The sequence below is a fragment of the Cydia fagiglandana genome, chromosome 19 (assembly GCF_963556715.1).
Source record: "Cydia fagiglandana chromosome 19, ilCydFagi1.1, whole genome shotgun sequence".
Classification (NCBI taxonomy): Eukaryota; Metazoa; Arthropoda; class Insecta; order Lepidoptera; family Tortricidae; genus Cydia; species Cydia fagiglandana.
In genome coordinates this window covers 13,438,461-13,551,299 of record NC_085950.1, presented here as the reverse complement: position 1 = coordinate 13,551,299, position 112,839 = coordinate 13,438,461, and the positions used below count along the sequence as shown (strand labels likewise).

At 38.9% G+C, this 112,839-nt stretch overlaps 6 protein-coding genes across 7 annotated transcripts; 2 read left to right on the top strand and 4 right to left on the bottom strand.

The window, feature by feature from the left end:
• The first annotated feature begins 553 nt into the window (after positions 1–553).
• Positions 554–20,916, top strand: LOC134673710 (caspase-7-like). Its single transcript, XM_063531709.1, has 5 exons — positions 554–1,310; positions 2,132–2,304; positions 14,317–14,471; positions 19,196–19,567; positions 20,320–20,916. The coding sequence occupies exons 1-5, from the start codon at positions 758–760 to the stop codon at positions 20,504–20,506; spliced, it is 1,440 nt and encodes a 479-aa protein (XP_063387779.1). The 5' UTR covers positions 554–757; the 3' UTR covers positions 20,507–20,916.
• Positions 20,917–21,417: 501 nt separating this feature from the next.
• Positions 21,418–31,780, bottom strand: LOC134673928 (facilitated trehalose transporter Tret1-like). Its single transcript, XM_063531969.1, has 10 exons — positions 31,625–31,780; positions 30,850–31,082; positions 30,212–30,365; positions 29,687–29,856; positions 29,000–29,123; positions 27,085–27,177; positions 23,367–23,425; positions 22,902–23,060; positions 22,166–22,348; positions 21,418–21,645 (listed from the first exon to the last, which is right to left on the bottom strand). Exons 1-10 carry the CDS (start codon positions 31,659–31,661, stop codon positions 21,427–21,429), a joined length of 1,431 nt encoding a protein of 476 aa, XP_063388039.1. The 5' UTR covers positions 31,662–31,780; the 3' UTR covers positions 21,418–21,426.
• A 1,011-nt stretch (positions 31,781–32,791) lies between these two features.
• Positions 32,792–43,096, bottom strand: LOC134673835 (facilitated trehalose transporter Tret1-like). Its single transcript, XM_063531864.1, has 8 exons — positions 42,957–43,096; positions 38,688–38,917; positions 38,011–38,331; positions 37,529–37,655; positions 35,819–35,899; positions 34,785–35,002; positions 34,136–34,318; positions 32,792–33,044 (listed from the first exon to the last, which is right to left on the bottom strand). Exons 1-8 carry the CDS (start codon positions 43,021–43,023, stop codon positions 32,802–32,804), a joined length of 1,470 nt encoding a protein of 489 aa, XP_063387934.1. The 5' UTR covers positions 43,024–43,096; the 3' UTR covers positions 32,792–32,801.
• Positions 43,097–45,247: 2,151 nt separating this feature from the next.
• On the bottom strand, positions 45,248–53,731 carry LOC134674035 (uncharacterized). 2 transcript variants are annotated; one of them, XM_063532083.1, is made up of 9 exons: positions 53,578–53,731; positions 52,225–52,454; positions 51,458–51,614; positions 50,891–51,054; positions 50,473–50,605; positions 49,812–49,910; positions 48,750–48,967; positions 46,164–46,346; positions 45,248–45,477 (listed from the first exon to the last, which is right to left on the bottom strand). In XM_063532083.1, exons 1-9 carry the CDS (start codon positions 53,618–53,620, stop codon positions 45,250–45,252), a joined length of 1,455 nt encoding a protein of 484 aa, XP_063388153.1. In that variant the 5' UTR covers positions 53,621–53,731; the 3' UTR covers positions 45,248–45,249. The 2 variants fall into 2 exon arrangements, with proteins under 2 accessions (XP_063388153.1, XP_063388154.1); XM_063532084.1 differs by lacking the exon at positions 53,578–53,731 and having other exon boundaries at positions 51,458–51,610; positions 52,225–52,395.
• A 2,439-nt stretch (positions 53,732–56,170) lies between these two features.
• Positions 56,171–84,068, bottom strand: LOC134673706 (uncharacterized). Its single transcript, XM_063531706.1, has 6 exons — positions 83,805–84,068; positions 62,176–62,269; positions 61,480–61,506; positions 58,689–58,784; positions 56,508–58,361; positions 56,171–56,374 (listed from the first exon to the last, which is right to left on the bottom strand). The coding sequence occupies exons 2-5, from the start codon at positions 62,267–62,269 to the stop codon at positions 56,743–56,745; spliced, it is 1,836 nt and encodes a 611-aa protein (XP_063387776.1). The 5' UTR covers positions 83,805–84,068; the 3' UTR covers positions 56,171–56,374; positions 56,508–56,742.
• LOC134674230 (uncharacterized) lies at positions 62,416–94,295 on the top strand. The gene is made up of 2 exons (XM_063532290.1): positions 62,416–62,620; positions 93,547–94,295. Exons 1-2 carry the CDS (start codon positions 62,416–62,418, stop codon positions 94,293–94,295), a joined length of 954 nt encoding a protein of 317 aa, XP_063388360.1.
• The last annotated feature ends 18,544 nt before the right edge of the window (positions 94,296–112,839 follow it).

The window sequence follows — 112,839 nt, the reverse complement described above, 5'->3', positions numbered from 1 at the left end:
GTTAAAAAAGCGTCTGAATGACGCAAATGGATAACCATGTATGTATTCACACGACAGCGGTGACGCTTTTTATCAAGCGTTGTTGGATTTTCCACTTTAAGCCTTGGTCGTAAATCGAATTTAGAGTGCGGACAGATTCAAGCGCTTTTTTAACGTGCATTGAAAAAGCTGTCGTGCGAATGGGGGCTAAATATTTAAGCTTTAATGCGATATTCAGTGATTTTAAATTTACAATTCTAATCTTCTGATCTCAGGGTTCATAAACTGTTAGTCAGCTCATACACCTCTTTACTCAAAACGTTACGTTCTGGAAGTAGAGATTAGATGAATCAACTAAATTATCTTACATCAAAATTTATCTTCAAACACGCTACTTGCATTTCCATTTATGGAATAAATGACGCCATCGGTGTCCCATTTTATCGCTTATCTTAGCGAATTTACTTAATCAAGTATGTCTCAGCGAATCAGTAAGTGCGTATTTATCTAGCCCGATAAGCTTTCTAACATCTAATAAAACGTGTATATCAATTTTAATGCAATATGGATCTTTTATATAAGGAATAGAGTTCTACAGTATTGTCATAAGACTCTAGGACAAAAAGAATTCAACACTATTCTCTACATAGCTTGATTTAAAATACATCGACAATGCTGCAAAAATATCGATGATAAGATAAACACGTTTATTTAAACGCATTGTGAAATCGATTGCTGTCATGTAAACAGGTGTAAACAAGTGTAAATAATTTTAAAAATGTCAAATTCATCCGAAAGTGATAGTAATGTTCATCACAGTGACAGTGAAGAGCTCGTGAGAACCAACAGAATAAGAAGAAATAAATATAGGTCTAACTTCAGGTTAATACAACAACCGAACAAAGAAACAAAAGATGAACAGTGGAAAATTCAAATTGTTGATTCAAGTGAAAACGGAAATGACGTTACAGTGCAAGATGGGATGATGAAAGCACCGCCTACTATCACGACTCCGGAAGCTGAAAACGTACCTTTATCTGAAGAGAAACCCGAAGAGGAAGATAAAGGAACAGAAAACGAATATTCAAGCCCTGAAGAGTTGATCTACAACACCAGAGCGTTACCTAAACACAGCCCGACGTATGAATTGGAAAAATTTGAAAAGAATGCTATGATCATCTTTAACCAAGAGAGCATTGACGGATATAGAAAAAGATTAGGGACAGAGAAAGATGTGGAGGCTTTAGACACTACGTTCAAGAAATTTGGATTTGAAGTGACAGAAAGAAAAGATCTAACTAAAGCAGATCTATTTAGTGAACTCGAAGCATGTAGGTATTTTATTTAACATTGAAGTATTTAAGTATAACTAAGTAGTATAAGTACCTACTACTATACTAATAAGCTATAATTTGGTCATCTGGCCGACATTTTGCCTTTATTGTGATCGCACACCCTTACAGATTTCTACCCCTGAGAGTACATATGAAGTTTGAATTTCGTAAAATTTACTAGCTATACATAGGCCCGGTGTGTAGGTAATTAAGAACCGTCAAACGAATGGGGAAGGCAACTGTTAATTTGAGTCTAAAACGTCTTAAGAGGGTTCCGTAGACAACTAGGAACCCTTATAGTTTCGCCATATCCGTCTGTCTGTTCGTCCGAGGAATGCAATTTGGCATGGATATAATTATGAATCAAACATGGTAGGTAAATATGTGACGGTTAACAATGTTTAGAATAACGGGAAGTGGGTATAATTTAGGCTGCAAGATTTGATTAAGTACCTACACGCAGACAACGGGACAGGTGAAATAAAAAAAATCTCTTGAACATATACCATTATCGAGAGCGCCACCTACTTTTAGTTTTTATCGGCCTTCCCCATAAATCATTGAAATGAACTGACTCATTGGGAAATCCCCCGTATGACCTAATTCGGTAAGTTCTGTTGGTGGCATCTGATACCCGATAAGTTATCAGTGGGGGTCAAAGATACTTGTATCTGCAAACCTTATAATCAATTCCCTCTGGGCGTTGGAGGCCTTGGTCACGTTTTTTTTGTCGTTTATGTTTTTAGTATTACATATCTACATATGTACATGTAATTACACATGATATATGTTTATGCTTATTGATCTTATCATTTCAGTCAGCAACACAGACTTCACCGACTACGGTTGCATCGCGGTGGCGATCCTGACGCACGGCTCGAAGCAGGGGCTGCTGCGGGCTCGCGACGCGCCCTACTGCGAGATGGAGCTGCTTAATCTCTTCATGGACAAGCCCATGCTCGTGTCCAAGCCGATCCTCTTCATCATCCAGGTTAGCCATGTCAGATCCTAAATTATTCTTTTGTAAACAGAAACGGCCGCTGTCTCGCCCGAAACAGTGAATTTTTCGACTTTTCATTTATTTCTAAGCTTCATGTCAGATTCTGACGAGAAACGGGCTCATGGTACGCGATGTGCCTTGCCAAGAAATGAAGCTGCTGGACAAACCGATGCTTGTGTCCAAGCCGATCATCTTCATTATCCAGGTTGGTGATGTCAGATCCTGAAGAGGAACGGGTTAAGGGCACAAGAAACGGGCTGCTGCGCGCTCGCGACGCACCCAACTGTTAGATGAAACTGCTCAACCGCTTAATGGACAAGCCCATGCTCATGTCCCAGCTGATCCTGTTTATCCTTCAGGTTGTTTGTGTCCGATCCTGACGAGAAACGGGCTGCAATGACTTTAACTCTTCACTAGTATTAACTATCCGTCTGATAAGTAACTATAAATTGACCGGCCTATAATTAATCCTAGGCTTATTTCTACGTTACGCTTATAGTAGAAGAGCCGGCCGCAAATTTTCTAACCGACTTGATACCACGATGAAATGCACAATGGTTTCCCATAAAAGTGATGCTAAGTCCGAATTCGATAGTCTGCCACGGCGGAACTTGCCGAAAGTACGAAAAAGAAGGCCACTTCCGGTGCGAAAGAAGGGGGCTGATTTAACCCATCTGATACCGAAATAATAGTTATGGCAGCAGTTAGAAATTTACATGTAGACACATAAAAGCGAAGTCTGCCAGTATTTTTTTTGCCGGAAGTGCTTGGCAGACGCTCTCAAAGGTGGCCAACGGGACCCCTAATTTAACCCATCTGATACCACCATGAAACCAATTCCAGTCGGTAGGTATGAACCCTCATGTCAGGAATATATAAGTCTGCCAAGGCTTTTCCTGCCGAAACACCTTGGCAGACGAGATTATGTAAGCAAGGTCGGCATCGGTTACCCTACACTAACCCATCTGATACCACCATGAAACCAATTCCAGTCGGTAGGTACGAACCCCCATTTTAGGAATATATAAGTCTGCCAAGGTTTTTCCTGCCGAAACACCTTGGCAGACGAGATTATAAACAAGATGACCATCGGTTACCGTACACTAACCCATCTGATACCGCCATGAAACCAATTCCAGTCGGTAGGTATGAACCCTCATTTCAGGAATATATAAGTCTGCCAAGGCTTTTCCTGCCGTAACACCACGGCAGACGAGATTATGTAAGCAAGGTCGGCATCGGTTACCCTACACTAACCCATCTGATACCACCATGAAACCAATTCCAGTAGGTAGGTATGAACCCCCATTTTAGAAATATATAAGTCTGCCAAGGTTTTTCCTGCCGAAACACCTTGGCAGACGAGATTATAAGCAAGATGACCATCGGTTACCGTACAGTAACCCATCTGATACCACCATGAAACCAATTCTAGTCGGTAGGTATGAACCCTCATTTCAGGAATTTATAAGTCTGCCAAGGCCTTTCCTGCCGAAACACCTTGACAGACGAGATTATGTAAGCAGGATCCACATATGAGGGATCCGTATTTTGGGATTATACAGATTACGGACATTATTAATAGCTGTAGGCTTATTTATTACTTTATGCTTATACATATTTGTATATAATTATGTTACTAATAAAATATATTTATAATTTATTAAACCTAAACTTAATACATTGGGAATTCATTACCTGCTTACGGCAGTAGTAGGGATAAGTGGGTGAGTTCTGGCTCACTGAGCCAGGCCAACAGTCCCTCCCCCTTTTTTCCCTTGTTGAGGCCCTGCAACCTTGCCTTGAACACAAACTAATGTCATTGTAGCTCGAATCTAACCTAATCTATTTTTATTGCTTTTAGATTATTTCAATTTACTTTTGCAAAGTTAAAGGTTGAAATCTCTATTTCGCAAAATGGAATTTTAATGTGACTTTAATGTATGTGCAGTTTACTTAGTAATTGGGTTTAAAGATATAAAAACACACATTTTATTTCCTATCCTAAGTTTATTCAAATAATATTCTGAACATATATAGTAATTAGACTGGTCATATATTTTATAAAATCGATTTCGACTGGCAAAGCATATTACTTTTTGGCAACCGGGTTTTTTTAACCTAATTAGACCCCGCTGAATCCTAATTTGCCGGTTGCTCGATCGAAATCTTGACCGGAAGTGAGATATTTGACATTAAAGGTCCCTTTTATTCGTTTTTCGTAAATACTCTTGAACGGTGGCACATAGCAAAAAATGTTCTATTACATAAGTATTCTGCATAAAATTGCCTACAAGAAAGATTCAGTACAATTTTTCGCTAGGATCAATATTCAAAGAGATTTTAACGTGGGAAATTTAATTATAATCACTTCTAAGGTCCCGTTTTTTAGGTTTTCGTAAATAACTCATAAACGGTGGCCAATATCAAAAAATGTTGTAAGACGTTAATAATCTACAAAATTTTGAACAAAAAAGATTCAGTACACTTTTTGCAGGGATCAATATTTAAAAAGATAATAAAGAGGGAAAGTTCATCATCATCATCATCATCTCAGCCATAAGACGTCCACTGCTGAACATAGGCCTCCCCCTTGGACCTCCATACGTGCCGGTTGGAAGCGACCCGCATCCAGCGTCTTCCGGCGACCTTAACAAGATCGTCTGTCCATCTTGTGAGGGAAAGAGGGAAAGTTAATTATAATAAATTCTAAGGTTCCTTGTTTTTATTTTTTCGTTAATAATTTGAAAAGTATGACTCATAGCAAAAAAAAAATCTTATACATAAATAATAAACGTAAAATTTCCTACAAGAAACATGCAGAACACTTTTCGCTAGGATCAATATTTAAAAAGACAACGCAGCGGGTAAGTTCATTATCATCATCATCATCATCTCAGCCTATATACGTCCCACTGCTGGGCACAGGCCTCCTCTCGAGCGCGAGAGGGCTTGGGCTATAGTCCCCACGCTAGCCCAATGCGGATTGGGGACTTCACATACACCTTTGAATTTCTTCGCAGATGTATGCAGGTTTCCTCACGATGTTTTCCTTCACCGAAAAGCGACAGGTAAATATCAAATGATATTTCGTACATAAGTTCCGAAAAACTCATTGGTACGAGCCGGGGTTTGAACCCGCGACCTCCGGATTGCAAGTCGCACGCTCTTACCGCTAGGCCACCAGCGCATCCGCTAGGCCACCAGCGCAAGTTCATTATAATCAATTTTAAAGTCTGGACATCTCGAAGGCCTTTGACAGGGTTTGGCACGCAAGTCTCCTTAGCAAGCTTCCTGCATACGGCATCCCTGCTGACTTTTGTAGCTGGCTATCTGATTTCTTGAGTGAACGGTCGATCAGAGTAGTTATTGATGGCTGCTCTTCGGACCTCATGGCCATTGACGCCGGTGTTCCTCAGGGGTCTGTTCTCTCCGCAACCCTTTTCCTGCTCCACATTAACGACATGCTGCAACCCAGCATTGTAGGTTATGCAGATGACAGTACGGTTGTTGAGAGATATTTGGCTAGTGCAGGGGACAGCAGGGAGGATATACGTTCACAGAGAGAGGCCATGGTTGAGCGAATGAACTTGACCCTTAGTCTCGTTTCCCAGTGGGGTGATGACAATCTGGTCACGTTCAATGCCTCCAAAACGCAGACGTGTCTATTTTCCGCAAAACGGAGTCCATTCGACCTGACTCCTTCTTTCCGGGGTGCATCTGTACCTATTGCCGACAGCCTGGAACTCCTCGGCGTGGAGCTGAGTTCAGTCCTCAGCTTCGGCAGCTTCATTGAGTCTAAAGCACAAACTGCGGCCAGAAAGCTGGGCGTCCTAAATAAGGTGAAGCGATACTTCACAGCTTCTAACACTTTACAAAGCTCAAGTCCGGTCGTGTATGGAGTATTGCAGCCACCTGTGGGATGGCTCAGCTAAATACCAACTCGCCGCTTTGGACTCAGTGGAGCGCAGAGCCAGGAGGATGATTGGCGACAAGAAGCTAACGGCTAAGCTTCAGTCTTTGGCCCATCGGCGGAAAGTCGCCAGCCTGTCGGTATTCTACAGGCTGCACTTCGGGGAGTGTGCCCAAGAGCTACACGAGCTTATTCCACCGTCCCCATTCTACCATCGGACTTTTAGACGCACGGCCGGTTTCCATCCTTACATGGTAGATATTCCACCAATTCGCACGAAGCGCTTTGCTTCTACTTTCCTTATGCGCACTGCCAAGGAATGGAATTCCCTGCCGGCGTCTATATTTCCGTGTTCTTATAACCCGGCAACCTTCAAATCAAGAGTGAACAGGCACCTTCTGGGCGAGCTCGCTCCATCGTAGGCCACGTCTACGCCTCGGCTAGTCTGTGGCCATGAGTAAGCCCATTCATAATATATAAAAAAAGTCCCTTTTTAGTTTTTTGTAAATAACTCGTAAACGGTGTCCCATAGCGAAATAGGTTTTTAAGAATAAATTATCTACATAAAATTTCCTCCAAAAACATCTAGAACACTTTTCTCTAGGATCAATATTTCAAGCGATATTAAAGGAAGAAAGTTAATTACAATCAGTTCACATGTCACTTTTTTTTAGTTTTTCGTAAATAACTCGTAAACGGTGGCCCGTTGCAAAACAATATTCTACATAAATATTAAACATAAAATTGTCCACAAAAAAGGTTCTGTACACTTTTTCGCTACGATCAATATTTAAAGAGATATTAAAGGGGGTAAGTTAATTATAATCAATTTCCAGGTCCCTATTTTTAGGATTTCGCAAATGACTCGTAAAATAAGGCTCATAGCAAAATAAGTTCTTAATGTTCTTGTAAATAAATAATCGATATAAAATTTTCTACGAAAGACATATGGAACACTTTTCTCTTTTTAGGGTTCCGTACCTCAAAATGAATAAAAACCGGCCAAGCGCGAGTCGGACTCGCGTTGCAAGGGTTCCGTACATTACCCAATTTTTAACAGTGTATTTTATATATGTGAAACGCGAGTGAATTGCCTTTAAAAAACCTGTAGGGATCGGTTCAAAAACTATAAGTAATGTCCGACTCGCGCTTGACTGCATAATTCTAATAGGTTTTCCTGTCATCTATAGATTCTATTCTGTGTATCTTTTCAAAATTTTAGACCCAGTAGTTTCGGAGATAAAGCCCCCTTCCCCAAAATTAAACATTAAAATACAAAAAAATACCCCCCCCCCCTTTATCTCCGAAACTACTGGGTCTAAATTTTGAAAATAAAATAAAATAGTTCTTTACCTATATAGACGTAAACCTAAAAATAGGGACCTGGAAATTGATTATAATTAACTTACCCCCTTTAATACCTCTTTAAATATTGATCGTAGCGAAAAAGTGTACAGAACTTTTTTTGTGGACAATTTTATGTTTAATATTTATGTAGAATATTGTTTTGCAACGGGCCACCGTTTACGAGTTATTTACGAAAAACTAAAAAAAAGTGACATGTGAACTGATTGTAATTAACTTTCTTCCTTTAATATCGCTTGAAATATTGATCCTAGAGAAAAGTGTTCCAGATGTTTTTTGGAGGAAATTTTATGTAGATAATTTATTCTTAAAAACCTATTTCGCTGTGGGACACCGTTTACGAGTTATTTACAAAAAGCTAAAAAGGGACTTTAAAATTGATTATAATTAACTTACCCGCTGCTTTGTCTTTTTAAATATTGATCCTAGCGAAAAGTGTTCTGCATGTTTCTTGTAGGAAATTTTACGTTTATTATTTATGTATAAGATTTTTTTTGCTATGAGTCATACTTTTCAAATTATTAACGAAAAAATAAAAACAAGGAACCTTAGAATTTAGTATAATTAACTTTCCCTCTTTATTATCTTTTTAAATATTGATCCCTGCCAAAAGTGTACTGAATCTTTTTTGTTCAAAATTTTGTGTAGATTATTAACGTCTAATAACATTTTTTGATATTGGCCACCGTTTATGAGTTATTTACGAAAACCTAAAAAACGGGACCTTAGAAGTGATTATAATTAAATTTCCCGCGTTAAAATCTCTTTTAATATTGATCCTAGCGAAAAATTGTACTGAATCTTTCTTGTAGGCAATTTTATGCATATTACTTATGTAATAGAACATTTTTTGCTATGCACCACCGTTTAAGAGTTATTTACGAAAAACGAAAAAAACGGACCTTTAAAATCAAATATCTCACTTCCGGTCAAGATTTCGATCGAGCAACCGGCAAATTCAGATTCAGCGGGGTCTAATTAGGTTAAAAAACCCGGTTGCCAAAAAGTAATATGATTTGCCAGTCGCATCAAGAAGGAGAGCGATTTTGAATTTTTTTGTCTAGTCTAAATATCATAACTTATTCTGTGTACAGTGGAGAAAACGAATGAAATCATGCAATTTGATTTTGCTATTTTTAAATAAAGAATAACTAAACAGTATTTTCCACAGTTGTTGGTAATGATACCATCTCTTACAATTTCTCTTCATGAACATTTTGTGATACCTAACCTTCCAGTTTTCGCCCGAATTAATCAAAAAATTCACCAACTCCATTTACACCAACCAAATAGAAAACGGGTCCGTGTCCAAATTCGCGATCTCGAGTCCGGGTCCGCGTCCGGGTCCAGGTTCAGGTAGAAGTCGAATTCAAAATCTTGCTTGTTTTGCCAGTGCCGCCAGTGGGGTAACTTGCTTAACAATCAATTAGAAAAAGACAAGTCGTCGAGGAGTTCCGTTCTGATCACCATCAGTAATACCACTTCATCAAATGCCACTGTTCTTAATGTAAATCCTTGTTTGCCTGATGAAAATACAAGAGTCACTATACAATGCCATTAAGATTTGTAGAGTTCCCTCGATTCCTTATGGATCCCATCATCAGAACTTGAGCTTCACGATAATATGACTTAAAAATCTAACGTGCTTAACAAACATAACGAAGAGGACAAATCCCCAAACATGAGCTATGCGTCGTTGAAGAGTTCCATTCTGATCATCATCAGCAGTTTCACTTCATCAAATGTCACAATTCTGAATGTAAATGCTTGGTTTGTTTAAAATACACCAGTATCACTATATGTTAGGGTGGTTCAAAAAACATTTTTTTTCCTAAGGGGCACCCCCTTATTTTGTTACACTTATTATGTTGATAAAATACACCAAGTTTCTTAATTTATCTCAACTATACTTCGTTTTTTTTTAGCATTAGAAATTAGGTAAACAATCTTGATGTGTCTTTTAATTGAAAAACACATTTTAAAAATAAGTTACGGCAAATACACTAGCGTGCAAAAGTATTGCATCACTTTGCATTTTTTCGTCCGCACCCAATATCTTTGTAATTCTAGAGCCGATTCTGAAAATTTTGGTATCAACTGAAAGCTTATAATCTAACGCATTAGAAATTTAATGAAATTTCAAATCTGAAGACTAAAAAAAAATCAGAAACTGAAAGTAGCGACATAATGGTCGAGAAATAAATTTGGGAAAGTTAAGAATAAAAGTCATTTATCTAATACAAAATAAATTATTATTATTAAATTAATACCTGGTGTTGCCACCCCTAGCCCTCCTCACACAAATCTAGCGGTTTTTCATAGACCTAATTAATTTTCTAATGAAATCTTGTGGAATAGCGTCCCACTCCTCCAGCAAGGCTCCCTTCAGCTCCTCAACATTGGCCGGGGCAGGATTCCGCTTCCGAATCCTCCTTTTCAGGTAGTCCCACACGTGTTCAATGGGGTTAAGGTCCGGACTCATCGCTGGCCAGTCCATGGTGTCGATGCCCACTTCGAGAAGGTAGGCTGCGGTGGCCCTAGCGGTATGACACGGGCATTATCCTGCATTAGGATGAACCCCTCATCAAAAATACCGGCATAAGGAACAACATGTTCCTCCAGGATGTCAGTAATGTATTTTGCAGCGGTCAATCCACCGCCACGGCCCCCGCCAGGCACGAAAACCAGCTCTGTTCGCGCGTCGTAGGAAACGCCGCCCCAGAACATCACGGATCCACCGCCATAGGCGACCCTTTCGGAGAAGCAACATTGGGCGAACCGTTCTTCTGGCCTTCTGTAGACTCTTCCTCTTCGGTCACATCCATTCAAACATATTCTGCACTCGTCCGAGAAGAGAACTGGGGTCCATTGCTCAATGGTCCAGTCCATATGATTTTCTGCAAACTATCTTCGGGCTGTACGGTGTCGCGCCAGCAATCTGGGCCCTGTTGCAGGCCTCCTGGGTGTCAAGTTCGCTTTCTTGAGTCTTCTTCTTATTGTCCACTCACTGGCAGCCACTCCTCGTATCTCACGCAAACGCTGCTGGATGGCAACGCTTGTCAGGTGTCGATCTCGGAGAGATGTTGTGACAATGAAGCGGTCGTCCCTCTCTGATGTACACTTTTTGCGGCCGCTTCTTGGTCTTGAAGTAAAGGATCCAGTCCGTTGGAACCTCTGGTAAACTCTGCAAACTGTAGATTGACTTAAATTCAGCGTGGCAGCTACTGAACGTTGGCTATGCCCCTCTTGCAGGAGCTGGACTTCAGCTTCAGTGGTTTCCATTTTTCACAGGTCTTCTTCACGGGAAAATATGCGGAGATGTGTACCGGTCAACTTTTGATAAGTGACTGATAACAACCCCTCCCCTACCCCCCGTTTTATAGGGGACAAGGGTAGCGCAACTCGTGCGCGTGATAACGCGAAACCGCTCACAAATCGGGAAAATGTAGGGCTTGCATTCCGGAATTCCGGAATTTCGAAATTCCGGAATCTCGGACAAATTTTCCGATATTACAATTCCGGAATTGATACAACTGAATATCGAAAATTCCGGAATTGGATTTAAGTACTTCTTTCAGGTTTTAATTCGTTTATTATTGAAAATTGTTAAGAAACTACCCTATACTATACTGGTGTTTTTTGTTGTTAATAAGTGCCTCTTAGTCATTCAGTGAACTATAGTATAGGTATATTTTACTTTTCCGTTTGTGCGTATAGCAGTGGGACAATATGGGCTCGTAAAAAAAAAGCAAAGCGATGTACTTGCTTAGAATAGTCAGAATAGTCTGAATCCTACATAAGCGAATTATAAGAATTTAAATTTAAAAATATTTAGACATTTTATTTTCGACTCAGATAGAAGGTTTTCTCTATCAACGATTTCGGATCCTGTAGAAGCATATAATATACATATTATATTCTGAATCATAATTGGGAAATAGGAAGGAAAAAGCCAAACTTCGACCTTCAACTTCTTAAACAACATCACTACGTACTATGTTAGGAAGAATAGGAAGCTGTTATATTTAACTATTTTATTATAAAATTATGCATCGAATGGTATCATAGAAGTGAATAAAAGTAACCATTTTTATAAGGTGGTATAAAATAAGAGGTAAAAACGTATGTGTAGTATTTCAAATTAAATTTCTCTTAAACAATACTAACTTTAATAAACGTAAATTATCAAAATTTCACATTTTTTATTGTTTTTTACTCAAAAATTAATAAAATTACTATAAACCCTAATTCTGGAACCAGTTCCGGAATTCCGGAACCAGTTCCGAAATTCCGAAACCAGTTCCGGAATTCCGGAATTGGAACCCAATATCGAAAATCAGTTCCGGAATTGGAAACCATTCGATATTGCAAGCCCTAAATAAGAACTGTTGAAACTTGGTAAGTAGATGTATTCTGTAAACCGCATTAAGATTTCAACACAAAAATAGAAAAAAAAACCAATAAATTATGGGGGTCCCCCATACTTAGAACTGAAACTTAAAATGTGAGGCGATCCGTCTGCTCGTTTGCCTCCTATTTCATAAAAAAAAAAATGTCTTTTTCATTAAACCCATACGTGTGGGGTATCTATGGATAGGTCTTCAAAAATGATACAATACAATACAATACTCTTCATTGGACGCCTCAAATACACTTAGTTTACAATAAATGGACAATAACATAAACAAAGACAATAGAGGTAACAACAGGCGGTCTTATCGCTTATGATATTGAGGTTTCTAATATCATTTATTTCTAAACTGAATAGTTTGAGCGAGAGACACTTCCAAAGTGGTAAAATGTGTGCACCCTCCCCTCCCCCTTTAACTTCTAAAATAAATTTAACTTCGCACTGAATGATGACATCGTACGCCGTACGACGTACGGGGCTTAAAGCCCCCGTAACGCAGTGAACGTGTTAAAGTCACATTAAAATTCCATTTTTTGAAATAGAGATTTCAACATTTAACTTTGCAAAAGTAGATAATTGAAATATTCTAAAAGCAATAAAAATAGATTAGGTTAGATTCGAGCTACAATGACATTAGTTTGTGTTCAAGGCAAGGTTGCAGGGCCTCAACAAGGGAAAAAAGGGGGAGGGACTGTTGGCCTGGCTCAGTGAGCCAGAACTCACCCACTTATCCCTACTACTGCCGTAAGCAGGTAATGAATTCCCAATGTATTAAGTTTAGGTTTAATAAATTATAAATATATTTTATTAGTAACATAATTATATACAAATATGTATAAGCATAAAGTAATAAATAAGCCTACAGCTATTAATAATGTCCGTAATCTGTATAATCCCAAAATACGGATCCCTCGTATGTGGATGCTGCTTACATAATCTCGTCTGTCAAGGTGTTTCGGCAGGAAAGGCCTTGGCAGACTTATAAATTCCTGAAATGAGGGTTCATACCTACCGACTAGAATTGGTTTCATGGTGGTATCAGATGGGTTACTGTACGGTAACCGATGGTCATCTTGCTTATAATCTCGTCTGCCAAGGTGTTTCGGCAGGAAAAACCTTGGCAGACTTATATATTTCTAAAATGGGGGTTCATACCTACCGACTGGAATTGGTTTCATGGTGGTATCAGATGGGTTAGTGTAGGGTAACCGATGCCGACCTTGCTTACATAATCTCGTCTGCCGTGGTGTTACGGCAGGAAAAGCCTTGGCAGACTTATATATTCCTGAAATGAGGGTTCATACCTACCGACTGGAATTGGTTTCATGGCGGTATCAGATGGGTTAGTGTACGGTAACCGATGGTCATCTTGTTTATAATCTCGTCTGCCAAGGTGTTTCGGCAGGAAAAACCTTGGCAGACTTATATATTCCTAAAATGGGGGTTCGTACCTACCGACTGGAATTGGTTTCATGGTGGTATCAGATGGGTTAGTGTAGGGTAACCGATGCCGACCTTGCTTACATAATCTCGTCTGCCAAGGTGTTTCGGCAGGAAAAGCCTTGGCAGACTTATATATTCCTGACATGAGGGTTCATACCTACCGACTGGAATTGGTTTCATGGTGGTATCAGATGGGTTAAATTAGGGGTCCCGTTGGCCACCTTTGAGAGCGTCTGCCAAGCACTTCCGGCAAAAAAAATACTGGCAGACTTCGCTTTTATGTGTCTACATGTAAATTTCTAACTGCTGCCATAACTATTATTTCGGTATCAGATGGGTTAAATCAGCCCCCTTTTTTCGCACCGGAAGTGGCCTTCTTTTTCGTACTTTCGGCAAGTTCCGCCGTGGCAGACTATCGAATTCGGACTTAGCATCACTTTTATGGGAAACCATTGTGCATTTCATCGTGGTATCAAGTCGGTTAGAAAATTTGCGGCCGGCTCTTCTACTATTACGCTACGTTACTTTTGATGTATTCTGGTATTTTACTGTCGTTTTGGCCTAAGCTAAGTTTGCACCGACCACCGACCTGGCGGACTATGTATGTATGTGTAGAGCCATGAGAAAACAAAGTTTGGTCAGACTTTAATACATCTATTGCTACACTTGAACAATTTGACCGTTTTAAATGTAAAGTGTCATTCTATGGAACTTGCTAATTATGTAAACAAACCATACTGAAGTCATCATTCAGTGACAGTTTCAATATGGCGGTTTGTTTACAAAGTTAGCAAGTTCTATAAAATGACACTTTAGTAGTTTTAAATGTGTAACGAATGTAGCAAAGGTTCTTAATCAAGTTACTGTCCAGGCGTGCCGCGGTACGAAGCAGACTGCAGGCGTGGCGGTCCATACGGCCGGCCGCGTGCGGCGCGACCTGGACGAGGAGGTGGAGCCCTATACCCTGCCAGTGGAGTCCGACATGCTCATACTGCACAGCTCTTATGTCGGCAAACCTTCACATAGGTGAGCATAGGTTGACAGAACATTTTAATAACAGGATATATGAATTAGGTCTACGGATATGATGGTCGTTCTTGTGTACGTGTCAGCGTGATAAAACGTCCGTCACTTTCTATGCCGCGGTGTTAAAAAGTGACAGTTATTGTATCACGTGGATTAAACCATCCATTATTATGGATGTATTATTATGGGTGTACTCGTATTCGCCGGCTGGATTAGATATGGATCTGATCTGTCAGTGTCAAAAGCAGGGACTGAAAAGGTACCTTTAAAAACGGTTTTGACCGGTCTTTTGAAAAGGTACCCGACCGTTAAAAGTAGCATTTCGGTACCAATATCAATCGGTACCCGTATCCAAACAAGCTTCCGTTCAAACGGTACCGTTAAATAAAAGTACCTTTACGTGTTTTGTTTATAGGTATCCGACCGTTAAACTGGCATTCCATATTGATATCAATACTTTAGGTATCCAAATAAGCTTTAGTCCAAACGGTACCGTTAAATAAAAGTACCTATACGGATATGTTCAAAAGGTATCCGACCGTTTAAATAGCATTCAGGTAATGGTATCAATAATTTAGATATCCAAACAAGCTTTAGTCCCAACGGTACCGTTAAATAAAAGCTTACCTCCAAACGGTACCTTTAAATAAAAAAACCTTATCGCGTTTGACCTGATACCCTAATTCTAACCGGTCACTCGCGAGAGCGGGGAGGTAACGCGTGTCTCACTTATATTGTATGGAATCAAAAAAATACAGTTGCCTAAGGACTTCGAAGCAGACCTGGACCTGGACCTGCAAACCCGACTATTTTGGAATCCAAGATGTATGCCGTGCACTTTGTCACAAAAATCGTCATGGGTGTCGTCAATCATGTAACTAAATTCGCCTAAACTTCGTGTTTAGGCTCGTTTGATTCGTCTCGACAAGATCTTTGACATTATGTGATACTCAGGGTCTGATGATGGAGCTGGAAGGTGGTCACCAGTACCAATCAACCATGCAACTAAACCACTTCGTGTTTAGGCTCGTTTGATTCGTCTCGACAAGATCTTTGATACTAGGTCATACTCAGGGTCTGATGATCGAGCTGGAAGGTGGTCACCAGTACCAATCAACCATGCAACTAAACCACTTCGTGTTTAGGCTCGTTTGATTCGTCTCGACAAGATCTTTGATACTAGGTCATACTCAGGGTCTGATGATGGAGCTGGAAGGTGGTCACCAGTACCAATCAACCATGCAACTAAACCACTTCGTGTTTAGGCTCGTTTGATTCGTCTCAACAAGATCTTTGACACTACTAGGTCATACTCAGGGTCTGATGATGGAGCTGGAAGGTGGTCACCAGTACCAATCAACCATGCAACTAAACCACTTCGTGTTTAGGCTCGTTTGATTCGTCTCAACAAGATCTTTGACACTAGGTCATATTCAGGGTCTGATGATGGAGCTGACTGACTTTATAGAGTAAGAAGTAAGTTAGGACTTACAAAGTAAAATTCTTGGTACCTACTACGGGATCTGATAACTTTCGAGTGTAAAAGCTTTATACATAATGCGCTTGGCCTTGGCAACACATCACATGAAATATGTTTGGATTTATGCATGTTTGTATTATTTTATTTGTTAGCATTGTTTCGTTTATTTATATTATTAATTGTAGTTAACCTGTACGGATATGATGGTCATTCTTGTCTACGTGACAGCGTGATAAAACGGTGTCCGTCACTTTCTATCCCATGGTGTTAAAAAGTGACAGGTGTTATATCACGTGGATAAAGATGGACCTATCGTTTATTGTTATACATTTATAATCGATTTTTATCAACTTATGGAAATGTCATATGAATCGAAACGACAGACTCGGGGCCCGATTCGGATTTTGAAATAGACATCTATTAGATATCTTTTAGACATCACCAAGATACGATAACGATATGTTTAAGATCTAACCTGTCAAATTTGACATTTGCGCGATTCTGGAGATACTCTTGAACGATTTCCTCAGGATATGACTTAAAGATCCAATTCACATCTAATAGATATCTTACGCATCTAACGTAAAAGTGACATTGGTTGCTTGAATTGCGCTGCAAAAGAGAACTAATTTATATCTAAACTATATAACGTATCTAGAATGGATCTAGTACGTGTCGTCTCTTGTGAATATCTTGAAGTTCGAATACGGCAATCGGTCACAACACTGCTTTAAAAAAAATAGGTAACTGGTAATACATGGTAAATTATTATCGTAAAATATTCAATTACTATTATGGGGCATGGCACTTATATTCTTTGCATGGCACACTGCGTCCAATTCGCACGACCCGACGTGCGAGCGGGATATCACTATAATACGCGCATAGCGTTGTCTCGCTCAAACTTCGGAGCGAAGTGCGAATCGGACGCAGTGTGCCATGCCCATATGATCTAAAAAAAACCGGGCAAGTGCGAGTCGGACTCGCGCACGAAGGGTTCCGTACCATAATGCAAAAAAAAAAACAAAAAAAAGCAAAAAAAAAAAACGGTCACCCATCCAAGTACTGACCACTCCCGACGTTGCTTAACTTTGGTCAAAAATCACGTTTGTTGTATGGGAGCCCCATTTAAATCTTTATTTTATTCTGTTTTTAGTATTTGTTGTTATAGCGGCAACAGAAATACATCATCTCTGAAAATTTCAACTGTCTAGCTATCACGGTTCGTGAGATACAGCCTGGTGACACACGGACGGACGGACGGACGGACGGACGGACGGACAGCGAAGTCTTAGTAATAGGGTCCCGTTTTACCCTTTGGGTACGGAACCCTAAAAATCAAATATGTTTAAAATTTATTATAAATATATTTTACTGATTTAAGTACTTGACAAGCCCTTATATTATTACGGAATTTTATTTATAATTTCAATGGCCATGCACGTTTACATTCTATGGGCGTTGTGATGTGATGTGTCAAATGTTTGAACTTAGAAGTAAATCTGACAAGCTATTATTCGGCTGTCCCATAGCAAAACCCAGTAAGTGCATCAGACCAAATTTTACAGAAGCGCGTAACAACATAAAATGTGACAGCCTCAAAAAATGTTTTAAATTTTAATAAAATAAATTTTCTACATGAATAACTACTTAGTAACTATTCCATGTATCAACATCAATATTATATAATAATATTGTATTTATACACGTTTATACCCCTTACTAACTTTGAAAACGTGAGCACCGATGTTTTGTGTTACATATTCCCACTCCAATACCTAGTAGGTAAGTGCTCGTTTTAGGTGTGAACCTGGTGTATCACTTATCAATATTCAAGACATTTCGGGGTTTTTCCCACTAGTTACCACCAAGTTGTTACCAGTACCTTCCTAGATTTTGTTAAACCGTCACTACACATGCTACTTACTAGGTTTGAAGGTGTCAAAATCTCCGTTATTTATGCCGATTTTTGAGCAGGTGTCTTTGTAATCGGGTGAGGACTTACTAGGTGGGTCCAAATTAGCGTTAAAAATTTCTGGAAAAATCGCGTTTCTTTCCAAACGGCTCGTTTTTTTCGCATTTTTACGGAAAAAACCATGAGATTTACCGCTTCAATTTTTCCGAATAAAACGAAAAAAGCGACTGAAACAGGTTTCAATCGGTTATTTTTCTCAATACTGGTCACATTTGACATCGGATCGGTGTCAGTGTCAGTTCAGTTCAGTTGTCACAGTTGTGTCATTACGCTTATCAGTCGGTTGGTTTTTTTCTTTAAAAATCCGAAACAAACGGACAAAAACGAAAATTTAATAAATTCTCGAACAAAACATTTGATTTTTCCGGCATTTTCAACGCTAGTCCAAATAACATAAAAACAAATTTTGAGAAATTTGTCATTTACTAGGTTTTGATATGGAACAGCCGTATTGTGCGGTTTGTTTTTCGGTCGGGTACCCTTACCTACTTCAAACGGTTAGCCTTAACGGTACCGTTTCAAAAAGGTACCTGTTAAATTCTATTTGTTCGGGTACCGTTACTGTTGGATACCTATTCAATTGATACCTTTATTTTAGGTACTGGTATTTTTCCGTTTTATTCGGGTACCATTACTGTTGGGTACCTATTCAATTGATACTTTTATTTTAGGTACTGATATTTTGCCGTTTTATTCGGGTACCGTTACTGTTGGGTACCTATTCAATTGATACCTTTATTTTAGGTACTGGTATTTTGCCGTTTTATTCGGGTACCGTTACTGTTGGGTACCTATTCAATTGATACCTTTATTTTAGGTACTGGTATTTTGCCGTTTTATTCGGGTACCATTACTGTTGGGTACCTATTCAATTGATACCTTTATTTTAGGTTACCGGTCTTTTGCGGTTTTTCAGTCCTTGGTCAAAAGTTACGCCTGTAAGTTTGGGTAAAAGGAATGTTGGTGTGAGTTAATACCTACTCACAATAACCACTATTAGCTTTATCGTACTAAAATCAGAAGGTGATGGGTGTTGTAACACTTTTACTGCATAGGTACACTAGATCACAGAAAACTCTATCTCAAAATAGACAGTAATTTTTATCGCGATTGCGGGTTTAGTTCCACATTCAAAGTGTTTAGAATAAACGTGCCTGAGCTATATTTTCCCTTTCAATTCACAGAACTAAGGGTTGAAAATAGGACCTATGATAATTTCGCTAGTTACTGCTCGACACAAATTGTCAACATAACTGCCTTAAATTTCAGAAACGAACTCCACGGCTCCTGGTTCATACAATCCCTCTGCAGCAAGATAGACGATATGGCCGACTCCCACGATTTCGAGTCCATACTGACCGAAGTCAAGCGAGAGGTCGCCATAGACCGCCACCACAACGAATACAACCGGAGGACGCTAGAAATGGTCACAAACAAACAAATGCCAGTCACAACTTCGACTTTAATCAGAAAGTTGTATTTGAAGAAGTTTGGAGAAGATGAAATCTCTTATAGTAAGGTGGAGACTGAGAGACAAGACTCGAGGAATGAGGTGTTGGATTGTGGGATGCCACGGACGCCATCGTTTGGACGATGCTCGTGTTTTCTATCACATTTTGAGTACATAAAGAGTTGTTTAAGGTACGCCTTCTGAACTTTCATTTGCTGTCTTCAATACTCTAATTTCTACTGATATAATCTTAAGGAACCGAGTTAATTACGTTATTATGTTGATTGAGTCCCTGCCTATGTTTGAAATTCAATCGTCTATCTGCATTGATATTGTTCTTAATTATAAGAGGTTATGGGCCTAGAAAGGAAACTCTATAGAGTTGTCATAAACATATGAGTTTAAGGAGTAATTCTACCAAGTTTGGAAGTCTTACTAAACACTGTTTTACCTGTGTGTGATTTCATTATTTAAATAATAATAAATATTTCCATTCGCTTTTTTATAAACTTCGAGACTTATTGTCATATAAAACGCTCCGTGCTTACTTCAAAGTGTCTTCTTCTTCTTCCTCGCGTCATCCCGGCATTTCGCCATGGCTCATGAGAGCCTGGGGTCCGCTTGACAACTAATCCCATGATTTAACGTAGGCACTAATTTTTACGAAAGCGACTGCCATCTGACCTTCCAACCCAGAGGGTAAACTAGGCCTTATTGGGATTAGTCCGGTTTCCTCACGATGTTTTCCTTCACCGAAAAGCGACTGGTAAATATCAAATGATATTTCGTACTTCAGTTCCGAAAAACTCATTGGTACGAGCCGGGGTTTGAACCCGCGACCTCCAGATTGCAAGTCGCACGCTCTCACCGCTAGGCCACCAGCGCTTCAAAGTGTATTATATGTAAAAGAAATTTTCTTAAAAATTTTCCAATTGTTTTTCAGGCATTATGTAGACGATAATCCCGACGACACGACAGCACAAGGGTTCCTTAACATAGCCAACACTTTCAAGAGCGACAGAGACTTCGACACCTCCAAAGAAGTGATGTTGCAGACGATGTGTAACCATTTAATAACGAACGCACAGGCATGCACGTTTTATAAATATTTGTACTTATATAAATATTGAACGTGTTAAACGAAAGTTTATACGGAGTGTGTTTTTACTGTGTTTGGGACTTGAGACGAATTTCGACCAAACCTTGTGGCCATATACTCAAAAGAAGACGTGGTTTACTCAACTGCCTACATAAGATACAATATCAAAAGTTAGCACCAGAGAATCTGTAATCGCGAAACTTCAGAAAGTAGAATAAGTCTATCTCTAACTCTGTCACTTTTATTCAGTAATAGTGATAGAGCTAGTAGAGATAAAATCTTAAATTTAAGTAGTTCGAAATAGTAGTTCGAAAACTGTGACTGAAGACAAGGTTGCCAGAGGAACCCCTCTAACAGATCTTGATCAGAAATCCAGATTCTGTGGAGTGGAAAAAGTGACCTGACTACAATGTCTGCTCTACTAATGTAAGTATGATTGTGGTTCTGACTAATTTAATCGGCCCGGGCCCTAGAAATTTAATCGTTAGAAATGCCAAATTTATAATTTTTATAAATATGTAATTCTATATAATTCTTAGCAGTTTAAATAAAATAAAATAAATTATTTGAGAAGTAGTTAATGTGTTTATATTTTCCCAAACTATTAAATAAATGGTCCCAGACCTAAATTGTCGCGTGGATTCTTAATAGCCTTCGTGTAATCGGAGTGCTTGAAAGTTAAAAACTACTGCTCTGTGGATAATACAAAGATCTCCAATTAGAAACGATTATTATGATCAGGGTTAGTTTATGCCAGCAGCAAAAATTCGTAAGAGTTTTAAGGTGAGACAATAAAGTAACGGAAAGAAAATGCTCTTTGCAAATCTACCAAGCGTCATTTAGTTAACGAGAGCTGCTGTTCGCACACTAGTTTCACTGCTAGACACAGGTCTCTTACACCAATCCGAGACTGGGATATATTTTGAAAAACGCTTGTTTGTCTTAAAACTTTTATTTCGAGAACACCTCCTGTATTTGCTTATTGGACATCCCTTTCGTCTCCGGCACGTTGAAGTAGCTAAGGAAGGTGTTGGCCACGCCCACGCACGCGAACGCGTAGAAGGAGCCGTGGATACCCAGCAGGGACACCATGAACGGGAACACCGCGATTATCAAGAAGTTGAGGAGCCACACCCACTCCACTAGAATCATTGAGGCGATGCCTTGGACCTGAGAAGAATTAGGAAGTAAGTCATACAGTTATTTGTTTTTAATACAAAGTCGAATGACACGCGCGTTACTATTAAGATAAGTTTGAGGCATGAACTAAGATTCGTTACGAGTTCTACATAAATATTGAAGCCATGGTTTTGATACTTAAAGGATTACTCACGCTAGACCGGTCCGTGCCCGGGCTGGGGCGTCCGACATGTCATTTTCTATGACAGCGGATCGGTGATGACGTGGTGCTTTCCATAAAAAACGAGCGCCGAAAGCTCCTGCCCGGACACGGCCTGGTCTAGCGTAAGTCAACCTTGTCTTAACATTTGACAATCCAGTTAGTTAGGTACTATCATAAAAATTAAATATATGGCATCACCATCATGCACTTCAATAGTTTTCTGAACTTTATACCAGCCTACGAATTTTCGCGTGCCTTTGTCTATGGTGTCAGAACCGTTACATGAAAGCGCTACAACTGCTCTCACTAGATGGCGGTAAAATTGAGTACGTGCTAAGAATCTAGTACCTCTGGAGTGAAGACTTCAGCCAGCAGAACATAGGGCACGGTGCCCGCGCCAAAAATGAAGCAGAAACAGTAGAGCAGCACGAGGACTGCAGAGACCCAGGCCGGCAGGAAGCCTGTCTGCATCTGGGCGCCCAGCCCGCCCATGCATAGCGCCACCAGCGCTGACGAGGAGATTATCAGCACCTGGAGGAAGATGAGGGTTAGAGCGGTGGCAGTTCCACACATAATCTGTGATAACCAGGACCATATGGTCTGGAGATGGCGAGGGCCTGGCGACAAAAAATGTTCTTGAAGTTTCTTACTTCTCTTTTCTACTTATTAGTAATATTGTAGATTTTTTATGATACCGGTGGAAAACGAATCGCCTGGTGGTAAGCAATACGAGTATGTTGCCCATTGATACCCGCAACACCGAAGGGGTTGGAAGTGCGTTGCGGGCCTTTTAAAATGGGAGTAAGCTCTTTTCTTGAAAGATTGAAGGTCGTCCGGTCCTGCAATATCGCAGGCGAGAGTTCATTCCACATCTCAACTGTGCGAGGCAGGAAATTTCTGGTGAAACATTTGGGAACTGCCAACCATCTAATAAGTAGTGAAAAGGGTCACCTCTAGCGTCATGGCTAGTCAGCGCTATGGAAAATGACGTCACTGCGCAGTTGCGCCAACGTTGCATCAAACAGCAGTCGAAGAGTTGACTAGACGCCGACGCTAGTGTGGGGCCTCTTTAAATGGAACTTACCCGTCTTCCAGCCTTGTCCGCCACGACGGCGGTGACGGCGCACCCCGCGAACAGAGTGAGTGCAAGAAGCACCGAGCAGAAATCCTTGGACAAGTCCGGAGCTGCCTGCGCGAACAGCTTTCCGGCGTACACTTGTACAGCCACCATGCCCATGCCAACCTGGAATGTCATTTAAGTGGTATCCAGACGGGACTGATCAAATCGGTCGATTTCATCAGAAATTAAATTGACGTCTCCTCCAATTTTAGATTTATGGTGATATTAGAGTCCTCTAAATTGAAAAAATGCCCCAGAACGAAAATACTGGCCTCACAATTTGGTATTCTTGCGTCCTCAACTCTCTGAAGTGAAGACTATGGGTATTTTAATTAATTCATAATAAAGTATTCATGAAATTTTGCAGCTGGGTGATTAGACAGTAGACACATATATATTTACTTAAATAGGTACTTAAATTAAACTTACCTGTAAAGTCAAGGCAGTCCCTACAACCAAGAACGCACTGCGACTAGCGGGTTCCATAACTGAAAAATAATACGCGAGGTAGGGTTAGTACTCGTACATGTTAAGCGCCCTCCAGACTATGTGCGTGAATCGCGGCGCGACGTCGCGGAGCGAACATATCGCGAAGTTGACGTATGACTCCACACTCGCACACTTCACGGCGATTTCGCAGTTTGGTTTGCGGCAATATGGCGGAAAAGCATCAGCTGATCGAGTTTAACTGTTAGTTAACTATGGCATCATACGTGATTTAGCTGTTTTCCCATTTTGTTTTATTGTAAAACCGTAAAATATAGCTGCTTATTATAATATAATCATAATATAATTCATATTTATCTTGCCACAGAGGAGCCAAAATAGTGTGTAATGTGGAGTCTTGCAAGTTCGCGCTTCGCGTCTCCTTTGACGCGGGCCGAAATACCGACAAAAAACGGAGAACAAGGCGCGAAGGCGTGAACAATCTGCGAAATCAACGCCACACTTGCGTTCGCGGCTTCGCCCGCGTTTCACGCGCATAGTCTGGAGGGGGCTTTACTGGCGTATGAAGGGTTCCATACCATTACGCATAAAACGACAAAAAAACACGTTTGTGGTATGGGAGTCCTACTTAAATATTTATTTTATTCTGTTTTTAGTATTTGTCGTTATAGCGGCAACAGAAATACCTTTCATTAGAACATTGTGACAAACAGACATTACGGACGGACAGAGGAGTCTTAGTAATAGCAGGCGTGGCTCACTCCGCGATTTCGTCGCTTTGCTACAGGTAGCTAAAAGTACATCCGTTCCACCCCAATTTTGGGGAAAGCCATAAGCCGCGCGTGGCGCTCTCGCCACCTAGCGGCCATATCTGATCGTAACAGACGCGTTTTGTTAGAGTGAGTCTTCTGTACCTACCTAGTACTATTATTTATTCTGTGGTAATAGGGTTCCGTTTTTACCCTTCGGTACGCAACCCTAAATACGAGCTTTGATAGTTGACAAGGTTTTTACAAAAAAATGTTCTTCATTCCGTATTGTAGAATCATGTGCCGCAATACGATTTATAAATACTTAAATAACTAGGTAATTTATAATAAATAAACGTAAGTTTCGCACAAAAGATAAGGTTGACAAGTTAATTCAGCTCTCATGATAGTAAGATTAACTAATAGGCGTTTATTATACTAAAATTCTACAATCTAAGTATATTTGATTTGTACAAGTGTTTTGCAAATAAATTAAGAACTTTGTTGATTGACCAAGCAAAGTAAAGGTCACAGATTCATTGGGCTCAAATTAAATCTATATATATAAATGCAAGTGTCCTGACTGACTGACTGACTGATTCATCAACGCAGAGCCGAAACTACAAAAGCCAGAAAGTTGAAATTTGCACACCAGATTGCATTTATAAAGTTTACAAGAGATAAGAAGCGATTTTGAGAAATTCAACCCCTAAGGGGGTTAAAAAGGGGATGAAAGTTTGTATGGGGTGAAAGTTTTCTTTTAAGCTAGGAATTTGAAACTTCGTAAAAAGATATATTATTAATATACAAGAAAACTAATTTCAGCGTTTTTTAAAATTCATCCCCTAAGGTGGTGAAAAAGGGGTTGAAAGTTTGTATGGATATCAAAAAAATTTTCGAGTGGTGGACTTGAATCTTTGTATTTAGGAATATTATTAAAAGACAGGAAAAGTAATTTCAGCGTTTTGTAAAATTCGTCCCCTAACAGGGTTAAAAAGGGGTTGAAAATTTTAATCCATTACAAATGCTTTGAAACTTCTTAGAAAGGCATAATAGCCGATTACAAAAAAAATTGATTGCAACGTTTTTGGAAATTCAACCCCTAAGGGGGTTAAAAATGGGATGAAAGTTCGTCTTCGGGTGCAAATTTTATTTTAAGCTAGGAACTTGAAACTTTGTAAAAAAGTATCAAATTCACATATAAGAAAACTAATTTCAGCGTTTTAGAAAATTCATCCCCCAAGGTGGTGAAAAAGGGGTTGAAAGTTTGTATGGAAATCCAAATTTTTTTCGAGCGCGGGACTTTAATCTTTGTATTTGGGGATATTATTAGAAGACAATAAAAGTAATTTCAGCGTTTTGTAAAATTCATCCCCTAACAGGGTTAAAAAGGGGATGAAAGTTTGTATGGGGTTAAAGTTTTCTTTTAAGCTAGGAATTTTAAATTTCGTTAACAGATATATTATTAAAATACAAGAAAACTGATTTCAGCGTTTTTGAAAATTCATCACCTAAGGTGGTGAAAAAGGGGTTGAAAGTTTGTATGGATATCAAACATTTTTTCGAGTGTGGGACTTGAATCTTTGTATTTAGAAATATTATTAGAAGACAGGAAAAGTAATTTCAGCGTTTTGTAAAATTTATCCCCTAACAGGGTTAAAATGGGGTTGAAAGTTTGAATCCATTACAAATGGTTTTGAAACTTCTTAGAAAGGCATAATAGCCGATTACAAAAAAAAGTAATTGCAACGTTTTTGGAATTTCAACCCCTAAGGGGGTTAAAAAGGGGATGAAAGTTCGTCTGCAGGTGCAAATTTTATTTTAAGCATGGAACTTGAAACTTTGTAAAAACATTTTAAATTAAAATACAAGAAAACTAATTTCAGCGTTTTTGAAAATTCAGCCCCTAAGGTGGTGAAAAAGGGGTTGAAAGTTTGTATGGATATCAAACATTTTTCGAGCGCGGGATTTGAATCTTTGTATTTGGGGATATTATTAGAAGACAATAAAAGTGATTTCAGCAATTTGTAAAATTCATCCCCTAACAAGGTTAAAATGGGGTTCAAAGTTGGAATCCATTACAAATGCTTTGAAACTACTTAGAAAGACATAATAGCCAATTACAAAAAAAAGTAATTGCAAAGTTTTTGGAAATTCAACCCCTAAGGGGGTTAAAAAGGGGATGAAAGTTCGTCTTGGGGTGTAAATTAAATTTTAAGCTAGGAACTTGAACTTTTTGCAAAAAAAAGGTATTAAATTAAAAAACATGAAAGCATTTTTGAAAATCATCCCCCAAGGTGGTGAGAAAGGGCTTGAAAGTTTTGATGGAGATCAGATAGTTTGTGAGTGCGGAACTTGAATCTTTGTATAAGGGCATTATGATAATACAAGAAAAGTAATTTCAGCAACCAACATCAAAATCCACTTGACTTAAAACTTCATACAACTTGCTAAAAAAGAAATGTACTTAATTTCAACATTGCTTGGATATGAAAATTATAGGTACTAAAGATGTAAAATGTTGAAGATAAAATTCCACGCGGACGAAGTCGCGGGCAACAGCTAGTACAAAATATGCCAAATATGTATACCTATCTGAGCGATGTCTGCAACTCACATATAATCATAATTTATCGTATCTTCATTGTCAGAGAAGATATCACGTGTATTTTCTTTCAAAGCGGGAAGCTAAAGACAACAATATTACTCATCTGGTCATAATTTAATCAGCTCAAAATAATCCGCTCTATTTTATCGGCGGTCAAAAATAGGCAAAATCTGTTCACATGATTTCTGGACGACCCCTTATAGAACAAAGAGTCCCCCGCCGCGTCTGTCTGTTTGTATGCTGGTGATAAACTCAAAAAGTGGTTCTTGAGGTATAATTTGCTAAACCGTGCGAGCCGAGGCGGTTCGTCAGTATACATATAAGGAGGGGATCACAGACTTACACAATGACTTGATAGCGGGCTGTCTGTGTGTCCCCGGCACTGGTTCCCCGGCGGTTAGCTTCTCTTTCTCGGCTTCCTCCTCTTTCTTTTCATCTGAAATATTTATCAATATGCCCTCTGTATTATTTTACACAATTTAAGATCTTTTTGTCAAACACCTCATACGTTTTAGGTAGTTTTTCACATTTTTTTTCACTTATAGATTTTAGTTTTCTGCCGTGTAGATTGTTAAGGCATTTTCGGTTGTTTGACACGGGTCATGGGACATAGATCACGGATCAAATGATAATTAATAACGCCAAACTAAAATAAACACTTCAAAGATACGACCAAGAAAATTAAATAGGTTGACACGTTGTAAGAACTGCCCATTTAACTGACTTTCCTGTCACTAATACTGTGATCATCGACCGTTTTGTGATCTAGACACGCGGCAGCGTGTCAAGCCAAGTTCAAGTAAAGGAACTGGCTAGCCAGCGCCGAGTGTAATATTACACGAACCACTTGGTGCCACTTTTGACCCTTCTATAACTCAAAACATCTTTGACGTAAACACATAAAACTACGTGTGTTTAATTATATCCATAAGGATATCTAGAAGCCCAAATTTCATGAAGCTAGCTCAAACGGTTATAAAGGTATGAAGGTCAAAAAGTCGTAAATTTTAAGACTGACTTATGACTTATAGTACCTAAACCTAACCTACTTCCAGATGACCTAGAAGGATGAAATTTGGAATCCAGCTTGGTTATTGTGTGTAACCGTATGAAAAAATCTAAAAATAAAATAAAGTTAAAAAATAGGGGGGGTCCCCAATGTCCCCATACAAAAAAACCACTTTTTATTGGGACTGACATATAAGTACCTAAACCTAACCTACTTCCAGATGGCCTAGAAGGATGAAATTTGGAATCCAGCTCGGTTATTGCGTGTAACCGTAGGAAAAAATCTAAAAATAAAATAAAGTTTAAAAATAGGGGGGGTCCCCATACAAAAAAAAACATTTTTTATTGGGACTGATATAAGTACCTAAACTTAACCTACTTCCAGATGACCTAGAAGGATGAAATTTGGAATCCAGCTCGGTTATTGTGTGTAAGCGTAGGAAAAAATCTAAAAATAAAAAAAAGTTAAAAAATAGGGGGGGTCCCCATACAAAAAAATATTTTTTTATTGTAGCGTTGGAACCGTTACAAGCAGATATTTGAAACTACCCCAATATATGTATTATTATATTTGCTATATTAAAATAAAGTTTAGTCAAAAAATAAGTGGTGTCCCCATACAAAAAACTTTTAATACGCTCTAAACAACCGGCCAACGGTGTGTCGTCGGCGGCGCGCGGTACCACATAATTATACAAAGAACAGTACGGTTACCATCAGTTTGTCACTGACATAAACGCCGTCGAGAACGTAATTTACTTTCTATACATCCCGTTTGCACTAATATGCGAGTGCGAGCGGGATGTATAGAAAGTAAATTACGTTCTCGACGGCGTTTATGTCAGTGACAAACTGATGGTAACCGTACAGAAGTAAAAACCATACAGCGGAAACACAAGAAAAATAGGTTAGATTTGGCTTGGCCAGGTTTTATCAGAATTACAATATATATAAAATGATTGATATAATGAAAACTGGCCAAGTCAAATCTAACCTACTTTAAGATCTCAAATTTTTTTAAATAACAGCAATTGTTATAGGTATCCAATAAAGCAAGGAAATAGAGTTTAATACTTGTTTATAATGTTATTTTGTTCCTATAAATACATATTTGGATTTTGCATAGAACTTGGCAGTGGCACTCATTTAGATCTCCATTCTTTTTGCGGCGAGCCCCACAGCCAAGCATAATTTTTGTATTGAACTTGGCTCTCCTTTTTTACATTTATGTTTTTGGTGGTATACCTTACCTGAGTTAACAGAGAGTAGTTCCACAGCCGGCGACAGCTGTTGTTTCATCACTGAGAGCTCCTCCAAAACGATTTTCGACGTCACAGACCCGTCCCTGTAATGTGCTAGCGCCTTTATAGCTTCCTGGAAATATGGAAATCATTTAACATTTTATCCTCTAGGCTTGGAACAAGTCAAGTACCTATCTATAAAGTACGTTAGCAAGTTCTTAAGGGCTCTAAAAATGTTTGTATGATTTTATAGCTTTGGTAAGATTGTGTTAATTTTGTGTTGGTTTCTTCAACAATGAACCTTGAAAAAAAAAACACAAATGCACCTGCACATTCTAGCTGCATCATGAATGAAAACGCTGTATCTGCGTACAAGTTGTAGTACATACATACCTACAGATATGCAAATCTATCAGCCACATTTGAAATAAAAAAATCATTTATTTACATACAAGATACGTTACATACCTACAGTGGTACTACTAAATGATAGGCCCCTGTGGCATTGTACCAAGGATACTGGCGGCATTTCCTCGCTGTATCGCAATGCTGATACGTTGTGCGAGGTAGCCGCCAGCTTTTCGGTCACCAGTTACGTCAACCAGACGCTTCGCGATTTCTGCGAACAGCTTTTGCGCCCTGGGACCCCATGGACCTAGAGTTTCAACTCCAAATGGTGAAATTATGGAAACTCACTTGTTCTTTCTTCTGCTTCAGCAAAAACAGCGGGCTTTCCACCACTAGCATGAATAGCAGAAGGTTTACGACGCCCAGGGCCAGGTTCAGCCAGATGATCATCCTGTATGACAGGAACCAGCCACTCAAGTATGACAAGAGGGCTCCAAAGCAGTACATTGATACCGTTCCTGTTAAATGATAAACATTACTAAATTTTTTACATGCTTAATATAGGTATCCGTATCCACAAAATTACTAAAAACAAATTTCATGAACTTTGAGTTACATGCTCTATATTGGTATCCACAGAAATGCTAAAAACTCATGAACTTTTCTGAACTTCTTTCTTTGTTAAATAGTATTTTATAGGGACCGTGCGCGCTGGAAGGCCTGCCATCTTGTAGCCTGAATCAGAAACATATGTGCACATGTACGAGTACATTGCCAAAGCAAGTGCTACCATCTACCGTTCTCGATGCCGTCGATACGTTTTGAACATAGTACGTTCTGCCATCTTGTGGGAGAGAAATTGAAGATACGTACCTGAAGATAATGTTCCTCTAATAGAAGGCTCGCAAATTTCCGATATGAAGATTGGAGCGTAAACCAGGTTCGCTCCTCCGGCGATGCCCCCGATGAAGCGAGCAACCATGATCGGCAGTGCCGACGATGAAAATTCTATAATGATCCAGCATAGCTGAAAGTTAATTAGTTTAAAATGAGCTTCAGGATTTGGACTTCATAAATTAGAACACGAAGTAAGAAGCACCGCATTTCTATTCGATTGGGGACAGTGATTGACGAAAGGTCAACATTACAAATCGATTGATATAAGGATAATCAAAATACGCGTTTGGTCTCTAGATTGCCACAAAGGAACAAACATACACACATAGATAGACTGATAAACACATTCTTTAGGTACCTTTCTTTGCGTTACACTGTCGGGTAAAAAAAAAAAACAAGACAACATAGGGAGCGTGCAAGAACTGTTGACGGCAGCACAGAAGCCATTTATTCAGTCATTTTTACATTTAAGCTACTCGACGACAGACCCTACTATGAGAAATAGAGCCAGCGTTTAGGGGGTAGCACCTGCTTAGAAGCGTGAATTGTTTTCGCTTCCGATTCAGGTCACGAGATGGCAAACCCTCCAACACGCACGGTCTCTATAAACTCACCAGAAAGGGTAAAACTAGCGCCATGGAACCTCTTTTCCTCCCCAAATTGTCAATAAGTAGACCAGTTACGGCCGTGCCAGCCATGGCGCCTAAGGAAGGTAGGCTGCCGACCAGCGACGCCTCCACCTCTGTCATGGGCGTGGACAACACTGTAGAGTTCGGGTTGGTGAACTGTTCCAGTGTGAAGGAAGGCCAGCAGTTGAGGCTGCCCATCAATATGGCGCTGAAGCACGCTGAAATTAAGGATTAATCTGAAGAAAACTCCAAAGTTTGTTGGTTGGGTATCATGTAAAAACTGTGTAGTATATATCTTCTCTCACATAGCTTTTCTGCGGAAATGTGTTGCAAGTTGAAAGAATACTCTAAACTACTCAAATAAGTTTCAATACTAAATCTAATAAGGTCGATTGAAAATGAATGCCTTTCATCTCTTACATTGTTAATCTCTAGCGCAGGCAGTTCCCAAGATATTTTGCGATATGACAGATAGACTAACAGACAAACAGAATCGCACCATAAGGGTTGATTTCTATTTTTGGTACGGGATTCTAAAAAAGGGACATCGCCAGAAGATTAGTTTTTAGGCCCAGTATAATTTTAAAATTCGGTCTGGGCTCACTTTTGTCTTTACTCGTTTTCAGATTTCAAGACAAAAAGTGAAAGGTTAAGGTTTGATTAGCTATATATGTAACGATGGACATAATGCCATTGAAAGTCTTGATTCTAGCCCACCATATTTGTGGTAACTATATGTTGTAGATTTATCAAAACTTACCAGTCACTCCAGTTATGCATTGCTGTGCCTTTCCCATTTTAATTAATTATTCTACTTATTATCTACTAAGACTACCTTACTTGCTAATTAAACGTAGCAATCTTGCAAAATCTACGTTAGAACTGTCGAAGGACAGAGGTTTAAACTGTTTAAAATACATTATATGAAAACAATACGTTAGAAAAGATAAATAGCAATGTGACAATTTGAAGACGAAGCAAATATTGTTATACAGAGATAGCGAATACAACTAAAACATTGCTTATCAGTTGCCAAAGATTTGTGGCTCATTTTCAGAATAATTCTCGTGATGAGGACTTAGGTTTTTTGGCATTTCCTAGGCCAAAAGTCGCTAGACCCTGATACCGTTGCTTTGCAATCAAATAGGGTACGTACTTCTGTTTTTAAGATTCGCTACCTTCGTACGATACGGCAAAGCAACATACCTACTAAAAAAGAATTTAGACTGACCGAAAACCAAGATCTCGACCGTTAACAGCACAGGCAAAAATGCTTTCGTATATTGCTGCTACTATTTTTCTTCTACAGTTAGAATTTCTCGTGATATTTTGTGGTTGGTTCCAGGTTCGATAATTATTGGGGCCCTATCATTTGCCCAATTTGCGAGATCGTTGCGCGCTCGCCTCGCTTTCAACTCGCTCGCAAATGGCTAGTGTGATAGGGCCCTTAAATAATCTCGCTAGCCTGTCACACGTTGCTGCGCGACACGGTGCGCGCTAAACATACAAAAAAGCACGTGAAATTCCATCTCTACAGTGCTAATTATAGCCCGTAAGCTATAAGCAGACGCATGATATGACTAAACTATGTTTTTTATTATTTACAAGGGTTAGGTAACGTAATAAGTACTAAAGGTCTTTCTGCACTCCGTCTCTCCAGCGGTACCTACCTAGGGCGTCCAGACGGCCTTCGGCCACGGTACCCCAGAGTACGCCCTCCAGACTGCGCGATCTACCCCATCCGGACTACGTGCCCGAGCCATCGGAGTATAGACACCTTAGCGAACTCGTCGCCGTCGACTGGATAGAAACGGTTTTGGGGCCCAAAGTTTGGGCAGAGTAGCATGGCGGTCTTTGGTGTCGGAGGCCTCTTTGCCTCGGGTCATTACGCCACAGCAGTAAGTAAGTAATAAGTATTAAAAGACAGTTTGATTAAACTAAACTTTATTATTCTTTGTTTTCTTTTTAAGGAACAGAAGCTGTATCTCATCGGCCGGCAGTCCCTTGGTTTCGGGCAAGCAGTAATGACTGTAGAGCGCTCCAAGGAAGCAAGTGGCCGAGAATCCGCAGAACACGATGCCAAGGCTCAGGACCTCCACTAGTGGGTTGAAGATCATGAGAGTGATGAAGTTGAAGATCCACATGCAGGCCATGCTGAAGGTGTTGCAGAGGCCGCGGACCTGGAACGAAAATACAAAGACATTTATAGTCTGTATCCTAGGTATTTAAATAAAAGTAAAAACAATTTGTACATTTTCGGGTAGTTATAACATTCATGGGTTAACCATCCAAATACAAAAGCGCCTGGATTTGTCACTGAACGACCTGACTTTAACCTACATTATTTGATCATGTAATATTTTCATCTACTTTCAACTGGCTTAAGGAGCCATTTGAGGGTAGATTTTGTTTACTTTCATTTAAATACCTAAAGATACAGACTATAAGTGTAATGCAAAAATGGAAGATATACTCATTTCGCACTGCTTCGAGAAATAGGTGGGTGTGTTGAGGTAACTCAAACTGGCATGGACCAAAGCTGGTGGAAGAATATGGAGTGTGATTAATGCCTTGTTAAATGTTTGCAGTATTGAGCCGAACTGATAAACTAACGAGAACTGTAAGCCAGTGTGGAGCCGCCGCCACTAGAAGTAGAGTGAACACTGTAGACACTAACCTCCGGCAGGAACACTTCAGCGGTGAGTATGAAGGGCACGCAGGCGGCGCCGAGGGTCTAGATGAAGCAGTAGTAGGTGAGGAGAGTTGTGAACCAGTGCCGGCACCAGCAGCGCTGCTAACAGCAGCGTGAACACTCTAAACACTAACCTCCGGCAGGAACACTTCAGCGGTGAGTATGAAGCGCACGCAGGCGGCGCCGAGGGTCTAGATGAAGCCGTAGTAGGTGAGGAGAGTTGTGAACCAGTGCCGCACCAGCAGCGCTGCTAACAGCAGCGTGAACACTCTAAACACTAACCTCCGGCAGGAACACTTGAGTATGAAGGGCACCCAGGCAGCGCCGAGGGTCTAGATGAAGCAGTAGTAGGTGAGGAGAGTTGTTAACCAGTGCCGGACCAGCAGCGCTGCTAACAGCAGCGTGAACACTCTAAACAAGTAAACACTAACCTCCGGCAGGAACACTTCAGCGGTGAGTATGAAGGGCACGCAGGCGGCGCCGAGGGTCTAGATGAAGCAGTAGTAGGTGAGGAGAGTTGTGAACCAGTGCCGCACCAGCAGCGCTGCTAACAGCAGCGTGAACACTCTAAACACTAACCTCCGGCAGGAACACTTCAGCGGTGAGTATGAAGGGCACGCAGGCGGCGCCGAGGGTGTAGATGAAGCAGTATAGGTAGATAATGAGAGCTGTGACCCAGTGTGGGGCCCAGCCACACTCCAACTGTGTCCCCAGGAGTAGAGTGAACACTCCGGAAGCAGCTGACGTGCTCGTCAAAAGCATCTAGTAAGGAAACAAGCAAAGTATGATACGGAGGGTATAGGTATACGAATATAGTCACAACAAAGTATCGTCTTGGGTCGTCCCATTCGTTTTTCGTCAAGTTCTTAAATTAGTCCTTTTCTGCTTTCGTCACTCATTCTACATTGAAAGCCACTTTTTTTTCGCCGAGGTGAATGACAAGTATATAATTATTCTTCAACTTGATTTTGTAATGTGTTCCAGCTAATATTTTCCTCACGTTGGAGTGGTGAAAAATGGGCTTCCCTCGGTAGCAAAGTTTGTTTAATTTAACCCTCGTGCCTTAAAACCCGCAACGCTCAAGAATCCTTTGTTTGTTTTTTTTTTAATTTTTGCTTGCTCGAGTATATCAATATCAGCACGAGAAGTTAAACAACATCCTTGCCCCATTGTAACAGTTGTAACGCGAATCAAAAACTAGAATTAATTCTGACATTAAAAATAGTACCTTTCTCCCAAGTTTATCCACAACGGCGGCGCACACGAAACAAGCGCAGACAAAAATGACAGCCAGGACGATGGCACACAGGTTAGGCGGCATCGAGGGCACGGCCATCTTGAACATCTCCTCCGCGTAGACTTGGATCACGATGGACCCCATGAGGATGGTTATCGCCATCACGATGAGCACGGCGGCTAGGGCACGCTTCGATGACTCGGACTTTCCTGAAATCGGACAATATCGTAAATGCAAATGTTGTGCCGTCTCCCCTGTCACTGGCAACGTCGTGCTACAAGATTGTAACAGATGGCGTATTATATGTAAAACTCCTAACTAACTCTCAGTGGAGTTCGGTCCCCAGGCACAACACCCGCCTAGAGACAGTATTCTCTACGCCTCTCTACCCTTATGCGGTCTATTAAATTCTATTTAGGCGTAAGGAGTAAAATGATTAAGATCTCGTTGGCGTTGCTATGCGGATTAAGAATAAATGCAATGGAAGATAACGCAAATGCCAAATTGTCTAGTGTAGATGATAAGGAATTAACCTCTTGGGGTTCAATGTCCTAATACTAGTACAAATTACCTCCAATGAAATTTAAATCTTAATGAAATGGAATAGAGTTTCTTTTATTTCGTTTCGTTCGATTTTAAAACAAAACAAATTCAACTCTATTTTCTAATACCGTTGATTCAAATTCGATTGCCAATTTTCCTTGTATGGTGGGCCGCTAGAGGTTAAAACTATGAGTATGTGTAATTTAGACTAGAAAGGAGCTGGAGTGTATGAAAGGACAGAAAAAGAGTGGACGACCCCGACTTACATGGATGTCCGTAGTTAAGAAAGACCTAGAGAATAAGAATATAGACCCAACGACGACCTGGAACAGTTATAACTGGAGAAAATTGATTAGGAGAGCAGGAAATAAAAGTAGGATAAGGCCAGAAGAAGAAGAAGAGAAATAGGTGTAATTTCAATGCGTAATATTTAATTGAAATCCTACTATGATATCTCAGGTTACATGAATGAAGGTACTTACGTAAGAATTGCCATGCCGATTCAGGTTTCTGAAGAGTGGGTGCAGGTTGCTCTTTTAAAAGTGTGTTGGTTAAATCGGGCTCTGAAAATATTAAAATTACATTTGAAAATTTGTGAAGAGGAAAACGAGACGAGTCAGTTATCGTAAGGTTTTCGTTTACGCAAGTTACTATCAAGTAAATAATAATTATGTTTGTTCAACTTAATTTAAGCTTACATGTTTATTTCCTATTTAGATATGATTAAAAATATATATATTAAAAATGTATATGGTTGTCTGTAAAGTTGGCTTACGGACGATAATTTAGCGTGATAACGTCATAATCCAGTAACTTTGTCGAATTTTGTAACCTGGCTGTTTTGCGTCAAATCTGGTAGTTCTGATTTTTTGCAGACTTGTTTATGATGTTGGCCCAATGAATAATTCAAGTTTGTGACCTCGAGCGCCGAACGCAACTTTGTCAAAAATCGAATAAACCGCAATTTTTTTTACATTTGGGCGATTATAACCCTAAATTACTAGTTTTTGGTAGTAACTTCTTAGGGCGTTTTTAAAGTAGACTAATTTTGCTACAATAAGACACTAGAATTGTCTCTGTACATCTAATATTTTCCAAGATAAAGCCTTTCAAAATTTTATAATTTTACATCAGTTCTTAGGTATAATATAAGGGTTAGGTAAGTAATTTATATGGAATTCATCACGGCCACGATCTACAAAATATTTATTTTCCGTAAAAAATTTTTTTTTTTCGAAATAGGCACTCATACATTTTTTTTATGGATAATAAATATTTGGTAGAACGTGCGGTGATGAATTCCATATAAATTTCCTACCTAACCCTTATATTATAGCTAAGAACCGATGTAAAATTATAACATTTTGAAAGGATTTATCTCGGAAAATATTAGATGTACAGAGACAATTCTAGTGTCTTATTGTAGCAAATTTAGTCTACTTTAAAAACGCCCTAGGAAGTTACTACCAAAAACTAGTACTTTAGGGTTATAATCGTCCAAATCTAAAAAAAATTGCGGTTATTCGATTTTTGACAAAGTTGCGTTAGGCGCTCGAGGTCACAAACTTGGATTATTCATTGGGACAACATCATAAACAAGCCTACAAAAAATCAGAACTACCGGATTTGATGCAAACGCAAAATGTATAATTTTACTGTATTATCACAAGAAAACATTACCATTACATTACGTAACGTTACCATGGAGATCTGTCCACAACGTTACCATGGAGATCCGCCCACAACGTGACACTTTTTCGTGCAAGCTACCGGTGTTCATCGATTTGTAAGACGTTATTACGTCAATAATAAACATTCCATACGAATTTTTACAACGTGATATCGAATTTAAGTTAACGTGATGTAATTTGAACGCGTAATTAAAGTATAAATAGAATCTTCTCTATCAGATAATATTCTGTAAGTAAATTTACTTGTTCAATGCCCTAGAGGATTATTACGTCAAACAAATGATTGTCAAGTGATAAAATCCTTGTGAATATTTATTCTAATGTAGGCTTAAATATTTCAAATTCATTCTAATCATGGTTGAATTTATTCTCAAGTTTTTTTCCAAAGGAGCCTTTAACGCCGTATTTGCGCAACTATTTTTATTATTATATGTAAATATGTAATGTGAAATGTGTAAACACATGTTCGCATCGTATGTACATAATTACAATGCAATTTACCATTCTCACACTGCAGCACTTCGTTTATTCTGGGATCGAGTTGTATTCTTATTTTCGTTATCTCTATCTCCACCTCTTTAGACGTCACCGGTACATGCCTGTAGAACGCTATCGCCTCTGCAGCTTCCTGCAAACAAACTCATGTTATATTAGGTAATACCAAGTGCAATAAAGGAACTATATTTAAATAGCAATTTTAAAGTAGGTACATATGAAGGACGCACTGAGAACGTTCACCTTGTTGGAAGAGATAATGAAACTGTCAGCTACTAAATATTCTACGCACAATAAATTCTCAATTATTTGTATTTCAATAAGATTTGTGGTAATATTTCATTGCGATAAGATTATAATTGAAATGGCAATCGAGAAATCGCGGCAAAGGAATTTGCCAAACAATTTTAAAATTAAGGTCATATTATATCAAAGAGACTTGTTTTATATCTATTCTAGAATGCTTTGTACATTCTTGATTATTTTACCTTTTCCTTGCCCTGCTGCATCAAAAACACTGGCGATTCCTTCAAGAACGCCAGAAACACAATATACAACACAGACAGCGTCAGAAACGTATAAATGATTTGATTGTACGTTAAGTATCCTCCCAAGATGTATGAGGTAAGCAGCCCGAGGAAAAACCCTGAAACGACACTTGAGGTCAGAGCACCTCGGATGGAATCCTGGGCTATTTCGGACACGTATACCCCGGACACGATTTGCCCGGCCGCGCCGAATCCCGCTACGCACATTGCGGCTAAGATCAGAGGCACGTAGCTTGTAAGAGAGATTATCGTCCAGGATAGCTGCAAAAGAAAGGGGCTTGACATAAAATGTACGTTTAGATAATACCACTTTCATAATTTGTGGCCTTAGAACTAGCTTCTGCCTTCGATTGCGTATGCGTGGAATAATGATGATGATTGATGAAAACTACCCGATCAATGTGCTCGAGTGAGATTAATCTCGCCCGAGACAGTGATATTTACCAGTTTTCATTTATTTCTAAGCTTCGTGACGATGCATTAATATTATACATTATCAATATTATCATAAAGCTGCTCTGATGATACAGTCTGAAGTTAGCCAAAAGAACTCCTCGTCAAAGAACGCAACCACATTATGTCTTAAAAAGGTCTCGAGGAGAAATTGAGTTACTCACCACGAACGGCAGTCCATACAGCATAGCCGTATACTTCCTTCCAAATTTATTGACGGCATAACCACAAAAAGGGGTGGCCACTAGCCCTCCGACATTCGTCAGGCTGCCCAGCAAGGAGATTTCGAGGGAGGACATCGGATGTGACAACACAGTTTCATTGGAGCGGAAGTTTTCTATCACCCCTGATGGCCAGGCGTAGGTGAAGCCAGTAAGGGAAGTCAGGAAGGCAACTGCAAAAGAAGCGGCCGATAAAAATGAGTGCTGTAGCTTTTATCATATTTGCTTTGGTGAGCCAGTGTTTCTGAGAGTAAGGAGCATCTGTAGCAAGAACTGTATAAGGGGGTAAGTAAGTATGTCGTAACCGGCGAGTTGGGACCCCTATTTATTACTTATAAATTAGTGACCCGCCCCGGTATCGCACAGGTTACACAAAATATTAAGAAATTATACACTTATACACTTAAATCTTCCTCAAGTATCACTCTATTGATATGTGAAAACCGCGTGAAAATCCGTTCAGTAGTTTTTGAGTTCATTGTGAACATTCATACATACACACAATAAGGCAGACACGGCGGGTACTTTATTTTATAAGGTGTAGTGATCTATGTGCACAGCCTTATTGACATAGTTATAAATACTTATTATATGATTTTGGCAAATAGGCCTCTACTGTAACAATCAACAGCAGAAACAACACGTTAATAATTCTATTTGTTCGAAGCGTAAATATAGTCAGGTAGTTCAACAGTAATAGTGACATCGTTTAATAATTGTGACGTTATCACTTGCAAAGGTTATCATGTGCACATAGTTACATGGGCTTTATACCGGGTCTCGGGCCCTATTTCATAGATAGGGGCGTGTAAACAAAGTTAAAGTGGACTTAGGGAGTACAGAAGAAGGTAAGGATCGCGAGGAAGTATCTACAGATGTGCTAAATGCAGAAAAAGAGGAAGAAGAAAGAATAGAATAAGAATAAGAATTATTTATTGCCACACACATACAAGAAGAGCAAGTTTCAAACTAATTGGCAAATATTTCGGAATCATGAGGAAAATTTCACAGGAAATAAAGGAAACTTTCATTACGAAAATCAAAAAAAATCGATTCCTATACAAAATTGTGAAAGGTTTCCGAAATGTTTCTATGTGGAAAATTCGCAGTATTGGATCGTGTTCAGGAAGTGTCCAGGGCCCTATAAAAAGTACGAGTACGGTCTACGGGTACGGTAGAATGCGTTTTGCATATCAGGATGTCTGAGAAGTAGATCAATAGTTGGTAGCTAACAATAAGGAACTGTTAGCTATATGTGGTATTTTACTTGATAAGCGTTGGTGAAACCAAGGTAAAACATAGGCATTATTAGTACATTTTAACTCACATTATAGACGGGTCTAACGCGAATTATATTCAATTACCTTTATTTACCGACGTTTCGACACAGGTTTCACTGGTCGTGGTCGCGGACGACCAGTGAAACCTGTGTCGAAACGTCGGTAAATAAAGGTAATTGAATATAATTCGCGTTAGACCCGTCTATAATGTGAGTTAATATGTATTCAAAACGCGAAAGTTTAAAATATTATATTATTAGTACATTGTTACTCCTATAATAGTAAAATCTATCTGATAACCATTAAAAGCACGGTCAACAAACTAATCTCTTTTATCGGAGTTTTGTAGCGGGTTTTGTAGCGTAGTTCCCGATTTAAAGTACCTCTGCATTAAATTCATAATAAGTTATTGGCAAAAATTTCATTTTTGGTACAAGCTTTTATGCTGGCTGTAGGTACTTTTCTTTCCACAGGCAATTATAATACTCATCGAGACAATTCTAAAAACCCCAAACACAATTAGGTTTCGTTGTTTTTTCACAGAGTTCCTATGGCCACCTCCTGTCTCCATCATCAGATCAGCTCGATGCATGCAAAATTTCAGCTCAATCGGAAACCGGGAAGTGGATCAAATTTAACTTGCAAGATTTGACTACACACGGACAGACAGACAGACAGACAGACAATGGTCAGGTAAACCAAATAAAAGTAAAAACAACATGTTTAATTATTTGCGGGGACTGAGTCTTATTTTGGAAACCTTCTTCCAAGTGATTTTCCATCTGGCCTTAAAATCTAGAGAGAAAATTATGCCTCATTGAGATAAATCCGGCTCTTTCACGATAATTTCCTTACCGAAAAACGCCTGATCAACTTGAAATGTGTGTGTGTGTGTCAGGCGCCTTTTCTCTTGGCCACCAACGCTCATACAGAATAGAAAACCATTGTATGTAAGTACCAAATTAATAAGTAACACACAGCCAAATAGTTTCAAAAGTCGCCTGATAAAAACATACCTAGTGTAATTAAGGCTTCTCTGACTAATATTGACAATAATATTCTTAAAGGCGTTTAAAATACTATTGTCATACACACCGCGTCACATGAATAGGACCAGCATATTTTTCTATGTTATTTAAGATATGAGATAAAATAAATATGTAAGAATGGTACGTATAAACATCTTTAGGCACGTGAAGTGTAACTATAAACATTTGAACTTAACCGCCCAGCGTGACCGCGAGCGACGCTTACGTTGGTAATATTGTGCCGCGTCACTTGAATACGACCAATGACTTCCCTCCCCCCGCGCGGCCTCAGTTGCAAAACAAAAACGACACAGAGTGCACGTATTACGCGTATTTGAAGTGAACAACATCGAGTAGTAACGATATAATATTTTTTGATTTAATATGGGTCGGAAAAAGTGTTTGAATCTAGAGGAAATAGGAAAAATAAAAATTCTTTGCGAAGAGGGCTATTCCTTAAGAAAAATCGCGAAAAAAATAGGGCGTTCACACCAGGTGATAAGTCGTTTTCTTGACGATCCTGAAAATTATGGTAAGAAATTCAAAGGCCGTACCAAATTCGCTACAACTGAAAGAGAGCGCCGAGCAATATTACGCGAAGCGTCGAATTCTACGCTAACAGCCGGACAAATAGCCCATAATGTTGGAACTGAAGCATCTGTGAGGACTGTTCAAAGGGTTATACGCAATTGTTCCCATTTAAAACGTTTGAAAATTAAGAGAAAGCCATGTTTAAAAGAGCATCACTGTACGGAACGTCTTCGGTTTGCACGAAACAAAATGCACTGGACCAAAGAGTGGCATAAAGTTATATTTAGTGATGAAAAAAAATTTAATTTGGATGGCCCCGACGGGTATTCTTACTATTTTCATGATTTGCGAAAAAATGAAATAATTTTATCGCGTCGGCGAAATGACGCAGGCTCAATTATGGTCTGGGGTGCGATATCATACAACGGACCGATCGATTTAGTAGTGTTACAAGGTAGACAAAATTCTAAAAGCTACATTAATCTTCTAAAAAATGAAATATGTAAGTTTAGCAGTATGACAGACGATGAAAGTTTCATTTTCCAACATGATAATGCCAGCATTCATAGAGCGCATGATGTCCGTCAATGGTTTCAACAAAAAAATGTCGACGTTCTCGACTGGCCATCACTCTCCCCCGACCTAAACATACTAGAAAATGTATGGGGGTGGTTGTCACGTGAAGTTTATAAGAATGGTAAACAATATAGCAACAAGCAAGAACTCGAGAAGGGTATAAAAAAGTGTTGGAGCAAACTACCAATTAAATATATAAGAAGTTTGTATCATTCTATGCCATCTCGGATTTTCGATTTAATCCAAAAGAACGGACACAGTATTAATTATTAGTCAACATTTTATTAAATAAATATTATTTAATAAAAATTTTTTTTGTGTTTTATTTAATGGTCGTATTCAAGTGACGCGTCATAATTACCTACCAGCATTGTCACAAAGACTCGCTGAGTCTTAAGAAGTTCGATTGTTTATAGTTAAACTTCACATGCCTAAAGATGTTTATACGTACCATTACTATATATATATTTTGTCTTATATCTTTAATGGCAAAGGAAAATATGCTGGTCTTATTCATGTGACGCGGTGTGTATAATATTTTTCAAACTCGAAGGGTAGGATTATGTGACCTGTCATTTCAATGCAATTTTGCGAAATAAGGCGTTATTAGGTTAATTATTAGGTACTATCGAGATGACAGGTGTCATCCTACCCTTCGAGTTTGAAAAAATATTTAAGTGATAAAAGTTCTAGAGCAAGCCTAGAGTCGCCATGGGATCATCGCCAAAAATGTGTTGACCACGAAATTTTTCAGCGATCACGTGAATAAATTAAGTTTATGTATGAATTATACTAACTTGATATAGTTGACATCAATTGTATGAAAAATGCCTTCTTCGTCACTTTATCCCTTTTATTTTCCATGTCTATTTATGTATATTTTTTAACAAAACAACACAACCGATTGCTAATGTGTATCTTAACTAAATGATACGTTGACATATGCATCTAACTCCTGATTTACCTAAGTCTGTAAACTCTGTTCTATAAAGATAAATTAGATTATCATTATTTAGCTCACATAAGATCAAAATAGTTGAAATAGGGTAAGTTCGCCCAGTATTGGTCCATATTAAAATTTTAATTGTGGCAATCGCAAAGTACCAACATAACTTAATGTATTGTCGATATCGATAGTCACAATACACTTATCACTAAATAACACTGTTTTTGTTATTCCGTAACTTAAATAGATTAAATAAATATTTTCTGTTAGTTTAATAAAACCATTTTCTTTTAAAAGATCGTTCACTGAGCATCACACACACACACACACACACTCTACATTATTGAATGAAGTGAATGATTATGCCCAGACCACCAGAGTTCGTTTGTATTTAACTTTTAGTACCTAAAGGAAGTAGGGGACACAAACACTTTAGTAGCGATAATAAGAACAGCGATATTGTGCAATGTTGTTAATATATAAATTATACAATTATAATTACCTACTTATCTACCCTCGAACGTTGCATATCCATATAAATATAGATCCTTTGACATGCGAATGCGAGTATATATGCTAAGAATAGAAAGTAGATAGCAACTAGCGATAACCCGGGATACAAGCGGGAAAGCGCTTAATATTCTATTCTATTCTAGAGTCGGACTAAGAAAAGTCTGCAGCGGATTTGATAGCCCACGCAGTGCAAGTGTCAATGACTTATAGGTACGTCATAATTTCATAGAAGTTTGATGTTTAAAATAACACGTTCACTGCGTGGGTTATCAAATCCGCTGCAGACTTTTCATGGACTGACTCTACTCTGTTCGATATCAACCTTAAAAGAAATTGTAATAAACCTCGAGTTTGCTTAAGCTGTAGCCATTTCGAGTCTACTTTCGCATAGTTTATAAATAGGAACGTAATGTATGGTAGCGCTATTCTGAACAATTTTCAAAATCTGAATGGGGTGGAGAAAATCAAAATAATTATTAACCGTCTCACAAATTTTCTTGAGAATCGGTTAGAAATGCGACCATAGACCGTACACTCGAAAATCGTAACTCGCCTAAAGTCGTATGTGAAGTCAAAAAAAAAACATTTAATGACGGTTGATTGTTACGCATTTATAAATAATATTTTCTAAAGGTCTATGTCTATTTTAGTTTGGACCCAGATAGTGTAAAAAGAAAACCACAGAAATTAAATCACAGAAAATTGTAAGGGCCAAACAGGCGGCTTGAAGTCCAGGTGTGACTGTATTTGAACTGCACGTCTACTGCACGGACAGCTACGATGCAAGAAACAGGATGTTATTCGCCTTTTGTGCCATGTGTTCTTCTAAAGGAGCATTTACCCTGAGCACTAGCAAGCGTCTATCACTAGTATAAGCAAACACGACCGCGATAACACTCGGATATTCTGTTTGTTTGCGTATTAAAAATAAATTGAGGGCTTTGAGTAAAAAATAAATATAATATAATGTATCTAATTACAAAAACTGGTGCACTCACCTCTTATTATACCGAAACTGCTCACAAAAACGAGAATCAATCGAGGAAAATATCCTAACAGACGGACAGACGTATGATACTTACGCTGAAATGAAGACTGAAGGACTGAAGGGAAGAACAAAGAAGCTTCACTATCATAGGTGTTATTTCGTAAATAAATAAATAAATATTATAGGACATTTTTACACAAATTGACTAAGCCCCACGGTAAGCTCAAGAAGGCTTGTGTTGTGGTAAATGCTCTAATACAGTTTGAATGTTTTTATAAACTGCAAGTGCAAGTGTGGTTGAACTGTTCTTTCTAAAGCCTAATTGCTTTTTCATTTATGATACTTATGAAATATCTATATACGGTTTGCAAAACATTTTTCAAATATTTTTGATACATTGCAATGGGGAGTAAATACTGCGATAGGTCGGTATCGCCAGTATCGCCAAGCCACAAAACTAATCTCTCTATCACTCTTCCATATAGTGCGACAGAGGCATTACATTATGTCAATGCTACTTCAATCAACCTCAGCACTTTTTGTACCGAGACTGACTGAAAAAGCAAGACACGTACGTTTCCGTGAAAATTCGATGGAAAATTATTATGCACTACTGTAATAAAGCACTAGCAAATACATGCATTCATTTATTCCCCTTCAAAAACGCCAATTGTATCTGGTCGACGGACAAGCCCTTGGTTTCAGGCAGCAGGCGCCACGTGAACAGCGCAGAAGAGAAGCAGACAACGCTGAAAGCGTAGAAGATGGGTCCAGGGCCGACGAGGGGCTGCAGCATCTCGAAGAGCATCAGGCTGATGAAGTTCATGCTCCATTGGATGAGGGTCACGATGCTGTTGCAGAGGCCGCGGACCTGGGAGTGAGATGTTTTTTTAATGGTGACGCCAGACTAAGTAATTGCACAAAAGATTCTGATGGGTCGAAGCGTATCACACTCCAAGAACTCCCGAAATTATAAGATAATGCTGATGCTCGTTCTGAAGTTTTCACTGAGTCAAGATAATATAATAGTATCTTAAAACACCAGCTCCATAGTTTGTTAAATACTGCTATATGCTATTATGTCATCAATTTAGTGAAGTTATAGAGCTACAGGAGGGTCGAAATATGAAACTGGCATCCAGAACACAAGAAACGATTTTTCGAACTCAACTGCGGCTACTCTGTGGCTTACTTTATCAAAGGTAAGATTCTGTTTATGTTCTTAACTTTCCTTTCAAGATCTACCGATCGTGTATCACTACACCTAAGACCCCACCGCGTCTCTCTGTTTGTGTGTATGTATGTTCGCGTTAAGCTCGAAAACTACTGAACGGATTTTCATGCGGGTTTCACCTGTCAATAGATTGATTCTTGAGGAAAGTTTAGGTGTATAATTTGTTAAGCTTTTCTGTTACCCGTGCGAAGCCGGGCGTGTCGCTAGTATCTAACTAAACGCGACGTTAAAATAAAACAATGTGTGGAAATAATACCTAGCGTTTCGTTTTCGGCGAACGATTGTCATTATGGCTAGGCCTTCAGTAGATATGTAGTAGTTACCTCAGGCAAGAAGACTTCGGACATAATGATAAACGGGACCACGGCAGCCCCGAGTGTGTACGCGAAACTGTAGGCGTAGATCTGTAGCGCTGAGAACCAGTGCGGTGCCCAGCCTAGTTGCAGCTGCGTGCCTAGAAGTAGGGTGCAGAGCCCAGAGCCCAGAGAAGACACGATAATCAGCATCTGTTGAATGGAAACGCAATTTAAGTAGTATGAGGAAAACTGCCTCACGACATGAGACGTACAACGCCAATTACGCAACGAAAGACCAAGCCCCCTACTCTGTCTGTTCTCTTTCACGGCGCAGCAACTAGTATCATTTCTCTCTCCTTGCTCTTTTAAAAATGCCGTTTGTAAAAAAAAGGACAACCATACTGTTGACAAGATGGACTTCAAATCCAAGTGGCCCCTTTTTAGGCGACCCAGGTTGTGCATGTTTGCGTAAAAACGTATATGTGTGCTCTTTTAGGGATGTGAAAAGTCGATTTTAATCATGTTATATATCGATAAACGCTACACAGCGGAACGAAATAGCGATTAATTGAAGCTTCAATATCTTCGTTAAAAATAAGCATAATTGAAATGCTAATGGATAATGAATATATTATGATGTAATAAAATATTTCAATTATTGCGGACCACCTATTTTAGTAGGTATTTATGTATTTTAATTAAATATCTGAACTTTCCCTTGGTTCTCTCCTGGGGCGTGACTATAAAATTGTGATCTGATAACCACAATAAAGAATAAAAGCGTTTTTGTTCATTTTAAGTATAGTTAAACCTTTGAAGTAAAATTAAAATTGCAAGGAATGTCGATAGTTTATCGATATGACTTTATCGACATCGCTACAGCAAAGTGGGTCGCTTTGTTAATCGTACACTAAACAAAAAGTGGTCCCACTGACAGCTCGCTTGGAAGGCATCTGTATATATTCTTATATCTATGCGAAAGACATAACTGACATAAGGGGCCAAATTCGACACGTACAACTGTCAGATTTCGCTTCCACGTCAAATCAACAGTTGATTTTATTGCATACTGAGTGTTGATTCCATCAACGGTGGATAATATCATTTGGTACAAACAAAACTCAACTCTAAACTAAGGGTGGTTCGGTTTGGTTTGCTTGTCACCCTAACTGTGGTTTGTTAATGTCAAATTTTGACATTGTACGTATTCGAGAACTTATGATTTTTCCCACATCAACGGGAGATCAACACGATACGTCAAACGTCGCTTGTCGAATAGGGGTCAAGCTCTCACACGTACAACATGACCCCTATTCGACAAGCGACGTTTGACGTATCGTGTTGATCTTTGATGTGGGAAAAATCATAAGTTCTCGAATACGTACAATGTCAAAATTTGACATTAACAATCCACAGTTAGGGTGACAAGCAAACCAAACCGAACCACCCTTAGTTTAGAGTTCAGTTTTGGTTGTACCAAATGATATTATACACCGTTGATGGAATCAACACTCAGTATGCAATAAAATCAACTGTTGATTTGACGTGGATGCGAAATCTGACAGTTGTACATGTCGAATTTGGCCCACGGCCGATTAACTCTACTGCCGTAAATGTAAAAGAGTTTTAAAGTTAAGAGAAAGTTTGGCCAGGCCAGCCACATAAGAGCTCATGAGAGGAAAAACCCTTGATTTCTGAAATCGCTGTCATAATGTTTTTATTGTCCATTAAGTTTTTGGAATTTTTTAAACCGTAGGAGCCATGGAGATTGGCAAGGTCTACAGCTCACAAACTTCACAAAGCGACAATTAGTAGACTCTTAAACAATAAACTTTAAAAAGACCCATTGCACCAAGAAAATTTAGACGCGCAAAGGAAGGAATGGTGCCAATAGTTCGACGGTTAAATGAGTGTTTTTACCCGAGTTGAACACTCTACTTTTCATTTCGACTGTGAAAAAACTAAAATAAATGTGTGTTTTGTAAAACATAGCGTTCAAAGAATCAAGGGTGTTATAAACGTCAAACGCCTACATTCGGAATACCAGTGACTGTAGTACACATTGCAATTTGCTATCTGCAGGTTCAGTTGAGTGATCCTCCGGCGCGGCTCCGGCGGCGCGGCGGGTGGTCTACAAGGCGAAGTCGGCATTCGTTGGTGGTTTTAGACGGTAGTCCTACCACTAATTGGTCCGTCATCGCTCCTGATTTCCCCGGGATATGTGTAAACGTATTTCCCCAACGTTAAAGAAAAGGTTCAATTGCGACTGGTATAAAAATTGAACATAAAAAAGATTCGCGAGATTGGTAGGCTTCCGTAGTAGCTCAATTGCTTAGAGCTAACGCACGGATTGCGGAGGTTGCGGGTTCAAGTCCTGCCGGAAGCGTACATTTTTAGCGTACAAACGTGATTTATGACCAAAGTTAAGCAACGTCGGGCGTGGTCAGTACTTGGATGGGTGACCGTTTCTTTTTTGCATTTTTTCCCGTTTTTTTTGCATTATGGTACGGAACCCTACGTGCGCGAGTCCGACTCGCACTTGCCCGGTTTTTAGTTTTTTCCTTTAATTTAAAATTATAGAAACATAATCCCATATTCTCATGCCTGGCTCACCTTCCTTCCACATCTATCCACCAGCGACACGCAAAGTAAGCTAGTTATCAGGAACAGGATAGCCAAGAAGATAGCACACATGTTAGGGGGCAATGAAGGTACTGCTGATTTGAACAAGGGCTCGGCGTACACCTGGACAGCCAGAGACCCCATCATGATTGACATGAGTACCAGGGATGACGCCACGAACAATGCCATCTTCGAGGATCGCGAGTTATCTGTGGAATAAAATGATTAGTGTATTCAGAAGTTTTATTTTTATCAATTTATTTATTTATTCATTTTCATCTGTAATAATAATAATACGTGAACGGATTCCAGCAGGCGTTCTACATGACATTAAAGCTTTCCAAGGGGCCTCTACGTGTTGGATCTATATCCCCACGCAAGCCTATCAAAAGATCGGGATTTGTAGGCCCGTGAATTCCAAAATGGAGAAACAAATAATAATAAATAAAATACTTTATTGCACACTACAAAACAAAAGATACAGAAAAAACATTGGATTTTCATCTGTATCTGGGCATTTTCAGTTAACTGTGTACCATTAACGGCCGGTTAGCAATCGTTGTAAAACTGATGGTGTCAAATCCCATACATTTTGTCAGGAATGTAACGGTTCGACGTTACTGAAACACGAATTAGGTCGCGCTTTAAAGTACAAGTTAGAATGAAAATGCCTAACTACACAATAACGTTCGTAAGGTATAATAAAGGCAGGTACAGATGTAATGCCTAATTGTTTTCCATCGTATTATAAGTATAATTTCGTATTTTCAGTCATGCTACTTCAGTTAAGCTCAGTACTTTTTGTACCGAGACTCACTGAAATAGCAAGAACGTACGAACGTTTCCGTGAAAATACGATGGGAAATAATTATGCACTGAATATGAGTGTATCAAGTAGGTAGCACGTATGTACGCAAGAGTCAAAGGGCCTACCGCGAACCACGTTTGACGTGTTGCCTCCCTGTCACTCTTACGTACCAATTTACAAGTGCGACAAAGAGGCAACACGTGAAACATGGTTCGCCTAATGCCTTGCACTGATTTCGAACTTACATAAGAACTTGAGTTGCGATATAAAACTGTCTTGAGTTTTCTTTCCAGTTGATTTCTGAGTGTTTTCTTCTAAGAGAGCAGCTGCAGCTGGCTGGGATTCTGGAAAATAAGTAAGTAAATTTGGCTAAAGATGGATGAGGATAAATCCGAGGATATCGGATGTTGGAAGGAAGTAAATGAATGGTAGTATTTTTTTTTATGTAATACTTCATCATCAGTATTTAAGAGCTATGCTCTTGTCGGTGGAGTAATCGCCACTCAGGCATGTAATACTTAGTCAGCAATAATTTATATGTATTTTTAGCTCTGTATTTATTTATGCATTTAATAAATCATTGTAACTAAAAAATTATAAATAACGCAAACAAGGCGGATTTATTGCAACGCTCTCCTGCAGCTGTTTTTGTCATAGGCGCCTTCCGACATCCGATATCGGAAAGGCGCTTCCGATAAATTCAGCCTATGTTGGAGCCCCGGTCAGCTGTCGGATCGATAATATTTGTTTGTTGCGTATGTGAACGCATAATGCTTGTTATAGTGTGCGTGACCGCTAAAGATGGCGCCCGGACACGCCCCGCCCGCGCTGCCTGGCTACACGTATGTAGGATCCTACATCCTTTATCGGATCAGACAATGTGAAAACGCTCTAAAAGTGAAATACCTTTGTCCTGTAAGAGCAAATCATCAAGGCTCGGGTCGTCTCTCGCTTCTCGTATGATCTTCGCTAGTTCAGTTTGGATTTCTTTGGATGATACATCTGCCCATCTGTAAAACGCCAACGACTTCGCTGCTTCCTGATAAATATAAAATATGGTTTTAACCTTTTGGACCGATATATCCGCACCGCAGGTCCAACGCCAAAGACGGATTCATCGGTCACAGACCACAGTGCAAATAGACCGAGCATATGAATAAAGTTTAATTTCAGTTTGGACACTTCGGTGACGTGGCGTCCGAGTGACATCTTTTGTGTTTGACACGGTGTCTTAAAGGTTAATAATGGTTATAATTAAGAGAGTCGATTAGAATACTAACCAAAAATTATTAAGAATCGTGACTTAGTTTTATAATAGAATCACCTCATATTTCCCGATAAGTGCCAAATAAACCGGCGACTCTTTTAGCGTCATAAAAAGAGCAATGCTCAAGACTGACATGGAGAGCTGGATGAGGACCATCGTCCGGTAAGAGAAATACCCGCCGATAATATAGCACAACAAGATGCCGAAGAAGTAACCAGTTCCTGGAAAAAACAGTGTCATTCAACCAGAGAAACTTTACTACAATTATATAATTATGGTATGGGCTTTTATTACAGTTTTCTCGCTATTTAATCACTATCAAGAGACCAATAAAATCCTTAACCTTTTGAACGCCACAGACGACAATTGAAGTCAACGCAAAGTCTTGACAACGACGCCAAAGACGGCATTTGACGTCGGTCGTTTTTTGATGAAAATCTACTGAAAAACACCCCGTGGTGTCTGTGGCACGGCAAATGGATGCGCCGTTTGGCGTTCAAAAGGTTAAAAAAGTCAGAAACTTCTGAGTTGGCCAGGTTGCCTAATAATATCGACATTATTTACGTTTTGTAGCACTTGGTAGCACTTACCAACTAGACCATAGTGGTTACACTGGTTACTGACCTGCACAAGCCGTCAGTCCACCCCGGACCGAGTCTTCAGCCAGTTCCACGATGAAGATGGTCGACACAGCCTGACCGCCAGCGCCGATGCCTGACAGCGCCATGGCTATCAACACCATCGTTACGTCGGACGTGATCGAGATTATAGCCCAGCCTAGCTGAAATAGATATGTTGTCAGATGCTGTAATGTTGTGAAATAGTATCATTGATTGATTGATAAGACTCGCTGGATGACAAGGAAGACGAGTCCTTGAATGGACGTCCAGAGCGGACACCCGAGGGAGCGGTAGACCACAGCGCTGGGTGGACGACATCCAACGACACGGAGGTCGGAACTGAATGAATCGGGCACAAGATCGACAGGAGTGGAAGAAGAGGGAAGAGGCATACATCTAAGATTGGATCACTAAAAGGGCACGATGATGACGATGAGTTCCATTTATGGAGACCATCTAGCGATAATGACCACTCGTTTTCAATTCTATTAGTAGAATTTAAATGCCTAGTAATGGAGATATTTGTGAACGAAATACACGAAATAGAGCTCGAAAAAACAGATATGGGCCCCCGAAGTCAAACTTTAATGGCAATCAGTATGTACAGTCGACGTCAAAGATATGTTTACATTTTTCGACTTATTATTATAAGAGAGTAAGGTGCAAAAGTGTAAAGATATCTTTGACGTCGGCTGTACCAATTTGTGAACTGCCGTAATTATATTACGTAACTCGGAATTTTATAATACAACAGGCTCACAAAATACTCACCAGAAATGGCATACCGAAAAACACGCATCCGTATTTCCTTCCCAACTTGTTGAAGATTGTGCCACAGAATGGTGCCGTGACCAGGCCTCCTACGTTGATCAGGCTTCCGAATAACGATATCTCGAGCAATGTCATGGGCCTATGTAATACTGTGGAGTTCGATTTAAATATGTCCACGGTCACGGACGGCCAACTCATTGTGGTGCCAGTTATACTGGCTTGAAATGCAACTGCAATTTTCACAAGTTTTTAACATAGAGAGAAAAATTAATCGAAATAATTCTTATTCATTTATTCGACTATTGTCTGTATTTTTAGGTATTCAAATAAAAGTATACAAACAATTTGTAAATTTTCGGGTAGTTATAACATTTATATTTAATGGTCAACCAACCAATTACAAAACTGCCTGGATCAGTCACTGAACGACCAGGCCCCTGTTTCACCAACGTGACAGGTGCGACGAATTGTAAAATCACTGTTGCTGACGTCACAGGCATCCATGGGCTACGGTTACCACTTACCATCGGGCGGGCCGTATTCCTGTTTGCCACCATCATTGTATTATTTAAAAAAACTTTATTATATCGGAAAAAAACAGATATTTCTCCTGCGAAGTTTCTGACAATTGTCAAAGATTTAGAAGAATTGTAGGTAATTCTTGACAGGTAATGAGTTATATGTCGGAATTTCGTGACAATTGTAGTGTTTCTTGTGACAATTGTCATAAACTTAGCAAGAGTAATATCTGTTTTTTCCAATATCATAAAGTTTTTTTTAATAATACAATGATGGTGGCAAACAGGAATACGGCCCGCCCGATGGTAAGTGGTAATCGTAGCCCATGGATGCCTGTGACGTCAGCAACAGTGATTTTACAATTCGCCGCACCTGTCACCGATGTGAAATTGGGGCCAGACTTTAACCTACATTATTTGGCCGTGTAATGTTTTCATCTACCCTCAACTGGCATAAGGATTCGAGCCATTTGAGGGTAGATTTTGTTTACTTTTATTTAAATACCTAAAGGACTGACCTAAAGGTACAGAGTATAGATATTGATACATTTGGATTAGTGATAGGTATAAATAGTTCAACATAGGATACTCAAAGAGTACGTAGAAGTCCATCTAAGCTAACTTTGTACCAATTTGAATACGACAAAATAAGGGAGTGCTATAACAATGGCATATTTTCACAGAAATTTGACATTAATTATGAGATTGCCGCATTTTGTCATTGCTAAAGCCATCACTTCAGTCATTTTCAGTTTGGCTTTCCGAGAAAATATTTTTATTTAGTTTTTCCACTGGGAAGTCCCTCTGCCTTCGGATAACAAATAACAAAACTAACCCACAACAGTCGACAAAATTTGTATTACTAGAGATTTCCTCATTTTGATTCAACACTTTAACACTTCTAACAGTAGGTAATACTCGTAATTATCACAATAGTTCTCTTATTTTAATTGTTCCATAATGACTGAATTATATCGTTTTGATTCTTGTATATGTACGGAAACCGTTTCTACGTTCTTAAACTTTAATCACGTGTATTTGCAGCTTAATATAATGTTAGGGTAAGTGGGTCTATAACAGGCGTTCCCAAACTATTTTCTATCGCACCGGCTTTTGTGTACAACATCTCTTCTTCTATCTAGGGCTGCCTAATCCTGCTTGCTAATTCTCGTCTTCATGTCTCTTACAAAAACCGACTAAGTGCGAGTCGGACTCGCTTTCAAAGGGTTCCGACGTTACATTACGCAATTTTTACCAATGTATTTTTTTAAGTGAAACGTGAATAAAACATCTTCCTTAAACCCGTAGGGGTTCGGATCAAAAACTTAGTACCTAATCAAGTCCGACTCACATTTGACTGCACATTTTTAATAGGTTTTCCTATCATCTGTAGGTAAAGAACTTTTTTGTGTATTTTTTCCAAAATTTTAGACCTAGTAGTTTGGAAGAGAAATAAACTGTTTATTCTAAAATTATAAAAATAATACATTTTAAATTCTCACAATGAGCTCTTTCATTTGATATGTAACGTGTGTCCGGAAATGTGTACGATTTACACAAAACCTTAACAAATTATAGACCCAAACCTTCTTTAAGAAATCACTCTATTGATAGGTGAAAACCGCATGTAAATCCGTTCAGTAGTTTTAAAGTTTATCGCGAACATACACACAAACAGACAGACGTGGCGCGGCGGGGACTTTGTTTTATACGATAGTGATTGATATGAGCCGGATATGTCTATTTTTCTTTGTTACACAACTTTATTTTGATTGGCATGATACGCACAGGCACGTTTACCCTACTCGTAGACTGCCACGTGTGAGTTTCCAACAGTTCGTTTGCATTGGGCTAGATTGTCGCAGATAACATTGAGAGGAATGCAAATATATTATACATCATGTAGAGCCATTCGACCGTTCTCGTAAATATGTAAACTCTTTTCAATTTAAAGCTATTAGATAAGGTAAAATGTTGTATACATATCTATGAATGCCGACTATAATCACACGGCGCGATTCGGGAAATGAATTAGAGATTAACTAGATACGATGTAGTAAAGATTTGTGACGTCCCACGGGTAAAGGTACCTTATGGCGGTTGGCGCTTACGCTATTATTAACGCCGCTCCAATATTATTGCGGCGCTATGCGACTTAAGCGCCGGCCGCCATAAAGTACCTTTTTCCATGGAACTTCACATATCTTCACTACTTCATATTTAGTGAATCTCTAATTCATTTCCCGAATCGCGGCGCCATCCGCCATAAGGTACCTTTTGCAGTGGAACGTCACATATCTTTACTATTTCATATTATCTAGTGAGTCTCTAATTTATTTCCCGAAACGAGCCGACAGTCAAAACAAAATAAATTAAAGGATGACTCACGTTAGACCGGGCCGTGTCCGGGCCGGAGCTTCCGGCGCATCGTTTTCTATGGAAAGCATCACGTGATCGCCTGTCATGCATGTCATAGAAAAGTAAGCTCCGGAAGCTCCGGCCCGGACACGGCCCGGTCTAATGTGGGTCACCCTTTAGTTTGCATTCTATCCTATTCTGTTAAACAAATCTGGTTTTGACACGGCTCTAAATACTTTTTAGACGTATTCTAATTTTAATGAGAGGATGTGAATTAGATTTGGATCTGATATTATTATCCAAATAACTAATTTATGGTTAAAATGTATTAATAGCAAATTGCCCGCTCGCGCTCGAGAGGAGGCCTGTGCCCAGCAGTGGGACGTATATAGGCTGAGATGATGATGATGATGATGAATAGCAAATTGACAAATTAGAACAAGTGGTTATAATGTGTCAATTTGGTTACCTGTAGTACTCGGTACTGTATGAGAATTTTAATCATAAAATATAACATTTTATTTTATAGACTAAATTACGGAAAAATAAAACAGACAATTTCTTTTTATAATACTTTATGTTTAAAGACCTATCTAATATTTACAATATTAAATAAGTAAATAAAAGAAGTTTGTAAAACGATAAAAGAATGTCTCATACCATATACAGTCATGTAATTGTTTATAAAAACCGGGCAAGTGCGAGTCGGACTCGCGCACGAAGGGTTCCGTACCATAATGCAAAAAAAAAACAATAAAAAGCAAAAAGAAAACGGTCACCCATCCAAGTACTGACCCCTCCCGACGTTGCTTAACTTTGATAAAAAATCACGTTTGTTGTATGGGAGCCCCATTAAAATCTTTATTTTATTCTGTTTTTAGTAGGTATTTGTTGTTATAGCGGCAACAGAAATACATCTGTGAAAATTTCAACTGTCTAGCTATCACGGTTCGTGAGATACAGCCTGGTGACAGACGGACGGACGGATGGACGGACGGACGGACGGACGGACGGACAGCGAAGTCTTAGTAATAGGGTCCCGTTTTACCCTTTGGGTACGGAATCCTAAAAATGGAGATACGTTCATGATGATAATCATTATCATTTTCGTGCATTGCACATATCACACTGGTGTTTTTTTTGTCAATTTGTTAGTTCATTAGAGGTATCTTAGTGGCAGTGTTAACTAATTTGTTTTAGTACAAGCCTTTCTAAATTTAAAACATTAATTTTAACGTCTACATCAGAGTCTGTACAGCAGACCTACTTAGTGTCTTAAGAGTGACATTCCATTTCCAACTGCAGCTGCAATACTGTTCATTTTACTATGGAAACGCGTCGCTGTCATTGTCAGTTTCCATAGTAAAATGAACAGTATTGCAGCTGCAGTTGGAAATGGAATGTCACTCTAAAGGCACGTAAAAAAATCATAGAGAAAAACTAAAAATCACAATAATACTTAAAAATTGTTACATCTTATTCGCAGACTTCGATCATTTTCTTATGTGAGGAAAATGATCGACAAAAAATTACATATTATGGACCAAATAAATTAAGTAACATCTTTCAAGTTTTCAAGCGAAGCATTCCACAAATCGCTCCTCTATTATTGATTAAATAAGTTTTCTAAACTTCGCGGTTTTTATAAAAATTTGCTTGAACCGCGCCCCCTCTGCCACAGGTAGGATACTGCTATGCTAGTCGCCAATGAACCGAAAAGTACCAAAACACTGCCCCACATGGCGGCGGCGGGCGATAAGCAGAAATTTTCGTTATCCTTTGGCAGGTCTTCCGCAAATACTACACGCAAGCCCTTGGCGATGGTAGTCGAAGGCTCATAAGTCCTGTTTCCGAAATGGATGATATCTCTCCTTCTCCTTCTGGGCTCTATGCTACCAGGATTGGGGCACGCATCGCAGTCTGTCTTACACAGCTCGACGTCGCATTGGATGATCAAATCCATTTCATCAGGGAACTTGAACGCGTTGAAGAATGCGTACGCTATAATCGACGCTCCAGTATTTCCTGTCTCTCTAGTCTTCTGGAAGGCACCGAAAATCTTAGGCTTAAGCACACAGCCATTGCTGTCAGTCAAGGGAACGATATGGCGGCTTTCCGAGTCTCGCGCGACGCATTCTCGGACAAATATGTCAAAGCCGGCATCACCAGTTACTGTGACGACTAGTGTCATGATTTCTCCAATCTTGACCAAGCCGTTGGCTTCAGGCGCGAATGGACCACGTCCTATTTGGATGTCTAAACGGGCCATTGCAGTATCACCACTGAAGTTGCTCGTAATCTGGTTCAGCATACCGACGCTTAAAGAGGAAATCAGCTGCTTGGTAAGGTTGCCTTCCCACAAGCACCTGACGCGGCGAATATGGTCCCACACTTCTTGAATGCCAGGTTCGTTTTGCAGCACCAGAACATTTTCTAAGTACGCTTGACCTTCGTTCTCGAAGTCACTGAAGAACCTAGTTCCGCAGGTGTTCAAGCTGACTGTGAACGAGTATTTTATTTGGCCAGAGTTTTCTCTAACGTAAACGCATTCGGGCTCATTGAAATGGTCTTGAGAGTAGATGATTCCGTTGTAAACTTTATTGAATTCGATGTTGATGGTCATCATTTCTTTGCCGCAATCGACGGTGATAGCGTGGATGTGCGGGGGGTGACGGTCATCATCATCGGGCACTGCGGGAGTTGAAGATGAACCGTCGCTACCAGAATCTGGCAGTTGAGGCTGCTGCGGCTGCTGTGGTTCTTGGGGTTGCTGTGGCTGTTGGGGCTGCTGGGGCTGCTGGGGTTCTTCATAGGGCGGGAGAGTGGTATCATCAGGTTTGTTCGGTTGGCTGGGCTGATACGGGGGTGAGGTTGGCTGATACGCTGGTTGACTTGGCTGGTAACTCGGTTGAGTGGGCTGGCTAGGCTGGTATGAAGGTTGAGATGGTTGGCTAGGCTGGCTTGGTTGACTTGGTTGGTAGGACGGTTGGGTAGGCTGACTAGGCTGGCTGGGCTTGTACGTAGGTTGGCTAGGTTGATACGGGGCATTGTCCGGTTGTGATGGCTTGTATGATGGCTGTTCAGGTTGTGTCGGCGACGGGAATGATGGACTCGGTGATGGTTGGCTCGGCTGGTAGGACGATGACGGCCCTTCGCTATACGACGGCGTCGGACGCTGGCCAGCTGGCGGATATGGCGGTAGGTAGCTAGCTGGTTCGAATGGTCTTGGCTTTTCTGGTTTCCCTCCGAAATACTGGCGAGCTGAAAGTATACAAGAAGTAATTTAAAACGATTGTTTTTATTTATCCAGCAGGCATATGCTGTATGGCGTTATCCACTTGATAATAAATAAATTTACTGTCATTATCACGCTATCACGTAGACAAGTGCGACCATCATATCCGTACAAAACGTATTTCTGTACAAATCCCCTATTTCACTTGTTAATAGTATCTGTGCGAAAAGTGAAGAGTCGTGGAATGTATAGGGCCCGTAGTATACATTATACGACTCTCCTCTTTTCGAACAAATTCTACATTTAATTCCTAAGGCTACGGTAAGTTAAAACTTGCTTAGTCAGTGTCGAACCTTTTCTGTTCCTCTGTTGATAAAAGCCCTGAATCCATTGGAGAAGGTTGCTGACCATCTCATCGACTTCCGCCTGCTTGGCTGGCGACTGGTCGGCTGCAAGACCAGGAGTCATCAGTAATGATGAGAAGACACCAAGTCACCGATTAAATGGGGGTTTAGTGATGGTTTAGACCAGAAAATTATTAGGGTGGGAAGAGTTTCGAGACTAGCAATGTTGTTGACATTCTCAGAGAAATAATGTTCTGAAAATTTACCTAAGGAAATTTTCTTAATTTGAAATACATCTTGATAATTCTTGTCTTGTGCATTGCTATTCGAGACCAATACGATTGAATATGACAGTAGGATCACTACCGAAACACGATGACGAAGACTGGTTAGATGGGATTAACATAAGTAATATTAAATGGAGAAACAAAGTTGTCGAAGAAGGACAGAAAAGCTAATAAGTTCATAACATAATTATTTTATTAAAAGATAAATCAATATAATTATCAGATGTAATAGAAGAAGGTTAAAAATATTAGATTGAACTACTTTAGATGTACCTTACTGAAATGATAGAAATTAAAGGGTAAGGGTAAGTATACAAAATATAAAAGAAGACGAAACGAACACCAAAGGATAAACCCCACATACAATTGTGGACCTAGTGAAAAAGGGTACAAGTCTCGCACAGCTTAGTGTAAAAAGGCATAAATGTTACGTGGGACTTACGCCCTTTTACACCCGCGCTGCACGAGACTTGTACCTTTATTCACTAGGGCCACAGATATCATTTAATGAAAAGAGAAGGTATTACATAAATAAGTAAGTATACTTAGGTAAAATACTCTATGTAGAACGAGCAAGATATGGTTATGAATTAAGAAAAGGAAAGTCTAAAATATTACACAATGTACCTACAGAGTACCTAATCGTAAAACCAATAAAAATAATATACATTATACTGAAGAGTGAAGATCCATCAAGAAATATATACATATCTATATTTTTTATGTAACTCCCTACTGTCACCTCCATAAATTTTGTATTGTTTACGTCGAAATAAATCTTCTTTTTAAATAAATAATACATTTAAATAGGTATATACACATAAAACGAGTAAAATATATACAGGTACATATATTGCACAAAGAAATTATGAGCATATGTATTTACAACTGTAAAAAATTAAAACTTGTTCATGTATCGAATATTGAAAAAGTGTAGGAAAAAGTAGAAGACCAATAAAAAGGAATAAGGAGATAGTTAAGGATACAGCAAAGCGGGCTTTACATCTCCTTTTTCAGGTAAAGGAAAATTGATTGTGTAAATAAGGCAATAAGCTATGAGATTACTAAAATAGAATTTATGGATCAAAAACATGTATATATAATTAAGAATGTCATTAGCAGACATCGTAACTTTTACAGCATTTTTAATGCAGCGCAGTGGTGTTAACGGAAGTGGTATAGATAATTCCAACTGAAATGGTAAATTAAGGTTAATATTAACGTAATTAATGCTAATTAATCATTAGGGTTGAAATTGTTTATACCGATTCCGTTAACACCACTCCGCTGCACCAAAAATGCTGTAAAAGTTACGATGTCTGGTCATTAGCGATTCACATAGTAAACAGATGGATTGTAGTCACACAACGATATTAAATCGTTCTGAGGGGCTACCGCGAAAACGGAAATTCGAAAATTGCGGGGATATTTCTCTTTTACTCCCAATGAAGGCGTAATTAGAGTGACAGAGAAAACTTCGATTTTTGCGGTTATAGCCCTGTTTCTAAATCTCCATCTTAAATTTACAAGAGATCATGAGTTATTTTAAAAGATTGCATGTGGATAGAAGTCGTGAGCAGAATTTTATGTGATTTAATGTAATCGATGAAATATCGCTAGTGTGATATCAATATCAGTGTTGTGAGTAGAGATGCAACGGATAGTTGTTTGGCCGGATATCGGGTTTTCGGCCTGACTTTCGGCCGAATATCCGGTATCCGGCCGCCGAATATTCGGCCAGCGGAACTATACCTACATTTCGGTTTTTCAGGTGCGCATTCTGCAGGTTTGACCTGTTTCCTAGTAAACGTTCGCGCGGACTCATTTTTAAGTTCGAAATGCGGGTGCAAGTGGAATGATTAAATTGTTTTAATAGTTATTTGTTTTACAAGGGGGCAAAGTTGTTGTTTAACCGCTCGTGCTAAATTGATACCTGAGCAAGCGAAAGATTCCAAAATTGAACCACGAGCGTAGCGAGTGGTTCGACAAATGGAATCTTGAGCGTTGCGAGGGTTTCAAAGCACGAGGATTAAACAAAATTTGCCCCCAAGTGAAACACAAAATTTTTCACCACACCAACCCGAAGCAAATATTAAATGTAAAATATGAAACAAAATCAAACCAAATCAAATCCAAATTAATGTTATTAAATATTTATCATCCAAATCATCATTTAAAAGTCAATTCTACCAGCAAACATAAGAAAACCACTCAAAATTTGCATTTGATTACTTTGCCTCACATGTGAATAAAATGCAACTTTGCTATCAGTGTTTGAAGTGCAAAGTAAGCCTTTCCGAGCTGGTGTGGTGAAAAATAATAAACAAGTACGATTATGACCGTGTCTGTTTCTTAAATCCAATTTGTTTACTCCGAAATCAAGCAATGTTATAGATAGTGGATAGTAACCGGATATCCGGTGCATCTCTAGTTGTGAGTTGTGATGTGGGCGAGCGGGTTGGACGGTGAATGGTGGAAGTGGGTGGTATTGGTGGTAATTGTTGTGTACGTACCACTCCTAGCGCGTTTGCGTATTTTTTCTGGAAGAATAGCATTGTGTTTTACTAAATGTCATATCATGAGTCATTGTTTGAGTTTATTCTTCATTTTTAAATGATCTATAATCTAAGTGGAATATTATCCATTTATCTGGTAGTAGTTTAAGATTTCTAACAAGCTAATCGGAAAGTCATCATGCCATTTTGACTTCATGGTAGTCAGATGAAAGAATCCACGCAAGTGAAGCGGTAAAATCACTCAAATATAGACCCAAGTATAATTTATTTCAGATTTTTTTGCCTACAGGGGTCAAAAATCATGGTAAGGACCATGATGTCCCTATTGCGATTTTGTTTAGGACATAAACTGAATTGCTAAGGGACGGAGATATGCGACTTATACAGCTCCGTCCTTTAGCAATTCAGTGTAGGCACAGAATAAATAATAGTACTAGGTACAGAAGACTCACTCTCTAACAAAACGCGTCTGTCACGATCAGCTCAGATATGGCCACTAGGTGGCGACAGCGCCACGCGCGGCTTATGGGAAACCCCAAAATTGGGGTCGAACGGATGTACTTTTAGCTACCTGTAGCAAAGCGACGAAATCGCGGAGTGAGCCACGCCTGGTTTAGGTCCTAAGCCGAATCGCAATAAGGACATATTGGTAAAGCCTCAGTTTTAAAATGTTCCTTAAATGAATGATCTTACGTAGTCTCGCCTGCGTCGACTGCGCTTCGGATGCGCTGGTGCACGCCGCCGCGGCCAGCGCGCACAGCGCCAGGATAGCGCACCACCGCGCCATCTGGAATACAAAATTGGAACAATGTTACAACTGGAATCAATCAACCATCGTGTCGTATCTTAAGTACTTAGTCAGTACGAGTATCAGAAGTAGCAAGGGGAGTAAAGCTAAAGATTGTGCATAAAATACGAGTGGCACAGAGAGCCATGGAGCGCACCATGCTCGGCATCGAACTTCAAGACCGCGTGATGTATGTCGAGATCGAGGTCGAGGTGGACCAAAATGTTAACGGAATGGTGGCTGCTTACAGACGAAAGGAGTGCCTGGCGTCCGTTGGCTCGTTGAGTGGGCGACATTCGGAAGATTGCGGGTCACTTGTGGATGAGATTGGCTCAGGAGCTCAGGACCGGGGTAAGTGGCGTACTCGAATAGAGGCCATGCTCAGCAGTGGGCGATAAAAGGCTGATAGGATGATGATTATGTAGGTGTACATCATTTTCGTCTTTTGCATACTTATGCCATCTTGTGATACTTTTGCTTGTGACTATAAAACTATTGTCTGTAAATCCAAAAGGAACAGGAAATAGGTACCTAGCCTCGTTTTTGTCTTTGTCTAGCCAATTTGTGCAATTTTTTCTCACACCAATTTCACTTCCCTTGTAAAACTAGAAAAATAATTAGCTTAAAAAATGTAAATTAAGCTCACAGAGTAGGCATTGCGTAAGTTTGCACGCATTGTGCATTGTTGCGGGTTCGATTCCCAGGTTTGATCTATCGCCGTCTGCGCGTGGGCACAATGGCGTTTATCTTCGCGCCTCGATAGAGCGCCTGCGCTATGGATGTAATCGCACACTTGGCTAGTCAGGGACACATGGTAAGTGTAGTTTTAAGGTTTGCGTATCCTAGAAAATATTCTATGTTCCTAATGTATAAGTTACTAAGAGTGGTAAATGGTTTTATTTTGTTTCGTTTAGGTACATTTTCAAACAAGATGATCAGAAGCATATCGGCTTAATTGAACGTGTCCTGATATGTCTGATATATAAGTGTTTGCTTCTTATCCTGTTATATTTAATCGCTAAATCATGTTTTCAAAGCAAAGAATAGCATTAAGTAATTTTGGTTTCCCGCAGTTGCCGAAATAACAGTAATCCCAATTTGCCTATCAAGTCTCGTACTGCCAAGTAGGTATTTGATCATTCTATCAAATTTTACAAGCTCTAACTCTATTAAATTCTACATCATGGTCGAGCATTAAAGTTTGGTAATAAATAAGATTTATTAGCGATGCTAATATCGTTAACCAGTAACTAACCTTGACACGTTTTTGCACTTTTTTCCACATTTCGTCTGCGTCCCAAACGAACAATACGGTGTTAATTTAACTAACGCTCATGGCTAATTGTAAGCTTTTGTCTAATTTAATTAATTGCGTCTAGGAGTACTCGTAGTAAGTAGTCCTTTGCCATTGTGTTGTGTTTCAACAGCTGTACCAATGCCAATATATTTAATTAGGAAACTGTTCGTAATTTTTGAGACTGGGTTGGGATTCATTGTTATTTTTATGACCCTTAGCTTAAAATGCATGTGTCACGAGGACTCTTCGTGTCCTTCGGGTCTTAATAATATGTAAGTAAGACTTAATTTAAAACACTCAAAAACTTATTATATTTCATTGAGGGCGGATTTAAATCTTCTCGGGGCAGAGGTGTACGGTTGGAGCCGGTAAAGGTTTATTTGACGTTCATAAGCGCATTGTAATATGCCTACTTGAATAAACTATTTCTTATCTTTTCTTTAAAATAATATAAGGCCTCAGTTACACTTGTAAGTTTTACTTACGTAAGTAGGGACAAAGCTATTTGTTAGAATGAGATAACGATATTCATCTCTCATTCTGTAGTATAGCCGTGTCCCTACTTACGTAAGTAAAACTTACAAGTGTAACTCAGGCCTGTCTACACACAAGGCTTCTTTTAAATGGAATAGGAATGAAATAGAATAAGTTTTTGAGGGTTAAAAACTTAGTCTTATTTTTACCCGTGTTTTATATTTAGGTACCCCATCTGACTCTATGAGTTTTGAATAGTTCGTGTGGTTTTTACACACACTGTAGGTTAGCGAACCGAAGGACCTTATACAATAGACTCTAAAACCATGGAATATTGTGGTTAGCGATACTAATACAATTTCATTCTCACCTCACGTTATGACAGCCGTTGCGAAAATATCTGTTAAGTTGTAGCGTAACGTAAATAAATAGACGTTTGTGCAATATAGTAAACACGGGTCGCGGGCGCAGGTCATTCCGCACATAAGTGTCAACTTTTATGCAAATCGCCTGGGCCTATGAAATTTTAGATGAGTTAAACCTTTCACCTTTTCAGGTAAACGTATGAAGTGCAGCATTGTTTCAAATAGTAAACTCACGTAAGACAACGTAACACGCATAATTTACCAACATTTAATTTATTCCGTTAAATTAAGAATATAAGTTTACAAGAAACATCTGAAGTTTTTTTTTTCGTTATCATATGAAAAAAAAAAATAGGTTTTTTAGAAATTGCAGAACACGCTAACAATGCTAACATAACAGTAACCCAATGTAAAAAATCATGCAAAATAATGAATTGGCCTTCTATTGACCTCTATATTCATTCATGTTTTATTGATAATTTCAACTTGTTTGATAATCGAAGCTTAGGTCACGAGTCACACATTTAAATAACTCTTTTGCTATTAACTAATATCCTATATTATAGGCGCCCGTTACCATCCATGAACTGAGAACGTTAATTTCACACAACAACAATGACTTCCAAAAGTAACAATATCATTGTAAACCAATGTCGGTCTTGAGTTAAACTATGAAGGTTTATATAAGTTCACAAAAATCTAGCTCGAATACGACAATGAAACGTGCTAAAATAGCCGTATTACATAAGGCTAACTTCAGCTTTATATCCGAGTGAATAAAATTTATAATTGCTAATCAGAGAAAGGTCGTTGTGACGTTTTGGCGTGAGCTGCGCACGCGTTGCGAATGTTACATTGTTTTGAATAGTTTTGGGTTTGTGATGACCTCTGTTAATGTTGTGTCATAAAATGTCAAAGTTGAGACACTTCGTGCGGACAGGTTCAAGTGTCTTTTAATAGTTTTTAAATTCTTAGATGACGGGTTGTAGCTAGGGTTGCAAATAGAAAAAAAACCAAATGTTTTTTTTCAAATTTATGAAAAAACACATGAAAAAAAACCTGGCACCATGGTTTTTTTTCTAAATTAGGTTTTTTTTCAGATGAACAAAAATATGCCACAATAACGGTTTTTCGTGATTTATTTATATAAGGGCCACTTGCATCATTCAGTAACCCGGGGTTAACCGGTTAAACCTTGTGTTACCATGGTTTACTAGTACAAGTTGAAACTGGGTTAACGGTTTAACCGTTTAACCCCGGGCTAGTGGGATGGTGCAAGTGGGGCTAAGTAACTTAAAACTAAGTGCCCCGATGCGGCGACGAGAGGCGTTGGTGTTGCCAACAGTAAATTGCGATAACTACCACTACAGATTTCATTTAATTGTTGTTATTAATCAAAGTTGTTAAATTAAATTGGTTTAATGGTTAACATAAAGTCTAAAACAAGTAAAACAACCGTATAAAAGTATTAACTGCCTTGCAAATTTTGAGTTTTTATACTTTTGAATAAAAACGTACTCCAGAAAAAAAACGGTTTTATTTCACGGTTCTTTTTATGTTTTTTTTTCAAGTCAGAAAAAAAACCGTTTTTTTACAACCCTAGTTGTAGCTAATTCAATTGGAAGGCTTAAGCTTATTTCCGTACGATTTGTTAAACTTGTTTTTTTTTAATGAATATTATGTACTAGTCATTGATTATGAAATGCCAGCGTAATACATATTAATATTGGCAGTTATATAACATGTAGACAGCTTGTAGATACTTACCTATAAATAGAAAATATTGAGTATTTTAAATCTTCTACTTAGCTTTTTGGTAATAAGTAGTCACTAAACGACAGTACCGTAAAACGGGGTGAGTAGGTTTCGCTGGGAGAGTTGGGTTATGAATGGGGAGAGACGGTTTGAGAGGGGGGTGAGAAGGGATTTTAAGACTGCTACAAAAATAATGTATTCCAATTTAAAATGGGGCTATAATAATACGCATAATAAAAAAAAATCGATCCAACAATCTTCCAATATCACCTTTGTATGAAAAACCCTCTCACCCCAAATACGAGGCACTACGGGGTGAGGTGGGTTTTCCTCTTTATCGTCAAAGTTATGAAATGGAACTACCCAAAATAAAATACAAACGTCCGAGCCATTTATTATATACACCATTCAGTTTTCACATGTAAAAATAAAATTTTATCGAGGTTTGAAAGTCAAATTTCACCCAACTCACCCCATTTTACGGTATGTTGTAGATGTAGAGTGTAGACATATGTGTTCATTTTCACCTTCATAAGAAGAGGAGTCATACTGTCAGTAGATAGGTGCTAGTCATCCAATAATTACATAAACGTACCAAATACGTAAGTATTTATATTCCTTACATAACAACAGTTACTGGAAATGGTAGTTAAGATATGAAACTACAAAGAGGGTCAAAGGCAACCCACGTTTATTTTAGTTGTAAATATACTCAATTTTATTGCTTAATTTTGCTGCTGCTGATATATAGTCGGTTATTTATATCGTATTCTAAAATAGCGCCACCTTTTATAGAAGTTGCTCTAACTCTTAGGTACAGTACAGCCCGCTAAAGTGCAACAGTGCTAAGCTCATAATTTTGCTGACTGAAGAAGAAAATAAGTTCATATATACCTACGATTTATACAAATGTAGGTAATATATAACTGAAGCGCCCTGTAGCGGCTGTATGTCCTATACTCGTAGGACTGTAGCCCAAAAGAAATGAATTTGTTTTGATTAATGTTCCGTGAGATGTACCTCAGGTAATGAGACTGACATCATAATTTATATTTTAACCAGTCATGATTTACAATTTATGTGCTGCAGACTTTACCACTGTTTGCAGATCCTAGGAAACTCTAATGATGGAAAGCGCATTGTTACCAGCATGCACATGCATGTTGTTTTACCTAACACTTAGCGAATAACAATGTAATATTCGAGTTACATATTTGCTTCCTTTGTTATAATCTTAGTGAAACCGCTTTGGTGTTTGGGTTTTACCAACCTATTGGAAACACTTTCGGTTGTTTAAGCATAAAATTTGAGGTTTATCAGTTTAGTTTAGCAGAGGGCTAGATTACCTAAGCGTTGGAAGTACCTACCTCCTATTTTACTAGCGTAGTGCAACATTGAAAGAAATTTAGGTAAATTTCAAGTTAATTTGGAAATATAGTATAAATATATACCTACATAGATTTACCTAATATGAAGCTCCTGGAAATTGTTGCGTCAATAATTAAGACCCATATTTTGCATGAGAGGCACTAAGAAAAATGTCCTTGTACAAGAGGGACATATTTATTTTGGGGACATTTTTTGAATAAGACTTTTGTGTAAAGAGGCAATGAAATGGGCGAAATGTCTGCTTAATCGTATTTTCATCAAAGAAAGTTCAAGTGGAAATATTACACGTCTCGTGTCAATCACATATCACAAGTATTACCTAATACAAGCTTTCACGACACAATGCCTTTTCTCAATTAAAATCTTGTTCATGCAAGGATGACAGTTTGCACTTAACATTCAATTTTAATATCAATTTATTGGAATTATCGTTCTCCCGTTTTGGTGAAAACGGATGTCGGGATGGTGCCGTTTGTGAAATAGTGTATTAAATCCCGCTTTCTCCGGCGCATCGCCAAATAAGTCACGAGCTGCTTGTTACTGCCAACAGTCTGGGAACCGCGCCGATAGTGATCCAATAGACATTCGCGTTTAGGTTTGGGGCATTGAATTTAACTGGTGAATGATAGAAATATCTATGCGTACAGCACAAGGTACAGTCACATTTTTTCAAGCTAATAAATGTTAATGTGAATTATTTGCGTGTAGGTGTGTCAACCAAACAGCAAACCTCTTTATTGGTCATTGGAGGAACCGACGACCGTACTCCACAGCTACTTAGGTACTTGAAGTCGAGCTAGATACTTATATGAGTTAGTGCGCGAGAACGCATGTCATGCTAATAAGCGGTAGGTAGGTATGCGGCGCGATTCGGGAAATTAATTAGAGATACGATATCTGTAACTAGATACGATATAGTAAAGATATTGTGACGTTCCACGGAAAAAGGTACCTTATGGCGGCCGGCGCTCACGTCGCATAGCGCCGCAATAATATTGGAGCAGCGATAATAATAGCGTAAGCGCCAACCGCCATAACGTAAGGTACCTTATGGCGGCTTAAGGTACCTGTGGGACGTGACATATCTTCATTATTTCTTTACTATTTCATATCTAGTGAGTCTCTTAATCATTTCCCGAATCGAGCCGTAATATTGCCTATGGTTTATGAATTGACAATTAACAAATTCGACATAATTATATATTACAGAATACTTACACAAGTTTATTGGTAAAATTAAAGTATATTTTACTAGTCAAAATAAAATACTTGCATACGTTTTTATTCATTCTGGAAAGGCTTGTGATGAATAAATATGATGTGGATCTTTTTTGTCGCACAGTCCTATGAATTATTGGCAGCCCAATGACCATTGCGAAGAAAAGAAAGCTAACAACTATCATCCATTGATTACACCTGTATTCATCTCAATTGGCCCAAATACAAGCCTCATCCAACCACCAAGGCATGATGTAATCGATCGAACAATGATCGTGATCGATCGATACTCGCGATTCTTATCCGATATCGATTGTGGTCGCGTTTCTTAATACGCTGAGTGAGGTAATGCGAAATCTGTGCTAAATTGATCTGTCATATGCATAAAGGATGACTCACGTTTCACGTTAGACCGGGCCGAGACCGGGCCGGAGCTTCTGGTGCTTGATTCCTTGATTTTTTATGGAAAGGTCTACGTGATCGCCGAATAGGGAATGCAATAACCAGCCGAACTTTATAACCGGTTTCGGTTACGGTTATGCCCGATAAATAACCGAATATCGGTTATAATTGGTTATGGTTATTTTCAACAAAAAATGATAAATTTACAATAAAATAATTAAAATATTACGAAAATAAAGGTAAAGTATTAGGGAATGTGAGTATAAGTCTTCGTTTTTTAATAAAACATACAAAATACAGAAAAAGCAAAATATGACCTTGAACGTGATACAATATTCAATAAAAATATTTCATAATAAGGGAAGTAAATTTGGTATATTTTCATTATTAAAGTACACGAATGACAAAAAATATAGTCACAGGCTTCACAGCCAAAAAAGGCAGGATTTTGTAGTCATTAGATGATAAAAACATAGAATTCAAGTCATAGTCAGGTTATTCGAGTTTCTAATATTCGGTTATGAAATTTTGTAAAAATTTGCATTCCCTATCGCCGAATTACCCTCAGGATGACTCATGCTGAGAAGTCCGACATGTAATTTTCTATGACGGCTGATCGGTGATCATGTGGTGCTTTCCATAGAAAACGAAGCGCCGGAAGCTCCGGCCTGGCCCCGGCCCGGTCAAGCGTTAGTTATACTTAAGATTTATATATTTAGATTCCTTAAAAGTTTGATACCTAATTACATTTTGATTTTGTTGATATCAATATTGACATAGGTAATGTAATGAGTTCGCTAAGTAAGGCCGACAAAGGAATGTTGATGCTTAAAATCGAAATGCCTAAGAGTCAAGCCAGAGTTAGAACTCGGCATATGATTTGTTCTAATTGGTACTAGGAGCTTATGTAATATTTGTTTTCAACTTTCAAATGAACATATAAAATTTTAACGTTTACAAAACCAAAACAAACCATAATTATTATAATAGTGACGTAAGTTTATCTTAAAATATTAATTATTTACCTTCTCTGCGCCCAATTAAAATGCTTCAATGTAACCGCAGCATCGCCTGTATTTACCGGGCAATTAACGGCCGTAAATTTAGCATAAGCGAATGTGGAATGCAATTTGGAGGTTAAACGACGTGTGCGCCGAAAGATGTAGGGCCTGATTCGGATTTAAAAATAGACATTTATTAGATATCTTTTAGACATCACCAAGATACGATAACGATATGTTTAAGATCTAACCTGTCAAATTTGACATTTGCGCGATTCCAATATATATAGAGATCCAATTCACATCTAATAGATATCTTACTCTATCTAACGTAAAAGTGACATTGGTTGCCCGAATTGCGCTGCAAAAGAGAACTAGTTGATATCTAAACTATAACGTATCTAGAATGGATCTAGTACGTGTCGTCTCTTGTGAATATCTTGAAGATCGAATACGGCAGTATGTTATGTGCTTAATTGCTCGGTGATAGGTGAGATGGGATGCTTCCCTAACTTATATTTAGCATAGTTCATATTTTATTCGGTACACTTACGTTTCGAATGATGTAATAAAAAAAACATAAAAGAAGAGTTATGTTTAAAGTGTATTGAACTTTCAATGTTTGTGAGTTGACCGAGCGTTAGTGAACGACTCCGTTTTAGCTTGGGCATAAATGCTTTCGTAGGTATGTTCGGAATTCCGGATGTTCACTTCAGGTAGCAATTCTCAACCGATTCTGTAAAGAATTTTTGAGCAGTATTTTATGAGCAGGTATCTTATATATCTTATGGGTATTCAGTTAGTGGATTTTTTTGAAAATGGAGTTATATAATACATTTATTCGGTTTTAAGTTATGCTCGCGAAGTCTACAAGTTTATAAAGCCACTATTAGATTATTTGGGTCAAATCATGCAAGTTGAAGTTCGATTGTAGGTACTTACTGAAATCTAGCATTAAATAGCTTCATAACCTCGGCGGCAACAGTACCATAACCGTTAAACTGGTCATATAAACTCTAATAATAAACACAACTTCACCAAATTCAGGCTCGTTACATTCGTTTTGATGAGTAGTTAGTTGATGACTCTGTTCAAAGCACAGTTGGCAATAAAAGTTTGAACATAAAATTAAAATGATAGACACTTATTTCTTAAGAGTTTGTTGTGCCCCCCAATTGGAGGTGAATGCAGTAAGTTCGTGACCCTTGTCATGTCGTTTTCAATGCAACCAATTTTCTGTAACACTACCGTATTCGAACTTCAAGATATTCACAAGAGACGACACGTACTAGATCCATTCTAGATACGTTATAGTTTAGATATCAACTAGTTCTCTTTTGCAGCGCAATTCGGGAAACCAATGTCACTTTTACGTTAGATAGAGTAAGATATCTATTAGATGTGAATTGGATCTCTAAGTCATATCCTGTGGCCATCGTTCAAGAGTATCTCCAGAATCGCGCAAATGTCAAATTTGACAGGTTAGATCTTAAACATATCGTTATCGTATCTTGGTGATGTCTAAAATATATCTAATAGATGGCTATTTCAAAATCCGAATCGGGCCCACAGTCAAGTGTTATTTTTCTCACCGTATCGCTTGCAGGCTCGACTAATTATTATCGGTAAAAACTATAAAAACAAGACATGTGACTATTTTAGCCATTGTTTAGTTTATTACTTTAGATAGTTGAATCGGTGAGGTAAAGTGGTTGTCCAATTCATTAAGTATACAGAGTATCAATAGCTTACGCTACTATTTTGTGAATAAATGCAAAAGAAAATGGTTATAAAATACAAGTTTTGGGAACAAAACAATTTTTTTATGAAATATTTATGTTTTTAAAGTAGTCACACTATACTAGGTATATTTTAAAATATAATCTGAAATAGTTATGTATTATTTTAGATATTATTTATTGTTGCTTTATGGTTCATTTTCAGTTTTTCTGGAGGCATGCAGGTACCTACAGATTGTCTGGAAACTATCTGTACGATAATTTGGATTTGGCCTTCAACACACATTAAAACAACAGCAGATCGACGTCATAAGTCTAATATCACATTTTGCTATTTGTCAACTTTAAACGGTTCCACTTAAGCTTACAGTACCTACTATTTTTCTGTACATAGCCCATAACCTGTAGTCATCCTCCCTAAATACAGTTTTTACCGGAGTTACACATCGATCCGCTTGGACAAGCATTAACATGTAAAACTATTGATTATTTCTCAATTCGGACGCGGAATATTCGTACTTGGTAAGAACATTACGCGCCATAAAAATAACAGCAGCGGCGGGTAATATATAGTTTAGCATATTTTGCAAGTGTGAGGACTGAGGACATTGCGGTTATGTCATTACCCATAGAAGAACGGCAAATATTTCAATATTTCGTGAATTCGGATTACACAACAGTATTTAAACAATTATTATTAACATGTAGTTTAACAGTGACATCTTGAAGGTGTTGCTAATATTATACATTTGTACGTACAATTGGATGTGGTGTGCATGCCCCATGCATCGTGGTGTGAGACAAGGGGATGTGATATCCCCCAAATTGTTCACAAATGCTTTGGAGGATATGTTTAAAACGCTCGACTGGAAGGAACATGGTATTAACATTAATGGCGAATACATCTCACACTTGCGATTTGCCGACGACATCGTTATAATGGCTGAGACGTTGCAGGATTTAGAGCATATGCTGACCGGTCTAGCTGATTCTTCTCAACGCATAGGTCTCCGGATGAATTTGGACAAAACGAAAGTTATGTTCAACGAACGTGTTGCTCCGGGACCTATTGCAATACAAGGGGCTGTTCTCGAGGTTGTTCAGGAATACGTCTACCTCGGGCAAATACTGCAGTTAGGACGGAACAACTTCGAGAAAGAGTCGAATAGAAGGATACAGCTGGGCTGGGCAGCATATGGGAAGCTGCGTCGAGTCTTCACGTCGTCAATCCCACAGAGTCTGAAGACAAAAGTCTTCAATCAGTGCGTCCTGCCCGTGATGACATACGGAGCCGAAACGTGGACACTCACGGTAGGACTGGTTCATAAATTCAAAGTCGCTCAGCGAGCTATGGAAAGGGCCATGCTCGGAGTCTCTCTGAGGGATCGTATTCGAAATGAAGTCATCCGTCAGAGAACTAAAGTCGTCGACATAGCCCACCGGATTAGCAAGCTGAAGTGGCAGTGGGCCGGTCATATTAGCCGTAGAACCGATAACCGTTGGGGTAGACGAGTTCTCGAGTGGAGACCGCGCATCGGCAAGCGTAGCGTAGGACGCCCTCAGACTAGATGGAGCGATGACCTTCGCAAGGCGGCTGGCAAGAGCTGGATCAGAGTTGCCGCAAATCGTGCTCAATGGCGTGCAATAGGAGAGGCCTATGTCCAGCAGTGGACGAGAGTAGGCTGATGATGATGATGATGGTGACGTACAATTGGTATTATTACGTCTATTCAAACTAATTTTCGATCGGTACCTAATTCTTCAGAGATTTATACATATGTAACTCAAAAATAACCTTATTACGGTGGAAGTATTCATACTCGTAAGTAGCAAAATAGTCCTATAAGCATTAAAGTTGTGCGCAGAGAAGCACTTTTTTTCTAAAGCTACGTGTAACTATCTTATACTAATCAAGTTATTATTAACTTAACACATCAACATGTTGAAACATAACAAGCAAGTTCAAAAATCTTCCTATACGTAATCAAATGCAGAACGCATGTAAAAGGCCATTATACATGACCCTCCTTGTTACGTTCGGTTAATATGTCAAGCGTACTCAGAAAGCTTGTGTCAATACATACAAAGTCATTACACTGCACAAATGACTCCATCGTGGCCTCAAAAAGCATTAGAATCCAAACTATTGCGTCACTTCAGTTACGTGCGGAATGAATGGAAGACCTTAATGCGTTAGTTTTGAAGGGCTGAATAAAATTGGAAAGACATCAACACGGATTTATGGAGATTATGACTTGACGAAATAGGTACTACATATTTTATTTCGATATTTTTATTGATGATGCTGAGATGCTTATTACAAATGAGACGCTTCACTACAAGACCTAATCTTTTTGTGTTAAATCCGTATAGAACAGGTGGCCTAGCCTAGCCAAGGTGACAATCGCTTGTGCATGCATCGCTATCGAATCGCTTTGTGTCTCTCACTCTACCATAATAGTATGTCAGTGACAGTTGCGTTTCGTTCGCTGCTGAGCGATTAGCATGTTATCTACGGGGCCAGTACATTTAAATAATGATAGTAATCGAAATTTTATATTAAAGGAAAAAATTGAAAAATTACGGTTTTTAGGGTTCCGTACCCAAAGGGTAAAACGGGACCCTATTACTAAGACTTCGCTGTCCGTCCGTCCGCCCGTCCGTCTGTCCGTCTGTCTGTCACCAGGCTGTATCTCACGAACCGTGATAGCTAGACAGTTGAAATTTTCACAGATGATGTATTTCTGTTGCCGCTATAACAACAAATACTAAAAACAGAATAAAATAAAGATTTAAGTGGGGCTCCCATACAGCAAACGTGATTTTTGACCAAAGTTAAGCAACGTCGGGCGTGGTCAGTACTTGGATGGGTGACCGTTTTCTTTTTTGCATTTTTTCCGTTTTTTTTTTGCTTTATGGTACGGAACCTTTCGTGCGCGAGTCCGACTCGCACTTGCCCGGTTTTTTTTCCTTTAATATAAAGTTTGGAATATCGCTCGCAGACGTATCTGCATGTTTAAAAAATTTATAGTAATCGATATTTAAAAAGAGACTAATTATCTAACACCGCCGAGAGCCTAGTTAGGGGCCAAACGTTGACTAACACACACACACACACACACACACACACACACATTAAATATACTTAAGTACTCTGCTATCATCGCAAGGCGTATAAAAATTAGGAAATCCATGTCCTTAAAGTTTAGCAGTATATGCAAAGTGTTTATACTGTATTGTATGCGTGTGAACACTTTTTGCTACCGATACCATCGCGTGCGCATGCTACCGTGAAACGTCGAAAGGTCGTATGTGGCCATAAAATTGTAATATCTGTACGATATTTCAAAGAATATTGGAGCAACTGTATGTAGGTAAATTATTTGGAGCGCTGCAATGCTCAACAGAATTCAAATTAATGAGATATTAAGTTTGATTTATGAGAGATTGGGCATTATACAGGTTTTTGTTCAATTGTAGAAGGTTGAGACGTGGATCAGAATTTTGTCCTAGTTTTTGGTAGATTAAAAAGTGGTACTTACATGGTTACAAGACCATTTGAGTCGCTTAACTTAAAACTCGGGTAAATCCATCTGTCAGATTATGCGATTTTGGTATTAAGAAAAGGTAATAGGGTAGAGATTTTCTGAGAGGGTCGAATGGATTTACCAGAGTTTGAAGTTAAGCGACACATTAATGCGTTTTAGATAGTTATTGGCAAATTGCTTATTTAGGTATTACTCCAAAGATTATAATGCTTGTTAACGCCACTTGCACCATTCCACTAACCCGGGGTTAACCGGTTAAATCTTAAGTAACCATGGTTACCAGTACATTTTGAGTTATCGGTTTAACCGCTTAACCCCGGGTTAGTGGGATAGTGCAAGTGGCGCTTATTGAAAAAGTTTATAAGTGTGTGAGGTTTGGTTTTGACAGAATTAATATCAATACTAGTTGATTAGGCCGTTAGTGCAAATAATTAACCAATAACGATAACTTGTTAAGGAACTCGAAACAATTATGACAATGACATGAAAATATTTCGGTCATACGCAGAGTTATATGTGAACTATGAACCCACACGTACCTATCAATCAACTTCTTCAATCGTAAGTAAAAACTTTGATTAACTCCTCGATTGGCAGAAACACATTACCCTCCTTTAACCAGCACGTTGTCATAACTCTATTGAACGAAGTGAGATAGAAAGATAAGAAAATACAATTAATGTGCACGAGCATTCACAGACGTTATGCAAAATCTGGGAAAAGGATCCGCCATTGTTTCAAATTTGACGTTTTGAAACCGGTAATTTTAAACTCAACGCTGCGGTTGGTCAATGAAGATAACAAGCATTTATGTACATTAATGATTGTGAGATCAGATGTTTGGCTAATTACTGCTTTTAAATTGTTTCAAGATATGAATGAATGAATTTAACTCGCTTGAACATATTCTGTGTCACCCTTAATGAAAAAGGACCTCGTTGATGTCTTAATTACACACTTGCTAGAAAAAGATCTCATTTCATGCAGGTGTCATAGGACAATTATTCCCGCGGGAGTTAAGGATTGTGAAAAAAAGCTATAGCTCCCGAGTGAGTTATAGCTTTGTTTTTAATTATGTCAGTATTAATAAATACAAAATTAATATGTACCAAGTAGGTATATGAGTTTTACTTATAAAATACTGACGTTAATAATTTAATATTTTAGTTCAAATTAAAAATACTTAATGTGATTAATTTAATAGCTGTTAAAAATAGCGATATAATCAAGCTTTTCAGGCCTAAGCACGGTACTCTACTGAAAAGCTCTCCATTATACGACGATTGTATAAAATACTAGTAAATGCAGCTTTACTGTACCTCTAATTACAAACAACGTTAAGCACAATTAAATAAATGTGACATAAACGTCTGTACTATAATCTGGGTTACCTGGTTAAACAAGATGTATAATTGTGGCTACCTTCATCCGACAAGCGATTATGATCTAAAAATAAGCTTGTCCGATTATGATGCAACTTTCCACGTAACAATAGCTGCGAAAGGTCAAAAGTTCTTTTTTAGACTATGAGAATTAGACGGTCATGGGTTATTAGTTAAACTAAATTAGAACAATTGAAGACATATTACTTATTATGTGCCGCAAAAGAAAAAGGTTTTAGAGTTAAGTCATGGTCAAACTAACGAATTAAGTATTTAAAGGTATACTTAACTACAGCTTAGAGTACTCGTACCTAAGGTACTCGTATTTCATAAGACCAAAAGTGTAATTAACAGATTTTTTTTTAGATTTGAACTACACCCCATTGTGACCTAACTTACCCAAGTTAATTGATCATTCCATGGAAAATTAGAAAGTACTTATAGGAAAAAAACTTCACCCGGATAATTCAGAAAGTACAGCAAAAATATATTAGCTGGTCTTTAACTTATTACAAAAATAACTAATTTTCATATCTTCTGGTAGCATAATCTCTGCACTGGCAAGAACTATTAGAAGATCATTTATAAATTATACAAGCTGTGTGTGTGTGAGTGTGTGTGTGTGTGTGTGTGTTTAGTTGAGTACCTAGCTAGTAAGAAAAAATTGCATGCTACTTCAAGTGAAATGTACGCATCCAACATTACCGTCCACTGCTCTGCCTACTATTCATACTTCAACGTTACACCAACGAGATAAAGTGGTCAGTTCTGTTGGCAGCACAAATCATAAGGAAGAGTAACCATAACATAATATATCACATTGTGCACGCAAACATTATGTCAGTATGTTATGTTTTGACTTATTACGATATGGAAGATGTGAATTCAAATTGTTTGTCGTGCGGAGTCATTACCTACTGCCTACATGTTACTTGGTTCCTAGTATAATTTGACCCGATGATTCTTAAATATTATATGCAATAGGAGACCAGATATATACTAGTCCTGTATTATTGAGATTGGCTTTGCCAATGACAACCCACAATTGCATGTGCGCAAGAGCATCTTAGATTAGTGGTTGTTTAACCCAATTATTCGATTGGGCTGATTTCAAGTTGTTTGTGATTTTGCAAGCTGTTTGTTTCTGGTACTTGGGTGGTCTATTGGGAATAAGGATTTATAATTATACAAGCTAATGCCTAAGTGTTTGCATCGCTTGCATATGCAAGTAATTAAAACCAAGTGCTTAATTAAATTTAATACCACTGAGATTGCCTTTCCGTATAAAATTGGCCGATGTACCTAATTACATTTTACGAACTTGACGACTTTATACAGAAGCTTATATTTATTAATTAAGTAAATTTGATTATTTTCTGCCATAGAATGTACGTTAAATATGATTAGTTAAATATGACCGTTAGGAAATGTTATTGGCATTGCATTAGATTTAAATAAGTCTACCTATGATCTGTGTGGCTATTGACAGAAAATGACCCGATACAGTTGAATAAATTTTAGCAACCTAAACATCCATCTAAATGATTTGATTTTTTGACTGGTCGGGACCAAAGGTATACCGAATACCTTATGTCTTCGACAACAGTAAAGGCATATTAATATCATAATATGGAAAGTATCCTACACACTTACGACCCTTAAACAAAATGTCAGACGTAAAAGCTGTGAGTGTTAGCGCGCACGAAATGCCATAGGGTACGGCATAGAGACATCAAAAACATAATTACAGTCACACAAAGCCGCGGGGCTATCCTATCACCAAATTAACATTAAGAGCCAAACACGTCAATATTTGGATTTTTTGTTTAGGTACGTACCACGTACATACTCTGTAGGTACTTGTTGTATACTTTAGGTATTTAAATAAAAGTAGTTAGCCAGTTGAAGGTAGAAGAAAATATTACCTACATGACCAAATAACGTAGGTTAAAGTCAGGTCGTTCAGAGACTGATCAAGGAGGTTTTATATTTGGTTGGTTAACCAATAAATGTTATAACTACCGGTAAAATTGTTTATTTAATTTTATTTAAAGTTTACGTTAATTCCGGCAAATCATACACTATATCATAAACTCGTTTCAAACACGCGACATACCAGTTTTACGGCAAAACACGTCCTTCGATGCACATTAAACCATTATAAATTGCATAGAGTGCATCACGGATCAGCACGTTGGGTTCCAGGTTCACTTTCGCTGACCCTAGCCCCGACCCGCCGCCTTTCGATTTCACCTGGACTTATGACACTCGGAACTCGGAAGGAAGCTCCGCGTGTGTCGAGGCTGTTATTGCCTATTGCCTATTGTTATTCTGTTATTGTACGTGATTATAACTAGCACCAGCGCCATGTAAATTAATTAGTAAGTAGATGTAAAATCTAATTGCGATTTGATTCGACGATCAAAAAACGATTTGATTAGTCTTCTAATAAAATAAAGATCGATCATTAGATCACGCGACAGCCGCACATAGCGCAAACGCAACAACGCATCATAACGAAAATAAGACTACAGACCACCAAGTATAAAAACGCCATTTTAGACCTGTGACCTGTAATAATATGTTAATTAAATAAAGGCCGCAAAATTAATGTCTATTTTGTAGGTAAAACCATCGTGTTACATATTTTTGCGGCTTTCGAAGAGTAACATATTATTGCAGTTGATTGTACCCACCCTAGGATATTAGATATAATAGCCAAATATCATAAAATTTTAATTGTTGTAGTGCTTAATTAAATTTTCGTTAATTAGGTTGTCAGTTTCCGCATATTGACTTACCTTGTTATAAACCATTGTCAATTTGAAGTGACCTTTCCCAAAGCATGCAAATTGGACATTTAATAACAATAAAATACACATTGTTATAAAGGAAACTTAATTTACGATTATCATCCGTCATATATCTTTCTTTCAATCCGATCCGTAGCAATTCAAACCTTATTTCGACAGAGTTAAGTATTTTTATTGAATGGTCGTTCCGAGATGAATTTATGATGATCTGTCGTATGATGATAATGGTACAAATTGCGTAATGATCGTCACGATGATTTGAGCTAATGATATTCGAATAAACTTAATGTTTACTTCATTTGTTTGTATTGTGAAGGCCAAGTTATTGGGTCAACCGTGATACATTATAAAACACTTTCGACGGGGACCTACGAGTATCTATATTATTAGTCCCATAAAAAGGCTAACCTCTTCGTGGGTTTTTGAGGCTGACCACGTACGTGTAGAAGCACTTAATGCTTCTACATTTAACAAGTTACTGACAAAATGTTACTTTTGGCACACGTATTTTTGGTGGCTCTTTCGATACGTTCCATTCTAGACGGTAATATGGACTAGGTACTTATGACAGCTGTGTCGGGTCGCACCCTACCGCTCTGGGGTGGTCGTATCTGTCCTCGTTGTAAGGACGCTGGGGTGTCGGACTCACACTTTTATTACTAATCCTCCTGTTCTTTAATGTTGGTCTACCAATTTCTTCTCGAGACCTTTTGAAATGAGCCCAAGATCGAAGCGTTTTTTCGTCGAGGAGATCCTTTGGCCTTTCCCCATCATTATCGGACTCGCGTACCAAGGTTTCCGTTCTACCAACAATTCCCAAATACCTGACAGTCAATTTTATATTGTTGTGATGCGATTAAGCAACTCAAAACTGTTGTCCAATGGAGACTGCACAATTATGTTATTAATGACCATTTTGATTGAGCAAGTGGTGAGTCATTGTGCAGTTAAGATTAAGAATCGAAACATCGCGATACGATATTCCTTTATTAAGCCAAATGTCAGATTATTTTTTAACGCTTAAAGCAAAGTGACGGCCGGGTAAGTTGTGTGACCTATGACTATGGTGTCTTGCTCATGAATAAAATACGATATAGGTACCGTGAAGGATGTAACAAAGCTACGAGTGATTTATCTATTGGACAAGGTAAACCTAGTGGGCCAAAAATAGGGACATTAACCACGAAATCGCGAAAAAAAAATTTGGCTGTTTCATACATCTTGGCTAGTCCTTTTTCTAGGGGACGGTAATATTTTTTTTGTCACGATTTCGGGGTTGGTCCCGTATAGTAAAAGTTGCTCAGTATACTCCCAAAAACTCCCTGGCAACGGGAATGCAGTTATTTTTTAGCCACCGTATATAATATGAAATATCAATCAGAAGTCCAAACAACGTCGAAAAACTAAATAGCAGATTACCTAAAGATGCAGTAATGTAACTAACGCTACGTCTTACGTAGGCGAACAACGCGCGAACGCGGCGCGGCGCGGCGCGGCGAAAGCGGCCGCCGCCGCGCCGCGCCGCGCCGCGCCGCCTGACATTCGCGTGCAAATCGCGCCGCACCGCGTTCGCAACGAGATCGCTTACGTAGGACACTTCTATGGGCATCAAAGGATTGATTTCGCCGCGCCGCGCCGCGCCGCGTTCGCGCGTTGTTCGCCTACGTAAGACGTAGCGTAAGCAATGCTAATGATGAACATAGATACTTAATAATCATGATTATCAATTTCACTTTCTAAGACACTCGATAATTTTCTATAATCGGTAGTGAATCTTCATTGAAATCGTAAGTGGTCGTAGTCGGTGCGTGTGGACTGCACCGGTAATGACCCCATCACCCCAGGTTTAAGAAAAGGCGTATGTCACTGAGAGAGGGCGTTGAGATACGGCTTTTAAACGGTGCTGATGGCTAGGGGAAAACGGCTGACATTTATCCGATACTTACCATTAGATAAACGTGCAGTATGTTTATTTATATATTTCTAAGTTCTCTAGAACATTTCCACTCCAGCGATTTCGATAAAAATTAATGATATGGGCTTAAAAAGACAAAGATTTTATTCATATTTAATTTGTCTAATATGTATATACTTATATCGTTTTACGAAGTTTTCTGTGTCACCCAAATCCTAATCGGGAATAGTTTATAAAGATAGGTATATAAAATAAGTTTGATCTGCAAATATTTAAGCTAAAATAAATAACAATGAAAATATACAAAATATAATGCCTAATGTTTAAAATAATCACAACCCGCAATGTTGTCAAATTTTCTCAAATCAGTGACGCAACTAGGTAAATCGCATAAAAATTGCAACATTAAGTATTACCTATTATAGCTTTATGATAAGGAGGAGTTGATGAAAGTATTCGAATATTTTAGACCAACATATCTAGGCAATCGTCGGTTTTAGTTTTAAGTACCGTAAAACGGGGTGAGTAGGTTTCGCGGGGAGAGTTGGGTTATGAATGGGGAGAGAAGGTTTGAGAGAGGGGTGAGAAGGGATTTTAAGGCTATTGCTACAAAAATAATGTATTCCAATTTAAAATGGGGCTATAGTAATACGCATAATAAAAAAAATCGATCCAACAATCTTCCAAATGATTTTGGAAGATTGTTGGATCCTTTGTATGAAAAACCCTCTCACCCCAAATACGAGGCACTACGGGGTGAGGTGGGTTTCCTCTTTATCGTCAAAGTTATGAAATGGAACTACCCAAAATAAAATACAAACTAAAATACAAACGTCCGAACCACTTATTATATACACCATTCAGTTTTCACATGTAAAAATAAAATTTTATCGAGGTTTGAAAGTCAAATTCCACCCAACTCACCCCATTTTACGGTATCTAAAGTAAAACCTGCCGAGATGTAAGTCTTATAGGCCTCTGAATGGCTAGACCGCTAGAGAATAAAATCTGTAAATTGTGAAATTATAATTTCTTTAGAAAATGAAAGACGAATTAGAGTGTGATTATTATAAACTAAGATGGATGTCACATACTAAAGAAAAGGTAACCAAGCCCTCTCCTAGTGGCCTAGTCCAAAATCGAACCAGCGCGGCGTTTTCAACTCTTAGGGGCATTGACACCATTCACTAACCCGAAGTTAACCGGTTATACCTGGAGTTAACATAGTTACCAATACAATTTAAGACTGGGTTAACGGTTTAACCGCTTAACCCCGGGTTAATGGGATGGTGCAAGAAGATGATGCCACAAACCAAAAATAATGAATTAATTTGTTCCCAAGTTATAGTCTGATTATGATGATTATCCGTGGATTCAATATAAACAGGTAGTAAAAAGCGAGGCGGCGGTCTCATGCCCTCGTTGTTTTCATTCTCAGGGTACTTGCCGAAGACACATTTATACGTAATTGTGAATTGTAATTGCATTCTCGATACACTCGTAAATCAATATTGTTGGGTACCGAGACTGAGTATACTCGTAAATCAATCGGTATTGTTGAGTGTTGATTTGCAGGATTAGCACTGAGTTTGCTTTGTTTAACCTTTATGTATAATACAATAAAATAAATTATGGTAGTTGCTATGTAGTTGCAGGTATACATTTATATCATAAATAAGAAATTGGTCGGTTTTTACCCTAAATACAGGTACTAGTGGCTCTGTGGGCTGTAATAGACCTAGCGAGTACAACTTCAAACTGAAAAGCCTCACCATTTTGGAAAAAAAAAATCCAAAATATGAATCACAATAAAAATATAATTATTTAATTATCGAACCTGCTAACAAAATTTCACGAGAATCGGTTTAGAATTGCAACCTGAGAAGAACATCCGGACGTAAGAAAGCATTTTTGCCTAACCTGAAACGGAGACCTTCGCTAACGCTCGGTCAATAAACAAACCAAGAATATAGTAGCTACAATTAAGATCATATGTATGCACATTTAGGTACCTACATACATATATTAGAATTTAAATTCAAGAGTTGCACTTTTGAGAACATTATGTTTAAGTGGATTACCTAACAACTAAGTTAAATATTTGATTTAAAAAAAATAGGAATTTCATTTAGTACCTACAAAAATTTTTGGTACAAAGGTAAATTAATACTTATAAGTATATCCAATAATTATCCATATCGTAATTGTTAGTTATTAACTGGAAGCACTAAACTCACCTTAATATTTCTAAACTCAAGGCACGGAAGAAACAACTCGTCAATTCACAACACTAGTCACCAAATTTTGCAATTTCCGAAAAAACTGAAAAGGTACACAGTATCAAGCGAACGTGTGGGACTCGAATGCACGCGTGCGATCCATAGACCACGCTTTTAACCTTTCCGCTACGTTTACCACCACCATAGATAGACCTGCCCTTTCAAACATCGCTACATCTACGCGAGCTTTACTTAAGCTGGCAAACTTACCAACTTGACATGACCTCTTGTGAAGAGATTGAACCAACTAGAAAGGGGTCTTCTGAATATGGCTAAGTTGCGCGACTTTCGGGGGGAGGAGTTGACACAAATTAATGAAGAAGCAACAATTAGCGAGACGTTCCGATTTGGGTTTTGGGTAAACGAGACAATAGGACGGAACTTAATCTCGGGTTGGACTTTAATGAAGTGTTCGAGGTGCCAATTGCGTTTCACGGTTTGGGCTATTAGAGAATTGTCTGTTACCAAACTAAAAGCATACGGTAATTTTGTAAGTTAGCTAGATTGTATCTTTTATAAACCTCTGATGGTGAGAATAAACAAGCCAATATTTAAAGGATGATATTGTTCCGCTCCCATACAAGTTTGTCTCAACACTCGCTAAACATGAGTGGTATATTTTTAGGCTTCAAGCATGAAATAAAAGTCCCCATAGTTATTAGAAATTCACGGACACTTCACAGAACATTATAAAAGCGGAATTTCTCTACGATTTTGAGGTTAGGAATTCTGCCTTGTATAGGGCCATGTTAAATATGATTATATCTTATTAAGTTATTACAAGGAAATAAGGTGCCGTAAATAGTGTAAACATATCGATGATATTGAGAATTTAAAGGCTGTCAAGGAACAAAAATCGAATGAGTTGGTATTAGGTTAATACATTTTCTTTATAAAATAATATTTTTAATGCGCCTTCCTTAAATTATAATATCAGTAAGACATAACAGGCGAACCGGAATAAATAGACTATAACAGGCTAGAGCTATTTTATAGTAAAAAATGTTATAGCATCGAATGTAAAACAAATCACTTATTATAATAAATTCGATAAGTAACTCATTCAAAAAAAGAATGTTTCAAAAACAAATGTTTGCCTAAAAGGTACCTAATAATAAACTTCAAATAATAAACTTAATCTATTTCAAAAAAGTTAGAATTCCTATTTTGTAGGTTTATCAATTATCATATAGGTAATTTATAAAAAAAGATAGATATATATTTTTCACTTTATTTTAATGTATTTTTAAGTTTTAATCTATTTTCGTGTTATTCATTTCCTGATATCAAATAAGATTTTATTAAAAGAGTTAATCAATTTAAAAAGAAGTAAAAAAACCACTTCAATGGGGAAAGCCGGCGAAAGCTAATTGTAAACTGGCCGCGTAGCCAAGATGCCAATCGCTAACGCTCCGTAGCGATCGAAACGCAACTGTCACTGTCACACTCATGTGGAAGAGTGATAGAGATACATAATGCTTTTCGTTGTCGAAGCGATAGCGATTGTAACCTTGGCTAGGCCGGCTGGTGCTCTTCTAGGTTTCATACAGTACTATCAAATAAATATGTAATAATTAATATGAAAACACAATCTATAGCGACTCTATTCGTTCTATATTCGTTCGCTATTCACTTTTGACGTACCTATGTCATTTGGGTATGTTAAAATTAAAGTCATTGGAATAAAAAGTTTTTACTGTATCGCAGTTCTTTTTGCAATTTGATACTTACTGCTTAAAACAGAATGTCGTTAGTGGTATGAATGTTTTTCTTTGAAAAACTTTATAAATGAGCGTTATTAGCATCCACACGAACATCGTACAAATGTATTTGGCTGCCATACTTTTTTGATTAGCTCACTTCCAGTTATACACTGACATTAATTCTATGTTGGCGCGGATGTGTTGATTTGGTTTAATTACTCTTTTACTTATTTTCGTTACTAAGAAGTGTCCGCTGGAATCTAATATATGTATGAGATTGTAAGAAATATTATTAAATTTATCTTATATATAGCATGCTTATCGAATCGTAGGCCAAATTCGGCATGATCCTTTATATCCATGGATATTTGCAAACTAAAAATCGTTAATCATCTTAGAAGCCAAGACATACATTCCTTTGCGTCGGTAATTTCACCATTCGAGTGTAGTTCTACTTCTAACCAAAAAATGTAGTCGTCATCAGATATATCGAAGCGGCCGTTGTGTTATAAATCATGAATCACAATGACCTGCACAATACCTCCATTATTAAGAATATTAAGATGCTAAGTATTATGGCGGTCAGCAAAATATTATCAGCGCGTGATAATAGCTTGATATTCGTTAGCTCATGTGCTGATGCAGTTCAAATAATATTTCACTAGACTTATATCGACCGGAATGTTCCCCTTTCCTATCAACTATCTGACAGAAGGCCATGAAATTACTGAGCGTCTATTGCCAAAACCCGATTTTTTGTTTAGTTTGTATTTTAATGTCCCAATAAAGTCTCATTATGTAAAAAACCATCTTATCTTCTGTCTTGATGTCCTTTTAAAATAGCAATTGCAATCGAATTTTGAACTATTATGGAATCAAAGAAGGTTCAAATTCAAAACTACAAAGCTGACTCACCAAATATTGCGCTAGTTCGTCCGGCTCTAGTTTTCGTCCACTTGACGAAATTTGAATATATGTCTTCATTGCTGCACATTTGGACTTATTGCAATCCTTAATATCTAAAAAAAATATGCATCTACATAAAAATATATATTTGGCAAGTAGCTAATTAAAAATGAAATGTATTATATGCTAATCCGTCAAGTGGACGGAAACTGACACTGGACGGTAAACTGACGTAATTACCCTAAATATTATTCTACTCTAAAGGCTAAATTCTCATCACTGCTTCATAGATCTACCTCTATACAGACATCCCTGATATCTAGATAGACCATTAAATATTATGTCAGCGAGATTACTCAAGACAATATGCGTTTAGAAAGGTACAGTCACGGTCATAAATATGTATACAAACTTCGGCCTTATCCCAAACAACATAAGGTTACAATGTGCGTACATATTTATGACCGCGACTGTAACTAAACAGACCGGAGTCGAGATAAATGTATGTAAATAACCAGTTAAACGGTAATTTGGATATATTAATTATAAATGTGCGTGAACACTCGTAGTGCAATTTCTCTATAACCTCGTAAAGCAGGGCTCTCCAAACCCCGGCCCGCGGGCCAAACCCGGCCCGCGAAGCGTTCCAAGCTGGCCCGCCGACAGCGGTCCAATACACCCCCACCCACTTGGCGCTGACGGTGGCCCGCGCGAAAATTCTGAGGCACAATATGGCCCTCAGGCAAAAAAGTATGGAGACCCCTGTCGTAAAGGATGACTCACGATAGACCGGACCGACCGGGCCGTGTCCGGGCCGGAGCTTCCGACGCTTACGTCGCGATTCGGGAAATGAATTAGAGATTCACTGGATATGAAATAGCAAAGATATGTGACGTTCCACGGAAAAGGTACCTTATGGCGGTTGGCGCTTACGCTATTATTAACGCCGCTCCAATATTATTGCGGATGCCTTGGTACCTTTTGCCGTGAAACGTTACATATCTTTACTTTTTCATATCTAGTGAATCTCTTATACAGTGTGGAAAGATAAGTCGGGCCCTGGAGGTAAACTACCTTAAATCCTTAAGCAGGCTCATTTTACTTAAAGTAGACATTCCTTTATTTTTAAAAAGAAACAAAACTGCATTCAAAGTATCTTTCATTTTTTCTTAAATTTGGCTTGTCTAAAAAATATTGAGAAGGTACCTACTAAATATTAAATTTTATGGATATTTTGTACGACTGACGAGTGTAAGACCTATTGTTTCTTGGAGAAATCTTATCATTAACATTACCTAACTGGCCACGTAGCCAAGATGCCAATCGCTTACGCTCCGTAGCGATCGAAACGCAACTGTCACTGTCGCGCTAATATGGAAGAGTGATAGAGAGACATAATGCTTTTCGTTGTCGAAGCGATAGCGATTGTAACCTTGGCTAAGCCGGCTGTATCGACTAGTAGAATAAAATTGCGAGTTTTTATTTTTTGGAATTTTTAGCTGAGCTGAGTTTTTTTTTTTTGTCCCGGGTGAGGCAAGCGAGTTTTAGAAAAACTTTGAATGCAGTTTTGTTTCTTTAAAAAAAATAAAGGAATTAAGTAAAATGAGCCAGCTTAAGGATTTAAGGTAGTTTCCCTCCAAGCCCCGACTTATCTTTCCACACTGTATATTCATTTCCCGCGCCATTATTTAAATTACTTTTCTATGACAGATGGCGGATCACGTGATGCGTTCAATAGAAAATGAAGCGCCGGAGGGTCCGGCCGGACACGGCCCGGTAACCCCGGTCTAGTGTGAGTCATCCTTAAAGCAAGTATTAAGTTAATTTGTTCCTCAACATTAATTTCTAGATATTTTTTTATTTCCGTAGTCTTAATCAAGAATGAGTCCTATATACTTACTCGAGATTTAGGTTTAGATATCTCAGGCTCAGATTTAATTAGAAAATATACCTATTATATGTTCTTTACCAAAAGCTAAGAATTGTGAATGGCCCACAATCGTTTAAGGTAAACGTACTCGTACAGTCAACAACAGAGCTATGTATACAGGCAAAGTGCCAAAAATATGTATACACGACCTTAATGTACAGGCAATAAAGTACTGTATACATATTTTTGACAATTTGCCTGTATTCATAGCTCTGTTGTTGACTGTACTAGTGCAGGACATGCTAATGCCCAATAGATGACACCTTGCTGTCACCTCTTTATTGACAATGAAGTTTCAAGATGACATGTACTGGGACCGCGTCGAGCACCAGTATGTTTACCTTAATACTGGTAATTTATTTTCAAAGGGAAGCAATAATATATAATAAGTCACCTGCAATAATATATTACACAACGAAGGCCGCAAAAATATCTGACAAGATCTTATTTGTAGAGCCATAATAGCGTGTCACATATTTTTGCAGCCTTCAGAGAGTAACATATTATTGAAGGTGGCTGTACAAACGCATTTCATTTCCTGTGTTGCGACTTTTTTTCGGCATTTATAATTTTTCCGTGCATATTTTTGATTTTGACCATTTGTCTTGGAAAAGGAAACTCTTACACCTGCAAATCTTTAGAAAATTCGCGTATGTACGGGACAAACGGTAGACAATTTCATGGAATGCTCCAAAGGTGTGCGATAGGTCACATACTACTAACCTAACGACACCTTACACGCCACTATCTAATCTATACGTATCAAGCTGTAGGGCGTAGGTATCGATGAAATAGACATACAAATTCAAATAAAATTTTGGGACAGGCTTCCATCGCTGACTGTAGTTTTCTTCCACAGACAACTAATACTCATCGAGAGAATTCTAACAACTGTAAACACAAATTAAGTAGTTTGCGTTGATTACTCACAGAGTTCCCATGGCCACCTCCTGTCTCATAATATTGCATTGTCATCCGATTTACACATGTATGCAAAATTTTAGCTCAATCGGGAAGTGGGTCAAAAGCGTCCAAGATTTGACCCACACTAACTAGCAAACCAACACATACTACCTACTGTTAGTATGTGCCCCGTGTGCCGTGTGGTGCCGGCTTCAGAAAAGAATAGCACCACCCCATCTCGTCCCGTGGGTGTCGTATAAGGCGACTAAGGGGAAACTGAATCTTCTCGGGGCAGAGGTGTACGGTTGGAGCCGGTAAAGGTTTATTTGACGTTCATAAGCGCATTGTAATATGCCTACTTGAATAAACAATTTTTTATCTTTATCTTTATCTTTATCTTTATCTGGCGACAGATATGCATATGCAAGGCTCGCCCGTATCCTTAGCGGGGTCCTTGCTCACAAAGCAGTGCGCGCGCCACATCGAAAAAAAAAAGCATGTGCCCCGTGGCAAGCTAGTAAAACAGAAGCCTCCTAGTTCGTGGGTCAATTAAACAGGATGGGATAAATTTTGTCACGTGATAAACATAAACGGTTACGCAATTTGTGAAAACGCCGTGCGTCGCGGTCGAGTTGATAATTTTATTGAAAAGTAGAATAAACGCGTCAAATCTTAATTAATCTCATAATACTAACTATTAATGCATAAGTTTGACAAAGGTCTTATGCGACCGATTACCATAATTACGAGGTGGCCGCTTTTACCGGAAAATAAAGAAAAAACATAAAAAAGGGACGGTTTAAGTACCTATTAGAGTTATTACGAAATGCAAGTACTTAATTATTATATTCAAAATTAATTAAAACATTCACATTCCTTCGTTTTACTGTTCTTTCACTACTTAGTGGTTTCAAATATTCGTACGTACGGCATAGGCGTCTACATAATAATAACAAGCAAAATGTATGAAAAATTTCATCCCAACTACTGTTTTTTTTAAGTCCGTCTTTCAAAGTAGCTTAAAAATTACGTCCTCAGAAAGTGACATACTCAAAATGTGACGACCTCAGAAAGTGACGAATTCAGAATGTGACGCCCTCAGAACGTAACCTAACTCGAAAGTGACCTCCTAAGAAAGTGACATACTCCGCTTAAATCAATTGTCACTGTGCTGAGATACTTAGGCCCCAGGTGGTTGAAAAATTGTTAATTTTGAAAGAACAATACATATAACTTAGGGCCAACTTGCACCATCCCACTAACCCGGGGTTACCACATTATACCTGGAGTTACCATGGTTACCAGTACAATTTGACGCTGGGTTAACGGTTTACCCCGGGTTAGTGGGATGGCGCAAGTGGCGCTTATACACACGGTAGGTACCGTGTGTGTAAGTTATATGTATATTGTTCTTGCAAAATTGGCATGTTAAATAAGAAGTAGAAACTGAGAGTGATAACTGATAATTTTACGCCATGCGTATGCATAAGCACTATTAGACCCTGATGCGAAGTCAACTTATGTAATACCATAACATAACGTTCATTGAGATGTTAAAGCAGTTGCAATACAAGTTCTTAATTGTTTATTGTGCTTTAATAGTTGGGACGTATCTGGGTCAAATTACTCCATGACAATTGATGAGCACTTGGGAGAGCAGTACCCAAGATAGAGCTGATGATGCTGTACCCTGGCAGTACCTATATAGTGTAACTCAGGATTGGTGCAATATAGTCACACGCTTATTTACGTACACACACTAAGTATAACGAGCTAAGGCTCACTTGAACCATTCCACTAACCCAGGATTAACCGGTTAAACCTTTTTTTTTTTTTTTTCTCTCAGGGGTAAATACATTTACGTATCTCACCCCCGGGCTGTGAGGCCCGTTGGGGATGGGGTGTGTTGGCCGTAATGGTTAATTCTAATTAACAATTAATCAATTGCATTAACCATTAATTCCGCAATTAATCAATTGCATTACGCATCAATTTAATTAAAGTTAGTTAGAATTGAATCTTGAGACGTTTAATTACATTGATTGTTAATCTAATTACCTATTTAATGGCATTAAAGTTTCAAAAAATTAATTTGAATTACTCTCAATTGCATTAACGTTTAATGGAATTAAATATTTTTTTCATAAACTAATAATTAATGTTAATTTTGCTTGAAACTATTAAATGCGAATACACTCATTATTGGTGTATTTTTATTTGTCCCTGTCATATGTGAGTTGGAGACAAATGGGAAACGGGGACAAATGGGATTTATGTAACGGTGCGTGTAACGAAGCGTTACACTATCGACCTTCATACTATTTCTGGCACCATACAAATTCTAAATTCCTTTTTGAAATTCAAATCCTATTCCAAATTCCATTCAATGATTTTTATTTTCAGTTCGATCACATACTCTGATCGATAAACATCATTTAATCTAACAGACTGTACTTCCCAAGTTTCTAAACACGACCGTTTAAGTGTGATTTTTATTAGTAAACGTAATAATTCATAAGTGCGTGCAGTTCAGTATAGTGCTCGTTTTGTGGCCCTGCACACCTTCCAGATATATATCTACATCATCACCAAGGCACATATTGTAAGTTATTTGATTTCTAACCTTCTGAATTACGAAAGTGTTTTTATACATACCTATCTGTTAACACGTAACCTGTATTGTTACAGGTGCCTTTTTATTTAAATAATAAATACCCCTCATCGCTCTGGATCCTGCCTTTTCATTCCCATCATCCCTGTGAGGCTCCTCTACCTGCCCCCTCACAATTTATTCATTTATATGAAGCGCTTATTCCATCTGCTCCAGGCGGGAACAAATGGGAAAATATCGGATAATGATGTGTTCCCATTTGTCCCCACACCAATAAAGTGGGGAAAAATGGGAATAATTTATATGCAAACTGCACATATATTTCCTATATGCTCCCCGTGGGGACAAATGGGAATACACCCATTATTGTTAGTTATAATAAATAAAATAAATAAAATAAATAAAATAAATAAAATAAATAAAATAAATAAAATAAATAAAATAAATAAAATAAATAAAATAAATAAAATAAATAAAATAAATAAAATAAATAAAATAAATAAAATAAATAAAATAAATAAAATAAATAAAATAAATAAAATAAATAAAATAAATAAAATAAATAAAATAAATAAAATAAATAAAATAAATAAAATAAATAAAATAAATAAAATAAATAAAATAAATAAAATAAATAAAATAAATAAAATAAATAAAATAAATAAAATAAATAAAATAAATAAAATAAATAAAATAAATAAAATAAATAAAATAAATAAAATAAATAAAATAAATAAAATAAATAAAATAAATAAAATAAATAAAATAAATAAAATAAATAAAATAAATAAAATAAATAAAATAAATAAAATAAATAAAATAAATAAAATAAATTAAATAAATAAAATAAATGTGGGCTACTTTCCCACTTACACTTATACTTACACTACACTTATCTAATATTAATACACTTATATAAAACATAATATTAATATATACACATATTTATTTACATACATTTTATACATTTATTTACATTTACACAATAATCATATACACGTTATATTTACATATCGTCCGTCAATTCTTGACGTTGCCAACAAGTCGGGTGCAATGCACACGCGCACCGCGATAGCAATCCTTTGTTCGGAGCGCCCGGTTCTGAGACCCGCTCCGTGCCGGCCGGCCATCGCCGCTCCCCGCCTCAGTCTATGCACAGTACTGACGCGAAACGCATGTCGCTTGTGACCGCTAGACGCATTACGTTCGCTATCGCTTATGCTTTTGTTGACGCTTAATTTCTATTTCTATATTTCTTCCGTACTGTTACCTTCTGTGTTTCTATCTTCCGAACTTTGGACATTCCTTCTGTGTTGTATATATTCTTGACATTATAATATTTATTGGAGAAAGTGGACGTTTGGATTACTGTGGCTGTGATACGTCACGCACCCTATCTACATCCCCATACTGGTGACCCCTGAAGAACACAGTACCAAGAGGATAACATCAGAAAACCGTACGTAGAAGTGTCGAGCAAAATAGACAAAGGAAATACCGTTATGTCGCCCATTACACAAGTACCGGCGGCAGTGCCTGTTCCCACTGCACCATCCGTCACAACTGCGCCGCTTGGTTCCACTACAACAACGACTCCGTCATCCGAAGTTTTTAGAGTCGGAGTACGACTTCCACCTTTTTGGCCAGAGGAACCCGCGATTTGGTTCTCGCAGGTTGAGGGTCAGTTCGACATAGCCGGCATCACCAATGACCTGACAAAGTTCCATTATGTCGTCAGTCAGTTAGATCGACAGTTCGCAAAGGAGGTCAGGGATATTATCACCAATCCACCGGCATCTGACAAATATGCTAAGCTGAAGAGCGAACTCATCAGTCGCCTGAGCGATACCACCGAGCGACAGATCCAGCAACTCCTGCATCATGAAGAGCTGGGAGACCGTAAGCCGTCTCAGTTCCTGCGTCACCTCCAGGCTTTGGCAGCTAAGCGTATATCGGACGACGTTTTACGCATGATGTGGACCAACAGATTACCCGCGAGCATCCAAACTGTCCTCGCAGGGCATCCAGATGCTTCATTGGACATTATCGCAGACCTTGCTGACAGGGTCCACGACATCGGCCCACGCTGCGCTTGTTCGTCACACGTCGCTTCTGCAGGCTCCGAGCAACCTGGCTCCAGTACTGACGCCTTGGCAAGGGAGATAGCTGCGCTTAAGAGAGAGGTTCGTGCCTTGAAGATGGACCGTGAAGGAGGAAGATCCCGCTCAAGGAATCCCAGCCGCTCCAGAAGGCAGAGTCGTTCCAGCACCAGGTCCCAGTCCAGTTATAGGAAATTCCCCATCTGCTGGTACCATTCAAGACATGGCGAGAATGCTAGCAAGTGCGTACAACCCTGCGATTACAAGAAGTCGGGAAATGCCATGGGCAGTCGGTAATGGCGACTCCTGACCGCCCTGTCACATCGCGTCGCCTGTTTGTCACCGACAGAAGGTCGAAGCTGCAGTTTTTGGTCGACACCGGTAGCGACCTCTGCGTCTTCCCCAAGTCGTTACTGCACGAGCGTCGAGCACCGACGGGGTACAACCTTTCTGCAGCCAATGGGACACCCATCGAAACCTACGGTTACGCGCATCTTAACCTGGACCTTGGACTTCGACGCGACTTTCCGTGGCGTTTTGTGGTAGCTATGGTTACTAAACCGATTATAGGGGCAGATTTTCTAGCGCACTATAATTTAATTGTAGATTGTGGGGGTAAGAGGCTAGGTAGTATTGTAGATAACATCACTAGTTTATATGTTAACGCTGTTTCTGCTATTAATACTAGTGATATATTTTCTGTAAAGGTCATGAACGGCAGCGATTCCTGCTACCATCAAATATTGTCACAGGAATATCCTGAGATCACACGACCTGCTGGCATACACCGCACTATACCACACAACACACAACACCACATTCGCACCACTCCAGGTCCCCCGGTATCCTGCGCTCCGAGACGTCTTGCCCCTGACAAGCTGAAGCTGGCGAGGCGAGAGTTTGAAGGTATGTTGGCTAGCGGCACGGCACGACCATCAGAGAGCCCTTGGTCTTCACCACTGCACCTGGCGCCTAAAAAAGATAATGGGTGGCGCCCTTGTGGTGATTACCGTCAGCTCAACGCCCGTACCGTCCCTGACAAATACCCCATCAGGCATTTGCATGATTTCACCCACAGCATATCTGGTTGTAAGGTCTTTAGTACCATTGACCTCGTAAAGGCTTACAACCAGATACCTGTCTGTCCGGAGGACATACCGAAGACGGCCATCACTACACCCTTCGGTATGTTCGAGTTTCCGTTTATGACATTCGGACTCCGGAACGCAGGCCAAACCTTTCAGAGGTTCGTGGACGAGCTGACACGCGGGCTGGACTTCGTCTACTGCTACTTGGACGACTTCTTAGTCTTTTCCAGAGACGAAGAGCAGCACAAACAGCACCTACGTGAAGTTTTTACCAGACTCCGAGACTACGGCATGGTAATCAACGTGTCTAAGTGCGTCTTTGGGGCTCCACAGGTAACTTTTTTAGGTTACCTGATTTCTGAGAGCGGTACCAAACCCTTAGACACGAAAGTCCAAGCCATACGTGACTTTCCACCACCCAAGGACGTCAAGCAGCTGAGGAAATTTTTGGGTATGGCCAACTTTTACAGGCGATTCCTGCCACATGCCGCTCAAATCCAAGCACCTCTCAACGCACTCCTGGGTGGAGCAGTCAAAGGTTCCAAACCCATCAACCTGACCGGCGATGCTCTGAAGGCTTTCAACGAGACCAAGGAAAGCCTATCCAACGCAGCGTTACTTGCTCATCCCGATTGTCGGGCTAAGCTGGCGTTGGTCACAGACGCATCAGACGTGGCACTGGGTGCGGTACTGCAGCAGCAGCTGCAGGACCAGGTATGGCAGCCGTTGGCTTTCTTTTCTCGGAAGTTGAGTCCATCCCAGACCAAATACTCGCCGTATGATCGCGAACTGCTTGCGATCTACGAGGGTATTAAGTATTTCCGGCATATGCTAGAGGCGAGGCACTTCACGATTTATACTGACCATAAGCCGATCAGTTTTGCTTTCCATGAGAGGAAACATAACTGTTCGCCTAGGCAGTTTAGGCACTTGGACTACATATCCCAGTTCACAACCGATATAAGGCACATATCCGGCAAAGACAATGTTGTGGCCGACACCTTATCTCGGATTGAAGAACTGGCGATACCGCTCGATCTTGCTGACCTAGCTAGGTCTCAAGTGTCTGATCCCGAGCTTGCCGAGTACTTGGCCTCGTCATCCCTGCGCTTGGTAAGAATGCCATTCCCGGGTAGCCCTGAACCCTTGTACTGCGACGTCAGTACGCCGACTCCCCGACCATTCGTCACCAAGCAGTACCGAAAAGCCGTTTTCGACAGTCTCCACTCCTTAAGTCATCCTGGTGCCAACACAAGTGCTAAGATTGTAGCCCAGCGTTTTGTATGGCCCAGCGTAAGGAAGGACTGCCGAGACTGGGCACGAGCTTGCGTGCCATGTCAACGGTCTAAAGTGAGCCGTCATGTGTCTGCGCCTCTAGGCACATTTGAACTCCCTCGGGCTCGCTTTCAACAGGTACATATTGACCTAATCGGTCCCCTCCCTGTTTCACAAGGCTTCCGCTATTGCTTGACGGCCATAGACCGCTTTACGCGGTGGCCAGAGGTCGTACCAATAGCGGACATCACGGCAGAGACGGTGGCCAAGGCATTATTGGCTGGCTGGATATCCAGGTTTGGGTGTCCTGTAGATATTGTCACAGATCGTGGTCGACAATTTGAGTCCACACTGTTTCAATATCTATCTAAGACCATCGGCTTCCAGCATAGACGCACGACCGCGTACCATCCAGCGTGCAATGGCATTGTGGAACGCTTCCACAGGCAGCTCAAGGCCGCCATTACATGCCATGCGGACGCCAATTGGTCCGAGATATTGCCTCAAGTGCTTCTCGGCATACGCAGCGCTTTTAAAGAGGACTTACAAGCGTCCTCAGCCGAAATGCTTTACGGCGAGCCGCTGCGACTTCCAGGCGAATTTTTTGACCCAAGCTTACCCGGTACCACAGATATCACCGATTTTACCGCACGGTTACGCTCATTCGCCTCGAAGTTGAAGCCTACGCCAGTTTCACGCCACAGCAAGGACAGGATCTTTGTGTTTAAAGAGTTAGCGACAGCTGAATACGTCTTCCTCCGCGAAGACGCTTCACGCGCTCCTCTAACGCCTGTATACTCAGGCCCGCACAAAGTCCTGGAGAGGACTGATAAAGTTTTTAAACTCCTCATTAAAGGTAAACCGGTTACCGTGAGCATCGACCGATTAAAACCAGCGCATTACCTGTCCGAGGACTTGAAGCTCGCTGATCAGGGGCCGACCACACCTGCCGCACCAGAAAACATCCTGCGCGGGAGGCAGCATAGTGACCCTGGGCCAAGTCAGGCTAACGTACCTAAAACTACTCGTTCGGGAAGGCAAGTACGTTTCCCAGATTATTATCGCCCTTAACCAGGTCTCTGGGGGGGAGTGATGTGGGCTACTTTCCCACTTACACTTATACTTACACTACACTTATCTAATATTAATACACTTATATAAAACATAATATTAATATATACACATATTTATTTACATACATTTTATACATTTATTTACATTTACACAATAATCATATACACGTTATATTTACATATCGTCCGTCAATTCTTGACGTTGCCAACAAGTCGGGTGCAATGCACACGCGCACCGCGATAGCAATCCTTTGTTCGGAGCGCCCGGTTCTGAGACCCGCTCCGTGCCGGCCGGCCATCGCCGCTCCCCGCCTCAGTCTATGCACAGTACTGACGCGAAACGCATGTCGCTTGTGACCGCTAGACGCATTACGTTCGCTATCGCTTATGCTTTTGTTGACGCTTAATTTCTATTTCTATATTTCTTCCGTACTGTTACCTTCTGTGTTTCTATCTTCCGAACTTTGGACATTCCTTCTGTGTTGTATATATTCTTGACATTATAATATTTATTGGAGAAAGTGGACGTTTGGATTACTGTGGCTGTGATACGTCACGCACCCTATCTACATCCCCATATAAATAAAATAAATAAAATAAATAAAATAAATGGTGACGCGGGCCGTACTTTGTTAATATTTATGACTTTATGAGACATTGTCGTTTGTCACTATTACATACAAAATAGCCAAGGCGGCACTCGGGCCGCAAGTGATAGGTTCACGAGCCGCATGCGGCCCGCGGGCCGCAGGTTGCCGACCGCTGCACTAGACCTTTGATCCCTTGGACGTCTTTATAAAATTACGATATTTATTCTTGTTAATTGTTAATTATCAATCACATGTTTAATTTTCATTAAAAATTGTTTTAGTTTTTAATGGTTTGTAAAGCAATAACCATTAATTCTTTTTAATTGTTAGTGGTTCGTAATAAATTAACATTAATGCAAATTGATGTTCAATGCAATTGATAATTAATTTTCCTTCAATGGTTAATGGCTAATGGCAATTAACCTTTTCAATGGTTAATTTTTAATGGTCAATTGCATTAACGTTCGGCCAACACTGTGGGGTGGTATGTGGGACTCGCTCCTCCCGTATTCCCTCTGTTACTCAGAGGGAGGGGAGGAGAATACCCACTAACTTCCCCTGCGGCGTTACCCTCTCTGCCGTTTTTGGGGAGCATCGTGAGATCACGAGTATTCTACCACGATGCTCCCCCGGCTGCCCCAGCAAATTTACCGGGGGTACCCTCGCGCCGAAGGAGGAGGGATTGTGTAACGCTACAACCCCTCCCCAGACGTATTATTTAGAGCCTCATCTGCGGGTCCCCAATCCGCGGTTTTACTGGGGAAGAAGGCGGTTAATGTATTGTAACCTCCTTCTTCCCCTTCGCCTGCGCCGTAGCGGGTGTGCGTTCACGTCGTCTTCACGCACTCGCTCGGCTTCCTCCTTCTGCTTCATTACAGTTTCGCAAAAGGAGGCAACCATTTCCCATTGCCTCTCGCCGCGCAACATAGCAGATACCACATTGTGCAGCGAAAGGTCTCCTTCTATTTCAGCATCAGTTATGAGCTGCTGTCTCTCCATGTCCCATCTTCGGCATACCTCGAGGGTATGTTGGGCTGTATCATCTGGGTCACCGCACTCATGACACACCGGCGTGGGAAACCGGTTAAACCTGGAGTTACCATGGTTACCAGTACAATTCGACACTGGGTTGACGGTTAAACCGCTTAACCCCGGGTTAATAGGATGATGCAAGTGGGCCTAAGAAAAAAGAAAACAAATGACGATACTTTTCAACAGCTGAATTTTGTAATTTTGCGGTTCTAACTTCCAATTGCACTCCAATACGCCGCCGTTAGTCTTAAATTTCAACTCTATATTCGATACAATAAAGTCGGTTTTAAGATATCAATAGCATAGTTCATCTCTAGCATAACATCTATGTTACATCGAATAACAAAAGCTTACTAAGTATTACAGGATCAAAATGTTACCTCAAACAATATCGTTATGACATTTAATTGTTTCCGAATTTCTATTGTAGCTCTCATGATGGCTATCTAGTGAGAGGCATAGCGTTATTATTCAAGAAAGTATGGTCTATTATAAAATACATTGTTGTAATTGGAACAATAATATAGACTAGATTCTGCATTTTAACGTTCTAATGCACTAAAAAGCGGAACAAATACTCTTCAAACATTTATCTTGAAAGCCAACAACTTAAGTATCATTTTCGATTACATATAGATTTTGAGTTGCTACTCTAATGAACTGATCTTTGGGCATGTTTTGAAAGGATTCAGTGGGCGGCGACTACCGATTGTTGTCTTCAACAGGTGGATTAGCATCGATTATATTTATGTACAACTCGCTGGCCCAATATTGCAGGGTTCTATGTTACATTTTCAAGATAGTTGAAAATCAACTTAATGTCACTATGATAATGTTCAAATTTCAGTTCAATAAAAGTGAAATATAGAACCCTGTATAACATTGGGCTAGCGAGTTGTAAATATAATCGATGCTAATCCACCTGTTACTGCCACAGAAATCGATTTAGAGACAGCGATTATATCATTCGATTACAAATTGGACAAGCAATTCTTAATCGGACAGACAGAATCTGATTCTTTTGTTTCCTATACACTTTGTATTTTGTAGTGACTAGTGACCCGTTTTCATTGTTTTGAGTGCAAGTGAAAATAGGCACGTACAAACTGACAAATTATACAGTTTAAACGTATAGCCTAGAGCGTTGTATGTTAAAAATACTGTGGGATTCATAGCTTAAAGTTTAACAAAACAGTTGCAAATATTAACGTAGTTTACTTGGGAAAAACATAAGGCTAAACCCATTTGCGGGAAAGTCACTGAAATCACTGTGTCGCAGTCATTCGGAGACAAAGCTTCAAATCGTCACTACTTTGAAAAAATCTCGTTCCTCACACTGCTACTCAAAGTTGATGTATCCCATACATACTACGTTTTTCTTTTGATAAACGTAGAACGTAACAGAACGTAGTGCATCACGCGAGTTAATCTTACAAACACTGTTCGGCGTTAATTTCTTGTAAATCGTCGAAACAAAAAGCCTCAGCTCACGGTGTGCTTTTGTTTTATGCAAGTTACAACGATTATTGGGCAATATGATGTCAACAGGACGGTATTGAAGCTCCGAGAGCCAGGGTCGGCCCGCTGGCCTTTAGAGCGTCGCGCGCGCAAGTGTTACTTCTAAGAATTTGTTTTATTAGACACAATGGACGAATTCTTTATTAAGTGAAGTTAGATTACCTATAAGGAAAATGATACGGTTATATACTTAGGTCTTTTCAAAGCCAAAGTCAATGATCGATTAGGTACCTAAGAATCGTGCTGCATTTTTCGAGCCTTGTCAAAATGTAAAGCCAGCAAAGTTATTAGCTTGGCACCTCTGCACACTTACACATTTTTAAGCAGGGCTAAGCTAATAGTTTTGGGCACTGTACCTAAGTAATTTCTTTTAAGCACTGAGCTGCATTTCCAGCCTAGTCAATATGTAATTTATTTCAATGAGGACCGTCAGATTAATAATTGGTCAACTTGCAAAAAAAAAGTAAGTTACATGGTGTAGAAGTATAACCATACCTAAAGTACAAAATAAAAATTATACGAAAATGGTAGGAGAAACATATTTTAACGGAACAAAAACACAATATTAATTAATGACTGTGAATTTAAAAGAACCTACCTTTGAACCATCTCAAATAATAATAATATATTTAAAATTCTTTGCCAAAACGCGTCGGTAGGTATCTATATAAATCGTCATTACGCTATTTATTATTTAACACATTCACTGCCCCCGACGCACATGTGCGTTCATCGTCATACAAGTTTGTTCCTAGGCCACGCCCCCTGGCAGTGAATGCGTTAAACAACCTTTTAATTCTCACATCAACCGGAAAACATACCGTCTGCATTTAAAACTTTTTTTATTTTATTATTATGAATGGTCTTACTCATGGCCACAGACTAGCCGAGGCGTAGACGTGGCCTACGATGGAGCGAGCTCGCCCAGAAGGTGCCTGTTCACTCTTGATTTGAAGGTTGCCGGGTTATTATTTATTATTATTTTGATTATTGATGAGGAAATGGATATTCCGATGTAATACTATCTACTTGTTTGTTACTTATGCTTTTTTTTTGACATTTAGATTTTATTCTAGAAATTCTAGACTAGTATTTTTTTACACAATTTTTTTTTTTTATGTTTGATGATCCTTTTGTGAAATTCTTAGTGTTAAATTTGACATGTATAATAATCCAATTTTATTATGGAATAATATTAACATCAATAAATTGCTCTGATAATTAGATTAAGATTAATTACGATTCATAAGAGCTTGTTGCTAGGCCTACATGAATAAAGTATATTTTGATTTTGATTTTGATATATACTATAAATAGTTTCGGACGACCTAGGTATCTGCGTCATAATGAATTTAATTATTTATCCATCTGCTACACACCGACCGTGACCAATATTTTTCGACACAAGTATACGCGATAAGTTGTCAACCGCAGAAAAAATATGCGTCTAAACATTTACCTAAACATGATGTGTTTCTCGTGAAGAGATCATTGATGCTAATGATATGAGATGTTTAACCCTCGACCCGACGAGCTTTTGATTACTATGGCAACATTTGAGTTTCCATTGCGTTACCATTGATGAACGGATCATGTAAGAACTTATAGTCTGTACCTTTAGGTATTTAAATAAAAGTAAATAAAATCTACCCTCAAATAGCTCCTTAAGCCAGTTGCAGGTAGATGGAAACATTACATGACCAAATAATGTAGGTTAAAGTCAGGTTCAGTGACAGATCCAGGCGGTTTTTTATTTGGTTGGTTAACCAATAACTGTTATAACTACCCGAAAAGTTCAAATTGTTTGTTTACTTTTATTTAATACCTAAAGACTTATTAGCAAACCTATAGAGTCGGACTAAGATAACACAACATGGCATTCAGAATGACAAAGGAGGAAATGCCTTCATTTAATGTCAAATTTCTATGAAAATATGACGTTTATAATGTCATGTCCTTTGTTATATTCAAATCGATGCAAAGTTTAGATTAAGGGTCGGTTGCACCAAACTGTTCATATTGTTAAAGAGTTCGCTAAATTTTTATGTATGGAAAGTTACCGTTATGTGCCGGGACGCGCCGGCTGACGTTGATCAGTCTGTCAAATGTGGTTGGTGCAACTGGCCTTGAGTATTAGGATTTTAAGTACCAAAGTAGGGTAATCGTTCTAGTGATCGACATACCAATGCCTAATAGATGACACCCTTATGCCATCACTGATTACAATGAATTAGGCTTAAAGGTGACATTTACTGGGCCAGTGATGCACTCTACCTTACCATTTAAAGGCTCCTCTTCACGTTGGACCAACGCCAACGCCAACGAGGGACGCAGCCATGCGGTAGAATGAGATAGCAATATCACTTGCTCCCTCTAACGCATAAATGCGTCCCTAGTTGGCGTTGGCCCAACGTGAAGAGGAGCCATAACATAATACCTAAAGTAGTTTCAATTTTGGCCTTTTTGATCGTAGCGCTTCCACTAAAATAATAATATAAATTATAATTATTGCCAGTTAGTGTCAAACCAGAACACAATATAATCTAGCCGCTATAAACAATGAAAAAACGGTTTAGGTGAAACTAAGCCTTGTGTCAATGCTATAAGGACGTTGACAATGGCAAAGCTTTTGTTGCTGTATACGTAAACATACATATCTTAACCTATGTATAATCCTTGAGTATTCAATAAATATTTAATCGCGGAAATGAACTACAAAATGTCTTTTTATAATTTAATTCTAATTCCCGATTCATTTACACCTAAAATTATGTATATACCTATTCTAAATAAAATGTATATATAGGTAGGTAGAGTTACCTAGACCAAGAAAGGTCTGCAGCGATTTTGATAGCTCGCGGAGCTCGCAGTTCAAGTGTTATTTGTATGGCATAATACTCATAATTTCATAGAAGTTTATGACGTTTAAAATAATACTTGCACTTCGTGGGCTATGAAAATCGCTGCAGACTTTTCTAGTCGAGCAAAACAAAGACGCACGGCCGTACCATCCTTTTCCCGAAGCGATTCAGCCGATTTTCGCCGTCCTGTAATTTTGTGCTGGCTAAAGCTAGAACTAACGTCAAACCAGTATAAGCCAGCCTCTGCCCACGCACAGTTATTATCTGGAGGTTCCAATAAGTAAGATCAGTGGAAAATGAAAGCAATATATACTTAGCTTGTGAATAAGTCTACAGATCTTACGATTTACCAAACCAAGCGATGACCTAAACCAAACATATAGAGAAAGTTATCGTTATTCAGTTGTAACAGTAGTGGCCCAGTACGAAATCAGTAATTGATCACGTTAAACTTACGTTACGGGTTACGTAAGTATTTATTTTAACGTCAACACGTACGAGTACGTGGGAGATGCCGCGACCCAAAGGGCATTCGGTGCGATCCGAACTTCCGTCCCGTGCAATCCGTGCACTTGCCATTCATGTGTAGGCATTGACGTTATATCTAAGGACTGGCCTTACGGGCAATAAGAATGGAGCATGAATGGGGCAGTACAGCGGTGTGACTCCGCTACAGCTGTAGTATCTTCAATAAAACAATTGTTAAGCTTGTTCTTGTATTTATTTTTTCCAATATGCTGCTTCTTAATATTAGTTACATTTATATTGTTATTGGCACGTCCATCAGTCTTGCGATGAGATAGGTAAGAGGGAGCTGTCAAAGTGACAGCCATAGATAAGTTATTTTTAGGAGTACGTTCATAAACGTCACTCCGCTACAACAACACGGTTGATGAGTTCGCATCACGCGCGCGATTAGTCGCAACTAGTTGCGTTAGCCTGCACGATTGGCTCGAATTCGTGAATGACACCGCTGAGCTAGTACCATTTTTAGTGCCCGTAAGGCCCGTCCTGAGATATACGTCAATGTTGTAACGCTTGTTATGTGTTGGCGTGACAAGCGCAAACTTACTTGGATAACACTTCTGAAGAGGAAATGCGACTTGACCTGGCGTTTTAACTGTACCTAAACTTCGAATTGGAGTTTGGCAACACCTAAATTGGATAAGCTTGTATGTATGTCGGTTCTATTCATTTATTTGGGAACCATTACATAAAATTGGACAGGTGCAAGAAATGGTGATTAGAATTAACGTTTTTCAACATACTTAAATGATTATCATACATTATAGGTACTTACCTAAGTTCATTTTCATTGTAATTCATTGTAATTTTACTAGGTATCCTTAACGGTAAGGAATCGCATATTTAGTGATAAAAATCTGACCTAAGTCTAATAAGTATAATGGCAATAAAGAGGTTTGAAATTTGAGGTAGTTTAATAAGGTGCCTCGTCACATGAATTTTGAAAACATATGCTTTGTCATGTTTTAGTAGTTTGAGTCGGTAATTACTTACACAGTTGGTTACGTAATAACATTGAAAATACTTAAATGAAATATGGTAATTATGTTTTTGACAACGGCGAATAAATTTTCTTATTGCGTGTCTAATGATTTCCTGTGCATCAGGTTGCAAAGAAATCGATTTCAGGCTAATGATACGGGTTATAAATCTGAGTTTTTTATTAGAGAAGCGCAAAAACAGATACAAGGAAAACAGGTTGAAGGACATATATACAAATATGACAAGATATTACGTTAAGATTCACACGGACCTAGCCGTTTCACGTCTGCTACTCACTCTATTTTTTGTGTACCTAAAAACGTTAAGCAACGAAAACTAGTACCAGACAGACAGAGATATGATGATGATGATGCAATATGTTATGCTTCATTATAGGCATAGGGCTCGTAGAAGAATCCTCCATTTGTCACGATCTTGAGCGGCTACTTCCAGATCTTTCCATCCATAAAAATTCATGCTAAGTAGAATGAAATTTTAAAATGAGTACGTAAGTTTGATTGTATGGGAGCGGCTTTTAGGCAGTGGGTTCACGTGATTCTTAAGATCGTCGAAGACCTCGAGAGTTAAGGTTAATACCATGATGGTAAACAAGCGTGCGGCCCGGATGATGTTAAGCAGCCACCGCAACCTATGGGCACTTGCAACTCTAGTAGAATTGTTACTAAAAGCTACCACTACATACGGTAAGGGCCACATGCACCATTCACTAACCCGGGGTTAACCGGTTAAACCTGGAGTTACCATGGTTACCGTACAATTTGACACTGGGTTAACGGCTTAACCGGTTAACCCCGGGTCAGTGCGATGGCGCTAAGTAGGTAGTAGGTACTAGAAGTTTTTGATGTTGGCAATTGACTCTACTATTAGACACGACACCATGTAGGAGCGGTCGGCAACCTTTTAGCAGCCAAGGGCCACATAGTAGTTAACGAAGTTGACGCGGGCCGCACTTTGTTAATATTTATGACTTTGTCAGACACTGTCGTTTGTCAATATTACATACAAAATAGCCAGGAGGCTCGCGGGCCGCCTGTTGCCGACCGCAGCCATATAGTAGGTAGTCAAAGATTAGGTACACCTAACATGAGCATTTGGAAAAATAGGCCAAATAGTTTGTCCAAATATTTCGTCAAATCGGATCGAAACATGTTGTCATAATTATTAATTAAGATCATTAAGATGATATCTAAAGTTATAGTTATATCCACGCGTGAGAAAACAGTTAAACAATCTCACAATAGCCATTGCCAAAGGCTGATGCAAATTATCCAAAATAAAAGGATTATATTAGCGTCGCGTGATTCCGTGATTCATTAACTGTTTCATTTGCATTTTGGTCATTCGCAATGTGTAAATTTTATTGTTATACGCAATGTTGTGTCGTCAATCTAATTTGCATGAATTGTGAAGAATAGGACATTTTGATTGATTGTCATCTTACGATTTTTGCCTACTGGTATACCTACTGTTGCATATACCGGGTGTGGCCTGTAACATGAGCAAATAATTAAAACATAGATTGTACTCCTCAAACGGTGACACTTTTGTTTAACAACTTTTAAAAATTATGAAGTATTTAGACTCCCTATTTTTCATACAAAATAAATATTATCTTCAATGGACGCCATCGCCACGCCATATCATTGTGATTGACGTTACTGGTCAAGCCTTAAACATAACAGAATTCGCAATACATTGCGTCTTAGAATAAACTTTAAAGTGTATTAAAAATCAAACCACAAGTTATTTTTAAAGTCGCTGAACAAATGTTGGTCAGTATGAGGAGTACAGCCTACATCTACAGTTGAATTTTTTGCTCGTATTACAGGCCACACCCGGGATATGCAGTAACTCGCATTTGCATTCAGCATTAGGTAAATTTTTATCATGAAGTTCTTACATTTGACAACATTATGTACCTAGAGGTCTACAGGTCACAGAGCCACTATCCGGATGTACCTAATATTATCCGAAAAGGTTGGCCAGCCCTGATCAGTTTATTAATGTTACTTAATTTAACTTTGCTTGAGAAACGCAGAGAACAGTTTTTAACCTTCAAAACATCTGCCTGAAATAAGTACTTAATTATTTATATATTATGTACATTTATAGAATTCTTCGTTTCCGAACAAACAGTTCGTATTTACTTTGAAGCTGTATATAAATGCTTCCGTCTGCTGTATTTTTAGTAAAATTAAAATGGATTTTCTACCTGTAGTCGGCCACAGCCATGCTTTTGATCCCGATGTGGCGATCGGTGCGGTTGTGAACTCCTTAAACACGTTGATATTAGCATCGTCCTATTCAAATACTTCCTGGCCGAAAAGCAGTTCGGTGCGAGGTAATGAGATAATTTTATGTAATATTTACTGGGTGGTTCTTTCCTCCTTCGATAGTCGAAAATTCTAAAGTTCTCCAGCCTTCATCCTTTGTGCCTAAGTAGTCCCTTTTCCGATAGGTATTTAGATCTAAAATTTAGGCATAAATACGAGTAAGTAGCATCCTTCAACTTTACAGGTGTTCAAATCTAATGAACAATGACAACTTAGTATTAATCAAAACCAAAATATTACTTTACTAATCCGCGTAAAAGATAACGTGCTAGTCAATCAGTGCTAACCCGTTACCCGTTCACTATTTCACTAACTTAGTATTATTTTTGTGGCATCAGATGGTGATCGCTTCGACTTCATCATAGTGGGTTGTGGCACAGCAGGGTCTGTGCTGAGCAATCGTCTCTCCGAGGTGGCAGACTGGCGTGTGCTGTGTATCGAGGCTGGAGGGGACCCTGCCTTGACAAGTGTGGTGAGTAGGCACTCTTATAGTACCTAGACTACATTAGATGCACTAGCATTATTAAGGTCATGTTTGTCTATGACGGCTGATCGGTGATCAGGATTACGTGGTGCTTACCATAGAAAACGAAGCTCCGGAAGCTCCGACCCGGCCACGGCCCGGTCTAACGTGAGTCATCCTTTACTCATATCTGTCTCAGAATTAAGACTTGACTCGGGTCGAAATCCTTGCAGGCTTGAGAGCGGTACCCTACTGCCAAAAAGAATAGATACTCGTAGTATAGAGGGGTCCTGTCATAGTAAATGTTGTAGTCACTGTAAATTTACTGCCATCTATCGACACACGACTATAACTCAAAATAAACACGTATAAAACTATCAAAAAAATGAATATTATATGGATAAATGATTTTATTATTTTTATATCATTTTGACCCATGTTCATTCACTGATATCTATGTGTTAAAATGGTTAAATATGAAACGATGTCGTTACGCCATCTAGCCGAGAATGCTAAAGGTGTGTGCGCCATCTATCCGAGAATGGCTTTTTCTTGATTTCCGAGGCACGTTTTTTTCTTTATACATATGTCTTTGCTACTGCTAATGAATTAGTTACGTAAGTTATAACGTTAATAGAGATATATCTCTAAACTGTGATAATTTTTAGATACCCGGGGCTTGGCCTCTTCTAACGCACGGACCTATGGATTGGGACTACTACTCGGAGGTGGACGGGAGAGCGTCGCAGGCGCAGCGAGGCGGACGCACTACCCACACCGCCGGGAAAGTGCTGGGCGGGTGCTCTTCGATTGGGCATCTTTTGAACGAGAGGTATTCATTTGGGATGAGAAATTTAGAAGGAGAAAACCTTTGTGGCTGTTGTGGGTTTTTGAATTTTTTGATGGATACATGATACATGATTGAACCATTCAAAAGGCCGAGGTAGACAAGGGTATGTTTTAGAAACATGATAATCTGATGATGGCATTGACGCAGAATCAAAATAACTTCGATAACATTTCACAATTTGTAGTTAGTTTAAAATTCATTATCTTATTTCAACTTTTATGTTGCAGGGGGCCTGAATGTGATTATGGCGAATGGGCTGGACGTGACTATGACTATGTGCAGAAGTATTTCAAGAAGGCAGAAAATATGCTGGATAAAAACATAATGTCCGGCCCCACATCCGAATACCATTGCGACAAAGGAGCTATCAGTGCGAAACCTCAAGAAATTAATGAACTTTTAAGACATAAAAATAAAGTTATGCTCAAAGCATACGAAGAGATTGGCATGGACATTCTTGACGATCCATTAATTCCGTTCCCGAACGGCACCAGTGAAGCTTTCTATATGATTACAGACAAAGCTAGCAGAAGAGCGAGTACGGCAGAAGAATACTTGCTACCTTGCAAAGACAGGAAGAATTTATACATATTGAAAGAAGCGCATGTGACTAAAATTATAGTTGATAATGGACAAGCAAAAGGTGTAACCGTAGATACAAAAACTGGTAAAATTAACGTATATGCAAAAGAGGCATATTTACTTCAAAATCGGTCGTAGTTAGTGGTGCATCTGTTTTTAGTGAGTGGGCTACTGCGGACTTACATCAACGGAGACGTGAACTGTATGCTTTGTATGAGGAACGGCGGTTTAATACGAGTGATGAATTTAAAGAACATGTCAAGGAATATTCGAAGAAGTTTAAAATAGATTGTCATATAGCTAAGCGGAATTATCTAATTCAGAAAATTAAAAATAGTCCGGACATTATTAAAGCAACTTGGAAAGTTATTAATGTGGAGACTGGTCGCTCGAAACACACAATGAAAGAACTGAAACTAAATATTGATAACAAAATTATAGATTCCAATTTAGAAGTAGCTACTGAATTTGAATAATTTTTCACCGAGGTACCAGTATCCACAACTAAGGATTTAAATTCATCACCCTCATCTGCTGTTACATTATTAAAAGATAACGCTCCAGAGTGTTGTAGATACCTTCATTTTGAACATGTTTGTACCTCAGATGTAATAAAGGCGTTTAAATCAATTAATGTCAAAAAAACGAATGACCTCTGGGGAGTCTCTGTCCATGCTGTCAAATCCTTAGTAGAAATTGTAGCGCCTGACTTGGTAGTTATATTTAACAACAGTGTCGATTGCGGCGAGTTTCCTGATTTAATGAAACATAGTAAAATAACTCCTTTGTTTAAATCTGGTAGCAGCTCTGACCCCACTAACTTTAGACCGATATCTGTGCTACCAACATTCAGCAAGATTTTTGAAAAATTAGTTCTTTCACAATTAGTACGACATTTTAACGGCAATAATTTAATGCATAATAAGCAGTTTGGTTTCACACGGGGTCGCTCAACAACCGATGCTGGTGTTGAGCTAATTAAGCATATTTTCGATGCCTGGGAGGAGTCACTAGATGCTTTAGGTGTCTTCTGTGATTTGTCTAAGGCGTTCGACTGCGTTTGTCATGAAACATTGATCAGGAAACTACACTTTTATGGAGTTAGAGGATCGGCACTGAATTTACTTAAGTCCTACTTAAATGGTAGAATACAAAGGGTCGATGTGAGTGGACAGCGATCACCGGGGTCATTGGTCTGTATGGGTGTACCACAGGGGTCAATATTGGGGCCTTTCCTGTTCCTTATCTACATAAAATGACTTGCCATTCCTTGTAAAGACCCACCATAACATAGTATTGTTTGCAGACGACACCTCACTTATTTTCAAAGTCAAACGACAGCAACAAGCGTACAATGATGTAAACGATGCTATTTCAAAGGTAGTAAATTGGTTCAATGTTAATAATTTATTGTTAAATGAGAAAAAGACTAAATGTATTCAGTTTGTCACTAGTAGTAACGTAAGGCATGTGCAAACAAGTGTCATTGTGAAGGATGAGGAATTGGAATTAGTTGATAGTACAGTTTTTCTTGGTATAACTTTAGATTCTAAACTTCAGTGGGGTCCCCATATTGCTACTCTTTCGAGTAGACTGAGTTCTGCAGCTTTTGCAGTGAGCAAAATCCGTCAGTTAACTGATGTGAAAACAGCTCGATTAGTATATTTTAGTTACTTCCATAGCATTACGGCATATGGTATTTTACTTTGGGGCGGTGCTTCAGAGATAAATACCATTTTTGTTCTGCAGAAGCGGGCTATTCGAGCAATATACACCGTGAAATTTTAGTGGTTGTTTTCCCGCGGCAGGGCGATTTGCTATCGGTAGTACTTTCAAATTATGATAGACAAACTTATAAATAAACTGTTTTCCAAAAAAAAAAATTACAAAAAAATAACCTAAACTCGAACAAGCGAAAAACAATAGTAACACACTAAAACTGCAAGTCGACGACAGTTCCCGATATTGTAAACAGATAAACAAATAAACAAGCACATGTTACTTTTTTAAACTGTGTAACAGGCTAGAGTGCTTTACTGTTTGACAACTGAAATTAAAATTTACTTAGACTGTTCCTTCACGATTAACAGTTGAAATAAAACCTTTTTATTAGTTTGATGATTGCCATTACGTTGTGTCAACTTTGGTAAATCGAATAATTACATCCTCGTCGCTTATTAAACTAATGTGATAACAGATCCTGTCAATGTCATCACTGCTATTTCTAGTAAAATGGATCGACATTACGAATATTCTTATTTGGAGTACGTCGCGATGGTGCAGCTGTACGCTAGGGCTAACTACGACTCCCACGCCGCCCGGCGACTGTACGCGGAACCGGACCATTTACAGTCGCTGCGTCTTCGGGGGATTTTAAACCCCCAAGTTCCACACGGACGAACAAATTGTCACCGCAACACAGCAGCTGCTTAACCACGGGCAGTTTCAAACGCCAGCACATGCACAGGACAGAGGTGATTGTGTATTGAACGTGGCGGATTGCAGTTCGAACAATTATTGCGGTATCGGGAAGTTTAAGTGTTTGTTTAAGTTTTTGATCATTAAAAGCTTGATCTTAACTTGTTATGTTTACTTTTAAGGATCTGCAAACTAACTGCACGTAAAATGTGTGAAGGAAAAATAAATGGAACTACTTTTTAGGTTATTTTGTTTCATTCACTTAAAAGAATTAGGTAGGTACTACTGCAGTGCTACTACTGGTGTTAGGTCACTTTCGAGTTTCGTTCGACACATTTATAAATCTGGCATTTCTTAACATTATTTAAAAAAAAGATTACACATCGACTGTATATCGATAGCAGAATCATTTCGTTGCGGGAAAACAACCACTAAAATTTCACGGTGTATAAATTGAACCATAGAGACTCACTTAGAGATAAATTCAAGGAAATTGACATAATGACAGTGCACTGTCAATATATTTATGAGAATATTCTGTATGTACATAAAAATATTGTTAATTTTAGGAAAAATTGTGACATTCATAATATTAATGAAGGTTGTCTGGAAGAGATCGCTTTATAGCGATAAGTCCGCCTGTTGTTACCTACTCATTTAAGTCCTGTTTTTTTTTTTCTATTATGTACTTTTCTTTAGTAGTGCACAATAAAGAATTTTATTATTATTTTATTTGTATCTCCGTTACAAACTCTCGGGTTTTTAAGCCCGGTCATTAGGCCGGCCTTATAGGCGTGCGTGGGGATATAGATCCAACACGTAGAGGCCGTCTGGAGAGCTTTGATGTCATGTAGAACGCCTGCCGGAACCCATTCACGGGTGCATAAATAGATACCCGTAAACCGGTTTCAGCAGGCATTGGGAGCTATTATAGAAAAATGGAAAGAGTCCTGGTCTGTGGTTTAAATTTGGGTGGAAAATAAGTCTGGGCTATTGCTAAGTTTCGGACACCTGCCATAACATTGTGTTATACAGTGTTATCGAGGCAGGCGGTGACTCGCCACTCGTTAGATGGGCACCTGATGCGCCGTCGTAAAGACGGCCAGGCGCAACACCGGCGTGAGCGGCTCAGGGGTGTCGAGAGGTGGTGCTGCGCTTTCTCCGAAGTTACTCGCGGCGTTATGCCCTTTAACACTTCCACCCCTGGAGCATATAGCTCTAGCGACTCCTC

What these genes read in the sequence shown, in the direction of transcription:
- LOC134673710 (XM_063531709.1), top strand. Translation starts at nt 758, where the DNA reads ATGTCAAATTCATCCGAAAGTGATAGTAATGTTCATCACAGTGACAGT. An exon ending in GTCGGCAAACCTTCACATAG is followed by an intron (nt 14,472 to 19,195) that starts GTGAGCATAGGT and finishes CTTAAATTTCAG; the next exon opens with AAACGAACTCCACGGCTCCT. An exon ending in TACATAAAGAGTTGTTTAAG is followed by an intron (nt 19,568 to 20,319) that starts GTACGCCTTCTG and finishes ATTGTTTTTCAG; the next exon opens with GCATTATGTAGACGATAATC.
- LOC134673928 (XM_063531969.1), bottom strand. Translation starts at nt 31,661, where the DNA reads ATGGGAAAGGCACAGCAATGCATAACTGGAGTGACTG. An exon ending in GCCCGCTATCAAGTCATTGT is followed by an intron (nt 23,426 to 27,084) that starts GTAAGTCTGTGA and finishes ATTATTTTTCAG; the next exon opens with TTATGGAACCCGCTAGTCGC. An exon ending in CGGACAAGGCTGGAAGACGG is followed by an intron (nt 22,349 to 22,901) that starts GTAAGTTCCATT and finishes ATCTTCCTCCAG; the next exon opens with GTGCTGATAATCTCCTCGTC.
- LOC134673835 (XM_063531864.1), bottom strand. Translation starts at nt 43,023, where the DNA reads ATGGAAAATAAAAGGGATAAAGTGACGAAGAAGGCATTTTTCATACAA. An exon ending in TGTATGGACTGCCGTTCGTG is followed by an intron (nt 38,332 to 38,687) that starts GTGAGTAACTCA and finishes TTTCTTTTGCAG; the next exon opens with CTATCCTGGACGATAATCTC. An exon ending in TGCAGCAGGGCAAGGAAAAG is followed by an intron (nt 37,656 to 38,010) that starts GTAAAATAATCA and finishes GTTTGTTTGCAG; the next exon opens with GAAGCTGCAGAGGCGATAGC.
- LOC134674035 (XM_063532083.1), bottom strand. Translation starts at nt 53,620, where the DNA reads ATGAGGAAATCTCTAGTAATACAAATTTTGTCGACTGTTGTGG. An exon ending in TTTTCGGTATGCCATTTCTG is followed by an intron (nt 51,615 to 52,224) that starts GTGAGTATTTTG and finishes TATCTATTTCAG; the next exon opens with CTAGGCTGGGCTATAATCTC. An exon ending in ATCGCAACTCAAGTTCTTAT is followed by an intron (nt 48,968 to 49,811) that starts GTAAGTTCGAAA and finishes TTTATTCCACAG; the next exon opens with ATAACTCGCGATCCTCGAAG.
- LOC134673706 (XM_063531706.1), bottom strand. Translation starts at nt 62,269, where the DNA reads ATGGCGCGGTGGTGCGCTATCCTGGCGCTGTGCGCGCTGGCCGCGGCG. An exon ending in ACGCAAACGCGCTAGGAGTG is followed by an intron (nt 58,785 to 61,479) that starts GTACGTACACAA and finishes CTGGTCTTGCAG; the next exon opens with CCGACCAGTCGCCAGCCAAG. An exon ending in TCAACAGAGGAACAGAAAAG is followed by an intron (nt 58,362 to 58,688) that starts GTTCGACACTGA and finishes GTATACTTTCAG; the next exon opens with CTCGCCAGTATTTCGGAGGG.
- LOC134674230 (XM_063532290.1), top strand. Translation starts at nt 62,416, where the DNA reads ATGGAGCGCACCATGCTCGGCATCGAACTTCAAGACCGCGTGATGTAT. An exon ending in CTCAGGAGCTCAGGACCGGG is followed by an intron (nt 62,621 to 93,546) that starts GTAAGTGGCGTA and finishes CTTTTTGGCCAG; the next exon opens with AGGAACCCGCGATTTGGTTC.